Source organism: Odontesthes bonariensis, chromosome 5 (assembly GCF_027942865.1).
Source record: "Odontesthes bonariensis isolate fOdoBon6 chromosome 5, fOdoBon6.hap1, whole genome shotgun sequence".
NCBI lineage: Eukaryota > Metazoa > Chordata > Actinopteri > Atheriniformes > Atherinopsidae > Odontesthes > Odontesthes bonariensis.
This window is the reverse complement of record NC_134510.1, coordinates 12,780,540-12,924,718: the sequence shown is the minus strand read 5'-3', so window position 1 is coordinate 12,924,718 and position 144,179 is coordinate 12,780,540. Positions and strand designations below refer to the sequence as shown.

At 41.7% G+C, this 144,179-nt stretch overlaps 5 protein-coding genes across 8 annotated transcripts; 3 read left to right on the top strand and 2 right to left on the bottom strand.

Annotated features, from left to right (window-relative positions):
• Positions 1-29,418: 29,418 nt before the first annotated feature.
• gdf6a (growth differentiation factor 6a) lies at positions 29,419-35,092 on the bottom strand. The gene is made up of 2 exons (XM_075466565.1): positions 34,556-35,092; positions 29,419-30,459 (listed from the first exon to the last, which is right to left on the bottom strand). Exons 1-2 carry the CDS (start codon positions 34,914-34,916, stop codon positions 29,495-29,497), a joined length of 1,326 nt encoding a protein of 441 aa, XP_075322680.1. The 5' UTR covers positions 34,917-35,092; the 3' UTR covers positions 29,419-29,494.
• A 4,872-nt stretch (positions 35,093-39,964) lies between these two features.
• On the top strand, positions 39,965-52,287 carry sybu (syntabulin (syntaxin-interacting)). 2 transcript variants are annotated; one of them, XM_075464914.1, is made up of 8 exons: positions 39,965-40,147; positions 44,544-44,590; positions 44,816-45,002; positions 45,525-45,671; positions 47,555-47,654; positions 47,879-48,031; positions 49,227-49,382; positions 50,500-52,287. In XM_075464914.1, the coding sequence occupies exons 2-8, from the start codon at positions 44,567-44,569 to the stop codon at positions 51,680-51,682; spliced, it is 1,950 nt and encodes a 649-aa protein (XP_075321029.1). In that variant the 5' UTR covers positions 39,965-40,147; positions 44,544-44,566; the 3' UTR covers positions 51,683-52,287. The 2 variants fall into 2 exon arrangements, with proteins under 2 accessions (XP_075321029.1, XP_075321028.1); XM_075464913.1 differs by having other exon boundaries at positions 39,966-40,147; positions 45,471-45,671.
• Positions 52,288-54,354: 2,067 nt separating this feature from the next.
• Positions 54,355-59,554, bottom strand: ebag9 (estrogen receptor binding site associated antigen 9). 2 transcript variants are annotated; one of them, XM_075464915.1, is made up of 7 exons: positions 59,271-59,554; positions 58,805-58,899; positions 58,119-58,200; positions 57,796-57,960; positions 56,015-56,125; positions 55,732-55,823; positions 54,355-55,174 (listed from the first exon to the last, which is right to left on the bottom strand). In XM_075464915.1, exons 2-7 carry the CDS (start codon positions 58,885-58,887, stop codon positions 55,057-55,059), a joined length of 651 nt encoding a protein of 216 aa, XP_075321030.1. In that variant the 5' UTR covers positions 58,888-58,899; positions 59,271-59,554; the 3' UTR covers positions 54,355-55,056. The 2 variants fall into 2 exon arrangements, with proteins under 2 accessions (XP_075321030.1, XP_075321031.1); XM_075464916.1 differs by having other exon boundaries at positions 57,796-57,951.
• Positions 59,555-59,996: 442 nt separating this feature from the next.
• ttk (ttk protein kinase) lies at positions 59,997-77,889 on the top strand. 2 transcript variants are annotated; one of them, XM_075464912.1, is made up of 25 exons: positions 59,997-60,103; positions 60,715-60,802; positions 60,908-61,121; positions 61,217-61,323; positions 61,414-61,554; positions 61,704-61,818; positions 61,902-61,983; positions 62,961-63,076; positions 63,520-63,607; positions 63,716-63,824; positions 63,932-64,154; positions 66,177-66,283; positions 69,635-69,778; positions 69,894-70,054; positions 70,169-70,314; positions 72,359-72,485; positions 72,590-72,682; positions 72,801-72,958; positions 73,185-73,336; positions 73,468-73,592; positions 76,191-76,265; positions 76,360-76,536; positions 76,621-76,717; positions 76,809-76,894; positions 76,973-77,889. In XM_075464912.1, the coding sequence occupies exons 2-25, from the start codon at positions 60,715-60,717 to the stop codon at positions 77,039-77,041; spliced, it is 3,000 nt and encodes a 999-aa protein (XP_075321027.1). In that variant the 5' UTR covers positions 59,997-60,103; the 3' UTR covers positions 77,042-77,889. The 2 variants fall into 2 exon arrangements, with proteins under 2 accessions (XP_075321027.1, XP_075321026.1); XM_075464911.1 differs by having other exon boundaries at positions 60,899-61,121.
• Positions 77,890-78,873: 984 nt separating this feature from the next.
• Positions 78,874-133,780, top strand: bckdhb (branched chain keto acid dehydrogenase E1 subunit beta). Its single transcript, XM_075464910.1, has 11 exons — positions 78,874-79,100; positions 80,432-80,509; positions 84,062-84,130; positions 87,295-87,428; positions 89,700-89,855; positions 91,010-91,118; positions 96,306-96,403; positions 97,830-97,940; positions 117,633-117,719; positions 131,102-131,254; positions 133,291-133,780. The coding sequence occupies exons 1-10, from the start codon at positions 78,905-78,907 to the stop codon at positions 131,240-131,242; spliced, it is 1,179 nt and encodes a 392-aa protein (XP_075321025.1). The 5' UTR covers positions 78,874-78,904; the 3' UTR covers positions 131,243-131,254; positions 133,291-133,780.
• The last annotated feature ends 10,399 nt before the right edge of the window (positions 133,781-144,179 follow it).

The window sequence follows — 144,179 nt, the reverse complement described above, 5'->3', positions numbered from 1 at the left end:
TTACACAAGAAATGGCAGCTTGTAGATTAAGAGCTAAATGTTGAAATTCGAAGTTGAAGATTAAGCACAAGCAATTTTCACTCCTCAGTAAAAGCAATAGAGGAGTCAGTGAAAGTATATTAAAGGAAAGAAAGGTAGGTTTACGCGAAAGTCTCATATGAAGTTGACGTAAGTTAAACAGTCAAACACTGTTGAAAATAAGACTTGAAAGTAGATAAAAGAATGTGACGTGGGGTGAAAATAAAAGAAACTGAAATATTATTCAGTACTAGATTCAAAACTAAAAGCGGTTGGATAGTTAGCTGAAGTCTGGAATATGAATAACATAAAGAGAATTTAATTGTGCACCGTGAAAGCACAAATTGGCAATCTAGGTGTGTTAAGCACTATGAACAATGCTATGAATAGTTTAAATATCTGTCAGTGGGTCTAAAACATGCAAAATCACCTATAATGAAATAAAATAACATCTGTTTAAGACATGCAATTCATCTCTGCGATATCCTTTACCTCATTGGTGCCAAACCTTTTTCACAGCCAAGACACAAGAATAGAATATTGGCAAAGTATATCTCTACAAATGGCAAAAACGCATACCTTCAGTGTTGCTGAAAGGAAAAAAAAATCTTTCCCAATACATTACGCAAGCACTTTTTGTATATGAAAACTGTTACAGCAGTTTTACCCACATGAGATGCTACCTCTTAACTGGAAATTCTGATTTGGATAGAACACAAAAGAAGCAGAAAGTGATATAACATTTTTTTTTTTTAAAAAGAGGTATGCTGAAGAAATGAGAGGGGTTTGTTTACAGTACATCAAGGAATGTAGATGAGATTTTATTATGATTTCATTCGGACATTCTCCAGACTTAATCCAAGGAAGCGTTGTGATCTGTTGGTTCCTTAGAGGGCCCTTTAGAATTGGCATTTTATGAATTGGACTCATTTGGATTTTAATTCTATATAATTGTATTTAGTATAAAATTGGATTACAATTAATTGGATTGAATTAGTTTGAATTGGACTGTTAAGTGCCCTGAGATGATATGTGTGAGACTTGGCACTAAATAAATCAAATTGAAGCTCCACAAAAGTTTGATTCATTTTCACACTCAGGTCCATGCATTGAGCAAAAAGCCACATTGCTGCTTCGTCAGGAACATGTAGTATGCTGAAAAGCCGCATTTTAAACAAGCTGCATTAGGCTCTGAGTAACTGTGAGTTCTTGCAATTCAAGTTTGCTCCATCTTCCATTCTGTTGTATTCCACATAAAAAGGTTAAAAACAAATAGTTTGACATTAAGTTGGGTGTTTTCTCTATCCCACAACACAGGAACTAAAGAGAAGAGCATCTCCAGCAGGGTTTGCTGTTGGCAGTAGGGATGTCTGCCACCTCGCACATCACACATCATCCTTTGGATTAACACTTACTTTAATGCCAAAGCCTTAGAATTTTAAAGGGGCTTTGTGGGAACAACAAGCCCTACCCCACCCATACCCCAACCCTGTCCACATTTCCCCTCCATCTCAAAACCGGCAAGTCTCGGCGTCCGTCCATCCAGTGATTCATCTTCCAGCTCTGTCATCTGTGACTGGTGACGCACCCAGCTGCCCGGGGCATAATTAAACTTCATACAGAGATTGCAGCTGCGTCTACACCTTCACCATGTAATCCGCAGCTCTGGTATCATCTTCACCGATCGACTGGGCAAAAGATGCCCCTCTGGACCCGTTAACTCCAAGCTCTTGTGCCCGCATGCCTGTCCCAGACCAGCCAACCTCTCATGCCATGCTAATTTAATCTAAAAACACTTCCTATAGCAGCCTGTTAATGTCAGAGTAGATTTCCTCTGCGTTCTCTATGACCCAGAAAAGAGCACCACCCTGCCACTTTGCCAGGAACCTTCCACGGTTTTGTGTTTCCCAACAAATGGTGAATATGCTTCAAAACCAATAAACCTACCCTTGATATTTATTAGCCTGTTATTCAAGTATTCCTTCCTCACCCTGCCAAATGGAGAGATACACGTTAACACGCCTGTGTCTGCACACACTTATACACACACATGCAGGCAGTCGCACACCTTTCGTCAGCTGCAGACACATTAGTAATTCTAATGAGGAGCAAAAGATTAAAGAGTCGCGTTGTCTTGGGTGTTAGAGTACACGTCTAGCTTTACTATGAGGACCAGAGGTCAAGAAGAGGAACACAGAGGGAGGAAATTGAGAATGTTTCTTGATTAAAGGCCTCTGGAACATATAACCTTTGACTACATACAGACTGTGCAGAGCTCTGGCTGCATATACTGCCTGGCCTGCCTCCTTTCAGTGTGTTATGCCTCCAATAACACCTGAAAAGAAAAGAGAATAAAGGTGGATATTGAGGGATGTGCATCCCTCACCCAGACATCTGGGGACTAGCCTGTAAAAGCAGCAGCCTGCTTGGCTGCTCAAGTAATGCTATAGAATGACACTGCCGTGTTTTTGTGTGGAAATAACAGGCATACATTGACTGTTACCCTCTCTTCGTAGCACCCCAGTTGATGCTCTGGCGTGTCTTTCGGAATTGAGTTATTTGTAATTGCAGACGTAAGTTTTTGAAAACAAAAAAAATTCAAGTGTAGAATTCCATCTTGCTTTTAGCTGACCAACGTGTCAAAAAACAAACCATTTCCACACTGAAAGCAACTTTATGGGGTGCATCTCCACCTCTTCCTCTCATTCATTCAAGCCACTGTTTCCTCGTGTCCCCTGACCCCACAGCTCTTCATTCCCACCAAGCAGTTTGCTTATCAATCCCCTCTCAGCTCCGTCATCAATCTCTCCGTGAAAATCTTGTTGTTGCTGCCAGTTGTTTCCTCGACGACTAGCCTGTTTGCTAAGATCCTGCAACAGCTCCCCCTTTCCTGCTCACTTGGTTGGAAGGCTAATAAAACTGTCTTGGTCGGTCATAAGACACCCTGAGAGAGAGAAAAGAGCGGAGTTGGTGGGCGGGTTGGGGGTGGAGGGCTAGCAGGGTCACAGCTCAGAGCAGGCTCAGTCGGACCTGACTGGCTCGGCGGAGGGGAGGGTCTCGCTCTCCGACCTCCAAACCTGGAGGATGATAAATGGCATTTAAAGGAGACAGTAAAACACAGCTATTGCATAAAGTCATCAGTTAAAGTTAATTACAAAATATATGGGACTTTGATTGAATGGGTCTCTGGGGAGTGATCAGGCAAAGAAGCTGCAGGCAAGCCGCAGAAGGTTGTCCGATGAGCGGCGGTGACTCACACGCATTCCTTGAAGTGGGACCTGGTCTGTGTAAAGGACTTCAGTGAGTGCGGATGATTCATTTGCGGCTGGAATAAAAGCAAAAGCCATGTGCGAATATTGGTCACCATCGAGTCTTGATGAGGAACATGGAAACATCCTGGCAATCCATTTAAAGTCTCGTTTTAGATTTAGAGCTGCAGTGGGCTGGATCTTTATGTGAATTACAAGAGTTATATTCCACACTTGTTCCAAAGCATAAGTGAGCACATGCATTAAAAACACTCCAGTTTAGAAGATACAGACTAACTCTATGAACAAACGTTATTAGAGGTTTGAAGTTGTTAGTGCACAGTTTACTCATGATTACTTTTTGGGTCCCTTTAAAGTCTACAGAGGTGGCATATATATGTGGCAGGCCTCTTCTTGCCTCTCATGAGCCTTTGTTTTTAGGAGACCTTTGTGCTCCAGTTAGTCAATATTTGTTTCATTTCATTTCATGTTTCTTATTTGGCTCTGAGTAGCTTACATTAAAATGAAGATGGAAGCCACAGAACCTCCTTCAATTAAAAAAAGAATAAACCTCATCTGGTCCTTGCCAGGTCTTAAAGTTAGATAAACACATAAAAAACCAAACCAAACAAATTGTTTGCTCAACAAAAACTAGGCCAAAATGTAGCTGCAGTGTGTGAGAAACTACGTCCACCCCATAACTCAATATCTTGTAGAAAAACCTCTTGCAGCAGTAACTTAAAGTAATCATTTTTCCATTTGAAGTTATCAGTCTCTCACTTCACTGGGGAGGAATATTTAGCTTGCTTTTCTTTAAAACATTGATGTAGCTCTTTGAGGTTTATGGGTATTCTGTTCAGATTTGCTGCTGTATTTGACATCACTGTCCTGTTGCATCCCCAATGGCCTCATATTTGAGTCGAGTATATTTTGTTATACACAGGAGTCCATAGTTTATTCAATGCCTGCAAGGCACTCAGGTCCCGTGGCTGCAAAACGAGCCCAAATCATCACCCCTCCACCACCATGCTTGACAGTTGGTTTGTGCTGATGTACAATTTTTTTTATTTGATTTTTTTTTTTTTCCAAACGTGGTGCTGTGCATTGTGGCCAGACATTGATGTTGAGCTCATCTGTCCTTAGGACATTGTTCCCATATTCTTGTGGATCAAGATTGATCTTCACAAACCTAAAATATATTCTTTTTAGGGACAAAATGAATTTCTTCAACTGGCCATTCTTGTTCAATAATTTTCTAATTCAACTGTCATGAGCTTTAAAGCTGCGGTCGGCAACTTTTTTTTAGTCATATTAGCTTGAACTGTCATGGGATTCTGGAAGTAGAATATTAAATAGGCTGTTTAGGAAAAATAACAAAATCTGCTCCCTCTGAAGCCTGTAATCATGCTTGCAAAAATCGAGCGCTCCCGGCTGTTTTTAACCAATCAAGTTAGGGTGGAGGAATCCTACCTGTCAATCACAGCTTGTGCACACGCTGCTGAGGGGCTGTCGTCCACAGAGGGGGAGGGGTTTGGGGGCCGATTCGGAGCTTGTTAGAGGTTGGGGGAGGGACCTGAAAGTTGTATCAGTTCGAATTTTCCGACTTTAGACTCGGAAGTTTGAAAACCTGCCGACTGCAGCTTTAATATTTACTTGTACTTAGTTTTTCACACATTGCTTCTGCATTTCTACTTAGTTTTTGTTCAATGAATAATGACACAGTATAATATGTCATGTGTTCAACTTCGGTTGTGTTTACCAAAAATCAAAGACCCAGAGAGGACCAGATTGTGTCCATATACATGAAACCATGATATTAGTTGATTCTGAAACCCCCACATTAACCCAAAAAACATTTCTACAGTTTCTCTTCTTCCCATATTTGTGCATAGTGCACCTTTCAAAGAAGTTTTACCAAAGTGGAGACTAAGTTTTGTGAAATAAAAAAAGATTTGTTTGCAAATCATTGAAATCTATATTTTATTGAAACCTGTGCAAAGACAACACTCAATTATTTTTGTTTGTTTGTTTTGTTTGTTTCTTTATTTTAGCCTCGTATTTTATTTATGTAGCAACAATTATTTTTTTAAATGCTTGGAAGGGAGCAACAAAGGTGTGGAAATGCGCTGTGATGCCTAAAAGAATTGTAACTGGGGAGAAAAACCTAAACACTTCAAAGAATTTTCAACACATCAGTAACATGAGATGATACTGAATGATCATGCCAGAGAAAGTGGAACTTTTATTAGGAAAGATGGAGAGAGATCACAGCCTTGAAAAAGGCTAAATGAGTATTTAACGTCACGAATAACATCTTTCAAAGTAAAATTGCCAAAAATTCTGAGGGGCATTTTCATCAGAATATACGTTAGTTTCAGATTCAGAGGAGAATCTTTCTTTGTTCATTTTTGCTATGAAGCGCTTTGGTGCAACCCATTTTCAAACAGCGGTGCAAGATTGACATTTATACAGAGAAATCTGAAAGCAGGGGAAAGACTGAAAACCAGAATTCTGTGGCTATGATCTTTAGGCCAGAAATGTCACAGTCTTCTTTGAGCGCTTCCTCATCTAACATAAGAACTGACGCAGAGTGGAAAACTCTCCTGGGGTCTCAGGAACCATCATTTAAAATTCCGTTTGAAAATCCAGGGCTAAAGAGGAAAAAAAAACCCTCCTGCTTGTTATTAGCACACAATTCAAAAGCCAGCATGGGGATGCATGACTGTTTATGTCATACATATCTACATATGACATACAACATACTATGCTGCCACTAGTTTTATCTGTAAAAGGCCTTGCTTAATTAGCAGTAATACGATTCCAAACCACATTCTGCATGTATAAAAACAGCATTACAAGTATCAAAAGAGTAAGGCTGCTGAGCTGGACCCTCTGCAGTCCAGACCTGTCACCAACTGATTTGTTGCTGTGTGCCATTTCCAAATCAAGATATACATATCAAATCTATTTTCTGTCCAGATTGGAATTTCAAACAGCTTCCCAAATGATTTGGGTTTGGTGTTGTGTATAAACTGAAGTATTGCTAAGGCATAAACATAGTTTTGTCATATGAAGGTCAACCTTTGTTGCAGACTTCTGACAAGAAATGAGCAGGAGTCCCTTGTGTGAAGAGACTTCTGTGTTCTCTTGCAACATTTTGTCCACTTATATGTAAAGTAGAAGATACATAATTGTGAATGGATGTGGAAATGATTCCATGCAGTATGACTGCCATTGCATAGGATCTCAGGTGTCTTTGAACAAGAGGCTCATCATAAACAAGTAAAACAAAAGATGTCAAAAGACACGTCGAGATCCAGCTTGACAAGATGGCAAGAATGGCATGGGGGTGAGTATGCACACTTGGTGTATGTGCTCACGTCTGTTTGTGTGTTGGTGTGTGTATGTATGTTTAGGCGGGATCTGTTACTTTTCAGACAGAGGGCTTCGTTACTGCTTCTGAGTGTTGGGGTGCAGCCGTGCATGCAATCAGTCTGTGTTTCTTTATAATTTTCAATACGTCTGTTTTTTTGGCCCCCAATAACTCAGCGCCAACTCACCAACACAATCACACATTCCCAAAGGCACACACACTTGGAGAAACAAAGAGGCACACACGCAAAGACTTCCAAGCCAAATGATTTAAACCAGTTGCTCATTCAACAAACAGACGTCATGTGTTTCTTATGTTGCCCTGACAGTCTCTTTTCATGAGATCTTCATGTTTTATTTCAGAGTAAAAAGGACAGAAAGTCTAATCTCTGTGTATCATGTTATAAAGTACAAATCACATTGAGGGGAAATACTGGAAAAGAGAGGAATGAAAGGCAGGGGCGGGGGGGGGGGGGGGGGGGGGGGCAGGCATGGTGGTAGTAGTGCTGTATAAATCTTCATGGGGTTTGCAGGGAAGGAAACTCTTATGCTTAGGAACAAGAAGCACATGTAGCGAGCAAGCTACCAGGAAATTGGTATAGTCTTGTATGATTTTATAGGGATCTTGGGCATGCCCTTCACATTAATTAGGATGTGGAGTGCGGAGGTATTTTTTACAGGAAACTAAGAGTGGAACCCCTGCTGTCTGCCTCAGGGCTCCAGCTCCTGAGTGAAAAAAAAAAAGAAGAAAACTTTGAGTACGCTGTAACCAAAGTAAAGCTGGATAATGCAGGTCATATGCACACAAACATGCTGACACAAACCGCGAGGCTTTTACACAGACATTCACAGAATAGTGTTCATGCACGCATGAGAGGAACATCATTTGTTGGGGAGAACATCAGCCAGTTAAAGTGTCCGATGAAGTTTATTTATCACCTGTTTGATTTTTGCATGGATATTGTAGAGGAAGATTTGTCAATGACCTTTTGAGATTCAGTCAGTTTTTCAGACTTTTTTTTTTTTTCTTTTCTAAATTTCGGGGACTGTGTTTGCATAGACACATTGCAAGGAGTCATTTTCTCACAGGGGCCAAAAATGTGATCCCCACAAGCTACACTTGCGTTGTAAAGCAGAAACACATACATTCTGCATTCCTGCTCAAGTGCCCCTGTCCTCTTAACTCAGTGTGAGTGTATGCGTGTTGACTGCCCATTTGCAAACTCCTCTCCGCCCACCCAGGTAGCTCTTCAAAAGTACACAGCAGTAACTTCATCCCCGGTCCACTTAAATATGGCACTGTTGAAATGCCTCTGCTGTCACCAACCCACACTGAGACAAAAGAGAACCTGAAAAAAAGACTAACAAAGGGAAGTTAACGTCTCATTTTCACTTGAGCTTACTGTATGTATTTGCACCCTGCAAAAACATTATCACTAATACTACTGTTGATGGTAACAGGTCACAAAAGGTCCCTTCAGACGTTAACTGCTTTCCATTAATCTGGTGCTACTCAATATGTTGGGGGTGACATCGATGCTTTTTCATAACATTTTGGGACGTAAATCTTACTTTTTTTTAAACAAGTCATCACTTTCAACGAGGCAGAAGCCTGAACTGCAGCAGTCACATCAACAGACAGACACGCACAGCAGCGGTAGATTTAATGGGCTTCTGATCAGCTGTTCAGAAGAATCCAACACACTACATTTCAGTACGTTTCCATCGTTTAGCCACATGAACAACAACAACGAATTAAACAGTTCAAGTATTTGAGCTGCAGCTGAAGCTTCTGCTATCTTTTTGATTATGTACCACTGATATTTTACAGCCACTTCTATGTCTAACGTAATGCTGCATGTTATATAGCTCGATGAATTTTTATGGAGAAAAGGACAAGCTGTTATGAGAAAACTGTCGCTCCGGAAGAACTTAGTTTTGTGTGGTGGTGCAGCTCCATTCAGCGGTGACAGTGGAAAGGTTGTCCTCATGTGATATAGTTTTTAATCGAGCTGATAATGACTACGCTCTGACTGTAGTGCAGTTTAAACCCGCACCAAGAAAGACGGCTGAGCATATGTATATGCAGTGTGTACATGAGTACACTCTTTCATCACAATACATTTTCAGAACAACAAAAAAAAGTCAGATTTAGCATTTTTCAGCTGTGATTATTTGAACACCACCAACTCTAGGTAACCACATGTATTGTATCCTGTTATGTTGCACAAAATGACTGGCACCACTGCGGTTAATGTCGCCGATAAAATGTTTGTGTGATTGCACCATAAACAACAACTCTGTCGCTCTTCTGGGGCATCTCTGAGACAGATGCTGCTTAGAGCACTTGTGTACCAGAAGTATTATCAGGAAATCAAATCTTTCACCTTGTTAACACGATCATTTGGTGGTTTTCAAGTCGTAAAAGACAAATCGCAAGGATTTACACCTTGGGGCCACACTGCGTCGATAAACGTCTCAAAATCAAACGACTCAGATGGAAGGGGGTTTATATGTGGCAAACGTACGGTACAAATTCTGTCACAAGAATTTTTAAGCAGAGTGAGTCCATTATTTCTAACTGTCTTGGGAACAGTTTGACAGTTGTGCTGTCAGATTCTTAAAGAGAAAATTCAAGCTCAAAACAATGGTAGGCTACACAGTTCTACTGATCTCTAGTTCTATTCTTCCACCTATACTGTTCTTAGCAGTAGTTTTGCAGACATTGGCCATTGAGACCTCTGCCTTCTCCCCACTATATTGGAACAAAAATCTATTTAAAGGTAACTGCTGCACAGCCGTTGTCATCTGAAGCTGAGCATCTTTGGCAGCTGAAATTTAAACATGCATGATGCCATCTATTGAGGAATCACACGTAATCTAAAGCCCCATTTATTTATCTGACCACAGAGACTTTAGTCCATCTAGTGCATCAGCATAGCAGATATTAATGTGAAAAGGCCACAGCAGGAAATATGGATGTACCTATTGAGTGATTTACTAATGGAGGTTCATGCTAGGAGCTCTATAATAACTAGAGCATTGTGCAAAAAAGAAACAATTTCTAAACAATTTATACAGGTACATCTTCAATGCTCCAAAATCCCTACGTGCCTTCCTTTTGCATTGTGTAAATCTGTCACAAAAGTAATGTTTACCACCTTCAACATTATACCTAAAAAGAGGCAGAAGGGGATGTGGCCAGTGACATAAATCGTCAGATTTTCACGCTAAAGACTGGAGTTTGAAACCCATCCAACACAGCTTTTTCTGAAGTTCTTTCACTTTTAGTATTCTGCGATCACTCACAATTGGCACATTTCAGGCATGATTAGAGTTAAAGCATAGTTAAAGGGATAGCTCGCCTCTTTTGACATGAAGCTGTATGACATCCCATATTAGCAATATCATTTATGAACATTGACTTACACCCCCGCTGCGTCCTGTGCGCCGAGTTCCAACTGAGTTTTGGCGTTGACAAAGCTAGTTGGCTGGGGCCACAAAAATAAATTTGCTTCTCAAAACAATATGTGTTCAAAAGAGTAATACATTTGCATCACAAAATCGTTCTCCAGGAAAAAGTTAGACCTCACAATCGCTTGGCGCTATTTTCTCTCTCCCTTCGTATCACTACACACTGCGTCTTTTTTGAGAACGATTTTGTGATGCAAATGTATTACTCTTATTAACGAATATTGTTTTGTTTTGAGAAGCAAGACACTTTATTTTTGTGGCCCCAGCCAACAAACCGGACTACTTTCGTCAATGCCAAAACGAGGCTGGAACTCGGCTAACAGGACGCAGCAGGGGGTAAGTCAAATTTAGGCCCCATCCACACGTAGCCGGGTATCTGCTAAAACGAATATATTTTTCTACGTTTGGGCCTGTCATCCACATGAAAACGCATCATAAACGAATATTTTTAAAAACTCCGGGCAAAGTGAAGATTTTTTAAAACTCCGTTTATGCATTTGCGTGTAGACAGAGATAACCGGAGTTTTGCGTTTTCGAACATCACAATATGCGCCAAAACAACCACAAATCTGCTCTGACGTCAAACATGCAACCTTTGTTTACTGAAGAAGCATGGATGCCTTGAGAACTGTGGTGGTTATTATTGTGCAGGCGCTGTTTACTGCCTTGATTTTACACACCCAAGTCGTACTCCCAGAGGAATGGCGTGACAATTTCCGCATGTCCAGGTGTACTCACTCCTGTCGCTGTCGGAATTATTACGTCCTCATATCGAGGGACAGTCCACTGTCATGCGATCACCTGTCAGTGTGCTCAAAAAAGTTGCGTGCACACTTTATTATTTAGCTGACGAGGGCAGATTACGCAAAACAGCAAATGCATTTGGGTTGTCAAGACAGGTGGTCTCAAACATTGTCAGTGATTGAAAACTCAGATGTTCGGTTATGTGTGGAAGGTTTTTTTTTCGAAAACGAGGTAATGTGGATACAAATTATTTTATAAATGGAGGGGGGGAAATATTCGGTTTCAAAAATACCCGGCTACGTATGTAAATAGCAAAAGAGACAAACTATCCCTTTAAGAATAGAAATGAATAAAATACATGGTTGGGTTTAAACATCTCTTCCAGTGACTGTTGTCCAGTACCAAACAAAAGGGAAACTAAATTGTTGTCATCTTAAAACTTTAGAGTCTTTGTTCTGATCCTAGTAAAATTTTGGTGCTGTGGACAAACACTGCTATTACATGTCCGTGAGTTAAACTGAGCTGGAGTACCTTTTATTGTCAACCAACAGAACTCATGATGAATGGTAAAATATGTACAGTGGTCTAAGTTAGAACACTGGGAAATTCAATGTCAACTGCCATTTCAGTGTTGTTGCACTGTTTTGCAGTTAAACAAAAACATTTATAAAAAGCCCATAGATAGATCTATAGTTTGGTTATTCTATCAAATTTGAATTTTCAGCGAAGGAGAACAAATAGTTCTTACATTAAATTAGTCTCAACAAGGTTTGTGAACAGAGTCGTGATTTCTGGACAAAGATATTTCTTCAGTAGTGGAAATGAATTATTAAAGCTGTGGTCGGCAACTTTTTTTTAGTCATATTAGCTTGAACTGTCATGGGATTCTGGAAGTAGAATATTAAATAGGCTGTTTAGGAAAAATAACAAAATCTGTAGCTCCCTCTGAAGCCTGTAATCATGCTTGCAAAAACCGAGCGCTCCCGGCTGTTTTTAACCAATCACGTTAGGGTGGAGGAATCCTACCTGTCAATCACAGCTTGTGCACACGCTGCTGAGCGTGAGTCTGCCCCAGTTTGTGTGCGCTCACACTGGTGTGAACTCACGTGCACAACCTCGTCCACAGAGGGGGAGGGGTTTGGGGGGCGATTCGGAGCTTGTTAGAGGTTGGGGGAGGGACCTGAAAGTTGTATCAGTTCGAATTTTCCGACTTTAGACTCGTAATTTTGAAAACCTGCTGACTGCAGCTTTAACTAAAGAAAGGTGGATATAAATATTATGTGCATAGATAAAGATGTATAGATATATATACATATATGTATATAGCTACATATATACATCTTGTTTATGTTAAAATCTTTAAGGTTTTTTTGATAATCTATTTTTCAGCTCTACTGATAATACAACACAAAAAAGCGCTTTTTGGCTGAATGGTCATAGCTAGTGACAAAAAACCCTTTTGCTCCCATAAATCCTTAGTGTTGCCTCCAATTTCTGACCCTTTGCACTCCCACATAGAGAACCTCTGGGTAGATCTGTAGTTGCAGAGGAGGAAGAACCATCAGAGTGTGTAGCACAGTGTCAGGACAAGCTGTGTCTAAATGTCTTGATGTATGTTTACACAATCTAATGCACAAGTTCAAAGGTGAAGGGGAAAAGGGCTTTTAATGTTTCCGGGTTTATTTACTCAGCCTAGTGTCTGGCTAAGAACTAACCCCCACTCGCGCTGCCCCCTCCCTCCCCCACAACCCACCCTCACTTCAGGCCCTGCTCCCAGGGCTCCCACCTCAGATGACATCAAGAGGCCTGTGATATGATTGGTAAAGAGCACAATGAAGTCTGTGTGGAAAAAAAGGGAAGGAGCTGCAACTACTATCCACATGTTTTTCGAGGTAAGTTAAGTACACACAGTAGTACGTAAAGCTAATAAATCAGCAGACAGCGGTCCCACTCTCTTCAGAGGAGTGAGGGGAGGTGGCTGGTGGAGCGGGGTGTTAACAATTTTAAATAGCTCATGTAATTTTATTTACAAGAACAGATCATGAGGTTTAATGAGAAGTTGTTTCATTTCAAGAAAAAAAAAGAAATGAGATCTGAATTATGCGCAGAAACCTGTGTTTTTATTGCACATGTATAAAGGACTAAATATGTATGCTTTTATTCTGAGCAGATGTTCAAAACAGAATTAAATGCACACACACATATATACACACGCACTATAAAAATTGCTTTAGGTAGGCAGACTCAGTATGCCAAACTTTAACTGCTGTTCATGTGAGCATAGTCAATCATAAACAGTCGAGCCATTTTATTTGGCCAACTTTGTGTTAGTGGATAGCGTTGGCACTCCGGCCAGAGGCTCATAAAATTGACATGTCTGTAAATTCATGCATTTATTGAAACAGATTAATAGATGCAATGTCTTTGTCTGCTATTTCATTCAGCTCTTTTTCTCTTCTACTTTCTCAACCAACTGGGCGTTTTTTTTTTTTTTTTGATTAGTTTTCCAGTCTAAAGGAAATGCTTCTTCTTTGTTTTTTTCCTCTTTTTTTTTTTTTTTTTGAAGAGTCATGTTTAAAAGATGCAAAGTAGAATGTTAAAGCCAGACTAAACACACAACAGAAAAGTTTACTGTGCACAGATGCACTCCAGTACAATTGAGGCCAGGAACTGAAGCCAGAGAGTCATGGCTGACTGTACATTATGGCTATCAAGGGGGCTCTCCTCTTCAGACAAGGACAAACTGTTACATTGTGCAGCAGAGAGAATATTTTTAAGGGGACAGTTTTAAACTCAGTGTTGGTCTGTGTGTGGAGTCTGCATAAGTGCTTTTGTGTGGGTTTCCTGCAGGTGATCCATTTGCCTCACACAGTTTAAGGACATGCAGCTCAGGTGAACTGACAGCTGGTATTTCTCAGTAGCTGTGCAGCTGGTTTTCCAAACTTTGCTCAGTTTTTTTGTTTTTTTTTAAAGAAGACAAAAAAACCTTCTACCAGTTTCCAGTAGGTTAGTACATACTTTATTTAGCTGTCACACTCAGTATGCTCACACTCACACACTACAAGGAGGTAATATGCCCCCTTTCCCACTTGTTAGCATTGGGCTTCCTCTGGTTGACACCAGACACATCAGGTACACACCGCTTAATATAAAAAAAAAAAAAAAAAGGCTGCACAGAGGTGGTGTGCGTCCGCACTACAAGAAGGTTTCTGGCTCAAATCTTGGCTGGGGCATTTCTGTGTGGCTTCCTCCCACTGAGCACAAACACGAATGTTAGTTAGGGTAATTGGTGATTCTAAATCGACCCCCGGAGTGAGTATGGATGGATGTTTGTCTCATTTGTCTGTGTGATAGAGCTGCCCAGTGTACCCTGCCTCTCGCCTAAAGATTGCTGGGAATGGGTCCAGCCCGCCTGCTATCCGTAATTTAACAGAACAAGTATAGAAAACGGATGGATGGAAATATGGAAATGATTTAGATATTAAGGTATTTGGAGTAATAAGAAACTTTAATGGCCATTTCTCCATTTTGTCATTTTTCAGTAAATGTAGCTGGCTAATTTGTTTGCCACTTCAGTACTTTTCAACACACATTTTTTTGGTGAGGTCAGAAGAAAAGATCATGATCACTATGACTATGACTTTGCAAAATTACTATTCAAAAAGAGTGAAGAAAAATATAGGAGTCGTTTTTAGAACTAATGATTGCTGCCTGTCTGTTTGGTTTTATTCAGATTAAAATAATTTGACTTTGCTCAGTATTTGCTTTCTGATCCACGTGTGATCCCACCCAGTAACAGGAAGCACTGTACATTACGGGTTCAACCTTCCATGACTTACGGGCTGGTGTTTCACTCCGAAAGAAAGTCCTTTCATGTACCAAATTGCTGGGCAGTGAAAGACTGAGTGGCTCTGTCGTGGTTTTAGTTGATGAGTTGCACGATGTTGGATGCACAGAAATGCTGCATTCATGCAACACACCCTACCCCTTCCAAAACCAATACCAATAAGCTGCAATCATGAGAACAAACTGTCTCAGCTTTCCCAGTCTCATTTTCTCAGTTTCAGCCCGGCTCGTCCCCTCCTACCCGCGCTAACAAGATGTGCCAGTCACAGGACACCCTGCAGGCTCCACAGAGCATTGCCTCTGTGGGACAGATGAGCAGCAGGCTTTTGCCGATCAGCCTGGCTGGAAATCAGGAATGCTCTCCTTCTCCACCTCCTCATCTTTTGCCACTACCTCCTCCTCCTTCCTTTTCTAATGGCTCATACCAAACTCACCAGGAGATCCGTGACCGCACCATCCTCAAACCATGAGAAGACTGCCACCTACTTCCTCAGAGGTTGAGGATTATGAGTTCAAACGCTTTGCATGTGTGCACTTTTAATCTGTGCATGCCAGTGTGCTATTTCTACCTGAGCTAGATGTAATGGGAGGCTGTTTCATGTCCCCATGAGGTTTAAGTTTCATTTAAAGAGCACAGATATTTTTACCTTCCACATAGAAAAAAAAAATGTATATATTATTTATATTTTCTGTCACCTCTGATTTCTTTTATTCATGAACTACTAATCAGGCCTTAAAAGGAAGCAATTTACTAGTTAATGGCTCTCTGTCATGAAACTGAATCCATCAGTGCACATGCTTGTTAAGAGCTTTCATTTGGAAATACTGAAAAGATGTTTCACTACTGTTCTGGTATTTTTATTATTATGTTTTTATGAGTACATCATTATTTCCTCGCTCTCTGTTTTGTCCCTGCCTCGCTTTATTCTCTTTTCTTCCCCTTCTCTGGAGTTCAGCTGGGATTGCTCTGTTTTCTCCACAAGAACTTTACGACTCTCTAACAGGGTGTTGAGACTAAAAACACTTAAGCGGCACTGGAAAAGACAGGGGTAAGGGACTGACAAAGAGTACCACAAAGCTGTGGAAGAATAAAGAGGAGTGAGATAGGGACAGAAGAAAGTGTGTTTGGCTTCCGGAGAACCCGTAGTGTGAAATGTACCTGCTCTGTCCAGTTCTGTCTCAACATGAAAGTGATGAACCACATGTCCCCTAAAAACCCTCTGCGGCATCTGTTCAATATCTGTCAGTGAATATGATTTTTTTCTTAGGACCACAAGTGACAGAGTTGGACGGAACCGTTTCCCTCACATTAATCAGATTGTGTGCAATCCTAGAAGTCTACGGAGAGAGCCCGGATCTTCATTCAGACGTTCATGTCGAACCCCTCTGAAGCAGACAAAGAGGTAATTTGCAAAAGCATCTGGATCCGGTGGCAAAGCAGGCCAAGCAGCAGAGTGCGTTCCCAGTCGCAGGCCCCCTTCCCCCCTCCAACCACCATCCTCGTCTGTTTATCATAGGATCTCCAACACACAATCAAACATGAAAGGATGAGTGCTCGCAAGAGCCTTTCTAGATTTTGTGGAAATGTGACATCTCTGGAAACATTTAGCCTGTCATAGCTGCTGCTGCTCTTCAAAGAGCGCCGAGAGGAACAGATTAATGTTGCTTCTGTAACAGACCTTCTTCCTGTCTGTTCGCCTCTCCTACTAAACAAGCTGGCTCCCTAAATCTACAGTAACCATACGCAGAGATTACTGACTGTATAATGATAACTTTGAAAATCATTTTAAGATGTCTATATTCATATCAAGATTGGACTGGAATTAGAGGAGGAGATTTCAAACTGATCAGATGTTTGCTTTATTTTTTTGCCACAAACTGGATGCTTCTGTATCCTGTTAAACAGTTTAGATTTTTACTAATTTATTTGTCTTTTGGTCGTGAGAACCAAATGGGCAATGATATGACCACATACAATACATTATGTAGTAATAATGAAAAATGAAGAGGTGTAACATGTGCTGTACTAATTCATTTTTGCATCAGTGCGATATATTTTGTCCGTTAAGGTTTGTTCAAACTAAAGGCATGCCAGTTTCAGAAGTGGTTACACACAAAGTTAGATGAAAGATGCGAAAGAACACAAATGTAGTGTATTCAAATTAATTCGAAGTATTGTGTACTGAACAAAAATTGTGCCTGCAGGTTTTGTAATTTCGTCACACTTCTATTTAAGCATGGAGTTGAAATGAGGGGTAAAAAAAGAACTGTCAGCAGATGAAGTCTCTTACAAATACATCTGTGTTTCCATCATCTTAAAGGCCATTAATCGACCTTAACATGAACCTAAATTTGTCCTAAACCTTTCCTGACATTAAGTGTCTATAATAAAGATTTACAGGAGTGACGTGAGTCCCTACAATGTGACTGTGTGAACAGTTTTATGTCTCCACAAGTAACTCAGTTTTAAGATGTGTGTGACATATGTTGGAGTGCACTGTGGAGGTAGGACCCTGAATCTCCGCTAACCCCAGATTCCATGGTATTTCTGACATATACCTCTCTGTGAAGATGCTAAGAATAAATATGGCTTAAGGTCAGGCATTTTTTTGTAATATTACTCAAAGTACTTGTACTTGTTGCCAATATTCACTCAACATGTCTGATGAATATTTCAGCTACTTTAAGGGGTCTTAGCATGTCCAAAGTATGGGGCCCAGTCCAACATTCACCTGCTAAAAACCCGTATGAACTCTATACACATTAATCAAGTTTAAAGGGAAAAAAATCATGTAAAGAAGATCCAATTGCAGATCTGAATAGATCAAAAACAGACACTAATACTGAACACTAACACTGCTTGCAGGATGGTTCTTTAGTTAGCTAGAAAACTGTGTTAAGAAAAGTACAAATGGCATTATTGGGCCTCATTCACCAACAGTTCTTAAGAACAAATTTGTTCTTAAGTCCTACTGATGAACTTTTCATGACGATTGAGGTATTCACCAATGTTTTCTCATCCTACGAACACTCAGGAGTACTCTGATGCACATCTGAAAGCACGCACAATGGTCCATCTCCGTTCCTCCACATCTCCAGGTTCTCTCAACCTGGGGCTTTTTGGCCACTGGAACCTTTTAGTGGGAGCTGAGAGACGGGATGGGTAGATCACAGTCGTCCATCAGCCGCACTCTCCCGCTAATCGTAGATGCAATAAATCAACTGGCCACACAATACATAATGTTTCCATATACAGGTGAAGAGTATGTTGCAGTCGAGGGGGGGGGGGGTTTAATTCAATTGCTGGTCACCCTAATACCATCGGTGCAATGCACACTGCACACTCGTGCATGTTAAAGCCCCCTCGGCAGATCCATTCCCATACATCAACCGCAATCAGTATCACTCCATAAATGTCCAACTCATTTGCGACTCCCAGAACCACCTACTAAATGTGGTATCCCGCTTCCCAGGAGGAGCACATGACTCATTCATCTTCAAAACAGCTCCATGGGCATGCGCCTCGAACAAAGAGCAGCTGATAATGCCTGGCACAGTGGTACATATCTTCTAATGATTAAAATGTATACAACAGAGGTTTTCTTTATTTTTTTTTATTAAATTATTTGTTTTATTAGGAGATTGAGGATATGTCCTGGTCCCCTGGATATTAACACCACTGACCAACCCTCAGACACATGAGGTTTCATCAGATTCACACATACGTTTGTTCAACAATCAAGTACACTGTAGGCATCTTAAAAGAATGCTGGATGTGTTTGCACAAGGCCCTTCAGTGCCATGCCCTCTTATGGGCAACTCCTAAAATATGATTCTCTTCATTTTCCTCATGGATGTCCACCACAGGTATTGTTGCCCACCAGAAGTTTAGCATTATCCAACATGATCTGGCCACCAGCCAAATTTGTTCATCTGTGTTCCACATTTCTTTTTGGAAACTTTTCAAAAGATCACCTTAAGTTTTTATCAAGTATTCTGGGGTCCACTCAGGTAAGAGATGCTGGTACATAGGCTCCAGAGAAATGGCAGTAAAACCAGACCCAGCACACCTCGATAGAACATATTTGTGTTGCATCGTGTGCAGATCTGAGCCTGTATTCTGCAGACCAAAGAGGTGGTTCTTCCAAGATGAGTATTGGTATAATATTGGTCTTTTGGTTGAATCAATGCAACTATTATTTTGGGTGAAATTATACAACTTGAGAATGTATCGGCAAAACTATACGGTAATTTCAAATTGCATCTCTTTCACATGTCTTACTATCAAACAAGCTTCCTCTGAATGAATCCAAATGGTAACCAGGGGAAGCAATACCCAAAAAACATACCCAGTAATGCTGCAGTGGGCCACAAACTGCATATCAAGCATATTATTTCATTCACTTTCCTTGGAAAGTTTGGTCTCTCTGTGAGTAGACAAGACATTCCTATAGAATACTTGAGCAATTCGAACCATCTCAAGTAGCAGAAATGAATCTCCTTGGTAAACCTACTTTTATGGGGTATGTTATGTGTGCAAGAGACAGACACAAATACAGAGAAAGAGAGGGTCAGACAGAGAGAAAGGAATGCTGTTTACTTATTGCACTCATCCATAAGAGGGCTCCCCTTCAACAGCCAATCAGCCGGACATTGCCTTGAGTTCAGCACCACATCCAGCCAACACCCACCTTCTCTTCCCCCAAAACGCCCCGACCCTAAACCACCACCACTTTACCAACACAAAAAGATGCAGCACGGCACTTTCCTTTTCACCCTAGCATGCAACTCCCCCTGCCACACCACCCAACACACACTCACACTCACCCGTGGCCTCCCCCTTTCCCACCTTTGTATCAGTTGAAAGGCATATGGTTACTGCCATCCGATTCCCCCCGGCTGAAAGTGCCTTTCACTTTACCGCAGTTCACAAAGAGGTCAGACTACGGCAAACAGAAATATTGTGTGAGAGCTCCCTTTTTTTGTGCCTGAGCTCTGAGATGTGAGAGACACAAGAATAGCAGGGGGAGAGAGAGTCCCTGATAAAGTTACATCTGGTCAAACAAACCTCACTCCATTCCTCATGCCAGAGCGGCAGAATTTATGTTGTAGTGAATAACGAGCGGTATTTCAGAGAATTGACAGAAACTAACCTTGGTCTTGGTCAGACATTTATCATTCGTTCAACCCCGCATTCATGCACCCAGTTTTCAAACCAGCTTGAATTTCCTGAAGTTGTTCAAACAGCTGCAGTTTGAAACTTGCTGTTTGGAACCAGAACAGGGATTTTCACCAAAGTCAAATGGTGATAAATCCATGAATGAGGCAACGTGGTGTCACAATGAGGAAATCAATCACCAGTGGGTAGGTAGGGTTGATGGGAGTGAGGTGTCAGAAATATGTGGACGGTGTGTGTAACATGATGAGGCAGCGTCTCAGTCACAAACCCTTGGGTCCTGGGCTATCTAGTCTCTCCAGCTCTCTTTGTGCAACTCTGGTAAATGATTAATAATGAGTGTTCCTCTGCTGACCTTGTTTGTTAAAAGACTTGTACCTGACAACTCTCCACTCATTTTGCATGAAAAGAAAACTGTTTCTGACACAGACAGGGACCTACTCCTATTTCAGAATATTTCGGTCATTAAATAGAGCTCTTTTGATCCCTACCACCGCGTCCCTATTGTTAAACCTAATAATTACAGCCATAAGTTGCGGGGTAAATTTTCAGTCCACAGCCCTGTAATTAGACAGTAGATTCAGGAACCAATTTATGACCAATATTTTTCTTAGCATAAAAGCTTCCAAGCTGAAGATTTGATTTCCAAAAGAAAACTCTGGGGAACCACACCAAAACAGCCTCTGGAAAGAAACCACGTAGCCAAAGAGTCTTCAACACTTCAAACACTTCACTGCAAGCTAAAAGAGATTAATTCTGAAAAGCTAACTGGTGTTTGCTTTGCCCTTTATGATGGTTTTCTTTTAGTAGGATAACATTTGGTGAGAAAGTGTCAGACTTGGTTTTACTCAAGGCCTGCTGCTTCCCCACAGACCAGGGACTCTTCGAGGAGGTCTTCCCCCCATCCACCTCTGTCTCACCCCCCACACTTGTGGAACAGACTGATGAGTGGCCTGGAAGTGTGCCTTGTTCCACGAGGCCATCAAACATTTATTTGTCTCTTAAGCTCCTGCCAACAACTCAGGCACCACAGTGCACTGGGTGAAGAGAGGGCACAGTTATGACAGTCATTTAATAGATAATGTGGTGAATGTACAGTATGTGCATGTCTGTTGCAGTGTGGGTTCGGGCTAGCCACCGCGCATGTGTGTGTGTTTGGAAATGCTGTGGTGAGGGGTTTTTACCCCTGAATGGAAGACTGTCTTGCCTCATAAATCTGTCCCTCATTGGGAAGACAAAATGAAAATGGCCCCATCATAAAACATCTGTAATGGCTCCATCCACCACCAACACATAATGGGGCAATTACCGAGAAGGGGGCTGGGGCAGCATGAAGCCTTTAGCTCCCTTTGGTACACCACATAATGCTTTGGCGTTTGTGTCTCAGCTGCATATGTCTGTGTGAATGCATCAGGGGTGGAAAGTAATGAATTACATTTACTCACATTACTGTAATTGAGTACTTTTTATGAGTAATTTGTAATTTTCTGAGTAGTTTTTGAAATGTGTAATTTTTACTTTTACTCGAGTACATTTTGACCCAAGTACTTTTACTTCGCTACATTTGAAACCCCTCATGTTACTGAGTAAAACAAATATTGATGGTGAAAAATTAAATGCGGGCGGAAATTTAAACAGCTGTCCCGGAACTGAAAGTCAATTGCGTGGCCTTGGCTTGCGCGCGCCCTTTCCATTGTTAAATAATCTGGTGTGGTGGATCTAGTAGGCTACCTGCGCTTTGGAAGATGGCTGTTGCTAACCTAGACGTGGAGACTGAGGAGGAAAGGTCCAAAGACGAAGAGGATACACATTCTGGAGGAGACGAAAGCCAGAAAAACCCGTGGCCAAATTTAGAAAAATTATTCGTTTTCAAACGCACCAAAGGCAATAATGTGATTATGCAGTGCAAGATGTGCCTGCCAGCCAAAACGGAGCTTTCGGCTTTCAGAACATCGACTTCAAACTTACTTCTTTAATACACCTCGAAATCGATTAAAACAACTTGTACTGAATTTGATTCGGGACTCATCCTTTTTTGCATTAAGAAACTGGAAGTAATTTAGTAACTTTTACTCAAATTACATTTTAAATGAAGTAATTTTGTACTTTTACTCAAGTAAATTTTGAGATGGGTAATTTTACTTTTACTCTGAGTAGAATTTAGGCAAAGTAAAGATACTTTTACTTAATTACAATTTTTCAGTACTCTTTCCACCTCTGGAATGCATAGGCTGAAGCTGAGACCACAGTGAAGAGCTTAAATCAAGAAAGATGCGAATGAAACTGAACAAAACAAATCCCCTTTTACCTGTTCACTGACCCTGGGTATTCTTCCCCATGAAGCTATTTGGTCTATTCTTCACAATGACAGTTAGGCACATCTAATCTGAGATTGAATTATTGATGCCTGATCTTATGTGCGGCCCAGCTCAGGCCCTGCATCTTCCACACCTCGTAATCAAGCATAATTGAGGTTAACTGTACGGCACGACTGAAACGCTAGACAGGTAAGCCTCAGCCTCTCGTGATTAATGTAGTGTGTTAGTGCTCTGGGCTCTGACCTTTTGAGATAGGCCAGGCACCATTTTTTAGTGAAAGCCCTGCCCCTGCCGCATTGTGGAGTTGTCCATCAAGTCCTCCTGCACCTCGCAGCCCTCCTCCCTTGATCCCACCCAACTCCCTCCGAGAGTCGGATCCTTGCCTTGCTGCCCCATTGCCCCTGACCCATGTTTGTTTGCCTACAGGTCTCATTTTACAATACAGCACCAGAAGCTCGATTTTATACCACCCATGTCTCTTTTAAATGTCCTAAGTAACGGGGTAAAAAGGTTCAGAACTGCAAGAATATTCTGCTTTTTGGTTATTTTAAAGTCACATACATTGTTTTAACTCTTCTCGTCTGCCTTGACATTGCAGCTGATAGCACATATTTTCCCTCCAAAGTTCAGAGCATCCAGACCAGCTAATGCCATTGTCCAGCCTCCAACCGGTCAACGACCCTCTCTCTGCTCTCCACAAGCCCCTGCCGATGTAAATTGGCAGCGAGGTCATGTCCTTGCCTCGCTCCCAAACATAAGCATTGTCAGAGTTAACTGAGCAAATTTACTTTTGACTTGAGCTTGTTCAGACCCTCGCACCAACGCGCATAGACACTCTCACAGCCTCACAAAAAAGGCAGACAAAAAGATGGACTACGAGCAAACAGAAAAGACAATCTCCCTTTATGTCCAGATTTTCTGGAGAATCTGAAGGTGTACTTGTTAATCAGGGATATTGACGACCCAGGTCACCATCTGTAACATAGACCAGGGGCAGTAAATGGATGAGGTGGGGTGAAAGGGCACCCTCAGACATTCCTTTAGAAAATAAACAGAACAAAAACTAGCTTCTCTGGACGTAGATCTATCAATTTCAGCTGTTGCTGTTTTCTGAGTTTCTAAATACATTTACCGAGACATCAGTAGACTTTCCCACACATGAAAAACTTGTTTCTTCATACTTTTTTTCTGTGGCAGAAAACATGGAGCAGTCAGTGTAATCTGGCTTCATCCTCAAATTCAAACACTCAGTTGGGAATGAGTCTAATGCAATTAGCAGGTTATCTTTGGTGAAGTGGAGCGCTCTTCCTGTTGCCGTTTGGCCTGACAGAAGGGAGGAATAGCATTCTGTTGCACCACAGAGGAAGATGCAGCAGAGAAGATAGGCAGATGCCCTGACTGGGGAAAACACCCTAGTTTTTTGTTACACTAAGACTGGGGTTTATTACCCATCTCTGCTTTAAAAGCATCTGCCAAGTGTGTCCAACTGTGGTTTTGCCTCTCGTTTGACAGATGATTTTAGAACTTGCTTTCAACACAACCCATTCCTATCTTTCCAAAATTACCTTGAGATAAGAAAAAACTTTTGAAAATGTGACCTCAGGCAGTAAAGCACAAGCAAGTGTATTTAATGTTTGGGGCCAACTCTGCCTTTGTGTTGAAGCCGGTGGTTCAATGAAAGGCAGCGGTAGGGGTCACTTCAGGCATCTGCTGTCCTGCTCCTGCAACACTCAACCGTCCATCTGTGTACGCTGCTGCCCTTCTGTCGCACACGCTCACAGGCACACACATACATGTAGAGACACCCTCCTTGATAAATGTTGCATGCAAATGCCCACTCCTAGTAGACATTCAAGCATGCAGGAGTGTTTTTACTCTGCATCTGTTTAAACCTAGAAAAGCTCCACCTTGCGCTGCCTCGCCTGGAGAAAGGTGTCAAGCTTTATTGTAAAGGAAACTACAGTGTCTGCAAACCATAACGGTGGGAAGTAGAAGAAACCAGAGAAGGAGGGACCCCTCTAGAGGCAAAAAAGGAAAAAAAAAAGTCAATGAAGAGAACCAGTTGGTGAAAATTATTAATGATGTTCTTACTAGATTTTATCAGTAGCAGTTTGAATGTCATGCTTGGCAGCATACAATCTTCCATTTTCTACCTTCTCATCCACATTTGAACCCTCACAATAAATTCTCTAAGTGTCCTAAATGCCCATTTAACACATTTCTGCTTTCATACAGGTCCTCACTGTCTGACAGCGTCGGCATGATTTATGTCTTTCCTGTTGCTGGTGAGGACATCACTGATAACGGAGCCGTTGAGGCGTTCTCTCAAATCTTGGAGACGCTTGAGGGTGTTTTCACTTGGAGCAACACCTAGTAGATCTTCACTAATGCAGCCTTACAGTTCTCTAAAAAAGCCTCCATGCACAGATGTGGGGTGTCAAGACTATTTGTGTTATACATTCTCCACATTTCTGATGAAAAGGACCCCTTTCTTTGCCAGCTTTGGTTCGCTTAGACTAATATATTAGAGCCAGGTTTCAAATAAACACAACGCTCTTTTTTGCTCTCTCTGCTCTAGTGTGGATGGAGGGACAATAAGGCAGTTGTGATGAAGAACTTTATAGGAACATTTAACTTAAGAATGAGGGATTGAAGCTGGTAAACAAAGCATTCCTTTCCCTTTCATCACCATTTAACTGTTCCCTTAACATTCAGCCTCACCTCCAGGCCAGTGCCCAGCAGAGCAGGAAACTTGTCAAATAAAAATAAATCAAAAAGTAAAGGTTTATTCCGCAAGTTTACAGCCGGTTGCTTAGAAATTGGCTTTCAGCAACGTTACAACATTTTTAATGATAAAGAATCTGCAGCAGAGCCTTCATATCTGACGCTAAAAAGAGTCTCACGGTGACACACAGCCTCTCACATGTTGCACTTGCAAACAGCAGGGATGGCGTGGCTCCTAGTAGCACCCTGGCAATGGTGTTCCAGACGTATAGCCCGGAGGGCCATTTGGTTATACTCAGGGGAATGGTTGTTGTGTCAGTCATTGGCAGCGGCTGCTAAAGAGTGCACTTAGCATCCTCTGTTTCCCCCTCTCAAACATGTGGGGAGTGACATGATACTGTACAAGAGCCTGGACAACATATAACATTTCAAAGCAATTTCCTAATTGTTTCCAGGCCAAGGCCGCCATAGCTTATATGGAAGCAATCCCTTCTTTCAAAAAAATGTTTTGTTTTGTTTTCAACCACAGATTGGGAAACATTAAAGTGTTAAGTAAACTTGACCCAGGCAGGGATAATTCATTGGGAAATAGCTGGGGTTTCATATATTTGGTGCTATATCAGTGACAGTCAGTCAGTGGATTGGCTTCTACTTGGATGGTCACCATATGTTGATGTGGTTTTTGTGGCACAATCCTGAGCCATCTAGTCACTGAATAATTACATTTGTTGTCCATGAGGAGAATGTGTTTACAAAGGGTGACAATAGAATGAATTAGACCTTAGGGCAGAGGTGTATGTGGTCCAGATGCACTGTGGTCATCTTACAAGAGAATCGACCTTTCAGCTAGCAAAGATTCTGTAGCTAAAGTCACGTAAAGAACAAAATGGATTCTCTTAAGTTCAAAGTTTTTAAGTATCAGGACAATAAAGAAGAAAAATGTAACTGGTCTTAAAATTAGGTAAATATCACCTCAGAAGAACAATAATATATGACATGACTTTTCTGTTTATTTACTAAGTCAAAAAGCAGAAGCAGTGTATGAAACGTCCACTCCATGATTTCACTAGCTTGTAGAATAATGTTTAGCAGCAATAACGTATATTTCTAAGTAATTATATTCTGTTTGATGTTATCAGACTCTCGCTATGATTTTGGAGACATCTTGGCCTGCTCCTCTGTACAATGCCGCTTCCGTTCATTGAGGTTTGCAGGCATTCGCTTATGCACAGTTCTCTCAACACAGCATTTCAATCAGGTTGAGGTCTGGACTTTGACTGAACCATTTCAACACCTTCATTCTTTTCTTTTTCAGACATTCAGGCGTAGATTTGCTGATATTCTTGGGATTGTTGTCCTGTTGCATGGCCCAGTTTCAGCCAACCTTTAGCTGTGGGACAGATGGTCTCAAATTTGACTCTAGAATTCTTCGCTATACGGGCATGTTCGTAATGTACCCAATGAGTGCAAGGTGCCCAAGTCATGTGGTGGCAAAATAAGCCCAAATCATCAGCCTTCCACCACTGTACTTTACAGCTGACAGTTGAAGGTGTTTGTGCTAATATGCTATGTGTGGCTTTCATCAAACGTGCTGCCGTGCATTATGGCCAACACAATCCGATGACAGATTGTAAAGTATGCACTTTGGTCCATAGATGTGTAAATGTGTAGTTATTTTACAACAGCTACTTTTTCCTTCTTTAATTCTGTACTGCAATACAGCCCCCGAAGTTTCCACTCCTGTTGTGACAATACGACATTGACTCTTTCGATGTAATGATGTTGATGGAAGCCACTACTGACTCAGAGAAAATTTCCACATTTTGGGGTTTGTGGGTGGTGTAAAAAAAACAGCATAATCTTTTTCAAAGTCCCTTCTCTACTTCTGAGATTACATACTATTCTACTTCACTCTCACCTGATAATGGTTAGGGTTAGGAGTTTGAAGTACATGGTTAGGGTTAGACAACTAAACATTGCCACAGGCTACACAGCTACTCATTGGTCGCAGCTCCCATCAGGTGACGTAGAGTGACTCAAAACAAAACAACTGCCTGCCAAAACATTGTCATCTCACCATTTTCAGGCCTGGATTGTGAAACTATGACCTATTAGACGCGTGGACTAAAGTTTCTGGTTAACCTGAGCTGTTATAGTGACACGTCTCCACTTTGGTCTCATTTATCCAAATGTTGAAGTCTTGGGGTTTATTCAGATGCAGCTTTGCAAACCTAAGCCGGGCCGCAATGTTCTTTTTAAAGACAAGAGGCTTTCTCCTGGAAGTCATTTAAAATAATCCATACTTGTTTGGTCTATTTCTAATCGTACTGTCATAAACTTTAACATTTAACATGCTAACAGAGGCCTATAGAGTCTGAGATCGAATTCTAATGCTCTGTGCAGCTTGTCTGAGTATTGCACTGTCTGACCTTGGGGTGAATCTGTTAAGACATCCAATCGTGGGAATATTGTCATCTTTTTCTGAATGTTTTCCACTTGTGAACAATCATTCTCACTGGAGGGACTGAGTGTATATAGTTTGAAAATGGTCCCATAATCCAGATTGATGAGCAGCAACAATTGTTTCTCTTAGATCACTGCTGGTGTCTTTCCTCCTTGGCATTGTGCTAGCATACAACTGAATGCCCCAGACCAGCAAAATGACAAAACTTCTGCTTATATACAGATACTTTTATAGAGGTGCTCACACATGCCGATGACTTGTTAATGAAGTGCATTTGATTTGCAACACCTGTTAATCAATTGCCTATTCAATTTCCATGGAAACCACGAGGTTGTGCTCAGTATTGTGCACACTGCTTCTGCATTTTGGCTTCATTTGTATTAAATAATAACATGCTGTAACATCATGTGTTGTTCATCTGAGGTTGTATTTACCTCATTTAAGACCTGGAAAGGACCAGATGTTTCATTATTTTCTGACACATCAAACTTTAGAATTGAAAGGCAACATACTTTTCTTCGCACATCGTGGCAACACTGTGCATTTTGATAGGATTTCAATTTCAGTATCTGGAATTATTTGGTCCAGTATAGTTTTGAGAATGCACTCAACTTTAATCAACAACCTGATAACAATACAGCTGTTGGATGAGGTCAAATCTTTTTAAAAAAGCTTTAATGTATTAGGTGGAAAAAAAGAATGCAAAGTGAGTGGCATTAATCATCAGAAGTGCCAGGCTTTGTTTTGAATTTTATTTGTACAGTAATGGTGTGGAATATTATCCAGTAATATATGTATATAAATGATCTTAGATATCATTGTAAAAGCTCTTTACACTCTAACTCAATGCCCCTCAAACTCAGATCTATATATGCAATTATGAGGTAGACATTAATAATGGAATTTTCCACCCTCTGCAAAATATTGAAGACACCTTAAATTACTCTCATCAATGTAAGAAATATATGATTATCATGGAACTCTGTACATCACAAATAATAAAATAATTATAGAATAGAAATTATACCGATTTGAGTGCATCTGTATATTTACAAAGAAATGCCTTTTGCTCATTTCGTCATTCGTTGCACTTTGTAAAGTTTTCCACTGTACAAATATTTACAGCTAAGAAAAAACAAAAACAAAAAAAATAATAATGAACAGCAGTGCATTCAAAGCTAATGTGCATTTAAATATCGTCTCGTTTGCGAGTCTTTTGTTTGTTTGTTTTTTCAATATTTTTGTCATCAGAGAAGACAAACTCTCGCTGACCACCTGTCCGCGGCGCAGTCAGTTGTGGAAGTGCATTTCGTAAAGATGCAGACTTTAGAGCACACACAAACAAAAGTGAAAGTTCGCCTATGTGTGCTTTCTTTCTTATCCTTTATACAACAGGGCCCCACTTAGGCACAAGTCTGGTTTCATGTCCTCTGTCCGCAGTGTCTCTCAGCTGGTCCCCAGTGAGGCAAAAAAAATGACAACAACAACAAAAAAATCTCTTAAAGGCATTACCACCACAATCTTATCTCCTCTCCTCTGACCAGTCTGTGTTTGGTTGATAAGACATTCACCCCCTTTTCTATCCTAATTTATCTATCTTTTTGGAAAGCAGACACTTGCTCGGGCCTGTAACTACTCCAGCTGGACAGCGGCCTTTGCGGTCTGGGTGCACATACCCAAAAGAGTTCGGCCCTGCTGGCAGGATCAGAAGGGGGAGCCGCAACAAAGCACTGCTGACAGGCAGAGCCCGCTGTCCTCTGGCCTCGGCACGAACAGGTGCGCGCTCGAACTCGTCGGGTTGCCGTCTGGCCCCCGCAGTCAGAGCACACATCAGGTTCTCGTTCTGTCTGATGAGTGGTAACTTGTTGCGTGGACGAGAATGAACGTGCCGAACACTTTAAGGCAGAGACTGTGAATGAACGTGACTGAATAAATAGAAGATGGTGCCTCGTGTGAGCATCCCTTTTGAAAAAAAAAAAAAAGACAAGGCGCGTCGTGCGTAAAAGCACGCCAGACCCTCGAGGACTGTCTGCATCTTCAGCCTGGGAGCCATCAATTTTAAAATGTCTGCCATTTGAAGTCTGTTTTTCTTTTAAAAGAATAATGGCCGCTACCTGCACCCGCACTGCTCCACCACCATGTCCTCGTATTGTTTATACACCACGTTGTTGCCCGAGTCTATGTAGAGGATGCTGATGGGGCTAAGTTTGGTGGGGACGCAGCAGCTGGGTGGGGTGCTATTGGGGTCCATGGAGTTCATGAGCGTCTGTATGATGGCGTGGTTGGTCGGCTCGAGGTGCGACCTCAGGGGGAAGTCGCACACCCCCTCGCAGTGGTACGCCTCGTAATCCAGGGGCGCGATGATCCAGTCGTCCCAGCCCAGCTTTTTGAAATTCACGTGCAGCGCCTTTTTGCTGCACCTGGACTTGGATTTCTTCCCGTGCCTTTTCCCGTGCCGATTGCTCAGCGCCGTCCTCCTCCGCCGCCGGGGACCCTCTCCCTTCACCCCCCTCATCGGCGCGGACACCCCGTCCTCTGTCGCCTTCACCACTCCCGCCTCCTTCTCACTCCGCGACCTGATCTTCTCCTTCATCTCGTTGAACAGGTTCTCCCTCTTCTTGGAGCGGGTGTAGGCCACCAGGATGGCCTTCTCCTGCTGACTCCGGACGCCTCTGTCCAGCCCCAGCTGCCTCAGGTCCACCTCGGTGTCTGAGTTGCTGAGCGTCACCCTAAGCTGGAAGCAGAGCTGGTTGCTCTGCTGGCGGTGATGGTTCTGGTGATGTGGCTGACGATGGTGGTGCTGGTGCGCCTTGAAGATTTCCCACACGTCCAAAACCTCCCAGCCAGGTTTGATGGAATCCAGTGGGTCCAAAGACCTGGAGTCCAGTAGCCTGTCGGAGCGGCAGGGGTAGAGCTGGATGTCGTAGAGGCCCGTCGTCTGCAGGGGAGTCTGCAAATCCCCCGGCGCTCTCCTAAATATTCTTAATTCCGCCCCGACTAGTTCCTCTTTCTCTGAAAGGGTTGACACATCAAACAGATACTTTTGTCGTCGCAGAGGAGAGTGCAAAAGATTGTCTGCAAGGATAAAAGAAGAAAATAATTGCAGTCAGATTCACTTAGGATGTACAGTGTTCAAACAGGAGGAGGGGGGGGCTCACATTCTAACACAGAGGCCTTCTCTCTCTTTCTTGTTTTCCAAACGTCCACCCTGAACCTGCCAGAAACAAACTACAGCTGACAAGTGCTCCTTTTGGAGAAGAAGGGGAAAACTCACTGATGACCACGACTACACCGCTTTCCATTTACTCATTTTAGAGCTCTGTTGACAACGAAGTTCTTGTATGACATTGACAGTGAAACGGGGGTTAAGACTGAAAAGCCCGTTTTAAGTTTTCCCAAAGTGATTCGGGCTGGTTCATTTAGTTTCTTGGTAAATTTGAAATTAAATCGTGGTGTGGGTTTTATGGATCCTGCTTGATGCACAAACTCTGTATTCATTATGACTCTATGCCATTTCCCCTCTAATCGCCTGTCAGAAAAGAACACTTTTGATTTTTCGCCAATAACTCTATTTGAGTTCAGTCTGGTGATATTTGAACTCCAGCGGGCACAGCTTTGCTTTCATTTTACGCGCTGACATATAGACTCATTTACCAATCTAGTAGAAGTCAACTTTTCCTTCTAAGTAGTTTTCATTTTTTTAAAAAAGAAAAAAAAAACAGCCAATTCTAAACAGCGACCAGGACATCAAAAGAGTCGTTTTTTGAAAACGCTCGCAGAGCTGTAGAGCAAAAACAAAACAAAAGGAAGGGAAAAAAGGAAAGAAATATTGATAATAAGGGGCCTAGTGAAGTGAAGGGTCCTGGGTGCTGCCAGACACAACGAACCAAAGGCGACATACTGTACACTCAACTGAACAATACACAATTAATGCATTATTCCCTGATGGAGACCCACAGGAGGCCTGCGAACGTTTTATAAAGGCGAACCAACGAGGCTGGAATCTAACACTGACAGACAGCCCAAATAGGAGCTATATGCTTTGCGAAATATTAAATAGGCCTATGTCTCTTTTGACGAGTGCAGTTTGGATAGAAAAGGAACTGAATCGAGCCTACGAGGCGACAGTGAAAGGATGGATAAAGCATGTTTTCTTTTCTTGTCATTTGCATTTTACAATCTGCTTCTTTTTTCTTTTTCTTTTTCTTTTTTTTTTTTGAGGAAGAAATGGAGAAATTTAGAAATGATTATGGAGGTTTTAACTGTTCTGACAAGTTTCTACCCAAAGTAGAAGTTTGAGTCGAAAATGCAGGACAAAGTCATGGACAAAATAACTGCTAAAAAATCTTTTTTTTTTTTTTTTTTTTTTAAAGGAGGAGAAGAAGTAGCATTTACACTGAGAGTCTGGGCTGGACTGTCACATTTTAAATATGTCCAATTTCCCCACTTATATCAAAGGAAATTGTTGTTTGTTTGTTTGTTTGTTTTTAAATAAATCTGAGTGATCGTGATTTGTGTTCCTTGTTTCCACTTAACAAGCAGCATCTTGTCTCCGCTCCCGTTTGCACCCCTGTTTTAAATAAAGTGACATTTCTCTCCATGGAAACACCCCTGTGACATAATTTGTAAAAGTCGCTCTCGCTAGACGTTTTTTTGAAGTCTGGGCTGTCAGGTTGCCTCTGTGAACCCTGCCAAGACGAACAGTAAAAAGGAGATGGAAACCTCGTGCTCCTTTCAGCGACTTTGCGCGTCTGGTTCGCATTAGTTTTCTTTTATAAGCCCTCAAACAAATCGAATACAAGTTCGCCAAATAATTAACAGCTCTCAACTCCCATCCTCCTCATTAAAGCACTTCCCCTCTTAGATTTCATCTCATCCTGCCAACGACAACATTCCGCTTTAAACGAACGCGGCTGCGCGGACTGACTGACTGAGTTACTGAGTTATTTGTGTTGACAGTCTTCTTCTTTTTTTCGTGCAAAGTTTTTCTTAATTTTGTTCATTATTTTTTTTTTTAAAAGCCATATTTCCCATTATGCTCAAGATGCCTGGCGGTGGATAATTGGGGCACAATATGTTGGGTTTTATTGGTTAAAAGCGGCGTCCTGTGCGCTTTTCTTTGACCTCGTTTGTTGCATTTCAAAATAACAAACAAACCCAAAACTCTAAACGTGTTTTTGTCATTTATGTTTAGCGAGAGGCGGAAGTTGCTCAAGTTTTCAGATTGAGCTTCTTTTTTTTCTTTTCCTTTTCCGATCTCTTCTGACAGCTCCTGGTTTCGAAAGCGCGTTTCATTTACCCGCAAATATGTGAAAGTAAAAGTAGCCGTGGATTTGTAATTTAAAAAAAAAAAAAACAGCCGCATGCCGCACGCGTAAGTAACGCGTAAAAGACGCAAAAAGTCGTTACTTTGGGCGTCAAAATTCAACCCCCGCCTTTTCAATGAAGTCCCAGTTGAGGATTCGATCTACAGGTTGTGATGCAACGCAACACTTTGCTGGGAGGAGAACCAGTCAGTAAAGATGAAAGAGGAAAAAAAAAAAACATTTTTTCGTAGTTAAAGTGGCGCTCGCAAAGGGAGGTTCCGCAGATGAATAAAATAAATGAATAAACAGAAAATATAAAACCACTTCACAGAGGAGGAAGTGCTCTTTCTTTCTTTTTTTTCCCCTTTTCTCTCCTTCGTCTTGTTTTTTTGGTGATGTGCCCACCGTGGCCGAGCTGGGTCATTATGGGAGAATAGACAGTGTTTGATATGTTATGACATGAACACTCAATTAGATCACCGAGTTCAAATACTCCAGTCAGCCGTTCGATGCCAAGCAGCCCTCAGAAGGGTCCAGCTCGGGGTCAGAGCCAGTGACACATCACATCAAAATCACAGGAGAGAGGGAGGCGTTTTTTCCAATCAAACCGGCTCACACTACAAGAAATGACAACACGGACGAGCCTTTTACGAACCTCGTAAAAAAAAAAACGTCGTTCTTGCTTCAACCGTGCGATCAACCGTTTTTCTTTTAAAAAGACAGTTTATCTTTTCCTTTCAGTCTCCTTTTATTAAAAAAAATAATAATCTCGAAACTTTAAGGAAATCTGAAGATGTCCTATTTAATCAATAAGATAAGGAAAACATTCATTTTCACTTGTGCTCCTCGCGGTGTTGGACAGACGATGACACACTTTACGAAGCCGGCTCCGGACCGAAAAAAACAAAAAAAAACACCGAGCGGACATTTTTTGCAGCGCGCCATCTGAGTCCGTGAGCCGAGGCTTGGAGTGTTTCAGACAGAAGGGAACGCAAACAAAGATTGCTTTTATTTCTCCCTCAAAGATTAACTTGGCCTGCGTCCCCCTTGTGTGTGCTGGACGTGTTTGTGTTTATCAGATTGTGTTTGTTCTCGCAGTCCGGCCGAATCACTTGGTTACACATGTTAACTGACCCAAACACCTGCTTCTCACACCGGCACCCCCGCTGCCCCCCCGCCCCCGCCCCCCCAGTCTCCCTTTGTCAGCACAAGCTGGCCGAAGCGGTGCACCATCATGGCAACAGATTTAATGTTTTGATAAGTGGCAGATTTGCGAGGTTTGAGTCTGTTTAGATTTTAAACTCTTATTTAGAGTTTCATTAATCTGGAGGTGCGTGAAAAAAAAAACAAGAAGCGAAAATGAAACAACCATCAAGCGCTTTCCCTGAGGAAAAAACAAAAGTTTCCTCTGTATTCACGTGGAGGCTTGGGGCAGTGTAGTTTTTGCTGCTGCCAGCACTGACAGTGATTTACTGCGTTCATTTAGAGAGCGCCTCAATTAGTGTTTTACTGTCGTGTTACCCTGAGGTTAATTTAAGTGTAATTCTCGGTGAAAAGGCTCCGTTTTTGGCGACCGTGCGGCAAAACGTATCAATTTAACCAGGATCAAGATATAAACCGGCGGTTTTCACATCTTTATTCGCTACTTGTTATGATTTTTTTTAAGATTTTGAGCGCGTAAATGTGCGTATTCACGCTACCTTTGCTCCCTAATCGTGTGCGTAAAAGCAGACCGTGTCACTCTGTTGCTGTTTTATGTCTTTTAAGTTCTAAGAGGAGAATATCAGACCAGTCAAATGGAGAAAACTGTACCAATGAATCATGAAAAGCTGCGCCAGTGGTGATGGCAGCAGACTGAAACCAACCTGTTCCTCTGTCCACAAAACTTGTTATGGTGTTGGCGGATTTAGAAGAGCGGAAAAAGCTGGCGTTTAGTCCGAGTTTCTCTGCAGCCGAGTATGTCCTGTATATGGAGAGCATGTATTCATGCGGAACAATAGCGTCCTTTGGGTCTTCTTTGTGATGTCCCGCGACAGGACGAGAAGACGCCAAGATGTCTTTTAAGAATTTGGATGACCTTTGTCCGTCCTGATGAGAGATCCTGTCTTCCCTGTTCCTCCTCGGCGCAGAGGGAGAGATGAGTGCGGCAGACTGGAAACACGGTATATTCCCAAGGAAAACAAGGAGAAGGCCTAGATATATCGCAACGCCTCGAGATGCGTCCATGGCTGAAAGATGGTAAGAAGCTCTTGTGTTTTTTTGTGTGTGTGTGTGTGTTTTTGTCTTTCCCCCCAGCTCGGTTGAAGCTGTGTTAGCGGGGCCGCCAGAGCCGGAGATGGTGAGCGCGTCAGGGTCGGAGAGCAGCTACTTTTGCGCTCACAGGTCGCACCAGAAGAAGTGCGTTTTTCTCTCTGGACTCCACACAAGAGCGGAGACTGTTGGGCCGAGAGAAACACGCCCACATGGTGGCTCAGTGCAGGGCTTCCCAAACAATTCCATGTCACAGACCTCCGAGCAGACGCGCGCTGCAGCCCACGGGCTGTCACAGAAAGAAATGAGAGTGGCCAAGTTCGTGTTTAGCTCAAACATCTGCACACACACACACACACACACACACACACACACACACACACAGAGACACACGTTTGCTTTCTCTTGCATTACGAAATCTCAGTCATATCATTTTATGACTCCAACCAGGGCGAAATCTAACTTTTGCACATATTTTCTCCTCTTTGAGTGTATCCGGTTCAAACTCAAAGAACACATGTGTCATCAGTGAAGTGATGTTAACCGTGCTGCCGAAATTAGGCGCAAGTCCACGCAGGTTTCAGAACACTCAGTGATAGCTCGTCCTCCTTTATCACGAAGTTTCTGGCCGCCTGAAGAACCCAGGAACGATCAGATCACATTAGATTTTACGCGCACATAAACTGAATAACGTCATCCTGGTGTTTGTGCCACGTTTAAAGAAATAATCAATACTCAAGTTATTATTATTTGTAGACGCCAGTTAAACGTGGTAAAAATTAAATAAAATTAAATAAGAATTCTGAAATCAGAGTAACAGTGTGTGATTTTTTTGAGCATATTAACAAAGTAAGACAGATTCAGCTCCTCAGCAGAAAAAAAAACGTCATTGAATAACCAGAGCACCGCTGGGTTTAAAGGTAACTTTGAGGTGTGCACGTACTGAACTCGAGTAACGTAAGCTGGATCAGGAATCATTTAAAAGCGTTAGTCTTGTCTTGAACGACTCTAGTGACCTCTAGTGGCCGTTATCCTCTGTTACAAGAGAAGACAAATATATTCCCATTGTGTGTATTGAGCCGAGAAGGATTGGTGCGTTTAAGGCACCTGGGAGATACAAACAGTTGCTGGCGACACAGTTTTTAAGTTCGGCAAAGCAGAATGAGTTTTGAAATATACCGTCTTTGTTTGCAGCCGGGCAGACAACTGTGAGATGTATCATTATATTACTGGGATGTATGAGGCACTCAGTGTCTCAACTCAACTCAGCTTTATTTATATAACGCAATTCAAGTCCAAGTGCAACTCAAAGTGCTTTACAGGCCAAAAGCAAAGCTTGAAATGACACAAGCGAGGACATAAAACAAAACATACAAGACTGATAAAGCGTATCAAAGCAATCTGAAAATTACAGTAATAATACGAGTTAGAAATATTAACCAAAGCAAAAAGGCTACATGAACACAAAAGGGTTAAAAGTATGCAAAATACAAACGAGAGCACATAACAACACGCAGCACTCAAAAAGGTCAATTTGAAAAATACAAACTCTAGGGGTAAAAGACAGAATTAAGCCCAGGTATAAAGCTTAGAAGATGTTGGCACCCCAGACCCAAAGTGGGAGCTGCTTCCACAGGAGAGGGGACAGAAATCTAAAGATTCTGCTTTCCATTGCGGTGCTACACATTCTCAGAACCACAAGCCTGCACTCAGAGACTTACTGAAGTAATAGGAAACAATGGGATTTTTAAGATTAGAAGGAGCTTTGTACATGATAAAAGGGATTTGTATTCCATTCTAAATTTCACAAGAAACCAAAGTAGAGAGGCCAACAATGGGATCTCTGCATCTCTTCTGTGGCACGAGTCAGTACTCTGGATGCAGTCTTTGGATACCCAGCAAAGATGGCATTACAACAGTTCACCTGAAAGATGTGTAAAAATGCTTAGATCAGTTTTTCAGTGTCAATTTGGGACATAATTAAATTGATTACGTTAATATTATGCACATGAGACCTGTTAAGTGTGACTTAAAGGTCGTATCCATATAAAAGATTACTCTGAGATTCCCCACCGTAGTGTTGGATGTCAAAGTAATGTCGTCCAGAATAACTACATGGTTGGACAGGGAGTCTCTGAGATTTGTAGGACCAAAAACATCCGTTTTGTATTAACATATAAAGTAGAAAATTACAGGCCTTTATGTCTCCAGGACAAGCCTGTAACTCCAGTAACGTATTAGTTTCCTCAGGTCATGGTAAATAGAGCCGGGTGTCATCAGCCATCAGCCTCAGTTCAAAATGTGTAGTAGAGAAGTTGGCCCCAACTCAAAATGTTGCAGTTTCATATAAAGGCTCATCAACTGTAAAAGTAATAAACTTTCTGGCTTCCACAATCAATGCATGCCTACAGCTGCCTTTCTAAAACTGCAAAATGCCCGTGAAGCTGTGATTCATGATCCAAAATTGGAAAATGACTACATTTTAATCACCGAAGTGTTTCACCCCTACCTTTTCCTTTGTAAACATGCCCACATTTTGCTTTATGTCGAATTGCCACAGAAGTAATATTACGCAGATAGGATATACCCAAAAACACTTGAAAAGAGGTTGAACGGAATAGAAGGTGGTGCTGCACTACAAACTGTCACACCAGGGAAAAACTAACAAAAATGAAACACTTCACACCCAACTAAGCCAATAGTGTCAAAGCTCTTTTCAACTTTGTTGTCAAGTGTGGTTGGTTATGGTTTGGAATAAAGTTAGTTTGGGGGATTTACTACACCTATGGCTGGGCTTATAGTCTTAAATATTAATCTATATCTTATATCAGTTGTAATCAAATGTACCCATTACACTTTTCTGGTGAGACTGGGCTATCTGCGTAACAATGGTAAATGTAATTTTCCTGAAGATTTTACCCAAAAGAAGCATGTATAAAGAGAACAGAATTGGTCCCAGTCCAGGGCCCTGTGGAGTACTATAACTAACTCTGAGATTTGTAGGGGACACATTATTTTAATGTCCTTCCATCTTTCCATTTTCTATGGCCTCTAAATCCAATTCAGGGTTGTGGTGGACGTCGGCGTAAGGTGGGGTACACCCTGGACAGGTCACCAGTCCATCACAGGGCTAATGCAGGGAATCACTTTGATGTACCAACTCGAATGTACAAGATGAATATGACTTAAACCACTCCAAAGCTGTATCAGTGATCCCGATATGTTCAAACCAACTGTATGCATATTTTTGTTCTTTATTTCTGGCAAAACATGAAGCAATGTGAGAAATTTCAAACGAAGAAGGTTTGATTCAGACAGCTTCCTATAAGCCCCCCGATAGCCCCGGATAACAACAACACGGCAGCTATGAGCTAACAGAGCAATAGTAGCTTTCATTCATTCATTCGGCTTAAAGTATTGGTGAAATAAAGACACATAATGCCTTATTTAGAGGCTGTATTATCTATGCCCTGTTCTCTCCCGTTATATGGATAGACACGGATCTCGAGTGATCTAAATATCTTCTAAAGGATGCTGACTTTCACCAAACTGTTATCGGTGAGTAGATGAACGTATTTTATTCCAGAAATAAGGTCCAGGTTTAAAAAAAAAAAAAACGAACTTCTCCTTTAGTACAGTTGGTATTTGTTCCAACACTTAATAGCAGGAAAATAAAATAGAAAGAAAAATTATGCTGGGTTTTTGTGCAATCTACATGTCAGAAACTGACATGAAAATGATAACTTTAGCCACTTTTCAAGACTCTAAACGACGCATAAATGGAAAAACATATCATATTTTTCTAAAGAACACATTCTAGTATATGATGTAAAGATAAACAAATTATTATTAATATTAATAATAATAAAGTGAAACATTTAATACCTTAAAATGTTGTTTTTGTGGTGAGAAAGAACCACTTCCTGAACTTGAAGCATGAAACTTCCTGAACAGCTGAGGTCTCCTTAGTCTGTTAGTTCAAGGAAGTCAACCGTTTAGACATGTGTACTGATGAAATTCCAATCATGTAATTTGTTGCTTATCTGTTGGACTTGTAACTATTTTTCTGCTTTTCTGTTTTTAACTGTATTTATGCTGTTCATTCCCGGTTCTTTTTGCACTAATTTTTTCTAATGCTCATTTTAAACGCACTGTGTAGAGCACTTTTTTTTAGGCTTTGTAATAAACAATTTGCCTCGTCCTCTTCAGCCGCGGCTTTCATGCTGTTCTGCTGATGGAGCAGCTGGTGGCGGTGACGGACCACAGGGGGGCGGAGAGGGAGAGGAACACAAGCAGGCGATAACATTTGGTAAATAATGTAGATTTAAAAAAAAAAAAAAAAATGCTGTTTAATTCTATTCATTATTCAGAGTTTTCCCAGAATAACGTTTAATGCGCATGGACATTATGAAAACATTGGCTAGTGAGGCAAATCTAAGCAATCAGGTTGAAATGTGCTCAGTTTTCCCCCTTTTGGATAACTCTCAGTCTGGTGCCAGTCGGTGGCAACACTACAGACTGTGTTTTTCAGTGCTTTGAATAGAACCTGTAAACATAAAGGGGACGAATGGCACTGAAAGCGCGCAAGCACCGAATTTAGATCCGCCCCGATTTCAGCACCATGGAGAGCCAACAGTCACTCAGTGAGAGCAAATCAACAGACTGTGTTTGCCTTCATGTTTGTGTTGAACATGGCAGATCTACATTCCTTCACGTGCATTTCAATTGTCATTGTTGTCATTATATGATTACAATGATTACAACCATCCGTTCAAGGTGTGGTCATTTAAAACTCTGTATAAATATATTTCAGGGCATTTTCACAGCTTCCAAGACCGGAATGTACATTTACGAGTATAAATCTGTAGAAAACGGATTTTTTTTTTTAAGGTTTTACGTGTAAAGAATTGCTCCAGGATACTTTCTAATGGGCTACGCCTTTCTGTCTGTCTATGTTTTGAATGTCCCCATATGGCTGAGGGGCTTCAGTGGTTAAGTAACGTCCCACACGTTATGTAACACACTCGGCATGACGGGCACATCGTGCGCGCGGTGGTCTTGTTTCTCGCCCAGTGGTGTGTGTCGTCAGTCTGCACACAGCACATCCCCACAGCAGAGCGGAGGCTGGCACCACCAGCAGAGCAGCCAGCCTTTGTGCCTCAGCAGCTGACGCGCAGCCTTCTGAGACAACGACATCAAACATCCAGGTAGGTTCTTTTTTTTTTTTTTTTGGATTATCGTCCTTTTAGAAGAAGACCAAACCAGGACAAAGACTAGTCCAGAAAAAAAAGGGATGAAACAGTTCCGGGGATGGGAGCAGGTGGGCTGAAGAGGAGCTGTTTACAAGTTCAGAAAGGCGTCTTCTTTTACTAATTATTTAGCCACGCGCGTAAATCGTACACGTTTTGGAAACGAAATCTAAGTTGGATGTTTACATCCACCTGGAGTCGACTTCGCACGTCTTTTTTTTCTGGGTGCATCTCCGCGCCTAAGGAAAACCTTTCCCTTTAACTGCTGGGGGCGCCAGATGAAAATATCAAATAAAATTAAATTAAATGTATTGACACAATTATGACGAAATTCCATATTAAGCTGTCTGATGGTAATGCCATAGGGAATGATGTCCTCGTCAATAAATATTCTTTCTCAACCCTCCATAATGCTGAATAAAATGGCTGTGAGATGAGACATAAACAAAGGGAGGCATGTAAACACACCAGAAGACATTTCCTGGGCTTCTTCACTGGGACACTGATTCTGTGCCCTTATAAATATTTAATTTTTTTCTTATTTGGAGGGAATTTATTGTGTTTACCATACAATCAATGACACCTAAAGCCACACTGTTACCAAAACAAGGAGAATGATTTTATTACCAGAGTTTATCAGAACAGTTAACTCTGGTTTTCTACTGTACAATGTGACGTTTTTTTTGTCGGGAAACTACCAATAATACACACAGAATTCTTGCTCTTTCTGTTTAATGAAAGTTGGTTTCAGATTCCTTTATGCTGAAAGGGAAAGAGTGCTCAGTGATGGCATCATGCAGTGGTGTTGCTGTCTGTTTAAGAGCTGATGAGCTTCAGATAAAGATGGAAAATTACATGATTCACAGAGGATAATGACATGTTTCAGTTTTCTGAGTAGGTCCGCACACTGAATCTAATGCTTTCAGAACTGCAATATGATTAATAAACATCTGCCTTCACTGAAATGATGTCGCCTCTCATAAATAACCACATGTATCACAGGGTTGATGTCAAAATGGAGTAAACAGCTTCAAATAAGTCCATGTATGTCATCAACATTATAAAGCACACTCTCAGATGGATTAAGGGAATTATTATCGACGCCCACTCCATGCTGTTTTAAAAGTAGACCATCTGGATGAGAGGAAGAGCTCCAGTGAAGGCTTAGAGGACTTGTTTACCAGTAGCTCTCTTACAGCTTTTATGGGACCTCCCCTTTCAGTGCATCTACTGTATAGGTTAAATCAGATGCCTAACTGTAAGTTTGGTTGTTGGATGCTTAAGAGAACTGAAAATCTGGTGTTTGCCACTTAAACCATGCTTAGTCTTTAACTCAGCAGGTAGCCACTCAACTTTGTCTGGAGTTAATTATAATCCCACTTCACAGGCTCGAGATCAGACCAGGTGCATATAAAAACACACAAAAAGAGGCAGGAATCTTTTCAAACATCTCACAGGGTTTCAGATCACCACAGGAGGAACATCATTCTATCCAGGCGCTAAAACAAATAATTAGGGAGGATTCCAAATGGCAGCTTGAATGATGCCATACATTCAAGCTCTTATGTAAATATTCTATTTCTGCTTGAATCCAGAACCATATTGATGGTGCATGATAGGAGGGGTTAGAAAATTAGAAAACCTCATTGCCAGAGAGGCAGGTTGACACTATAACCTCCATATTTTCCTCAACCTAACAAAGTAAGCTGCAGCTAAATACAAAAAATATTTTTTGAAAACTAAAAATCATAAGTCAGCGAAGCCAAAGATCAATAATCAAACATGTCCTTTTAGTTTCACATAAAAAGTTAACCCCCACTCTCCTGCAGACATTAAGATCGCCTCCTTCTTCCTCAACACAACCCCTCTTCTTCTCCAATCTCTGAATACGTCACACTTTAGTAATTTTCCATTGTTTTTTCCCCTCATAAGAAAGGCATTACATCACAAGAGTTTGATGTCAGCTGTCCTGAAGCAGCATTAATATGATGATGTGGGATTAAAAGCCTCGTGGTGATGTCAGCTAAATCTTAGGGATCATTCTCTGGGGAGCATGAATGGCTCTGCCATATGTCCCCCCCCTTTCTTCTTTCTGTTTTGCTAAATAATCCCACATCTCATTCTCTCAGTTCTTATTTCACATCATCCATATTTGCAATCACCTTTTTTTTCTTCCAAAGTACTAGGTTATGTTCTTTGTCTTTGGTTTAAATTTACATGTTGCCCCCATTACTGACCACCATGATGATATAAAGTAAGTCAACAGTACAGGATTAAGTACATGTTGTTCCCTAGGAATACACTTGGTGGCTTAAGAACAAAATGTTCTTTCACTTTGGGAAAACACTGGTCAGCCGAATGGTAACACCCCCACATCACCTCCGCCACTACGTTCAAGATATCTTCTTGGAGAAGGACAGCATCTTCGGATGAGCAACAGATGCTGCACTCTTTGCAGATTTAGACATAATTGCTTCCATCTAGCTTGAGTCATTCGTGCAGCTTTTTAACTCGGTTGCTATGAGTGTTGCTAAGGGCACTGCCGTGGTTGCTCATCCTTGTTGCTTATAATCTGATTCTGCCATGTCAGTGTGCCAGCCTGGTGTGCACTGCTGTAACATTATGGTGCTGAGGATGTCTGAAAACAAGAAGGAAACTGTGGGAAAGGTGGCGCAGGCCACCCAGGACGCTGATCTATTTTTGAAAATGAGGTGGAATCTGATTCCCCTGACTCTTTTGGTCTATTTTTGCAATGCTCTTTGGGCCTTGGTGGTTTGAAAAAATAGGATTTTGCATAGGTCTGGGTTACTCATAAAGAGATATCAGATTAAAATATTAGGACATTAGGTGGTTACGTCAGTCTGACAGCAGTGGAGGATTGGTCTGAGTCAAAGTAGGACTGATGTAAGTGAGGCTGAAATTTGAAATGAAAAGGTACCTTGCTTGATGTAGTGATGGAAGACAGGTTGAGATTCAATGATACAACAGTAGCATGCAGGCCTCAGGGTCAGTGACATCATTACTAAAAGAAAAAAGAAAAACATGTATGCGCTTATGCAACTGGCCCCCTTTAGGCAATCAACAAGAAAGGAAGTGAAGGGATTGTATTAAGTTCATCCGAGCATGAGAGAAGATCTGCATTATTTAGCTCTCAAGCATAAATAAAAAATGTTTGTCTCTCTTTTTAAATGTGCATGTGTTTGACAAGAGTTTATTTCTGCTTCTGATTCTGCCTCAAACACCTCATAAAAGAGGATATTATGTCACTTAATCATCCTTTATCACTCACTGATTGAAGCACATTGTAGCTTTTGGCAGGCAGCCCCAAAGCTTTGGCACAAACGTCAGAGAGCAGGAGTTTGCATACTCTCACCAACTGTTTTACTGAGCTTCACATTTGTATGCGATGACATGGATGTAAAAGCAAAACAAAGGAAAAAACATCACTCGTATTTTTTTCTTTATTTCTGTTAGTGAGGTATTCTAAATCTACAGTATTTCTCAAGCATAACCGCACGGCAGTGAGTTAAATGAGTTTAATCATCTTTCAGCTTTTCCCTTTGTGGTGCCATCTAGTTAAAATTTCGAACTACAGAGTTTCCTTTTTTATTTCATAAATATTCCAACAGACTTAGAATGGATTACCATGAATTTGAAGTGTTTTTCTTTCTTTTTTTTTTAGCAGTTTCAGTGCATTTTATGAATAATTTCTGCCCGTGACTTTTCATCTCGAACCAAGTTAGAATTTATGGGTATATATGAGTTTACTTGCAAGAAGTACATTCCAGCCAGTCTCAGCTGTACTTGTATGTATTGCTCATTGAAAAATATCAGCACACTAACAAGGTGAATAGACATTTTAAACATACAGTTGTTAACATGAGCGTGCGAGAGTGATCCAGCCGTGTATATAAGCATGTTAGCATCAACCTTTATCTTGGATGAAAATCTTTCACCTCCAACATGGCGCACACTCTATGGAGAATTTGATGTAATTTCCCATCTTTTTAACTGTTTTTGTGCTGTGACTTTGGTTCCACTTGATTGTTACGTACAAGGGCTGGCGTAAGGTTGTTGGGTGTTTTATTTTCAGCATTTTTATTTGTTGTATTAGGTCATAAATTCAGTGTGTTGGTCATAGCTCGCTTCATGCTTGTGCTATCTGTGCCAGGCAGGTGTGTGTGTGTGAGAATGTGTGTGTGTGTGTGTGTCGGGGGGGATTTAGTGGTGTAACAGGGTTCAAACAGAGGGCCCTCCATTGTTAGGGGTTTGGGTGCAAAGCCAAAATGCTGCCACATTCACAGCCCACCAAAAAATGACGCTGCTGATTTTTGTCGTCTTTCACATTTATCAGGATAGAACGCTGTGTGAAGCAGAATGGGACCATTCCAAGAATATGAGGTGAGTCCAATGATTGCTTCTCATCACTGTGGACTGATTTCTGAATGCTGAATGCTCTAACAATAACTACATATTAGTCGATTTAAAAAAAAAAAAAAACAAAGATGTTCAAACTGTAACATTTTGGTTGTCATCATCAGACATCCAGGCACCAATATGAACAAAATATTTTAGGAATTAAAAAGTTCAATTTGGTTGAGCTTACTGTGGCAAATGTTTGCATAGGAAAAGAAATCCCCAGAGAAAGGAAGCCCCCGAAGCCGCATTCCACGTTTGGTCCTTCATCCTTTCCGACCAAAGGACAAAGGATCTCCCCTGTCTGATTCCCCCTTGTCAGAGGAGGAGGGTAAGGAGTGTGACATCAGCTCCGACCACTCCAAGAGGACCATCAGCACCAACAGTTTTTGCTCCGGTAAGAGGTTTAGCTCCTGTCCGAGAACAGCGGAGTTTATACATCTTTTTTTAATTATCTTGACCCTACAATGTTTCCTACATGAGTTGACGCTATTCAAACAAAACTTAACTGAATGCTTCGTGTGAACTTAAGATATGTTGAATAACCAGCACCATTTGCAGGCTGTCAGCTGTCAGATTGTATTACAACGCTCTTGTTGGATGATTAAAATTTTAGCAAGGGTTATGCAAGCTGAAGCACATCTATGTATCTCTCTTTGTATTTTTTTTTATGTCCACCCAAACTGGCTCCATTCGACAAATAGAGTAAACACACCACAACAAAGAGTGTGTGAGCCAGTTGCGCAAGCTTTTGTGCTATCTGTCAGAAAACAACCAGGACTGAACCTTGAGCTCTGATCGACTCCTTGTGTTCGCTGCGCTGCTTGTTCTTGGCTATTACTTTCTATGTGCCTGTCTGCAATAGATGACACCGGCTGCCCCACTAGTCAGTCTGTGTCCCCCTCCAAAACCCCGTCAGGCTCCGAGCAGAGTGCCCAGGGATCGCCGATACTCCCAGAGCGCAAAACCAAAGTGAAGAGGGTGAGGGTGATGGCCGAGTGGAGCGGCGAACCGCGGAGCACAACGAGGCACAAGAGGGAGCTGAGGTCGGCCATGAAAACCAGAGGTAAAGAGGAGTTGGACGTCAAACTTTTTGTTTACCTCAGAGTCCTCAGGAACATCTGTGGGAGCAATAATATTTGTATAGGTTCAAATTCCCCTTTGACCTGCTGTATCACAGTCTGATACGGTATCTAGTTCTGCCTGTGTTGATTCAAAAATCAGTGCTTTTATACACAGATTTCTATACTAGTCATTGCATAGTTGCATAGATTCCCAGATGTTCCCCGAAGACCAAAGTACAATACCCCTGCATTTGTCACATGTAAGCAGACAACAGGTTCCCAGCCATGAACAAACACAGGCAGGGTCAAAGCTGCTTGCCAGAGAGGAGACTAGAGTGAATTGTCATGTGTGCCACTGCACTCTGTTAAGATTAAAACAGTAAACAGTACACACTCTTTACCTCTAAATTATTTTCCCTCTCTTTTTTCAGTAAGGGGAAAGAGGGAAAAATTGTTTGATTATGACTTTGAAGTTAGGATGAAAAGCTGATTGGTTGTGGGACAGGTTCGGCAGCTTAGCCAATTAGCCTGATTAGTAGGAGGTTACTACACTGAGCCTGAGTTGACTCACCAAGCAATGGAGGATCACTAAGTTTTGAGCTGTTTTGTTGGTCACAGTTATCACTGGACACTATGGTGTTGTTTGATGGGAAAAGATGTTTCTCAGGTAGGACTTGAATTTTCAGTCATTTCAGCTCAACATTTTAGTGATCAACTTTGCTCAGCTTTAACAGTTCAGCTGAGCATTTGTCCTCAACATATTTTCAACGTTGTATTGTGCAAAAGTGCTCAAAGTAGCGTGCAGTTTATAATAAACAGGAAACTCATCCTTTTAAACTTACTTTAGACTAAAAATTGCATGGATTATAGGGAGCAGCTCACCTATAAGCATTGACTAAAGTCCTGCATAAAGAAACTGAACAAGACAATCCTGCATTACATTTGGACCAAATCCGAATGAAACCGAATGAGGCATTTGGAAAATGAATCTGTTAAATGGGTTGAATTTCTGTCTTTTTGGGATGGTTATATTAGCCCCTTAAGTAATAAAACCTCAAACTGCATACATACATTTAACAATGAAACTTGAAATGGTTACCTACATTAAGACATCTTATTTTTTTGTGTTATTAGTCTGTGAAATTGTATTCAAATTGGGTATCAAAATAGGCAAAGGGGGAAAAAGCATACATTTCCAAAGCAGAAATGTGTAAAGCCAAGTTCAAAATTGTTACATTTTGTCTATATAAATCATAAAGGCTTTCCTTTACTTGCTTAAATACCTGGGTTTTTTGCCTTTTTTTTTTTTTTTTTTTTTTTTTTTTTTTCTTTAGAAATAAAATGCTATAGCTATTAAGGCTGTGAAAGGATGAAAAACCCTTAAACTAATTGAGAAATAAGCCCGTGGACTATAAAATTCAGGACTTTTTCTTCTTTTATTTAGATGGAAAACCTTCTCAAACATCAAGAATCTGATTCGTCTTGTACTGAAAAGCAAACCTGAAATATCGGTGAAAAAACGGCTCACACATTGGTGACTAAATGTATCTTTAATTTTAACTAAGGCGAGCTGAGGTTGCATTACAAGCTAGCTTACCTATGATGTAATATCTTCACAAAGTGGTTAGGGCTATAACTGAATTTTTGCCAAATCTGCAGCTCATTTGGCCTTTTTTGTGGGGTGAAGTGATTAATTGTTGGGTTTCTTCATTTAAAATGCATCGAAGATGCATTGAAATGGCCCCATAAAAGGCGATTTATTTGCCGCTTTATACTCCAGAGATGCTATTTATCTGGGGAACTTTGTGTTATGTCCCCATTCAAAGGATATATAGACCCTTTTACATCTGCTGGTATGTTAACATATTGATGTCTCTCCCTGCAGGTAGTGAGGCAGACTTCAGCTCCTCTAGTAGCACCGGCAGCCTGAAGACCAGGGAGAGCCTCACCTCCAGTTCAGTTGGGAGGAAAGCTCCTTCACGCAGGTATGTTAGTAAATCTGTTACTGTCATTTAGATGCTTTAATGGCTCACCAACATACCTGGAAAAAAAATCATAAAAAAGAAAGGAGAGAAAAATTTCATGGTGGACCCCACATGTTCATTAGGCACAAAGGCAATTATTTCCTTTTTTTTCTGGGTAAATGACTCTTTCCTTGTTTTTGTTTTTTTTTTAATAATCTTTGCCCCCTGTTCCAATTAATTTTAAGTCATGGCACACGCATTCGGCCAGTCCCAGTGTTCAAACCAGCCGGGAGCCTGACAGCCAGTCGTGATGCAGAACTGTATGCGCCCTACAGGACTCCTTCCAGAGCTGCCTCCTCAACCAATAGCAGCAGCTGCAACTCCAGCCCCACCACTAGGTACCAGTTACTACCTTCCTGTTATGCATCTTTTTAAAATATTTAAGAGCAACGATAACAAATCTGATTAGACTCCATCCTGGGACATTTTCCCAATTGGATTTATCACAAATTTCACTCTTGCACTATGGGTCAGACAGTAGGTAACTCTACCAAGCGGCTGGATTAAGCTCGGACTGTTATCATTTCCTCATGCAGCTCAATGGGATTATATCTGTCATGATTTGGCTGTGGCAGGGATTACTGAGGATTTCATAGAGCAAATGTCGGAATATACTGACAGTCACCTCACTGACTGAAGCTGGGACAGAATTTAGTGAGTGTGTCTTGGTGTAAGAGTGAGAAAGGGTTGTGAATTTTTCTGTCTTTCGGAGCAGTGTTGTCTGAAATTGCAAAGTGTTTGGGAGCATTATGATTTCCTGTAATTGGGCTTCATTCTTCTTGAAAGGTTTGACCTAAAAATCCTCTCTCAGATGTTGGTCTTTTAAGTTTTTGCGCAGAATCAAAATCTGCCATGTTTATTGCTTGTTCCCAGCTTCCATATATGCAATTTAATCCTCGACTGCTGTCTCTTTAAGGCATCCCATTTGTCAGCTTTCCTCTGCCCGGCTAAGTGTTATGTGACGTATTTTCCTCTCCCGTGCTGCTTTCTCCTGGGCTGTTTCTATTTCTGGCAGGGATGCAGAGTGTTCGCCTCAAGTATCCCTGGTTGCTAGAATCATTGTGGAAGACTTGGGCTCACATGCTGTTTTGCATGCTGTCTATATTCACCCACTCATCCTTACAGAAAAAAATCCTTTGATCAGTTCTCTTTGAGCATGATAAAACACTGATCACGGGGCATCCAGAGGACATTTGAATTTTGCTGCAGTTAGCTGCAGGTTACTTTTTATTCTAGTGAGGTGACGCCTTTACTTGCCAGCTCTGCTTCTATTCCAATAAAAGCAGCATTTTCTGTTTTTAGCTACTATCATGAATGCCAGTAATCCTGTGTCAGACGGTAATTCCAGGCTTCAGGGAGCATCTGCCCTGACAGCACTCTCCCAGCCAGACTAATTACCTTCTGACGGGAGTTATTTAGCTTTTTAAGCGTCAAATTGGTTTGTTTTACTGCTGTTGTTCTAAAATGTCTTGTTGAGTAATGGATAATCAGTAGAAGAAAGGTAAACATTTTATTTTTCTGCATGCTCAACAGAAGAGTGAGCTTGGGCCGCTACCACTCCTGCGGAGACAACCATGGCATCAGGCCCCCGAACCCCGAGCAGTACCTCACCCCGCTACAGCAGAAGGAAGTGGCCATCAGGCACTTGAAGACCAAACTACTGGAGTCTGAGAACAAAGTTTGTGACAGGTTAGCAGCACAGTAGCACCTGTGATGGTATTGCCAGCTCTTTATGACAGGTTGATAATGGTTTTATTGGTGTTGGGAGGGGGGTGGGGGTGATGCCATGGTGACGTAATGTCATGGTGATGTAATGCCTAGAGGAGCTCTGCTCAAGCGTTAACGTCTTGTTAGTGTAAGGCAACAGGGAAATGACAATTGCATAAGAGAAAAACCCTAATACAGGGTATCATTTGGGACATTTTAAGCATATATAAGACATTTGACTTTTTTGCCATGCATGTGATTAAAAGAGTAGGGCTACTCGTATCGAATATCAAGCTTTGACCAGCAGCCAATTGGCATGAAAACCTATTTTAATTGCATTACAGTTTACTCTCATAAGAACTAAACCAGAAACAAATGTAGTCTGCAGGCTTGAAATGAATTATTAAGGGAATTCCACAAGTTTTGTATCTTATTTTGTCAAACCTTGTGTGTAAAAAGTTCCAACAAACGTGGTCAGTGTGACTGTACTTCAAGGAACCTCAGAAGAAATTAATCTTTGGCACATAATTTACACAAAAGATGGACATAGCCACCGGGTCTAAAATAAAATGATGTTGCCAGTTGCAGTAGCACTTACGGCCATGAGGGTCTATCTGCAAAATCCCCCCTTCAATAGTTTTTGACCTTAAAAAAACCCATTTCTGTTATGAAATATGAGGTCAATGAACTTTATCCAAAAATCATATCTTAAGTGACTTTCACTCACTACTTTTAATTGTTATGTCCATCTTTAAGTAATTCCATATTGAGATACAGGCCTCAAGGAGATTTAAAGTACCGTTAAAGACGCCAAAGTTCGGGTTTCTTAATTCTAGTCCAGAAACTAATCGATCATGTCACAGCGGTTACGTCTGCCAGAGTCTTTGATCTGGACCCACTGTATATTACAAGTATGAATAAATCTATAAAGTAGATGTATTACAATATTGCTGAACAGAGCAAATTTAGCAAAAGTTAGGCAAGGTTGTCCAATTAAGTACCAATTAATGTCTAATTTAGGAAAACGTAGATTTTTAAGTGTGTGCACAAATGAACCATGCCTTTCAAGTAACTGGATATTTCCCTCCTGATTTATTAGAGAGACAGAGGTTGAGGAGCTTAAGGCACAGCTTGGCAGAATGAGGGAAGACTGGATTGAAGAGGAATGTCACAGAGTGGAGGCTCAGCTGTCCCTCAAAGAAGCCCGCAAAGAAATCAAACAGCTCCGTCAGGTGGTGGAAACCATGAAGAGCAGCCTGATGGAGAAGGATAAGGGTATACAGAAGTACTTCATTGATATCAACATCCAAAACAGAAAGTTGGAGTCCCTGCTGCAAAGCATGGAGCTTGCCCAAAGTGGCGCTAACCTCCATGACGAAAACTCCTTGGACTTTATGTGTGACAGCCCTGATGAAGGTGGAAAGAAGGTGGTAGTGGAGGAGGGTGGGATGGAGCTGGAAGACCAAGGAGCAGAGGCAATGGCGGACAGCGGGCTGCTGATAAACGATGAGATGGCCAACAGAGAAGATATTTTTGAGCAAGTCCTCATGTCCACTACAATGGATTTCAGCCAGGATTCCAGTAGCAAGCCAGGGGCCCCAGAAGAGTCTGAGTTTTGGGTGTCTGCTCTGTCAGAGGGAGAGTTGGCCGATGTATCTACTACACACCCACCATCTCTGCCAAATGCACTTGCAACCACAGATGCAATCTCCTCAAGCCCTCCTTCTCAGCAGAACTCGGATGATAAAGGAATCCAGACTGAGCCAGTGCCCATGTCTCCGGACCTGCAGGCGCTGCTTCTTCAGATGCTCAAGTTCCACGGGGCTTCATTGGAGGATGCAGCGTTGGCATCCCCCAGCAGTCTCCTGGGATTTCCGAACCTACCCTCCATCACTTCCTCTACTGCCATTCAGCCTGACCCAACACCTTCCCAACCCAACATGCCTCCAGGGAGCCCCGACACCTCAACCGATTCTGGCAAATGTTGCTTGGAGCCTGCAGAGAGTCGCCGGTTTATGGAGGAGCTGGACTTTGGAGTCAATGAGGGGGAAAATTGTCTGTCTCCAGGACTGGATGTGGTTGGCAAGCGTTACTGGAGCAACAGCTTCCTGGTTGATCTGGTCGCAGTAGCAGCCCCGGTGTTGCCGACGGTGGCCTGGCTGTACTCTCGGCACGGTGTGGACGGGAGCGCTCCAGTGTACAACATTGCCGCTCTGATCAGGGGCTGTTGCATCATGGGATTGCACTCTCTTCGCCAGGTCGCAGACAGTCCAGATGCGTAGTGGCAACCAACCTGCATGCGTACCCCTAACTTTGAACTAAAAGCACTTAAGCATCTTAAGAGTATTTGACATATTTTTTTTGTTCAACACTTGGTGAGATCAATGCAGTTATTTTTGTTCAAGCACTGTTACTTTGCACTGTACGGTTACCATGATGTGAAGGCGAGTGGTGACATGAAAGGGATTATTTATAACGGGGTTTATTTATGTATTTATAATTTACATTTACAAAGAGATCATCTGGGTAGATGGTTATGTGTTGTCATTGTCAAGTGGTGTCCCTAGTAGTTTTTTTTTTTTTTTTTCAGGAGTTGAAAGACTGAATGCTACTTTCTGTTTCATGGGTTGTGAAATCTATTTGTTTCTGTTCAAAAAGAAACCTTAAAACTTCAGCCAAAGCTTTAATGTGAGTTCACTGTTTTGTGAATCCTTTCCCCCGTACCCTGGGAGTAGAGCTTTACTCTGCACCGCCCATGTATCGTTCATAGATATTAAGTTGACGCTTCAAAGCAACCGACACTTGTTACGTGCCTGAGAAATGTGCAATACTGGTGGTTTACATCAAATGTCCTTGTATCTTTATTAATAAAGCATGATAATTCTGGGCCCATTTGGACAGTGAAAGCTTTGTTTTAATCTTGTTCTGGGCAGAATCATTCTTCTGCATAGGAAGCTGAGCCCTTAAAGTTATATTTATCTACGGGCCTGTTCTAAATGTTGGCAAAGACCGAGTTTCTCTACATGATCTACACATAAATAGCTAAAAATGGTGGAGACTGTTTAGTTTGCACCAAAGTGTAAGCGGTTCTTCTTGTGTAAAAGCCTTCTTAGCCTGTGTTTTCAAACACCCTTGTGCCATGGAGCTGACTATGTGCATTAGATCCACTTTACTGGAATCTCTCAGAATCTATAAAAAGGCTGTCGATGCAAGCAAAGCTGAAAGTCAATCCCCATAAACTACCAATACCTCCTATCGTAACATCTATCCATATTCAGTCTTGGTCAAATAAGCTAACAGCTTGCCTCTGACTTCATTTCCACTTTGCCATGTAGTGATCTACAGTTGTATAACCATGAACTCTCGGCTTAAAGGCATCAAAGAAATGAGTCATCAAATACTGTAATCCCCATGAACAGTTTATGGAAGCCAGATTAAATGAGTGGGCGGCAGTGGTGGGGAGACTGAGAACACATCAGTTCTGTTACATCTGCTGATGTGCATCTGCATCCATGTGAATTATTCCCTCTCCGAAGACTGATGAGAATTTTGCCTTTTTGAAAGTAGGTTAGTCTGAGAGGTTTTAACAAGCAGGCAGTGTCCCCTGGCAGATAGGAGTGACATCATTACAGGGAACAAATGAATGCTGTAAGCTATCTGTCAACGCAGGTAACAAGCTAGCCTGGTTTGAAGCCTCAGCTTGTTCTTGTTAGTGTTGAAGGGTTTGGGAAGCTGAGCTCAGGTGCAGTGGTGTTTTCAGGTAATTCTAGCATGAAGATGGCAATTAGCAAGAATATCTACCATGTTCAACTGTTCAGCATGTAAGCATGCTAATGTTTTCTTATGGTAACCAATACAGATGCACCACATTGCTTTATTTAACTGACGACCATCTCTGGTGTCACAGCCCTCATGGCTAATAAAAAGCCTGAACCTTCATATTGAACCCATAAAAAGGTCCAATATGCAAGGATTTCAATCAGTGATTACAACAGTTAATGCTTCATAAAGTTATTCAGTTTTAAAGGTCTAAATCCATTATTTTTATTAAAAACTTTTTCAGGACTAATACATCAGATATACAGTCTGTCAAATCTGAACTCATTCTCCATTTAAGTCCTTTCTTATGCTCAAACACTAGCATTTAGAACATGTCAAACTGAGAAAATGCAAGAGAAACAAAGCAGGGATTCTTTTGAGTTAAAAAGAAAAAAAACTAAATAAAATGAAAAGAGCAACATGCTTTTTTTCCTTTTTAAATGGATCACACGGGGGAAAACAAAATCCATTTTACTGAATTCCCTCAAACATTTGCTCCTCAGGTTAAAACTGGCCATGTATCAATCATCTTATTAGTTTGAACCGAATCGGAACGTAAATCAGAAATCTCATAACTTGCAAAGCTTTTGTAACCGCAGCACTGAGAATTAAAATCCCCTCCTTTATCTCACTTCCAACCATTTATTATCAGGCATGAACCAGAAGAATACTGTATCACGTCTGCTTTTCTCACCCCAGCAATGTTTCCATGACAACACTGGCACTGTTAGTAAGTTTTCGTCTGCCGATTATGAATTTCATTACAGCACATAACGAGCCGAGTCAAAACCATTAACTTCAGCTGTAAGCCTTAGGTTTCAGGAAGTAAACATTTGTTTTTCCATCTTTTTTTCTTGGTGAATAAAATAATTGGCCTGAGATTCTGCTGCATTGGGGATTCATGATTTGTAGAAATCTGCACAGGTTGTAGATCAAGCATTTACCGACAGAGTGGGAACACCTCCCACCAGCAGACAACAAATGCACCAATCATTCAATTGTTTCCTTCAATATCAAAAGATGACGAAAACTGATAATGCACATAAGACCAGTAGCCAAGAGGTTACCATAGGAACCCATGACTATCCTCCATAGCTGGGCTGGATTCCAGTCTATGATTATCAACCATACCAAGTTTGAAAATCTCCAGTCTTCATTTAATGCAGATTTCAGTGTAGTGAGGGCTACATAACACAGGGAGACAGTGTGAAATATTAAGCAAAAATTATTAAGAAAAAGGAAAAATTTAAGTTTTCAGACTGTGAAAGACATAAATATAAAAACACAATAATCAGCAAACCAAAGGATGTCACTGGTGTACAGTGATGCATAAAAATAAATTACACTTCTTTGTTATTTGAGGCCATTAAGAGACAAAGAAAAAGCAATTGTACCCATTACTTGTTTTAAAAAGGTAGCACAGGTACCCCTTTATTTACAAATGTTCCTGGGGAAAAAAAAAAAAAAGATGCGTTCTAACATCACCTGTCGGATTCAATCTGAATCTAAATGAGGCCTTCAAGCGATGTGTTGAACTTTTACTCTTAGATGATTTTAACAACTCTCCCTTGAGGAACCTTGTCATATGAACAGTGAATGCACCGTGGGTATTATCTAGTCTCTAGACTGATGCATTTTACAGTAATGCAGCTGGAAAACGGAGCAAAATGGCTGCTGGTGGAAACAGGAGGAGGAAGAGGACAGTTTGCAAACAGATAAATAGTGTACGATGATAATCCTGGTTGGTTTGATGACTTTAAAGACAGATTAACGACAAATCAAGTGTCTTTGCCCCCGCCCCAATCAATCTGGCTCAGAGCTGAGCATTTCTAAAACGTTATGAGAGCTTGACAGCGATCTTCTGGTCCTTCTTCAGCATTCTCTGAGCATCTTTCTCCATCTTTTTCCTCTGCTGCTCCATGAACCGCTTCTCTCTCTCGGCCATCTTCTGTTGCCTTTTAAAAACAAAAGGAGGAAGACAAAACATGATCGTGACCAACGTTGTCAGAGTGTTTCAGTGGAAGCCAGATCAGCTGGTGCTGGGTTAAAACAGAATCCTGTTCTTTGAACCATCCAGGTTGTAATAAATGGGGCACACTGCCACCTACTGGACATAACTCTCCATGACTCTTTATAATATGTACACAGATCCATGGTTATAGATGCAGGGAAAACATACTTTTTAAAATAGCACATCGACATCCGTGGGAACGTGGAATAACTCAATTCTGAAAGCAATCTCACAGCAGGGGAAGATTCCTTCAGCACTTTAAAAAAAAATCCATCATCTTCAGTACTAAATATTTCAAAGGTGAGAACAAGCAAAGACTTGAACTGGAAACCTTCTTACTGTGCAAAAGAGCCAACCACCACGCGGCCCCATTTCAAATGATGTCCTATACAGGCAGGTTTATGTGAGGTTAATATTGATCCGTTTTTATTTAAAGTCTCTTGCAGGTTGTATTAACTAGTTTGTTCAGCTGATAATCTGAATACATGAATGAATGATTACCTGAGCACCTCCTCTGCCTCCCAGGCAGCATCAGACTCGTCCTCCCAGGCATTTGTGTCCTCCTGCCAGGTTTCCATTTCTCCCAGTTCGGCCTGTGCAAATGGGTGGTTTGAAATCATACCAGTTAGGATGCTGCGTTTAACGTGATATAGTGACTTGACTAATGATTTGGGATGCCTGCCTTAGCTTTAACCGACATGGACTACATAGAGAACTCTACTTGGTTCTTGATTTTGCAAAGAAAACTCCCACTTAAGTGAGAAGGAGAAAGCCTGGAACTCACCGAAGGTGGACTGAAGGTCATCATATCCTGAGAGGCTGCCAGCCTGCTGGAGAATCCTGCCGAGCCATCAGGCACCAAATAGTTCAAGGGCTCCCTCTTCTTCAGCACGATCTTCAAAGCAAAAAAACAGAGAAAAAGGAGAGGAGCTCAGACCTAAACTGACAGTTCTTTATATGTTCCTTCTAAACTATTATTTTAAGACCTCCCCTTTGACTTTGCCATAAAAGCCATGAAGTCAGCGCAAGCTCCAATGAAGGACTCAGTTGAATGTTAGGGGTAAGGGATCTCCAGACAGGCTGCTGGCATTATTAACTCACAGCAGAAGAAGAAGGTGCAAAAAGCGTCATGGAAAAGTGATTGTCTAAAAAGTGAAATAAAACTATATGGTCCAATCTGTTTTTAATGAAGCTGGATGGATATGATTCGGACAATTATCCAACTTGATTGCAATCAGCTCAAATGATTGGCATAAGGAAATGATGAGACTATTGTGACACAGTCAGCTGATGCTATTGTTGAAGAGCAGGTCAAGCTGACAAACTTTTCATTTACAGGCTCCGTCTGATGTTACAATCAAGGTTTGATGAACAGGAAATGCAACATACTTGCATGAAGTTTGCAAGCCTACTGTATTCTAAAATAATCCAGCCTAACCAAGAGTTTCAGTTTCATTGAACAGTACTACATCTACGTATGTTGAATGCAACTTACTTTTACCTTTACTATGCATCATATTAGCTATGTGACCATCCAAATTATCAACTGAAATTGTTTCAGTTGTCTCAATTACTTTTTTGGGGGCAAATAAACCAGTAGAGTTTGTAATGCAGGAAAAACGCCAAGAGAGAGAAAACTAACTAAATCAAACCGGTGTTTCTTTGGTAACATACAACAAAAAAAATGTAGAGGGTCTCCTGGATTTATTTTTCATTCAGAGCATGTCACGTTTATTTTTTCCAAGTCAGAAAGTTTACTAGGAGGAAAAACTGAACACATAAGATCAGTGAGTAAAATGTTTGCTATATAATGGCCTTTTTCCATGAGTACAGTACAGTACGGTACGGTTTGACTCGGCACAGCTTTTCCTTTACAGACAGCATCCCTTCACTGTGGGTGGGATCTACTTTTTAATCACAGGTGTGTGCGTGCGTGCGTGTGTGTGTGAAGCTGACACAGATAAGACACAACTTTCCTGTGTTTGTGTCTATTGCATCAAATTGATTCAGTTTTTATTCAAAGTGAGGAGAAAAAACAAGCACCGAGTGCTTGTTGAACTGAATGACTTTGGTGGCAGGATTTCAGCTCAGAAGGGTTTGAATAGCTGCTGGGATTGATCATAATGACAGTGTTATGCAGCTCTGCTCCGGTCAACAGAGAAACAAATCTGTAAATTCATACTCACAGTTATCAAACATGCTTATGTATTCAACAGTCATGTATGCGACCCATGCATACAACTGAGATATCTGTGATTTATGTTGTACATTTTTTGCAGGACCGCCAAACTACTCCAGGGAACATGGAAGTATGTCGTGTACACTGCTGAAGAGACGTTGATTAACCCCCACTGATAATAATTCTTTCCAAAGTTTGATGATTCTGTCGAGGTTTTCACGAGGCAATACTTCAACAGGCGAATCCAAAATTGCTGATGAAATGTACCAACTGTCAGACAGACATATCTCCATCGTTCAAAAGATGTATTCAGAGCTTTGAGCTCATCTTCAACAGCATCTGCTTTTATAATAGTTGACCTCTAACTGCGCTGTCATTGGACATACCTTCTGTGTTTTCCTGATGGTGGGAGTCATGTCTTTGAAGTAGTCGGGCTCTTCTTCCACATCGTCGGGTGGAGGGGAAACGTTTCCATTGCCACCTTCAATTTTAATACTTGTAGGAGCCTCTTCATCCCATGAACTCCATTCTTCAATCTCTGGCTGTGCGGACTAGGATACAAAATGATACTTTGTTTTTGATTTGTTGTGAAAAAACAAAACAAACATAAAACTGGAAAATTTCATCTCCTGGTTATATCTGCAGTTTACCTCCACTAACACTGACCTCCAGCCCCTGAACTGTTCAGATAACCGGTGCAGGTACTGACCTGTTTCGGTAAAGATGAGGAAAAATCCACTGTTGTCGGGAGAGTGATTTGGTCGCCACTGAGCTTGCGGCCCCTTCCACTCCTGTTGAAAATATCCAAATTGCTCGATAAATGAATGAAATGAATAAATGAACGCTAATGAAAGCAACAAACAAATGTTACCAAACACTAACATCAATTGTCTTCAATGCAGAGATGGTTCTACCAACCAGAGCTCTGCCAATTACATCTGCTTGAAGCACTGTCAAATGCCCACACATTAGAAGCAGAGATAAAGTTAAAGTGAGTTTGATTCCACTTTTACTTCAGTGAACGTGTAAAGTTGTATTCAGCTGTAGAAGAAAAGCATGAAGAAGACATATCTTCGTATAATACTAGGAAAACATGGTTCCTTGCGATAATGTCTTATGTGTAGAGATAAAACTGGTTCATCCCTTCAGTGTGGTGCCTCTTTTATGCTCGAATGATTCATAAGTCAGTGTTAAAGACTGAAAAATTAGTGAAAAAGAAGCCAATGTCCAATGTAAACTTTTGAGACCCTGAGCAGGCCTGAAGAACTGCTGCTCAAGGTCACTTTTAAAAAGATTACAAAAAAGTCCCACTCCATAGGAAAAGAGATATAAGGAGTGACCCGACGATCTTGCACAGTACAGTACTGGACGATGCGTTTGTTTATTTGTGCTCACCTGCATATCAGCCTTTTAAAGAAAGAAAGTAAGCTGGCTAAGCACGTGCAGATCTTGAACAGACGGAACTGAGTGATGGCCATGATGAAATTAGGCTGTTGGGAGAAGAAGAAAAACATTAAACGTTTGAAATGACCATGTCATATCTCGCTTTGCTCCGACCACAAGCTGCAGCACGCATGTCTGCAAGCACATCGATATATTTGCAGGTTAGCAAAAAGGTTGACAAGATGACCAAAACTTAATGAGAACTCATAAATAAGGTCAGCACACTGAACCAAGAACTGCTCAAATTTGGAGCACCGTGACCCAAACATGTAAAATACCATCACTGCGGACATGTCATTCATCTGATAACATCGAGACAGAACCTGCATTTGATTCCTCCTAGAACCTTTCAGGGTAATTAACGCGCCTAGGTTTTTAGGTTAAATTTTGGCCGAACTTTAAAAAAAAACATACTCACCTAGAAAGCTATGAGCAGGGCAAACTGTGTCTTCTTGCGTGTCAGAAGAGACAAGTACATTTATTTGCTAACCGTTGGTTGCTAGCTTAGCCCACTGGAAAACATGACATTTCTGAACCCTTTAGAATCCTTACTCAGTCGACACATTAGCACCGACAAAACATATCGCTGCTGCGACCAAACTATGCATGATACAGCTTCCCACACCAATGTCGTATCATAAAAAACACTAAATTTGTGCCGTCGCTCGTTTCTGTCCCATGGCTGCCATATTTGAACTGGGAGGAGCAGGAACCGAGAAGTACCAACGTGACCAAGCTGCTTCAGGTATTGTCGGAAAATAGAAAAATACATAAAAACGTTTGAACATGTCTTAAATTGATTGTATATTAACAAAATTTACTTTTTCACAAATACGGATTGTGTAATATTATTCACTGAATTAACCATTCAGTGAGTTCGTCTAGGCTACAATGGTATTTTACATATTTTACGCATTCAAGAGATATACTGCAACTCACTTATAATATGATTAAAAAATGCAAACGATGAGTTTATCATTGATCATAAAAAAATGCGTGTGTAGAAAAAACACAAAGAAAACATTCTTTAAAAAAACGCTTTCAATCTTTGCATTGGGGTTTGCAAAGAAAATTTCGTGCTCGAGGTACGTTACGTCATTTAAACTACCCAATCAATACACGACTTGAACGGAAGTGGCACATTTGAAAACTGGCAGTTAAAATCGAGCCCTTTCTGTTAGGCTATACCGCAAATCCTATGAGAGGAAGAGCTTTTTTCGTGAATACGGTGTTAATGACATTGTAAAGACGGTAAGATTACTTTGAATATCCTCACGACGTGTTGATTTTATTGACAACTTCTTTATGCGACTTTAATGTGAGTTCTCGTGGTACATAAGGACTTTCTGTGCTAAGCTATTTATCGTCAATAACATTCCCAGTGTTAGCTAGTTAAGCTAGCTTTGATCGTAAACACGAAGATGTGTATATATATATTTTTTTTAAGGAGGATTTGTATCAAATACTCTTCCTTAAACATGTTATGAAGGTTTTATCTTGTGTCTCGGCATATCTGTTGTGCATAGGAAAGTTGTTTCATCAAACAGTGCAGCATTGTGCATTCCTAACGTCACTATTGCGTCTTAAGCGTTGTCTCAACGCTGGTTACTGTGTTATCACATCTTCGCTTTTATCTCTAATATTACTTATTTTAACGGTTGTCATTAATGCAGGAATAAATGTAAATCATCTAAACATGTCTATTTAGGCGTGTCCGTGCCCGCTAACAGGGTTGTCGTCATGAAATTTCTCATTCCTCTGAACAGGATTTGGTACCTTTGGTGCCGAACGTCATGATAATAAGCTAGTACGCATGTTCTTGTTTGGAATAATGTGTTTGTGTGTTTATCTAATCACTTCAGATGGAGGAAGAAGAACATACAGACAGACAGCAGCAACTTGCCAGGCTTTCTCAAAAGATTAACAGAATTCATAAGGATATCAACGAAGGTAAACAATGATGGGCTGTTACTTTAAGGTTGATTTATATCAATATCCATGTCTTATCATGCTGTGTGCAGTCACGACACTTGTTACTTGTTTGAGATGACACAGGCAACATCAACAAGGTCATCCGCTCAAACTCCCCTGAATCCTGCTTCTCGTATTTGATGGACCTGGAGAAGAAAGGGGACCCTCACGTGGACAATAAACATCTCACTAGGCTTATAGACTTTTACACAAGAGTGTTCTCCAATATGCTGCTGGGGAAACACAGCCAGAATGAGAGCTATGCCAGGATGTTGGTCAGATTTGCAGAGCTGAAAGCGTGAGCATACATTCTAACGCCTATAACAATGGATTAATGAACTCGCAAACTACACAATTCATGTTTTTTCTTTTTATTCTGTTTTTGTCTGTTAGAATTCAAGATGTCAATGAGGCGGAGCCCAACTTCAATGTGGCGAGATCTCACAGCCAGAACTTTGCATTTGTCCACATTGCACATGCACAATTTGAGCATTCGCAAGGTAGAGAGATGGGATTATTTTTTTATTGTTCTTCTTGTGAGTGTGTCAGAAACCTCATGATGTGCATCTTATGTCATACTGTGTTGTCAGGCAACGCAAAGAGAGGCATTCACATATTGCAGAATGCTCTTGAGGTGGGGGCCAAACCAAAGGAGCTGTTGGAGGCTGCTCTGAAGAGCATGCATGCAGGCAAGACCCTTTTCTGCCCAGAGGATAAGGAGAACACACCACGTGAGTATTCACACATTGTTTGGACGTTTTTTTTTTTTTTTTTTTAGTATCCATGCAGACCCAAGTTTAGTGTTTATAAGCGTATAATTACTGTATTATCTTTTAACCAATCATGCTTTTCTTTTCTATGGGACTTTTTACGTTTCCAGTACTGCCAAACAACAATGTGCAGAATTCTGTCAAAAAAGGCTCTGAATTCCAGAAAGTCAGCAGAATATCAGATGGGACGGGCGACTTGCAGCTGTCCAGTATTGTCGGTTCAGGGTAAGAATAAAGCAGCCTTGGAGAATTAAGAAGGTTTCTTCTGACAAAGGATATCTGACATTTTCTTGTTCTCTGGCCCTCAGGATTGAGCCTCTCTGTGGATACTCAGATGAACAACTACCCGGCTGGAGATCAGGTTCTCATCGCAAGAGAGCAGTCGGCTTGGTACGTTTTCAACCTGCTCCCCACCAGTGTTAATTTCGTCAGCTTTTTTTAAATTTAGTCTTAGTCACAATGTCGAAAATCAATTTTAGTCATTTTAGTCAACACTGTACATAATAGAACTTCTCCACAGACTGCTTCTCTTTTTAACATGTATCACACTCCATTTTAGCTCCTTCTCCGAGGCTGGGTCTTTTCAGGGTTCTATAGGAACACATCTGACGGAGGTGTGTGGTGGTCGGTAGCTACGCCCCATGTCATGCTGTCACGGCTGAAATGTTTACTCATACGACACGGACACAACCGGCGGGTGTTTAATAAGTTAAACTTACACTGGTCTCCTTTGTCTGCGGCGCTCTGCACTCCTTTCTTCCTTCATTAAATGAAAAAGTATGGCCTGCGCTCGATCCTGACTCTCTCTCTGTGAGCTCTTCCAGCCTCGATGTTAGACGCCCGATGTGATTGTCCATGATTAATATCACCATCATGCAGACCATGAACACGGTGGCCTCCCCGCTCTCCATATTAGCTTCTTTGTGGTGTTTTTTTTCTTCTCTCCTTACTTTTACCTTTTTGTTTTGTTGTTGAATGTGGTGCTAAACGGCTAACACGTCACTGACGCAGACGGCTGCGCGCGGCGCAACAGTCCCGACCTAGTCCTGACCTGGTCCCGACTCATGTGCGAATGCAGACTGAAACAGTTCCGCTGGGGAAGAAACACTTATATTAACAATTACAAATTAATTATAAACAATTAATTTTTTTTAATGTCCATTCGTCCATTGCTTGTAAATTTCATCTAGTCTTAGTCTCGTTAACGGAAATAATTTTTTATTCTCGTCATATTTTTATTTTCTGGAAGCAATTTTGTGCGTCATCGTCACGGGAAAAAGGGGCGTTAACGAAATATTTTCGCTCCCCACTCTAATGACACTGTTTGCTGAAGTTTCGAAGCTAAGGTCTCACGTTTTGCTTTACAGCCAGGGAGAGTACCTGTAATACCTTTCTCCATCCCAGAAAAGGATGACGACGATGAGAAGATCAACGGGAAGCCCTCCAAACAAAGCGACACATCCATGGCCACCAGTTTCTCCAGGTACTCCTTTTTTATAACACAAATCTACGATTCTGTCGAGTTTGATTTATGTCTTCAAAGATTCTACGTGAAAACGTAGAAACGGTTTAACTGTCGATATATTCCGTTCACATTGTATTTCTTCTGGGTTTAAGTTTCTCATTGTTATGTGTATCCTCAGCAAGGCTTTGCCACACACTGTTTTTTAGAAAACTTTAATGGAGAACACACAAATTCTCTGATATAGTTTGAGCTACATTACCTCTCTGGCATCTCAGCCTCTGTTTGACGAATGTGTTTTGTTCAGTGTGTCGGGTAAACGTCATGTCGGGGTTTACAAGTGCAAGTTGTTCTGAACTGTGACACCACCGCAGTCTTATAGAGAGATTCTTCCACTCTACTTTGAAATGACTTTTGCTATGAATTGGCGCTACATAGATGAGACTGAATTGAATTTCTCTTAGGCAAACATCGGGTTCAAGCGTGAAATCGGTATTCGGGCTGCCTTCCTTAAAGAAAAATTCCGAAGACGGGGATTTAGTCCATTTTCATGTGAGTACTAAGGCTTTGGGGTTTTTCTTTTCCGTGCTCTGTTCTGCACTGATGCTAAATTTAAGCTAAAGGGAGACGATGTGACTCTTTGACTCGCTGTGTTCTCAGCCACCAGCTCATAGTCCAGAGCAAAGCCAATGGGATGAGCAGTCATTTGTTGATTCAACCACTACACTACTTCAAACACGTGGCCCAAAAGACTTCTCGGTCATGGAAGGTAATATATTATCTGCTCCCAACTGAGCAGCCTGCATTGTGTTGAAGTTTAAACTGGAGTTATCAGAAGATAATTAATCCTGCTCCCTGTAATGTTTTTCCTTGCAGACGTAACTTTCAGTTTCGATCAGATCTTGAACTCCAGTTCCCCTGAGTCGTGTTGGACGTACCTGATGAATCTGGAAAAAAGAGGCAACCCTCACACAGACATCAGCCTCCTCAATAAGCTCAAGGACTGTTATTCAAAAGTCTTCACCAGGCTGCCGATCAGGACTTACAGTAAAAACGCCAGCTACGCCAGAATACTGGTCAGATATGCAGAGCTGAAGGGGTGAGTCTGGTTAAAACTTGAGATCTTTTTAGTTTCAAGAGTGTGATCTGGGTTCTATAAGAGGAACAGCCAAATTTGTCTGCCTAAAGAAACTAATTTTAGTCCACTCTTACTGGTTCATTAGATATTTCTGCAAATGATAACATTGTTGTAGCAGTTTCTGGCGTAATAATAATTACGTTGACATGTCATGGGTGTAGTCTTAGAATGGGGCAATAGATATATATTTTTTTGTTCCATCACCAGAAAGATCCTCACTTTAGCGTGTGAACTATAGCCGCTTTCGGACTGTAGGAACCTTTGGCAGTTCTAATAACCTTTTAATCCGCGGGGCCGTTTTCTCCCGTGTTCGGACATACAGGAACTCGGGGCTTTCTCCCTTAGTTCCTATAACTATTTAGCTCCTTCTCCGAGGTCGGGTCTTTTCATGGTTCTATAGAACGATCTGACGGAGGTGTGTGGTGGTCGGTAGCTACGCCCCATGTTTACTCATACACTGACACAACCGACGGGTGTTTAATAAGTTAAACTTACACTGGTCTCATTTGTCTGCAGCGCTCTGCTCTCCTTTCTTCCTTCATGAAATGAAAAAGTATCTCCTGACTCTCTCTGTGAGCTTTTCCAGCCTCGATGTTAGACGCCTGATGTGATTGTCCATGATTAATATCACCATCATGCAGACCATAAACACAGTGGCCTCCCCACTCTCCATATTAGCTTCTTGGTGGTGTTTTTTCTACTCTCATTACTTTTACTGTTTTGTTTTGTGTTTGAATGTAGCGCTAAACGGCTAACGGCTAACACGTCACTGAAGCAGACGGCTGCGCGCGGCGCATCAGTCCCTATCAGGTCCCGACTCATGTGCGAATGCAGACTGAAACAGTTCCGCTGGGGAAGGATAGTTATCAGAACGAAATTCGAGGAGGGTAGTTCTGATAACTACTTTCTTAGAACGGTCTGTCCGAAAGCGGCTTATGTGTTCTTTTGCGTGCCTCGTTTGTATAAACGACAATAACAGAAATGTCACATTTGGGAGACCACACAGGAGTTTAGATCGGGGCACGAATAATTCTGAAATGGAAGCTATTGCAGCACATATGTGGGTAACATTTAGCTCGAGAGGATGGCAAACATTTGTCCAGCTGCAGAGGCAACGTTTGAGAAGGACAAGACAAGCTTTTTGCCAACAGTGCTGCGTTGGTGCTGCAGGTTTATGATGACAACACTCAGCGCCTGCAGATGAGCAAACAGATGCGTGGAAGTAGATACGAGTATCCTCACTCATGTTGCGTACCTATGCATCGTATACACGATATATATCCCCCCCAAAAAAAGGACTGCATACTGAAGTGCCACAAACTGGATTTGAAAAACAGCATTAAAATGGTCAGATTTCTGTGTCCTCAAGACTGCATCTGACATCAGCAGAAAGAATCAAACATTAGTTTGTCCCAGTAATGCGAACACAGTCTTTGTCAGCAGTTTTTCAAGGACAGTTAAGTTGAGCTAGTTCTAGCACGACTGAGCCGTTTAATGAGACAACGGTCCACGTCGCACTATACAAGCGTGGGAGGAGAAGTGATTTATTGGCCAGAATATGTCCTCCTCCCCTTCGTTTGGGCTTTTCTGTTTGACTTGATACCTTTCAAGTCAAAACTATTCAGCTGCCAGCAAATTGGCACAAAGGCGAGCATCGAGTTGGACAGCTTTATTGCGTTTTGTACATGCTGCACGGGTTAGAATTTTGCCACGTAGTTGCTATATATATTTTTTTCTTCTTCTTCTGTGTACTGCCTTCTTTAGTTACTTCAGGGGCAAAGCCCGGGTCAGTGAGGCCTGCGCATAGTGCCAGGACCTGCTGAAGTCACGCGTGCAACTTCTAAACCGCATTGGCTGGGTGTGTCAGTCAGACTGACAAATCAGAGCTAGTATTTTATTTATTTGTTTTTTTTTTAAAGTTAGAAATGTTCTCGCCGTCACATTTTGCGATTAAGTGCATCATCTTTGCTTTTCTTTCTGCAGGATTGAAGATCCAGATGAGGCACAGGACCACTTCATAGTTGCATATTCCAACTGCAAAAGTTTTGCCTTTGTCCACGTTGCACATGCCCAGTTTCAGGTGTCTCAAGGTGCGTCTTGTTCTTGTTCATAGTCACACGCTGCATATCTGCAGTAATAAGAATTATCCTGCAGATATTGATCAAATTCACGGTGTCTAGAATGTAGAAGCGGATATTTGAAATGTTCAATTTTACTTCAAAGGCTTTAAAAGCAGATATCTGCAATCCAGCTCTTAAATGTGGGCTTGCCACAGTCTACCCAGCCTCTTTATCGTGGCCGGGGAGCTCTTTGATCTATACTAAATGCTGCTTTCAATGGCTTTGTCAGTCTCTTCTAGAAACAAACTCAAATATGGAAGATTCAGTGCAAGTGTTTAATAGAATGCATGCAGATTTCTATTTTTAACACCGATGGTAACTAAATTCTAAGAGTTGTTGAACACTTGAAAGTGCAAATCAACGTCGCAGGATTGCACACAGTCTTGTATCATGAACTACTTCCTAATTCAGGCAGCATGGGGCTGAATTAAAGCCCAGCATTTCAGCTCGCACCCTCATTGGGGATCAAACTGGAGCAGTAGTTGGAAAACGACATTAGCCAGATTTTTAAAGGTGCCATGGCATGAAAATAAATGGAGGCTTTTATATATTTTTATAGGCTTTAGTGGTCCCCTAATACTGTATCTGAGTTTTTTTCCCCCCAAATTCTGCCTTGGTGCAGAATTACAGCCAGTCCCAAAAATGAGCTTTCCTTGGGTTCCTCAGAATGAGCTGTGTAGGGTCTGCAGCTTTAAATGCAAATTAGGAGGAGAAAGGCGGGGCAAAGCGGGGGGTGGGGGTGTGGCCTTACTTAAAGCTGCCGTCGGCAGGTTTTCAAAATTCCGAGTCTAAAGTCGGAAAATTTGAACTGATACAACTTTCAGGTCCCTCCCCCAACCTCTACCAAGCTCCAAACCGCCCCCCAAACCCCTCCCCCTCTGTGGACGAGGTTGTGCACATGAGTTCACACCAGTGTGCGCGCACACAAGCTGAGGGCAGACTCGCGCTCAGCATGAGCTTCCCTAACGCGATTGGTTAAAAACAGCTGGGAGCGCTCGATTTTTGCAAGCACGATTACAGGCTTTAGAGGGAGCTACAGAATTCGGGATTTTTCCTAAACAGCCAATTTAATATTCTACTTCCAGAATCCCATGACAGTTCAAGCTAATATGACTAAAAAAACTTTCCTAACACAGTCAAACATCAAGCAAGTGCTACACAAGACACAGCAAGACGACAAAAAAGGCGTGCGTGAAGGGGAAAGCAGGAGTGAGGATTTTGACATTCTCATCTGATTGCTCTGGTTTGCAAATATGCACCTAGCGCTGGAACCATGAATGAATCATTATCCTGATGAAATGCACTGAATTTGCGGATTCATTCTTCTTCAGGAAGCTTGAAGTAGGGGGTTTTGGTCTAAAATGAGCGAGCTAACCATCTCATGGGCATGCAAACACCTCCAACATCCCAGTTGGCAGAGATAAGAGCGTGCAGATGCTATTAGCTGCATAGCTAAAGATACAGACCCTTTCTTGTGGTAACAAGCTATGTAACTATACTGTACATACAGGAAAGCAACACAATTATAGAGCGTTAAATTGCTTACTTGTCCGAGGTCTGTAGTTGGGCCAAAGAGAGTTGGTACTGATCCAGGGTTAATTTTCAGACGTTCGGTAAGGCCAGCACGGTATTAGCCGCTTTCGGACTGTAGGAACCTTTGGCAGTTCTAATAACCTTTTAATCCGCGGGGCCGTTTTCTCCCGTGTTCGGACATACAGCAACTCGGGGCTTTCTCCCTCAGTTCCTATAACTATTTAGCTCCTTCTCCGAGGTCGGGTCTTTTCATAGTTCTATAGAACTAATCTGACAGAGGTGTTTGGTGGTCGGTAGCTACGCCCCATGCCATGCTATCACGGCTAAAATGTTTCCCGGCAGGTGTTTAATAAGTTAAACTTACACTGGTCTCATTTGTCTGCAGCGCTGCTCTCCTTTCTTCCTTCATGAAATAAAAAAGTATCTCCTGACTCTCTCTGTGAGCTCTTCCAGCCTCGATATTAGACGCCTGATGTGATTGTCCATGATTAATATCACCATCATGCAGATCATAAACACAGTGGCCTCCCCGCTCTCCATATTAGCTTCTTGGTGGTGTTTTTTCTACTCTCCTTATTTTTACCGTTTTATTTTGTGTTTGAATGTAGCGCTAAACGGCTAACGGCTAACACGTCACTGAAGCAGACGGCTGCGCGCGGCGCATCAGTCCCTATCAGGTCCCGACTCATGTGCGAATGCAGACTGAAACAGTTCCGCTGGGGAAGGTTAGTTATCAGAACGAAATTCGAGGAGGGTAGTTCTGATAACTACTTTCTTAGAACGGTCTGTCCGAAAGCGGCTAATGGCCCAAGTTCTGGAAACATTAGTCGGTGAAATGTTTGGCGCACACATACACAAATCTCTTCGGTTCTGTCGTCACTTTCCCAGAAAAAACTAAGGCTGCGGCTACACGAAAACGTTTTTCACTGTAAACGATACTTTTTCTTATCGTTTCGCTGTCGCGGCCACACGGAGCCGGCGTTCCCACTACCCCAAAACGATAGTTTTTGAAAACGGGTTCCAGAGTGGGAAAGTTTGAAAACGGCCTCGTTTCGTTTCCATTGTTACAGCTAAAACGTTTTTGCGTCAGTCACACGTTGACGCTGGGAGCCAATTTTAACACTTCTCTATTGTCTCACAGCGTGGCGTGACACAGTGGCGTGTGTACTGCATCGTTTCATCGTTTTCATCCGTTTTCGTCTGGACAGCAGCGCGTTTCCGTGTGGTCGCAAGAATTTTCGTACCCGTTTTAAAAAAAAAAAAACCTCGTTTCGTTTTCGTGTAGCCGTAGCCTAAATCTGTCCACTGGCTCTTTAGAGATTCTGATGCAGGAGCTCTAAACAGATTTTTTACATCCATGTACAGCGCAATGAGCTGGCCAAAGAGCTGTGGGCGGGGAAAGGCAGTTTTGGCATAGCCATATATGGGCTCTGGGGGGAAACAACCTCAACATCATGAGGCGCCACGTCATAAGAGGCAGCTTTCCCGATCAGGCCATCTGCATGGTCACATTACCAAAGGCGGAGAATAATTTCCAGTGCATGGTTTAGGTCTATCGTCATTTTTTAGCCACTGGGGGACCGCAGGCAGGCTAGAGGAACTCATATTAATGTTAAACAACCGTAAAAAGTGAAAATTTCATGCCATGGCTCCTTTAAACATCAACAAGGCTTCCTATTGGACAATCACATCACACATTGCTGCCGGTCTTTGCGCAACACACAACTTTGCACAATCTTGTGGTCATTTAACACATCTGTAAAACACGTTTTTTGTCCCGTATTTTAGGTAATTTGATCAAAGCAACTTCAATTTTGCACAAAGCGCAGGCACTGAACGCCAAACCGGCTGAGCTCCTGGAGACGGCCTTGTGTAACCTTAAAGCTGGTGAGAAACAGCTGGTGCCCTCCCTGGAGGAGGAACCTCCCGCAGGTACAGATGCATTGAAAGCTGACTCATGTATACATCATACAGTCCAGTTAAAGGCTGGATGTGGCTTCCAAATATAATTTTATTTTTAAAGATGTTTTTCTACCTTTGGAAACAGGTGTTGCAGGCGGTGTGCGGACTTGTGGGGGAAACCAGGAGGGGCAGCTTCCTGTTTTGGTCCCCGTGACCCGCTCAATGGAACGGCCTAAACCTGCCGGCAAGGAGTCCTTATCAGAGTGGAGGATCCCAACTCTAGTCCACCGCCATGTTTCCCCAGAGGTTTGATGATTTTTTTATGTTCCTTTTTTGTCAGTTATATACTCATAATTTTACCCATGTACATCCTTATTTCACTTTACCCTGAAGGTTTGAATTTTTATTTTTTCCCTTAAGGACAAACGGACAACACCTCCTGATCCCAAACCCGTTTCCCGTCATGTGGAGGCTTTTCCTACTCCGTCCATCCACCTTCCGTCCAGACTGAACCCACAAACAGTCTGCCAGACTCCTAACGGCTACAGGAACCCAGGTGCAAACAGGTAATGTCGTGGCTTCCTTCCGTTCAGGTTATGGCCTACGATGTATTGGATTAACACAGTCATCGGCTGTGATATTATAATGTCAGAGAAACTTCATACACTCATAGTTCGCTGTTTGTTTACATCACAATACAATATGAGTAGTTGTGACCAATGTTCCCTCTAATTTTTCATGTGTCTGGGCATACACACAAGCTCCCTGAGCACACTGAGGACCACTGAGCAACATCAGATGTGCACGCTGTGGCCACACACCAGTATCACACCTGTTCAAAACCTTGGATCATAGCAAGTTTATTAAAAGGCTTATTAAAAGAATCAAATCACAGCAGCAATTTTCATTAGTTTACTTTTAAAATAAGCGATTTGGCCCACTTAAAATGAAAAAGACAAAAATCTTGTTGTTCATGAGATGTGTAGTATGTTATATGAGAGAGTCATGGGAAGAGTCATACATGCAGCCTGCATGCAGTCTGCATGTTTTGCAGAGTAGACCTTTCTCACTCGAAAAAGAAAAAATCTCACCCAGTTTCACCGCTTGTTCTTCTGTTTGCACATACTCAGACAGCCATTCCATCCTAAAAGAACCACATTTCTTTTTTTACTTTGGCTTGGTGAGTGGATGTGTCGCTGGCGCTGCCCGTTCGTTTCGCCATGATAAGGGGCGTCTCTTAACTCCTAACTCCGCCGCACTGTTGTTAGCTAGCTAACCTGCACAGCGCGTATGGGCAGGGCACACATGAAAGCACTATCAATGCAATGATTGGCTGCATAGCGTAAGTAAACCGTATTGTATCATTGGCTGAACACCTGTCACAAACACATTCTTGGTCTAATTAATTAGATTAGATTAGATTAGATTAGGTCTAGTATTAGATATTAATTAGTACGTTTATGGTGAATTTTATTTTATGCGCTGCATAGATTTTCTTGTGCGGGCAGTGCGTGATTTTCGCAGGCGCGAAGCTTAGAGGGAACATTGGTTGTATCCCCAATGCCAGATAGATATGGCTTCTTTTAGGGAAGACATGACTGGAAAATTAACACCAAGGTTAAGAAGATCGGAGAGATGGGACAGTGAGGAAGGGGCAAAGTCTGTGGTGACTGTGTAACAGCTGCCTTTCAGTGCTTATGGATCAGCTGTTACCTGGGGGGGGGGGATCTTGTCTGAGTACAATTTCATGCTTGTCAGTGCATGGAGTTGCGATTGTAGAGGACAAAAGAGGAGAGAAATCCTCGAAAAATCATCTTTTTTCGTGTCTAAAGTTACTGCTGACTCAAAAACTCTGGGTAACGCTACCCCCGTGACTCTGAGGTCACCTAGGTGTGAAGACATGTCATACATCATATATGCAGGGGGGCGGGGCTGCTTTGCTCTCTGATTCTCTGGGTAAATGGTTTACCCCACAACAAACAATCTAAGCAGAAAACGGATGAATGGACAGAGTTGTAATTTCTCTGTTGTGTTTTGGCAGAAGCCAGTCGCAGACTTTTCATCAAGACCTCGGAAAGGTTTGGCAGCTTGTGGGGGGGGGGAAAAAGGACATACTACGTGGCATACTTTAAATTCAAGTCCCAATTTGAGCTCCTGTGATGAAAGCAGATATCTTTTTGTCTCGCCGGTAAAAGCTGTAACGTTACCGAAACTGTAACTGTCAGGCGAGGCCGTTTTAACTCCTCGACCAAAACGTGTGTAATGCTGACACCATTTCAAAATATTTGATAAACATGAAGCTTTTTAAATTTGCTGAAATATTTCACTTGTTTTTAACAATGGAGGGGGTAAGTAGAACGTACTCATAAGTCATATTAGGCAGGGTTTCTTCAGATGACAGTTTTGTTTTTGTTCTTTTTCTCCCCGCCTATGTGGGATCTTTCATAAAAGATTTTATAAACCTTTTAGGTTAGTTGAAGAAAATCTACCACGATTGGCACTTTATTGCAAGTCTCTTAAGAGATTCATATTACAAATAAACCTTCCCCGATCAAACGCAGTAAGACCGTAAGAATAAATACATTTTTAACCCCAGTTTCTTTCTCACAGCTTTATTACTCCTGTAGGAAGGCGAGGCCCCGAGGTGCCGTCCTCCACAGTAGCGGCACACAGAACCGGACCTGTTCAGCAGACATGCACTCCTCTAAACCAGTCGGCCTGTTTCCACACCCCACAGGTACGGCAGGCTCATTCCCTGCCTATATTGTTCAAGGACATGATTTCTAGTCAGTAGTTTGAGTAATATGCGTTTCTTGGCCTGAACATCCACTCTCATTTTAGGCCTCCTTCAGTACTTTGTCAAATGAGTCCATCACTATTAAGGGGAAGCAGTTCTTCATCCTCAAGATGATTGGACGTGGTGGATCAAGCAAGGTGAAGAAAAGGAGATGAGCTCGAGTGATGTCAAAAACATTTAATCATCCGTTACCCCAGTTTTTCTTTCATGTTCTATTTGTTAGCTCTCACAGTATGACTCTTCTGTTGTTTCCAGGTCTACCAGGTGCTTGACCACAAAAAGCAGCTGTTTGCTGTGAAATTCGTCAACCTCGAGGAGGCCGACGCTGAGACAATAGAAAGTTACAAAAATGAAATTGAACATTTGAACCATTTGCAGCAGTACAGCGATCAGATCATAAAACTATATGAATTGTAAGTACATGGCTCATCTAAAAACCATAAAGGAATGCATCTTTTTTGCCTGTTGTATCTTGAAACCCTTGTTCGTCCACTTGTTGCCACAGTCAGACTTTATGAAGACTTTTATTGTCATTTCTCTTTCTCTGCTTTTTTCATACTGATGGTGTTTAACGTGTCAGCTTTACTCGTTATGTGGATCTCTGCACCAGTGTCCTGATGGTTCCATGTGCATTTGCAGTGAAATAACCAACAGCTACATCTACATGTTGATGGAGTGCGGAAACCTGGATCTGAACACTTGGCTGCGAAACCGCAAAACTGTGAACCCACTGGAGAGGAAGTTCTATTGGAAGAACATGCTGGAGGCCGTCCACACCATCCACAAGCACGGTTCTCTCTCTTTCTGACTCTCACTGTACCCGTTTTCTCAGTCTTCACTCAGTAAGAGAGTAAATGATCCTTAATTGTGATCTTTTTCACTTTTCTTTTTTTCTTTTTTTTTTGTTTTGGTATGTGCGCAGGTATTGTCCACAGTGATTTGAAGCCAGCAAACTTTGTCATAGTGAATGCTACGCTGAAGTTGATCGACTTTGGCATCGCAAACAGAATCCAACCCGATGTGACGAGCATTATGAAGGATTCCCAGGTGCGTCGTTCCTCACACGAATACGTTAAACCTCTTATGTTTGGTTTATAAGTCCAGTCTGAGTAATGAGATTGTATTTGGAATAGACGCTCGCAGGTCATTTCATGAGTTAGAGAACGGTGTCGGTGTCAGTTTTAAGCTCCTTTTGCCCACAGAACTGCTTTAATTCTTTGTCCTGGAAGCATCTTCAGAGATATTTGTCCATATTGACAATACAGCGTTGCATAATTGCCACAGATTTGTGGGTAGCAGGTCTCCCTTCTCATCCTCCAACCAGCTGTGTAAAGCTGCTTTGACTGACTGGTTCTGACAGAGGTTTCTGCTTTCAAAAGAGACCCTCCTTTTTGCCAGACTTGATCACAGCTGTGTGTGTTTTCATGGGGAAAGTAGCTATTAAAGAATGGGTACATAAAGAGTGCTGGACATTAGTGCTGGGCGGTATGACCAAAAATACATATTACGGTATTTTTTCACAGTATATCACGGTATTTTTTTTTCATGCATAGGTGTTCACAGCATTTTCTACAGCTTGAGAACAGAATTAAAAATTCTTCAAAATAATTCCTTTGTTAATAATTGGTCACACAGAACTTTATTGTATTAATATTCACATCTTCATTGTAAACAAATGAATAACATAGCTAATTACACTGGTCGGACTGTTCAGCTGTTTCAGACTGATACCTCCGGTTCAGGCTGGTCCTCACCCTCAACACGCACGTCTCTTTTTCAATCGCGGAAAATATTTTTCAATACTCATCTGGATTGAAGCAGGAAACATTCAGTGTAAGAGTTTAAAAAAACTACTTTATTTGATTCACAGCTGCTAGTGTTTAGACCTCGACAACCCAACTACATTATTTTTTCTTTTTTTACGGCAAAGTTGCGACTAGTTAACTTTATAAAGAAGGCGTAATCGCTTGTTTGCTATTGGTCGGGTCAGGACAGCATTGTATTAAAAATATTTTATAGGACTTTTTAATGTGTGATTTCAGTGTTTCCCGCAGAAAATTGCTTAGGCTGCGGCTACACGAAAACGTTTTTCACTGTAAACGATACTTTTTCTTATCGTTTCGCTGTCGCGGCCACACGGAGCCGGCGTTCCCACTACCCCAAAACGATAGTTTTTGAGAACGGGTTCCAGAGTGGGAAAGTTTGAAAACGGCCTCGTTTCGTTTCCATTGTTACAGCTAAAACGTTTTTGCGTCAGTCAAACGTTGACGCTGTGAGCCAATTTTAACACTTCTCTATTGTCTCACAGCGTGGCGTGACACAGTGGCGTGTGTACTGCATCGTTTCATCGTTTTCATCCGTTTTCGTCTGGACCTGAGTCTTTACAGCAGCGCGTTGCCGTGTGGTCGCAAGAATTTTCGTACCCGTTTTCAAAAAAAACCTCGTTTCGTTTTCGTGTAGCCGTAGCCTTAGTCAAGGCTGTGAGTCGTTGGCCGATGGGGGGGGACTTGGAATGGGACGGTGGCTGTTAGAGCAATAACAAAGCTGTTTAAGAGCTGTAACACTTTTTTATTTACATTATTAACTATTTACATTAACAACCAGTAGGTGTTTTTTTTTTTGGGAACGTTGGCAGTGCGAGTTTGCTAAGGCGGCCGCCTTAACTATAATGCACTGCGGGAAACACTGGCTTTTATATAGGTGCACGTGATACCAACCTTTTGGAATTTCGCCAGCCGTCTTCTTTCGGTTGAGCTAATCTAACGCGACGCTGAAGCTAGCAAGCTTCCAGGCATGATCTCGCTGATGGAGACACACGCGGTTTGCATGGAGGGGAGGGGCTGTGTGGCTGTGTGTGTGTGTGTGTGTGTGTGTGTGTAGGCTATGCGAGAGAGACGCATGACTGACAGAGACGGAGAGCAGGGAAAGGAAATGCAGCTTAACGAATACGAGTATATTTTAAATAGCGTTAAAAATAGACAGTAAACATGTGTGTTTAGAAGCACAACACTGAAAAGGGTCCCGTCTCAAACAATGTCACGTGATGCAGCGTTCCCCCCGTTGTGTAATCAAATACACCGGTATGGCGGTATATTAAAAATTCATATCATAACGAAATTATAAACCGGTATTCGGTGTGAACCGGTATACCGCCCAGCACTACTGGACATGCTCTGTGATGAACTCTGTGGCATTTAAATGATGCTTGGTCGGTGCTTAAGGACTCGATAGGAGCTTTTAAACCACGGAAACCTTTTCATAAGTCAATATTGTAGGAGCTTCACCTTCGTTTTTAAAGCAATTGCGGCCGATCATATTTCATAAAATTGCTTTTAGAAGATCTTTTTTAGCTCCTCAGAGTCGGTGCTTTCTGTAAGTGTAAACATTAGACTTGGAAATTGACAGGCGGTGCAGCGAATGCTGAGGTCTGCGTGACTTGTCTGATTCTTATGGCTACAAAACCAAAATGATTAAACTGAAATCAAATGAAGCATGTCAGATAATTAGCTATCTGGAAATTATACCAAGATGTAATCGTCTAGAACAGAGCTGCATCAGGTCTTAACTCCAATAAAGATAAAGAATGTAAATTAATTCCGAACAAATGTTCAATGTGTCTGACACTTAATGGTTTTCAACATACAGGTTGGAACTCTCAACTATATGCCCCCAGAAGCCATCAAAGATACTTCATCTCAGCCGGGAAAGGCAAGGTCAAAGGTACACGTTCTTTTTGTGGATGATTTAACGAGTGTAATAAATTCTGAACCCTGTAGAATGTAAAAATAATAATGACTAACATTTTGTTGTACAGATCAGCCCCAAAGGCGACGTCTGGTCACTTGGCTGCATCCTGTACTGTATGACTTATGGGAAGACTCCCTTCCAGAGCATCACAAATCAGATAGCCAAGCTGCACGCCATCATTGATCCGTCTCATAAGATCGACTTTCCTGACATATCGGAGAAGGATTTGCAGGACGTGTTGAAGGTGAGATGCCACGACTTAAACAGTCCGAGGCTGTTTTCAAGGGGCTAAAAGACTACAACTTACTCTGTTGTCTACTTTTACCAGAGGTGCTTGGTACGAAACCCTAGAGAGAGAATATCAATTGCCGAACTGCTGGAACATCCGTACCTCCAGCTGAAGCCACAAGCATCACCTGAGCCAGGTACACATGCAAAACGAACAAAAGAAAAGGATGTATGAGGAAGCCATGTTTGTTGATCACCATCGGCCTGTTTTTCATTGACTTCTTTTAGAACCTGCTTCTAACGGTGATCTCAAGAGGATCCTAACCGACCTGGCAGCCCTGCAGTCTCCAAACAGCATCATCCGAGCCGCTAACGTGAGATTGATTTGGAAGACTGTCCTCTCGAACGTCGATTCGCCTGAAATGCTGACTGTTGATTTCTGCTTCTTACAGAATTTGGCAAAAATGTGCAGCAGCGGCAGGAGACTGGATGTCGCAGAGTGTGCAAAGTCATCCCATTAGCAATCCTGGAAAATGTGATGTGGATATTTCTTCTTCTCCTTTTTTCCTTTGACTTCAACATAACCACTGTTGGATGTCAAAACCACCAAACTGCGTTTTTAGTTTCTATAAAACAAAACATTACATTTTTATGTACTTTCACATTTCTGTTCTCTTGTTGTTTCTCTTTTACTTTTTTTTTTTTTTTTTTTTAAATCTATTCTAGTGAAAATAACTGTAAGCATGTAAAACATAGCATAGTGAAATAAATATTCTGTATCGTTAAGAGTGGTTTATCTATCCCGTGTACATACAAAGGAGAGCTACCTGACAAGGTGCGCCATTTTTTTCTACATCATTCCAGGAAGATTAATGACACTAGGAGACAAACTTTTCATCATTGTAGCTTTCTGTTTTTACAAATAAGAGCTGGCTGCTTTAGTATAAGTGATTAGAATAATAAGATATTGTGTAAAATGTTACTTTGTCCATGTTTATCCACACAAATCATAGTTGGAACGGCTGAATGAAAATAATCGAGCATTGCTTTGAAAGACCGCAAGGAATTGTGGGATGGAATCCTCTTTTCTTTTATAAATGATGTTCCACTGTTTCCTTTGTCGAGTGAGATAATATAAAGCTCAAACAGCTCTTATCGTGGCTGCCACAAAGACACTTCTGGGTCATTTCACTCCGTTCAGAACCTTCCCTGGTTAAAAGGATTATGAGTAATCCGTTTTCAGAAATGAACTTTTACGACCTTATCCGTGTGATAAGTGCGAGTTCAGTGGGTTGTTGACTTTGAGAAATGGCAAACTTGCAGACAAAAATAGTGCAATTTTTTTTTTTCTGGATAACCCGTTAGAAACGTTGGGGTGACTATTACAATGTTACAATTACAATGTTTATTACTATTACAATGTTTCAAATTTAGTGTACCAATGTGTTATTCACATGTGATAAGAGTTTTTTTTTTTTTTTTTTTTTTTTTTTTTTTTCTCATTGCTCAGCCCTCCATAAACCTGATGTCTGTCTGCTATTGTTTGGTGCACTTTTCCTCGACGGGTACCACAGTCTTCATAGAGTGCAAATCTGTTGACGTGCAAGATGAAAATTCAGAAAGTTCAGAAATTCAAATTCACACTCTAGAAAGCGAGTCCTCCACTTGGTCAAAGAAAGACCTACAGAGGCATCTGCCATGCCTCCCAGAATACGCACGCATTTCTTAATCTTTATAGTCACTGTCTGTTAGTTTTTTTGTTTTGTTTTATAAAGTGCAGTCTACAGACAAATAGAACAAGGTAAAAACTGGGTGAACCTGTATGAATTTGCTATATGGTAGCAGCATCTTAAATATACACCGGGCACACCACCCTCCTTTCTGACCAATCACAACTGCTGACCCAGCGAACGAAGAGAGACAAAAGACTTCTCACTCTGTCACTATTCCGGATACCACATTGAAAACGTTTCTGCTCCAGGTTACAATAACATTTTTTTCCCCTCTCGCTTTTTCTCTTCAATGTAAAATTCAATAAGAATAATTAAATTACTTTATCCAACATGTTTTCCCCGTATTCATTAAACTGTTTGAACAATCTTGGAGCTTATCGACTATAGTTTATGTCAAAACCCCCATTTGAAGTTGTTAGAATTCTGCAATTTAAAATAACATTTGTTTTAATCCGAAGATGAATATTCGTTGACAAAACAATGATTAATTAAACTTTGTATAACAAAAGAAACTTCCAGCACTGAGTTGGGTCAGGAGTTGATAAGAATTGTATTCCAGTTTTTCTCTACTGGAGTGATAGTCTTTTCGCGAATAGAAAATCTTCGTAGATTCATTCCTCTTGCCCTTCCTGTTCAGTCATAATAACAGTGATGGCGGCGGCTGCACGGTTCTTCATCCGAGGTTCAAACTCAAAACTTTCCATCTCCGGTGTTGGCACCGGGGCTCAGACCTCTCTCGGAGCCGTTTTTCTAAAACTGTCTCCGAAATGCAACTCCCGTTCAAAAACACAACGAAGACATGCAGCCCACTTTACTTACCACCCTGACCCTGTCCCGACACAATATGGTGAGTGGCGGGCTAACTGGCTAGCGTTTGCTAAGTTTAGTCATATTTACAGGACAGAATAATGTAAGTCAGCTCAGGAATTTTTTTCTGAATTTAACCTTTGACCCAGACTTATGAACACTGTGTAAACTGTTAAAAATGTTGTGTGTGTTGGTCCAAACCTAAAAATTTTCACGGAATTTAAAAAGCCACCTTTATCATTATTCCTTAAACACTTACAAGGTTAAAGTATTGATTGTCCATTTATCCTTTATAACGGCTGCATATTACGCTGTCAATTTAAGTTCAAATGAACGTTTTTTCTTTTATATTTTTATTTGTAAGTAAAAAAAAAAAGTACATTTGAGTAAAATTGTGAAAGGGAAAAATCGCCAAACGGTTGCAAGATAATAAGCCGAGCTACTACACAATGGATTCATAATCTTCATTCATAAGTCCAGACTAATCTTCTTCTCTGGTGACACTGATGCTACCTATTGAGATTTTTGGGGGGCAGTACTTAAATGAACATTTAATTTGACACTATACAATTCCTACAAGCTCGGAAGTCAAACTCTGTTATTGCCCAATATTCTGCATTTCAAGTTATGTTTTCACTTTTCAATATGCTGCTGTCAATATCATCTGTTTCCCTGGCAACAAAGCAAAGTAGAGTGGCTCTTGACTTTTGATCAGAAATGTATGTATTTTTTTTCTTTTTTATAGTTTCAGTTTTATAAGACCAAGCCGGTGAATTTGTGTTTCAGAAGAGGGGGGACAAAAAAAAAGCCGATAGTGGCACAGGAAGGTCAGGATGATCTCTTCTTTTGAAGAATGAAAGGGCCAATCAGAGGGGAGAGTAGGCGCTTTACTGACCGGCCTGTGACAGACGGCCTGTGCCGAATGTCTCCGCCCTGTGTTACAAGCCTTGGGTTGGCTCTCCGCCTGCTGTCACACTCTCTCTCTCCCTCTCTAACACACACACACGAACACCAACACCAGCTCTGGCTCCTTTCTGATGTTTATCATTATATAAGATAGTTCACACACAACTGAATGACTTGTGTCTGATGCCTCTCAGTGTGAGACGGTCCCAAACAGGCTACGAGCTCACTGATTGTGCCACGGTGCATTCGACCACCATGTTGACCATCATAACTATTCAGCATAGAACTGTTTGTTCTTTGTAATAATCAAATAAATCATCTATTTATTTATTTTTTTTGTACTTTTCCTGCCTCAAAAAGCTGTTGAGTGGGACTGTTGACGGATTAATTCCAATGCAGCCCATGCCAACTTTTAATTATTGCGCGATGTTCCTTTAAGAATATATATTTTCCTTTCATCTTTAGGTGCCACGCAGAAGATGAACCTGTTCCAGTCAGTCACGAGTGCCTTGGACAACACCCTCGCCAGTGATCCCACAGCAGGTAGGACACCGAAACAGGAAATGGAATTTGTAGGGTTTGTAAAATTGGTCTTGCAAACTCTCACAGAGGTTTTGAATGTCTGAATTTAGGTCGTCCAAGATCTTGTGCCATTTTTTTTTAGTTTTTCCCCATTACTGTGTTTCTGCACTTTTTGGACCTCATATATATATATATATATATATATATTAGGGCTGGGCGAGTTAACTCATGATTATCGCGTTAACTCGTTAATTATTTAACGCCGACAAATATTTTATCGCACATTAGCGCAGGTATTATTATTTATTTTATTATAGTAAAAGTCTGTTGCTCACAGGCTTTTATTTTGTAAAAGTCTGTTGCTGTCTGCTGCAGAACCGGAAAAGAAAGTAATTGGCGGATCCACCAAACATGGAGAAGGGTACGGAACTTTTACTCGGCCATTTTCATTTTAAAGTTCTTCCAGACGGCGGAGTCGACAGAACCAAAGTCATCTGTAAACACTGACAAGTTGAATTGTCTTCTCAGCGTAGTAGTTCCAGTCTAAAATATCACTTAAAGGCAAAACACACAACTGATAGCAGCAAGTCATTCAAGGAAACAGACAGTGGAGCGAGGCTTCTACATAAAAACTACAGAAAGATGCTGATGTTAAAAGTGTGTTTGCACAACAAATGTTATGGCACTTTCATTCATATGGCAGCACATTTAAAATAAAACTAAATGCTAAAAGCTATACACTACTTTTGGATTCTGCGTACAAATGTGATTAATCAGGGAAATCATGTGATTAATCAGATTGAAAATTTTAATTGTTGCCCAGCCCTAATATATATATTTTACAGTGAAAGTGTGTGAATGCCATTTTAATCAGTGTGTTTACATCAGTGTCTATTTCGGGATATGATTTATTTTTTCATTGAACATTAGAAACCTGGTTCTTCATGCCTGTGTGCAGTCATGTCTAAATCTTCAACATCTCAGCTCCTGTGTGGCCTAACGAGCAGATAATGTTCAGAAACCCCGGTTGAGGTGTTGACATGCCACAGAGTCCAGGTTTGTGTTGGACAATCCAGAGGAGTGTGTCCTACAAACCGAGAGTCACCAAAGCAGCTTTTGTAACCTGCACTGGAGCAGTTTGTGTTCCAAGTATCTGATGAAATCTTCTGCAAAAAGTCAGCCAGCGTACAGCTTTCAGATGTTAATCAAATGTTAGCATTTTAGTTGTAGTACAATATTCATTTTATGAATTTTTTTTGGATTTAGTCATGAAATAGTTTGTACATCATGAATTTTAACCCCCAGCAAAAATCTGACATTTTGACCAGAACTCTGCGCCCACTTAACTCACCGTGTAAAAGGTCAGTCGAGGGGACATGATGTGTATTTAAAGAAGCTTTTTCTTCTTAGTGGTAAGAAAGAAAAAGAATTCTATGTTTTGTGTCACGTTACCGTGGGAACCATGCGTTCAGTTGGTGACGCAGAATATGACTGGCTTCGTTCCAATGTCCCTGCCGCTCTCTGCAAAGGGGACTGCACAGGGTGTTAGATTCCAGCCACAAGGAGCAGAAACACTCAGGTCAACACGAACTGTGCAGTGAGCAGCTGGATAATGGGTCATTACTTCACATTAAGTCAAACAGAAAGATTACCCATCAGTCACTGCAGCTCACTTGAGTTCCAAACTAAAAAGAAATTGAGAGCTTGCGAACATGTTTTGTCATAACTGTAAATGTTCTCAGTATCGATGTGATTTTAGAGGAGACAATAAAACTGACCTGTTAGCAAGATAAAGCAACACTGTTTTAATTAGCTCAGCTGTAAAACTGTTAGCATTAGCTTTCAGTGCTAAACTTGGAGCAACAGTAGACATTATCTCAAGTGATGCATGGACAGAGTGCTGTCTGCATCTGGGAAGGTGCAGGGTGTTTGGAAGAGAGGGATTTTTTTTCCAAGGTAGCTTCCTTTAACTGGCATTCCCCAAGAAGGGAAGTTCTGCTTATGTACGCTGAAATGGACCGTTCTGTGATACTGATATGGTATCTAATTTAGGGCAGATTAGAAAATGAATGATTGTGACCATTACAGAATATTCGATTTTAAGTTATTTCACTTAGACTTTTGAGTATCAAGTGAAACATTTAAGAGCTTTCTGTTGCTGCTGTTAGACATCCGGCATGTCTGGATGAACTCACAGTAGGACTGTAAGACTCACAAATAACAACTTTCCATTGGCATTCCAACACCCCCCCCCCCCCCCCCCCCCCATATGTATATATACATACATCTAGATGTATGTATATTTATATATAGATTATATATAGATATATAGATTTATATATAGGCCGTTCAGCACAGCCTTCATTAGGCCGCGCTGAACTTGCTTCATAGTAAATCCTTCAGGTCTCTCAAAGTTATTGCAGCACCTTCTCCAGGTTTACGTAAGCTGAATGAATATGTTGACATGTCTAACTCATAACCAGGACGCTCCAGAAGTGCAGTCACAACCATGTAGACAAAGGCCAATAAAGCGTAATGACCTGCCCAGGGTGTGCCCTCTCTCTGGTCCAATGACAGCTGGGATAGGCTCCAGTGCCCCAGAGACCCTGATGAAGCGAGTTTAGAAAATAGATGGATGGATACACACAATGAAAATAAATGAGTCCAAATTGTGAAATTAATCTAAAAAAATTTATTTCAACAGTGCCATTTCTCAAAGAACCATTTTGAATTTGTTGAAGGAGACCTTTGTTTCCTAATCCCACGTTGCTTTGTTGTACAGACGGGGTAAAGCTTACATTAAAAGTGTTAACCCAGATCCTTTTGTCTGGAGAAACCCACAGCTGAAGAGCACATCAGGTTCGGTATCAAGACCAGAGACACGCTGATATGTGAACTGAGGAAACCGGTATCAGGTGGCCTTCTGATTGGTGGAGGACCTCTCTGCCCCGTAAAACATGGATGAGACGTGTAGGAATTACAAAATAAAAGTCCTGTTTTTATTATCAAACCTGAAATCAACAAAAATGGTCCTTTTGAAAGATGTCATTATTAAGATGAAAACATTTATTTATCAAACCATATCAGCTTATCTGTATATTCATTTTATTTGTCAATGTCAGGATTGATATCATGGCCTTTTTTTCATATTTATTTTCTATTTCTTTTTACCACCCGTTGCTGATTAAAGTGAAGTGTGTAGAAGTGATGTGGTTCCATGATGTAAAGCTAGATGTAAATTGTGTTGTAACTGTTCTTACAACATTTTGAACAGTTGAAATATTTAGACGCGTCTCCACAGCACACATATCTGGGATTGTTGGTCTTCCAGGATAGTTTTTAGATACTGTTTAAAGAAACAATGGAAATGCGGAAAAACAGGCTCAACATGTTGAAAGATTCTTTAAAACTAACCAGAGAGCTGTAAGCAGCTTTTTAGGCTGTGATTTTTCCGGAAGGATATTTGCTGTTTGTGTTTACACTTTTGTGTGTGTGTGTGTGTGTGTGTGTGTGCTCAGAAACGTGCACATTTGACACGTAAAGCCCTAACTGTCTTCTGTTGTTTATCTCCAGTCATCTTTGGGGAAGACGTTGCCTTCGGTGGAGTATTCCGCTGCACAGTTGGCCTGAGAGACAAATATGGTAAGATGCTGTTCTCCTTTTAAAACCGCTTCGGGTCCATAGTTTGTGCCGCACGGTTTGACCACTAGATGGCAGCAGAGTATTATAAAGAGCCCAAACACCTACTGCTCACGTCGAGTCGGGTTAAGGCTCACTGTTCCCCCAGAGGACCAGAAGGATCCATTTGCACGTTTAGCATGTGCAGCAGGGCAGTATTACAGACTCATTGTTTTTCCCAGCAGCTCTCAAATGTTGCTTAGATTCGATCCGTGCATTCAGAATAATAAATGTTTATGAAATTGAATAGGATCTAACCATAAAGACAGATGGACGGCAGGAGAAGCAACGGTTTGATTCACTACAGAAGTGGAGGCTGTATCTGCTTTAACTCTTGTGAAGCCACGCTGTGCGACAGGAATCCAGTGAACTTGGCCATGACATGGTCGGTGTGTACAGGCTGTGCGATGACAATGAATCGCATTTGGCCGTGACTGTAAAAAGAGATTACAAACTTCACATTAATGTAAAGGGGGTTTTATGAGCTGACCGAGAGGAAATAACTGGGATTTTTACCGCGGTGATTTTATCTTTCGTTGGTTTTCTACTCACGTGGGAGCTGCAGTTTCTCTCAAAATCTCTCGAAACTCGACCAGATTCGCTTTATTTTAATTCAGCAAATTGCCTTCAGCTCATTTGGCCTCTGTCCACTCTGTTAAAAGCATCATCTGTAACAGGTCATCTTTCGTCTGTGATAGCTAAAAAAATCGCAGCATTCACTGGAACCTCTAAATATAAGGAACCATTATGCCTTGTGCAAAGTGAATTGCGTATCAGCAGATGCTGTTCCACTGCTGCCTGTCTAACCTCTCTAATGGTTTATATTTGATAATAGAGGAATCGCAGGTGTTACTTCTTCTTCTAATTAGCTGTTAGTAAACCATGGCAGATTTCAACTTGCACCATTATGACTGGTAAACACCGTGCGTGATTTCTTAATCGTCTACATGGTGTCATCCGACCCGGCGTGCTTTAATTAACCATCAAACTACAGCCTTTCTGTTCCCCGCTGCACTCGGGACTAAATGTTTTCTCCGCTAACAAGGGCATGATTGTTCATACTAAGCAGGATCAGTTCTGCTTCGCATGTGTTTCCTGCAGATTAGACGCCCCGCTGTTGCCTCTCACTGTTGCGTGTCGTATGCAGGCTGATTGCAGGGCTGCCACATCTTTAACAATAAGAACAGCAGCTCTGCAGGCATGTCTTATTTCCAGAGCTCGGTGAACCCAGGCTCCACTTGGCCGGCCACTCTACGCACTTGATCTGCAGCATATTTGTTTTATTTTGCTTCGGTGCTAACGCAGACGCGGTGTGGTTACCTCATGATGAATTGTGGGAAACGGAGCTGCGGAGCCTCTCTTTATAACTGGATGAGACGACAGTTTTGATGAGGGATAAGCCGTATTTTAAATATCTTTATGATTGAACATTAAGATACACAGTCTGCTGCCGCTGCTGTTGTTTGATTTATTTAAGGAAAGCCAGAATCTTCTTCCAGGTCCACACAGACTTGATGGTTTTTTCAGCTGTCAAGAGTTTCAGTGGACATTTAACTCACAAGCTTCATGTATATCAGGAGTTAGTCCACATCCGCTGCGTTCTGCTTTTATGACAGCACAACCTTTCCGCCTCCGCCAAGCCATTGGATGGGAGGACGCTGTTGCCCAAATGTCTGCAAGCAGAACCGAAAAACATGCACATGTGTTCCTTTTGTAAAGTAATGGATTGTCAGCTTTATGTTAAGTGATTAACTCTTGTTTTTAACAGATCTGGCAGGTCCAGGTTTGGAAGTTTGGAGTTTCAAATGAATGCGTTTGATCAGAGAAATGCCATGATCCAGATGGCGTTAAACAGCTCACCAGGTTTCAGCTAAATTCAGGTCTCTTAAAACAACAACTTAAATGTTTTCCTTGTTTATCATCGAGAGAAGATATGCTCGAAGACCAGCTTCCTTGTTTTGAGTTCACTTTCAGTCATTTTATAAGCTGCTTTCATAGCGAGAAGACTCAAATCCATCCTACAGTTGCTGGCTTTTCCTTTTGTTTTCATTGACGTCAGAAGAGCTGACCTTTCGGAGAGGGATCATTATTTTCCATCTCATCCTTGTGTACAGTGACGAGAGCAAAGCTGTTTTTATCCCTCTCACTACAGAAAGGGGTGATGCACACCTCTGCCACCCGCAGCCATTACACAGAACAGAGGTTAATGCAGGGCGGACACCGTATGAATGGCTTTTATGAGGCTGATGCATTCACCTCGGTGATGTCTCTCGCTCTCCCGCCGCTGGCTGCTTGCTGCCGGCCACCTCTGAGTGCCGTTTCCCCGAAAACAAACAGCGCTCTGCCCAGCTGTCCCTCTCACCGACGCCTTTAGCCTTTTTCCCTGAAGGCAGTGTTGTTGTCAAACAGTCGGCTATAAAAGTTATTCGACATCCGTTTGAAAATTGCTCTCTAGAGTATTGAAAAAAAGAGGCACAAATGCCAAAAAACTCCACTTATTAGCTGTTGCTTTTACGTGAAGCGGCGCGTTTGGGTTCCTTTCAGGCGCATTGCACTCTGTGAGCGCAGAGGTCACATAAGGGCAGAATTTCACTGCTCCAAAGCTCACTTCCCAGCAGAAGGACAGAAAAAGACCATATTGGCAAATACACAAAGATGAGAGCAAAAATAACATTTGCAACCCAAATTTAGCGTCCCACTCTTGTGGTTCTTTTCCAGATTATAGGGTGGAGGATGGAAAATAGTTTTGTTTCTTCAGTTTTTACATGGGGGTTGCGTGTGTGAATCACTGGATTGGTCGACTGCAGTTGAGGAGAAGCTTGTCACTTCATTTATTTAAGAACCACAGGGCATTGCAGTAGAGGTTATACTTTGGAGGCTCATCAGTCTGATGCGAGACGTGTCTGGGAAGCACTACTGTTTCATTTAGTTGCGATCAATCATCCCAATGTTTGAATTTTCTTGGCCATTCATCTGTACCAGCTGCAGTTAGGATCATCACACCTTCAGCTATAGTTTATAGTTCAGCTACATTTTTCCTCCTTCTCACTCAGTACCTCCTGGTTGACCTTATGAAAGACATATTGTTTTGCCCCTGGTTTTTCCTCTCTGTTCAACTTCCATTCCAGGTAAGGACAGAGTCTTCAACACTCCTCTCTGTGAGCAGGGGATTGTGGGATTTGGCATCGGTGCAGCCGTTGCTGGTGCGACAGCCATTGCTGAGATCCAGTTTGCTGACTACATCTACCCAGCATTTGACCAGGTAAGGCACGGGTTCAGAGGGAACCAGTGGATGATATTTACAGATACTTTTGAGGTTTTTGTTTAAGGAGAAAGGGTTCCCTGCAGGCTTTTGCTTTGAAAATCCTCCTGCTGTAACAGATTAAAATGAGGATGCACACTCACCATCCAGATATTACTCGAATTGATAAAACTTGCTGCTTATTAAGGTGCTTTTTCTTTCCGAACAAAATTCTTTCCTAGAAAAAAAAAAGAAGAAGCTTGCGGCAATTTTCCAGACTTATTATTCAGCTGATCCAGCACACAAAGCAAGATCAGCACTGTGCATCCAGCTGAATCAAGGCACATCAGTAAAAACAGAAGGATGTGGTGAAAAAAAACACCACGGGCGTCAAACAAATATTTCATTTTGCACTGTTAATACATTCCTGAGTGACCTAACTTATCTTCACACTTTCCCATCTGACTTACCTTCTTTAGGAGGAATATTCCTTCATAATTGATGCCACCTAATGTTGATAGTTGATGTAATGATACTATGATGTTTCTTTTAAGAGCAACGAATCAGATCACAGGATTACAGTCGCCGTAAAACAACTGTCTATGTTCCTAAAGCCCTTTTTACCATTTGGCCGTAGCACCAGCAGCACGACCAGTGTTGTGGAGCTGTGATCAGCCTGCAGGGACTTCTTCAAAGCTCAAGTAGAGCGCCTTGGTGCTAAAAAGCATTAATTCCCATCGGGGCACAACATGCTTTTCTCTGCGCTGTTCTGTTTTCTCTGCTATGTAGATGAGCTGCACGGATGCACATCCTGATATGGTCAAATATAAGCAGCAAAGATTTGCTTATTTGACGAGGTAACAACTTACCGATTGTTTGAAATGTAACACATTAGTATTCTAATACCTTAAAAAGTCACTAGTTACCCCCAACACTTGTTCCTCCGAGCAGCGACTGCGATAAAAGCCTCTGCCTGTCAGTGCTGTCAGGAGTTTTTCATGCGCCATCACAAAATTAAGTTCATTTGACCTCTAAATAAAAATTTGTTGAGCATGACTTGTGACAGAAATGGTTTCATACATCACTACATAGCATAACAAAATCAGTAGAACAGTAGAAGAGCTTTCTTCTGATGAAGATTAACGTGACTTTGATGGGTGGAGCAGGGCTGCCGTTCTGTCATGCAAACACGGTGACACTTCTGTCGGTCTGTGAAGTCTCAATGCTTTGTCAATTCAGCATAAAACAGTTAACGTGTGCTTCGTGCTGAGGGACAGTAGATTACATCTGGTGTCAGGCCTGACACCAGATTACATGGAGTGGGCTTCCTCTCTCCGTCTGTGCTCTCACTTAAGACGATGCACTCCGAACTGACCTTAGAGAGACATAAAACCCAGAATTAATAGTCCAACTAAGTTTAAAGTAGGAAAAATTTGGACAACTGCTTGGATGAAGCCCAATTTCAGAAACTGTAGATGGAAGTACAACACACCTGAGGTCAAAGTGCTTGTTAAAAAGAATGTAGCTTTGAGGAGAATAGCAAAGAGAATAGCTTTGCTTGGGGAAACTGGGTCCACTTTCCGCCGGTGTGGTCTTGATTCATGAAAACTTTCTTTGACCTTAACACATACTAAAACTGTGAGGATCTGCTGCTGGAACATCACAGCAAGAACACCCCAAGAATGCCAGAATCTGGACTTTTCAGCTTCACGTCTGAAGAAGCGACCTGGGTCACTTTCCTGTAAAAGCTGCAGCGGCAATCTTACTGGGAGCGAACATTTATTTATCAAGTTCAGCGAGAGGCAAAGAGACCGGGGACCCTGAATAAGGTTTTTCTGGAGCTGGCAACATCTAAACAAAGAGAGAAGCCGATGAGTTCGGGATGGCATCAGCTATTCAGCAAGCCTAAATATGAACTGTGACAGAAAGCGTTTGAACACTGAGACAAAGGACGCCAGTGCCATGTAATTCACAACAAAACGCACATAGACCGCCTGTAGTAGACCCCCCCCCCTGTCCAGAATGGGTTGAGTGTGCTATATTAATGAGGAAGGACTTTGGCACCATACATCAGTTGGTATTCTCTCCAGTCATGCACAGATTTTGAATATCTTCCATTTGTGGTTGGTGGAACATTAATGCAAATGGGACCCACATCTGAATGACAGGATTCAGTCACTTTGACAGGCCGACTCAATCAGCAGTATTGCACATCACTTCTAAAGTGGCTTTTGTGTAACGCTTCATAATCTTTGGTGGCATTAACCTGAATCTTCTTTGGTCTCTTCTCAGATAGTGAACGAAGCAGCCAAGTACCGCTACCGTTCGGGCAACCTGTTTGACTGTGGGAACCTCACCATTCGGGCTCCGTGGGGTTGTGTCGGCCACGGATCCCTTTACCACTCTCAGACCCCCGAAGCCTTCTTTGCACACTGCCCTGGTGTCAAGGTCAGTCACGCAGACAAACAGAAAACATGTTTCAAACGTTTCTTTCTAAAAGGTTTTTGAATTTGCTAATAGCCACTTAAGTCACTTTAAAGCAAACCTGAACCAACTAATCTACAATTTACATTGAACCCATTGAGACAAGAGGCAACTTCTAAACATGAGGACAGTCTCTCAGTCTCATATGTTGCATCATGTCTCAGAGGGTTAACGTAGCGATCAGTGGGGTTCCACTTATGACTTGATGGGGGGGTTAGTCAGCTATAGGGATAAACTATCATTTTGCCACACTTCAGTTGGGGAGTTTCCCACGAATGGTGCTCTTGCTCTTCGAAGAAAAAAAATCCATCTTAAATTTTCTTCCTCTGAAATATAACTTCAGTGAAATGATGAGTCTGTTTTCAGTGTGTACTGAATATGTGGAACTTTCGCAAAATGATGACATAAGACAGTCCAATGAGAGCCGTAAAGTCTGTCCCCTTTAACTTTGTCAGCGATCACTCATTTTAAATGTCGCCGGAGCTCAGTACACAGTGTTTTCACGTACTCTCAAGATACTAGAGGGGCGAAGGGTGGCCATTTATTGTGAATGTGTTCAAGAAATAGCTACTTAAAGGATTCAACTTTCTGTGCTGGAACCAGAAATCCCACTTTTCCAACCTAGCTATAACTCAAAGAACTCAAACAAAGTGGAGGGACGGCTGATGACTGAGGTCGGAGTCGCATCCGTTCAGTCTGACAAGAGTAAGAGCAGGAAGTACTTGAATAAAAGAGAAATGACTGTACACTTTGACACTGGCTGAGAGCAACAAACACGCTGTCTTTCTGCAAAGGTCAGACTGATAAATGCTAATATTTGTGCAAATTATCAGCCCTGGTCACTCCATCACTCCAGGGTCAGTCCTGACTCACAGCCTTACAGCCCTGACTCAGTTCTGGCCAGTCAAAAAAATTAACAAAAGATTCAATCTGCCCAGCTGGACAGAAGAGGAGACATAAATGTAAGATTTCAGGAAAATTGGAGAGCTCCTTTGTTGTTGCTTCAGCTCCTGTGTCAGATTAAGTGTTGAGGAGTTCCAGTCAACACAGCACACTTTGATATGAGATGTCGGCGGATTAAAAGTGTAACATTATTAAGTCTGTGATGTGCTCCTCAGATTGTAATCCCTCGTGGTCCGGTGCAGGCCAAAGGGCTGCTAATCTCCTGCATTGTTGACCAGAACCCGTGCATTTTCTTTGAGCCCAAGATTCTTTACAGAGCAGCAGGTAAGCCCGTTTGTTTTCATAAACATGAATGTGATATCAACATGTTTTGTTTTATGGGTCTCTCTTCGTACCTTTATACGTTCGCCTGGATCCTTTACGGAAAGCAAATACTCTGCCTTGTAGATCTGAGACAGTGGGCTCCTTGTATGACAGACCGCAATCATGAAAGAGTGGATCTTCTTGTGTTTCAAGGTGCTCGTTTGTAGCCAAGGTGCAGGCTACCGTAGCTACTCCCCGCCAGCTACGGAGGGAGTTTAGCTCCCAGTTCAGCTAAACTGGGAGCTTCTTAGCTAAACTCCCAGAATCAGTTTAGCCAAGATGTCTTTTGAATCAGTTGCATTAAGTTCACCAGCTTACTCTGTTGGTTGTAGGCTGTGATAGACGCATGGTTCACCCCATCACCTTCGCTTTACCAGGTGCACGATGGTTCTGTGTAGCAAACCATTTGGAGCATCGGCCCCTTCATGTGTGTTGGAAAATGGCTTGATGAGCTCAGCAGGACCACAAGTGTGAAGCAGACCGTCGAAATGGGCCGGGAGGTGTTTACAGTACTCAGCTCAAAGCCGCTCTCCTTGTGAGCAGTGAACATCAGTAACTTTGGACCTTCAAAAAGGTTTCCCGCAATATCATAATAAACTCTTAACACATGTTGGCAACTGTTTCAAAACAAGGCTGCCTGAATAATGAGTTGATATCCATGATTTAGGTCAGCGACGAAAGCTTGATTATAGGAATGAAAGACTCTCTTTGATAAGCTGAGATTGTGCAGCGTGCATGCTAACCACACCTCCGTCATATGCTCTGACAGAAGGGCTCAGTTAAAAGCGTAATGGTAACACAGACATTTTAAGGATGAGGCACGTGTTCCCAGAAAAGCACTGAAGACGTGTGGGGTGAGCATGAAGAGAAAGCTCTCAGGCGTGAGCCACCTTGAGATCGAGAAACATGCTTTTACTGTATCGTGAGAACTTGTATTCTTTTTGCATTCAGTCTTTTTGGGATGACTGGGATAGAAAAGATTTACTATTTATATTTACTGATGCATAGTTAGAGTTCTAAGAGCTCAAACTTTTTATGCTCTTTTTGCCAACTGTTCAAAATGTCAACTAACATGGAAAGAAAATGGGATTTAAGTCAGTATCCATCAGCTAACAAGCTCTGACATCAGTCAAATGAATCAAACTGGATTTCCACACCTCGGGAGTGACTGTGCCCTGACTAATTATTATTTGTAAACCGTTGGCACCTCTCAGGCTCACCTGAGTGGTCGCCGCAGTAACCTCTGTCTTAATAAGCTTCATACCAGCACATCAACAGTGTAAAACACACCAAAAAGCCGATACTCGTTTTAAGGTCATTTTATCAGTATCGATGTCTTCAATATAGCACAGCTGTGCCATCATCATCTAATATAAAGCTGTGTGGGATTTAGTGGCTATGAAAGAACTGATGATGGATACGAGGATGTAATGTAAGAATCATCTTACATCTTATGTGGTGCAGCAGTGTTTTTTTAGTTTTTTCTTTTATATTGTGTCTCATTTAAGGTGCTGTTTACACATACCCGGGTATTTTGATAAACGAAGACCTTTCCCTTCGTTTGTGCCTTTCGTTTATACACAAACAGAGTTTTTTCCTCCGAAAACGAGGCATAAAAAAAACTCCGGCAAAAGTGGAGATTTTTTAAAAACTCCGTTTAGCGTTTGTGTATAAACTGGTTGAAAGAGACAAAAACGGAGTTTTGGGCAATATCCGCGGTAAAAGACCGACGTCCATTGTTTATCTGGCAAGCATGGAGGTACAAGTAATAGAAGCATTTCAGTTTTTAAGAGCTATACTCGCTTGTGTGCTTTTGAAAATTAAAGCCATACAGTGTATTGACCAACAAAGACGCATTAGGGCTCGGAGGGCAGCAATTGCGGAGCTTCTTTTGGCAGACAGAGCCCGGCCATACCACCGCCAGCGACGGCGATTCTGGGTTAGACCCGGACGGACTGCTATGTGGTGGGAAAATTTTGAAAATGGCCTTGTTGTCCCGGAGGTATGGAGGGAAAATTTCAGGATGTCACGATTCTGGCTTGGCGTAATTTAACAGCTCTTGATAGCGTATTTATGCTGATCAATATAGACGTGTTTTTTTTTTTAAAAACCGGGGCTGTGTGCACCTAGTTATTTTTGCAAACGAAGGTTAGAAAATATGCGTTTATCAAAATACCCGGGTATGTATAAACAGCACCTAAGTTTGTTATCCCCTTGAGGAGGAATGTGACGGTACTTCAGTAATGTAGTGTATGAATGTAGGAGAGGTATTTTCTGCTAGAATAATGCCAAATGCTGTACAATGCAGCCATGTGAAAAACGGAGTAAACCCTATTTCTCCTGTAAAGTTTTAATTTCTAGACATAAGAAGAAGAAAAAAATGCGGTCCTTGCCAAGTAAGAGGATTAGAAAAATCTAACCTGAGATGAATAGCAACACATGACATATTACACCGAAGCCGAAACGCGAAAGTAGTTTTTAGAAAAACAATGTACACCCCATGTTTCAAAAGCTTGTTGAATTCACGTGATTGAATGATGTTATCAGTAAGCACGTTTACATGAAACAAAAAAAAAAAAAAAAAAAAAAAAAAGACTTTAAAAATGTATCTGGACATGTCAGTCCCACTTAAGTGATACAAAATCGAACCTCTCCAAACCGGGCTAACACAGCCGGATAATGCAGCAGTGGTTTAATTTAGCCCTACCTGTATATGCTCAGCTAAACTAGTAAGTGGATATAAATACAGCTGAACTCCCAATAAAGCTTTTGTCATTTCTCTGTTTCTCTTGTCAGACAGCAAATGCCTCAAAAATGATCAATAAAAAGCAGTCCGTCAGGACTATGTGCCAACTCACGGTTGCATAAAGCATTTCCTGACTCGAGCTCTGCTCTAATGAAATCCTAATTTTAGAACTGCAGTGTCATCTGACGAAATCACCCTCCAAGTAACTTAAAGACAACATCTGTCCTGTGAATCCAGCTATACTTACAGGTGCAAACTGCCAAAACTTGTGCTTCTATAGAGACGCTCGCACTTGCTGAGGATTAATCCATCAACTGCATTTGATTAGCAGCACCTGGCTCTAAATTATCCTACTAATTTCTATTGAAGCAGTAAGGGTGTACTTACTTTTTCATACACTACGTCTGCATTTTGGCTTTTTCTTTTAATTAAATAAATTATGACCCGTTGGAATATGCCACAGGTTGTTAACCTGAGGCTGTATTTGCCTAATCATAAGACCGAGTAAGGAACAGAATGTATCTTCCGCAGCAGGTTTGCAATTGAAAATTGAAAGGTTAAGAAACCGTACTTTCTTTTTCAGCTAACACTGAAGTGTTAACAGCTGCGGTTCCTTTAAGGCTGGCTCCAATAAAGTAAATCCCCATGGGCCTTCATATAAGTTGGATTTGGTGGTATCAGTGGTCTTACTGTCATCATCAGCTGGTCTTATGAAGCAGAAATGAACCCATCGCTTGATAATTCCATCCTCAGCCATTAACGTGTCTTTGTTTCCACCCGCTGTCACACACTTATCACACAACATTGCTGTCTTTTTTTTGGGCTTTTATGCCTTTAATTTTCAGTTTTAGAGAGACAGGAAGCAGGGGGTAGAGAGAGGGGGAACAACATGCAGCACAGGGCCGTCCGATGTGGGACTTGAACCGGCGAGGACCTCTTGTACATGGGGCGTCTGCTCAACCAACTATGCCACGGACCATCCTCAACATTGCGGTCTTTGTCAAACTGCTTTGAGATGGATGGTTGAATTACACATTCCTATTCTTGAGGGCTTTGTGCAGACGTGTTACAGGAGCGTATCACAACGAGGGATAACTGGCATCTAACATGTTCTCACAAGCATAAAAAGGGATGTTCTGCGTAATGTTTGAAACCCCCGGTGCTCCTGTATGTTGTTTTGTCCTGCAGGGAAAGCCTCTATCATGGATCTTCCAGGATTCGTGGAAGAAGGTCCAGAAATATCTTGATTTTCTGAAGGGCTAATGCAAAGTAGCTCTTGTGCCATATGCCTTGAATGAGTCATGTTCAGATTGTTGCAGCATCTCCCTTCTTGTGCACAGGAGGATGAAAACCACACGTTTGGCCTATTTAACGTTTTGTGGGGCCAGAAATTGTGCTAATTATACCGTAATCTAGTTTTCATAATTGAATTTAAGAATTCTGAAAAATGCCATTATTTCCCTCAATTGACCAATTTTCTCACAACTGGAAGACGAAAGTAGGCCTTGCGTATGATTCACCAGAACACTTGATGTTGTTTTAACACAGTGAGTCAGAATATGATTTCCCTTTTTTCCGTACAGCTTTGCAATAACGGAGGCCATACATATTTTTCAGAAACCCAGTATAATTACTACTGCTCATTCTAATTTTTGACTTCTTGCGCTGCCCTTTGGGATTGCTTTTAGGAGTTTAGTTCATTCAAAATCCACTCACGCTTTAAGATCCCGTGCTCTTCAAATATTGGAGCCAAAGCCACAATGCGGAATGGGACATTTTCAGATTAACTGTGCAGTATAAATATTGGTAACCAGCTTTGTGTTTAAAAGTATTGGCAATTTGATAAGTTTTAACATTGCAAAAAAATCCATGACTCAAGTTTTTCCAAAACATTAATAGCTGTTATTCAAACCATACACTTAACATCTGCTTTCTGTTGGACTTTAGTTCAAAGAGTTCCTGGCTCTGAGGCTCTCCTTTTGGGACTGATGTTCCATTTATGTAGCCCCTGTTCTGATCACTACCCCGTCCCACTGATGCTTTGTGGTTCTGGCCTGTAGCTGGTAAAACATCTCATTAGATCACGCGTCTGATTGCTCTGATAAAAGCACTCTGCCTCTTACGTTAGATGGGATTGTGGGAAAAGGCCCTGGAAATGGGCCTGATCAAATGTTCTAGAGGAATCTGTGTTTTTTTTGTTTTTTTTTGTGGTCAATTATTTCACCAATTTGTCATCTGGTCTGTTATTTCGAGATACAGCCAGTTTGGGATCCAAGTCTTTTACATAGAAACCACAGAGGACATTGTGAAATGATGAGTGTATGTGTTCAGCGCCGACCTCTATTTATTCTGCATGTGAGCCTGCATATAATGCATTTAAACGTGTGTGTGCTTTCCCTCAGTGGAGCAGGTTCCAGTGGAGTCCTTCACCATCCCACTCTCGCAGGCTGAGATCGTACAGGAAGGAAGTGATGTCACTATGGTTGCCTGGGGGACCCAGGTAGGCGATTCACTCTGAGTGTGTCATATGAGTGATTTAAAGTTGACAATCTTTGGCTTATTTTCCATGACCACAGGAAGAAAGGAGCCGTGTCTCATCTTCATTAAATGATGTTTAATGCCACAGAGGCGAGCAGTGGATTAACTTTAAGTCATTCTCAAGCCCCCCATGTGTCTCAGCAAGGTCTCTCAGCTGGCAGCATGAGGCTGTATCTGCCTAGACATCTCCACAGCACTAATGCTTTTCCCGTCTCTTTATTGTGTTGACTCCACATGTCCGCTGCACACTTTCCATTGTCACCTTCCTTTTCACCAGAGAGATTTTATTTTCTACAACTTGGTATAAAAGAGCCTCTAACCCACTAGGAATCATCCACGACTTCTATTATTCCCAGCCTCCTTGTAAGGCTTATCCAGGGGTGTAATGCACCCACAGGTTGGCAGGGGGTCGGCGGGCACCGAGGGAAAACGTCTCCTTCAAAGCCTTTATTGGTGTTGAAAGGTGGATAGAGAAAAATGAAGATCAGGCAGAGAAGTGGAAAGCATGGTGCTCTCTTCTGAAAGGAAATTCTTTTTACAAACACCACCCCCCGTCGCTGTCAGACTATGGGCAGATAAGGGAAAAGAAAACGATTTGAACAGAATGGAGTAAAACGGGCACTGCTCAGTCTTGATCACCCACACAGAAGAAGTGTCTCCCAAACTTACTCATTTTAAATACCAAGGCTAAGGTTTAAAAGCTGGTCTCACTTGGACACGGCAGCAAAAAGTACAACAAAAGATTAATTGTTTTAATTGTCACTTAATAATCTCTCCTTTGTTTCTTATCCAGGATTAGACGTAACCCGCATAAAACAGAGAGCAGAGGATGTATTCTGAACAGAGCAAACTAGAAACGTCAGTAAATATAATGCTTTCCAGCAGAGCTAATTAAACAACATGCAATTAATGTAAAATATACTAGAAACAGCAGAATAATAAAGTTTTAGGCTATCCCCACACGGTTAAGTCAGTTCTTAGTAATATTATAGTCTGTCGGAATTGTTAAAAATGTTCCACAAAGTCTAAAGTCTGACCATCTTTCGAAGAAGAAGAAGCACTGTGGTGACCGTGATAACTAGCATGTTAAGGAAATGGCTGCAAAATGCAAATGAGTGGTCACAATCTGGCGTCATGCAGTGAAAATTAATGTTATACCTGTGGATTATCTGACTTGGACTGTAAATGGAGAATGACACAAGGCCATGAACTGATCCTGGGAAACACCACAAGAGATGGTCATGACTGTAGATGATTAGAGTTCTCCCGTTATGACAGAGAAAGATGATTACTAGTCACCTTAAACTTTGAGCTTAAATGTAAAGCAGATATATTGGTGAGTTCAGTTTTATATGAAAGCTTTCTTCCCTCCAACTGCCATTTTTCAGGTCCACGTGTTGAGAGAGGTGGCCAACATGGCTCAGGAGAAACTGGGAGTCTCCTGCGAGGTCATCGATCTTAGGACCATCCTGCCCTGGGATTCTGAAACTATTTGCAAGGTACCGGTGGCACGCACACATGCCGTCATAAGCCAAGCAGCTCGAATAAAATGTGCACCTAAAACAAAAACCAATGACTCGTTAGGTCTGGTTCTCACATATACTTTTATTTTTGAGGCATGAGTTTCTTACAAAGGAAGAAAGCCAATCGTTTTGTTTCTCATGGGAGAAGCAGTGTCCACATGTTGAATTCCTGAAGTATTACTTTGATACGTCTTCCCATTATTCAGATTGCCATTTGTCATTATTGATGTTGTTGATGTGAATCATCTTCCTGCTGTATCTGGGTTTATTTTGGTGTGGTATGAGGCAATGTTCTTCTGGACTGTGTGATTGTCTTTGGTGCTTGACAAACAGGATTCCTTCCACTATTGGTAAGAGTCCACTCCTAGTTTATGTTGTGTCAGCCTTTTGCACAAACCAGAATGAAATCATTATTCTGGGAGGCCTCTGAGAAAGCAGCCTGCTTTTCAGTGGGTCTTCCATCTTTATGTGCTTTGAAGCATGACACGAGACAGTTTGGGGAATAAGCACCGTCGAGATATTTTATTTTCCTGCGCACCATAGTTGTGTGTGTGTAGACTAAACCACTGGGAGACCAACTGGACGATGCAATGTCTTGAAGAGCTCTTTTGAAATAAAAAAGCAAAGGTGTGTGTTAAAGCAGAAGGTTTTGAGTCCTTTCCACACTGGAGTTGCTGCCTTTAAATGGCCCTTGATGCTTTTGCTTTCGTGCACCTGAATAGCCAGATATGATTGAATTCATTATCCAAGTCTCATACTACTTCAGTGACACATAGGACTTTGTTGCTGCCAAGCAAAATTTAATTTAATTGCCCATCTATTGGAACTGATGGCAAAGCGCAGTATTGTGCAGACTAACCAGCAGCTGGTTACAGATTGTTTGCTAAAGGGGAGCTTCTCAAGAGAATGTGGTATTTTTGTTAAGTAATGCCCCATTAAAACGGCATTAAATGAAATAGTGTGTTTACATGTTGCTTTGTAGGCCTGATGCCAGTCCTGCCTGTTCGAGCATGTCAACACCTTTCTTCGTCATTTCCTCCAATCAGATTTTCCTTAAACATCTGTCCAACTCATAACATCCAACCACAAACAGTCTGTCTTTCATAAAGTCAGTAAAGTCACTGTTGTATTACACTGATGAACTGGTATGCTTAGAGTTTGGGTGTGTGTGTGTGTGTGTGTGTGTGTGTGTGTGTGTGTGTGTGTGTGTAAGTAAGTAAGTAAAACGGCCTTTTAATCAAGCCATATTCATTCCTGTCCAGATCATGATTACAATCACCCAGACGGATGCTTTAGGAGTGTACGTTCAAGGTTTTTTATTTGATCTTTTAATTAATATTGAGTTCACGGGGCAAATATGGAATTCTGCACAATTCAGGGTGAAAACAATCCCGAGTAGCTCATGTACGACTTGTCATCATAAATTAACGTTGGTGGATTCAACACTAGTAAGATACACCAATGCGGTATATCTTGTTCCTTTGATGCATAATAGGAGCTGAAGGGATAACGCTGAGGCGACCTTTGGTTGTCCAAAGGTGGACGTGTCTCCTGTTGTTTATTGTAATGTTTGGCATGAGCTTCGGCTGTGTTGCTGCTCCTATTTTGCAGTCAAGCTACACAGGGAGACATTTTATCATTCAAAAGTAAGGTCTGTCAGTGGGCTTTTTGTGATGCCATTTGTCCCTGTTTTGCATATGATATAATGCTGAAGAGCTGAAACAGCTGATTGATTCATTGCGCCAACAGGATGGTACATTTTAATCTGTTAGATATGTGGATCTTCCATATTTCCAAATGTAAGAGTTTTTTCATCCTCTTCGATCTCCGTCATGATAAGATTTATAGATCTCCCTTTTGGAGTTCTGGCTGGATGAAACAAAAACATTTAACATGTGAATTTAGGTTCTGGGGAAATGTGATGTAGAAAAAATGATCGATCGATTCATTAACAAAAACATTTGGTCATTATATTTAGCCCAGCCACAGCAGCATATTTGGTTATGGTTGGTCAAACATAACAGTATAACTTGTATAACCCACAGGAGGACCCAAAAAACAACTCCGAAGCTTCATGTCCACTTTTCAGTAGCAATGAGAGACGCAAATGCATGAAATAAGAAACAGGGCCCTGTATGTCCTCAGTGACCCTGTACAGTAGGGCCCTAACTATTGGGTGCTGCTCTGGGCTGGCGTGACTTTAAACGTCTGAGAACCAGCAGAGCTGCAGCCACAGAACCGTTTTCTCACGCTGCATCCCACCAATTCAGAAACCAGTTTAAGTGGAATACCTACATACAGAACCGTTCTTGGTATGAAGTGGTGTTTATTTACAGAACCGATTAATCTGTCATTAACCTTTATGATGAGGAACAGTTGACACTTGAATATATCTACAAATAGTGAGATATTTTTGTGAACTGTTTGGTTTTTCTGTGTAAAAGCGTTGTTGGGTGCTGGTTCATACCCCAGAGCCCCCTAATTCAGAACCAATTGTGCAAAAGCACCAACTGTGTGCTGGGCTGGGGCAGGGGGCGGGGTTATGGAGAGCAACTAAACTGTTGGGACTGCCGTGTTTAAAAAAACGTCCAGAGCCAACGTAGCATCTAATCTGCTTAAATTAGGAGAAAACAAACAAAAAGAAAAACTGGGCTGCAACATGGATGTGATATGAGTTCAGCACTCCTCTCATTTTACTGCTTTTCACTATTTGATATTGCCAGTCACGTTTGTGAACAGCTGAACTTGTAAATTGTATTGGATCAGGGTCCCGATCAAGTCGTTTATTTGAGTGATCAAAATTGACTTGATTTCTGATCAAGTCTTGTTTTACGCCAGCCGCAACAATAGCGTGCAGTGTGAGGTAATTAGCACGTGGCTAATTAACATATCAGTACAGAGGTGCATAACCAGTGCTTTTTCTTAAGAGCAGTAGATACATTTTGTGTCATTCAATACGCACACAGGAAGCATTTCCCCATGTGATTAAAACAAATTCAGCTCACTGACATCACTGCATCAGTGGGAGATGCCTCCACCAGGAAATGATGTGAGCTGAGAACGCAGTAGCAGGGTCCAGTGAAGTGGGTGAAGCTTGTTCAGTGTCGGTATGCTTATTTTAGTTCATTTTAGAATTTCTGTTTTCAGATGTTTAAGTTGGACTTCTTCAATGGTCCAGTAAATCTAATCTTTAAAGTAAAGTATTATCTTTAAAGTATAAATCTCTTTAAAGTATTAAATAACTTTAGTATTAATCTAAATGGTTGACAATGATTGAAAATTCATGCTGCACTTTGCCAAACTGTGAAGAGCTTTCTGCGAAGACGTTTTCATTTCCGAAAAATTCCATATGGTTATTTTTGTAAAGGAAAATAATGTAGATTCAGATACAACAGAAAGATTTGAATAGTTCTTATGGTGTGTGGTTTGTAACTGCGTACTGTAGGAAAATGCAGGCATCAGATTTCCAGAAGCAGTGTCGGCTGACCCCGAATCCTCAATGACCCGTCGTGATCGTGATCAGGGGTTTCCTTGTAAACCTGTGTGTTTAATACTGTTTTAAAACATAAATTTACACAATGCGTAACATCATTTTAAATTATTAACGTAAATCTTTTATGGAACAACACACATCATCTTCCAACTACAGAAGAGAGAGCACAAGTGTGTCGACAAAGTGTGTTTGCAATATATGCAAACACACACACACGTTCCCCACACACACATACATGCTTCCCTTCATACAACACACAGTCTGCAAAGAGAACCAGTAGGCGGTTGTAAGATCCAATAAAAGATGAGATGGACTTTATATTTCCTGCATCAGGGGAAATTCACATATTATAGTGGAACGGTTAATTATAGAATACTCAAGACATATAAAAGATATATGCAATAAATACCTCTTTACTAAGAAGTTCTGGTTTCATTTTTTCAAAATGTGTATACAGTGGTAGAAAACTTAAACAAAAGTATATAAAGGTTACCTAAATTTGATTATAGTATTGAATTAAAATGACAACATTTGCCAGAAATAACTGTCACTGCTCTTTTACGCTCTGTGAAGTAATGTTAGGAAAGTGACTAGCTCATTTTAGCTAGTTAATTAGCCACGTCGCCTGCCTCTGTAACAGACCTGTCAGAGGCCATTTATTTTACCACGGCTAGCCACGCTAATGCTCGCAGCTGATTGCTAACATTCATTTCAAGACAGCCTTACCTTGAATTGGGCCAAAAGTGATGGGTGGCGCTCCCATTGATATGAAATCATATTTGAAGTATCACCTTCTCTGGCTGCCACTTTTCGTGAGCTACCTGTTATCTGCTCTGTGAATAAACAACGGAATTATTGAAACCTTTTGAGAAAGGTATTCTCTTGATTTTTGAGCCTGATGCTATTTTTAGCTTTAGCGCTGGACTAGTCAAGACTCATTGTGTCAACTTCTTAGTTCTAAAGAGATGTTGGGCTTCTCCGGCACACGCACACCTCTGTTGAACTGCTTATTAACTGGCCGTCACATTCAGAGAGTGTGCAGGTGGCCAGATAGTCTGCAGACACACATCCCGCTTCTGGAAGCCAATTCAAATCTTTCATGTCCTGTGAGTCACACTTACCTTGCGTATTTTTCAGTATGCATGTGTTTGTGTTCTGTGGTGAGCTGATTTATCCGTTGCCCGTGTGCTATTCTGGATGTATGAAATGAATAAAGAATGAAGTGTCTTTCACATTGGGAGATCATTAAGGCAGCACTTTCCTTTCCCCAGGGACTCATTCTGGCAGCCACCAGATATACTCAAGTCTAAATATAATCAGCCCTCTTGTTGACAAAAGGGCAACGTGGGCAGACATTGCTGTAGAACTATAGAAAAATTAGTTTTTTGAATTTTGTCTCACTGTCTAATGTGGTCAAGTGAATGTAGCAGTTATTCCTAAAGGGCTAAACAAAATGGCTGGTTTACCAGTCTGCCAGTCGCATGGCTCAGATGACATTCTGTGGAAACTCTTCCTGTCACGTTTGGCCAGACTGAAGATGCACATCTTATAAATGGGCTCCGTAATTCCTCTCTGAAAGGGTCGGTTTACTCTCTACAGTTTAATGCCTTTTATAGTTGTTTATATGGGACTTTGGCCATCATTACTTACACGAATACGCCTTTACTTGACTTGGCCAGTCAGGAGTAGAAAAGATTCTCTGTTGCTCCCATCTTTCTGTTAGTCTGTTGTCGGTGATTCAGCCTCATCCTCAGCTTTTCCAGACTTGCACTCTGGCCAGCCAAGAATCGGAGCGTCTTGCCCAGGCCAGTCATAATGCAGTCATCAGTTCATTATCTATGAGTGGAGATGGTGGTCCCCACAGCACCACACACAGGTCCTGATGGGCAGAAGCTCGTGCACCTGGGACACCATCACAACTTCCACAAGGGGTCTCTCTTTTCTTGTTTCTTTCAGCGGCTCTTTGCTCAACCTATCAAACGTCTGAAACAAAAACCCACTGCTATCAATTAGCTGATGTGGCCGAAATGAAGCGTTGCGTTTAAGGGAATGCCCCACCAAGGAGTTCCAGACTCCTTGTCTGCTTGACATCGAGAAAAGAGATTAAAAAAAAAAAGTCATATGAAAGTACCTGTTTTCTGTTTTAACAAACTCTGCTGGAAGCAAGCAAGACATGCCTCCTTTTCTTCCTCTTTTTCATGAATGTGTTCACAAATTAACTTTGATATATCTACAGATAGCAAAATAAACACGTTGCAGAAAAGATGCTCAGTGCCGGTGTGTAAGGGAAAGGGGTTGTGTTCTCACTGAGCCTAAACTCCAGTCCTGCCTGTCTCCGTCTCCTTTCATCTTCTTTTTCTTACTCAGTATTATTGGACTCGTCCAACTGTGTGATTTATTTTCTCAAGCACTGAGAACACGTAACTCAGGACACATCCTGTTGACGGGTCCGTGCTTGTCCACGACTTTGCAAGCCCCATCTCCTCCTATAAAACGCCTAAAGCGATACTCCGACTAGAAATCGCTCTCTTCACTGTCAAAGCCTTGCATTTCGTGTGGATTTTTTTCAGCTTGAATTCATTTGAGTTGCAACATATTCCAAAAAAAAAAATGTTTTGGCAGCCTGTTTGTGAAGTGCATTAAAAGCCTGTTCACATCACATGTGCTCGTTTGTATCACATGTATGTAGTTTATTTACAATTCTCTGCTGGTGGAGGCAACAAAAGAGCAAGTGTCCTTTAGGTTCGGGTAAAGCCGCAGGCTGGTTTTGTGTTAAGAATACAGAGGCTACATGACTTCCAGAGAGTGTCCTTGCACCACAGTGTGGCTTTGAACACATGGTCTACAAACACAAGGCGAAAGCATGTTTGTATGAAGACATTGACTTCACAAGAGAGGAGAGCCTCAGTGTCACTAAATTATTTTGGCCTGTAGGTCTCTGGTGTGGCTGGTGACAGTTTTCTCCAGCTCATTGTCTTCCCTTAAAGACTTGTAAACTTTCTCCCTCAGATGTATCTTGGCTTGCGGCTCAGCTGAAGTCTCTGTGACAGCAGCGCTGCCTGGATCTCAGCCCTCGTTGTGATGCAACCAGTTTGGCTGAACCTGCTCAACCCCAGACAACACACGCACGAGGGGTTAGCGGAGGACACTGCACGGGTGCATCACTGTCCCAAGACTCGGAGAATACATTTGTTATATCGGCCGCGAACAAAAGCAGAATTTACTGGATGGTCAACAGACGGGGGAGGTGGGGGGAGGGGTCTTTGGGAAGAATGTGCACCAGCAATTGTTCCGATTCTTGGAAGTGATGCGTGTTCTGTGTGCTCTTGACCCTGTACTGATAAGAGCGTCTTATCGAGGCTGCACTCATGACTCTCTCTTAATGGCTTGGAGCTGTAATGTGTGTCCCGAGTCAGACAGCAGGTAAACACAGAGTATGGAGGCAGCCGGGAGCCAGGCAGGTCCCGTACACTCGGCCATGTTTGTCATTCGCTCAGGTAGAAAGAAAAGGTTCAGGTAGAGCGTAAATGGACTCAGTGTTTTCATTTCAGTGTCAACTTCTTGTCAGCCAGACAAGCTGTCAGCTGTGATTGATGTTGTCCTTAATACCAGCCACCGTAATTATAACGCGTTGCGCAATCTGTCAGTTGAAATTACCTTAAAAAGACATTGCATGTTTGAACTGGGATTAAATTGTGTTAAATCAAGCGGTGTTACTTTGAGAATGTTTTAATATCTGCACGTAATCGAATCCGATCCCAGATCCTTCAGTTTTCTGATGACGCACCAAGAGAAACTCTGAACCCTAATTTTGATATTGATAAAGGGGGCCTGCTGAATGAGACAGCTTTCAGAGGAAACATCAAAGAAGCAACGTGAATGCACTGGTTTTTACCTCTAACCAACACATTTCAGCCATGTCTAAATGCCTGATTGTTACAATTAAAGTGGTTATGTTGGCTGTTAGACTGGCTTATTGTTTTTCTTGAGGGTCCAGACTGTTTAGCCACACCTGGCAGCAGCATTTTCAGCATTCTCAAGAATTTTGCTTCTTTCTCAAGAGACTTTAAACTCAGTTAACCTTTCTGCAACGTGAAGAATTGTCCGCTTGAGAAATTCAGCCTGATTTGTAAAGAATGTCGTTGTTGAAAAAAGTGATCAATTGATCGTTTTTTTTTACAAGAATGGGACACTTCTAAGTGGTAGGAAGTTTGCTAAAATAACACTCAGCAGCCTTGTTCTTGTATGATTTCTCAGATTTTGTGGAGTCTGTCCAACGAAGCCAGCTTCTGAACAATAACATGAACATTTGTTGAAGCAAGTCTGCTGGCAGGAGCTGGTTCTCCTAATCTGGCCGGTGCTTGCGTCCTATTAAGTTGTCAGTATAATGACGCTAAAACGCACCATTGAAAACACGTTCATTGTTTTTTTGAAGCATCAGATGCGTCTCCACTGTCTTAGTGATGATATGGAAACTGCTCACTTTTAACAAAGTTAATAAAAAGTCCTAATTGGAGCATCGCTTTTCATTTGAAGTAATTTGACACACGACCTTGTGCCAGCAGCGCACGCCGCCTCCTACGCACTTTGCATTTCCATGAAACTTCCAGTCGAAATTATGATCTATCCTTTTCGCTTGATTTCCCTTTTTGAAATATGAACCATGAGTTCATTATGTTAATCACGTTGAGCAGCCAGTCATGGCTACCAAAAGGTGGGCTCCAGATGGTGAGCCAGACCCAGACTGTTTTGAGGGCCTGGGCTTCCTCTGAATTTTAGACCTGTTGTTTGAGCAAGCAACAAGATTACAGGGAAAATGACCTGATACAAACTCCACGCCAGCACATGATCAGTTCAACAAGTTTTACTGATCCCTCTTTGAATTAGATTCTGACTTGATGTTTTTCTTCTGTTTTGAATATTTGATAATTGCAAATAAATAATAGGCAGCATGCACCAAAACTTGAGATGTGAAAGCAGTTAAAAGCAGACAAAAACCAAGTAAATCTTTCACAATAAAATGTGTTTTTCGTGCTGGCCCAAGGATATAATTCCTAAGACATTCCCCCCCCCCCCCCCCCCCCCCCAATCATACCCTTAGTAATAGCACAAAATTCAAAAGTTAGTGTCTAAAGGTCAAGAAATAGTTGAAATGCCTTGCTAATGAACTGTGTTGTAAAAGCCAGTCAGAGGTGCATTGAAAAGAGCAAATTTGTATAATCCAGTAAGAAGTGGATGTATGAAACGATGTGGGTGAAAAATGTTCTATTCCCACGCTCACGACCAACCGTCATGCTAGTTTGGTTTCGTTTGTCTTATGCAGTAATGTGACTCCAGAACTTTCTTCTGGGGCACTGTATTATTTTTCACTGGCAAACCATCGTCGAGGGAGAAACGCATGTCTGAACGAGACAGAATTAGGACTTCACTTTATAACTGTTTTTATATATTATTATATATATATTTTATTGACTAAATATCAATTTATTTATCTATGCTAATGCTATGAAATGTCAATAAATGCGTAAAATAGCCCCGTGTAAATCACCCAAGCTGTATGATTCAGTAGTTCTGCGGGCTTTCTGTAGATGTTTTCTACTCTTTATTTGGACATTTGTTGGTTTTTCACTCATTTTCTTTAATTAGTTAATTAATTTGTTTTTCCTTACATGCTTCATCTAAGGTTGGAACCTGGTGCTGGGTACCATTGGTAGCATCCATTTAGCAAGAGGCAGGGTGCACCCTGGATAGGATGCCAGTCCAACAATACAGAGAGAAATTAGACAAACAACCAAGGTTTCACCTATTAACCTTCCATTTGTGTCTTCTGACTGTGGGAGGAAGCCAGAGTACACACACATTCACAGGAAGAACGTGTAAACAATAAGATTCAAACTTGGAAATCTTTTTGCTGTGAAGCAAAGGCGCTAAACACCACACCGCCGTGCACTCGTTTTCTTTTCCCGACCATTTTTGAAGGAATTACCGATTTTTTTTCTTTTTTATTTACTTTTTTTAACACTGACTTCATCATTTAAGCATTAAAGAAAGCACCTAAATCCACCGATGAATGAGTGTATTCAGACAACTTTGCAGAGAGCTATTTTTGAATTTTTAACCGTAGCAGCCGGTCCCAAAGACACAGTTTGTTCCCTTTTCTTTAACTGCAGCAACAAACAAATGCCAAATACAGTTTGACAGACATAAAACAGTATTTTGGACAAACCACAAACAAAGTGATTCACACAGAGCTTTTAGCTGAAAACTCAACTCCTTGACCTGGAGACGAGCGAGAGATGGGGCAGGCAGCCTGCTGCCTATTAGCACACAGACAGACCGGACTCATGCCTCTGCTTCCCTTCAGCCGAGGGGCCTCAGCCAATATCTGCTCCCTGGCTAATCACGACACTCTTAATGTCTTTGGCTCGCTGTCACACTCACACTGGAAACAATCAAAGTAGAAGATAATGACAGGCAGAGTGGCCAAAGGTTCGGGCCCCATATTCTTATTATTGCAGCCCAAGTCTGCAATTACAATGTTAACACAGCTCTGCGGACCCAACAAGCAGGACTTAGTGGAGTGGGGGTAGTGGGGGGGTCATACGTTCTTTTTTTGGCGGGTGTGTGTCATTACAGTGTCATGTGCCGTGCTGCACAAGGGTTTCAGCAGTTAGATCAGTGGAAAATTACTCATGCTTGTGTTTTTAGAGATGGATCCAGCTTCTTTCTCTCTGAAAGTGGGCTGAAACGCAACACAAAAGAAGAAACCCTCGACCAACCCTTCAGCTCACTGCATTTGGTTAATTTATCTAAGTTAGATGTCTACATCCAAAAATGTTGGGTTAATGAAGAGCTTGTGGTTTATCAGATATTTTGCAAGTATAGTAATCGCTCCCACTTGTCCTCTCTAGTTCCCCCACGTGTTACTGTTCCTGACCGCTTTTCCATTCTTCTCTCTGGCAGGAGCCAGTGCTCACATTCCACAGCTAGGCACTGGATATTTCTCAAATTCCTCTGTTTCACTCATCAAAGGAATGTGGCTTTTAAATCAGGCAACTTCACCTATAGGAGCATTGAAAAAGCATGTATATTCCAAGTTTTTAAGACAAATTTTGAATATGGGCCTTGGTTGTTCCTCAGCCAGTTATTACCACAGTACATCAGACTGCATCACTCTACCCATGCTGCCTCATATACAAAATAGTCTCACAAACATGGAATTAACTGTCACACTGTGCAAGTGGGTGCAAAAGTCCCAACTGAGGAAGCGAAATAGCACATTTTCTGTTTTGGTTTTCCTGGGCTCTTATAATTGGCTAAATTTGACATTGGTACCAGATAATAATAGCAACAATTATAAAGGCAGCGACAATTTAGTCGTGAAACAACCCCCTATAAACAAACTTAAAGCCCGCCGTAAAAGAAAACGGCACTTTGAATTGGAAGCGCTTTTTCTACTTTGGGCCAGGTCATCGATTTTTCCACTTGAGAAAACAGTTTAGTTTAGGAACCTTGGCCTGCGGTTTGGGCAGATTGAGATCATTGAGGTCAGCCTGTTGGCCGATAACGGGACCAAACGGAAAACGCAGAGGGTCTACAGTCACATGAACAGACATCCATCCAAGTTCCAAGTTAGTTATATAAGCAGAAACCAAACCCAAAAAAAAATCTAGGTTTTCCTAATTTTTTGTTTTGTTTTGTTTTTGTTTTCTTTTATTTCACAATATCTCTGTGGAAGAACATGATTTATTTTGTCTTAATATTTCAAACACATGTGGAAATTGGGTCCCATCCATTAATTCTCTGGATCCCTGCTTTATGCTGATTTTGGGTGGGGGTCTGCAGCCTGTTTCTGCTGACATTTGACAAAATTTGTCAGGATATGCCCTGGACGGCATTAATTATTCAAACTGTTTCACATTTGGTGAAAATCACCATCTGGTGTATTTTCTTTCATATGTTATAAGACATAAGAGTGAAATAAGCAGTGAAACTGTGGTGAACATTTCCACTGTGGAAGCTTCAGCACCCCAAAACTTGTAGATAAAGCATTCTTATAATGTAAGAAACCTAAGGATCCAGTTCTGTCACCGTGTGAGGTGGATCTAACTCTTCAGGGCTGGTAATCTGGAAAACATGGTAGCTAAAATCATCAGCAACTTATTTATCAGCTGTGTGCTAACAGTCAAAACAGATAGCTCATATTCCGAGGATTGCAGTTGCTTCATTTCAGCTCAATGCAAGAGGCTCTGCTGTTGTTTTGCTGCTCTCTTCCTTGTTGCTTGCTTTCCTTGTTGTGAAAACATCATTTACTCTCCTGCCACCACAGCCTGGTGCTAGTAGAGCTTGAATGGTGTTTGCTGTTGATTATAATGATTTTATTTATAGATTTTAAATCGATGAAACACGAACATAATTGGATTGAAGTACTTATTTTTGTACTTGCATTGTGAACACAGGGGCAGATTTTATTTATTTCCCAAGGTTGATAGGTATAATGGTGGATGTTATTGCATTAATGAAATGCTTTTTTTTTCTGTGGAAAATAATTTCCCAATCATGGGTGAACTAAACAAAGTGGACGAGTGAAGGTCGTGAAAGAAAAACAAAAAGCCTGGATTATGAGAATATTTGGGAAATAATCAGACAGAGATGCATTTTGTGATGAGTCAAATAATCCATTAATTAACCATCTGTTTCCTATTTTAAAGAAGAAAAAAGGCAAGACTGTTGACCTGACATTAGGAGTTATGCAACAGTCGTTTCCATTCTGAGACTATAGCATTGAAATGCACCGTACAGTGTGTTCTTGTCATTCCATTCACTGCTTGAAGTATCATAATGATAAGTTGGTTGCATGGCCTCCCCAGAAAGTTCACTGTAGACTGCAGCGTTCTCCTCACAGTGCCTGACGTTTTGCATTTAACATGGTTTCCATCCTAAGTCATATATTCCAGTCGATTTGCTTCAAATACCATATAATTTCCTTTTATGCAGGTTATCCTGCTGCGAAAAAACCCCTTCTTACAACACGTAGTCAGGTTGTTACATCCGCAGAAACCACCTCTGTCTTATGTTATACATGACTTTATAGAGGCTTTAAAGATTGTTTATTGATTTTTACTGCCTTTCTGTCTGCTCCTACTGTCGTCCAGTTGGACGTACACTGTTGCGTGCATGTGAACACACTGATGCTCAGTCAGTGTTGCACTGTGGCTGCAGAGAAGTAAGGCTCTGTGTGTGTGTGTGTGTGTGTGTGTGTGCATGCGTGCGTGCGTGCGTGCGTGCGTGCGTGCGTGCGTGCGCGCGCACTTCAGGGAGTAATTGAGTTGAATTTGCTTTAATGGGTCTTTATGGGATGTTTGGAATTATTTCTGTCTGAGGTCTCCTGGCATTGTGGCTCCGCTGGAGGATTGCTTGGCTTTCTGCCCAGTGCCAGAGCTGTTTTACACTTTCTCCTGTGCTCTCACCCCACCTCCTCTCCCTTTTTCTGGTTCTCACTCTCCCTCTTTCTGTCGTGACAGAACGCGAGTGTGTTTTTATGGCTCCGAAAAGGGTGAGCAAGTGTTTGTGTCCACCCCCCCCCCTCCTTCCCTGCTGCCCTCCTAGCTCCGTTTGCCAAGCAGTCACCCCTCTATGCTAATCGCAGAGTGCCACTTTAAAGGCCCCAGTGAGTAGTTCAGCCTCGTCCCGACTCTCATTTGTCACGGAGAACACATGGCGGCGCATGAGTTAGGACCCTGCGGTGGTCGCGCAATTACAGGGTCGGCGGAAGGCAGCAAAGCCAAGTGGATTCAGTGGCAAGGATGACTCCGCGGTGGCGGCTCTGAACTAAACATTCTTTAACTGTCATGTTTTGACGGACGGCCTGAGGGAAGAGCAGGCACATTATATGGGAAGACGGGGAGTCACTGTCTTTTTTTTGTATGCGGTTGGCGTACAGTACAAGCGCAGCAGAATTTGTTTTTGTCATCAGTGCTATTTTTAAATGGTTCTCAACCAATTCAGCGTTGTAAAAACACAGACCCAACAAATAAGTTCAGGCAATTTCCGCTGGAAAGAGTCCTACATATATTTTAGGAGCACATTATGTGATCCCGCACCAATCAAACTGCACCCCAGTTCAGCTTCAACTATGGACTGTTTTTATTCATATCTCTTGCACTATGTCCTTGTAGTTTAAGTCGTTGCTCTGCTCTCAAAACATACTTTTTGAAACATGTTAGTGCCTTATTTTTTTCTTTATACATGGGTCTCATGCATTCCCATGCATATGTGGCTGTGTGATGTGTTCTTATGCCTTTGTGGGGCCCTCCGTCTTAGCCTCTGAGGCCATGCCAGGTCATTGCACGCCAGCCTCCCAAGTGGAGAGGCCAAACAATGGGGTGGAGCGTCGTGGCTGAGAAAACGGGCTTCGTGAAAAAGAAATTGGGACAAACTGATCTACCAAGGGATGCATTGGGGGGACACGAGAAAAAGTGGGTGAGAAAGATGAGACTAGCCACGGCAGGAGGGAGCACGATGGAGGAAGAGACGGATCCAAGGAGCCGAAGCAGAGGACGAGCTCCACGCTGCTCATTAGGTTTGGGTGTGTATGGGAACGGCAGTAAACATGACATTTCAGCTGCAGCCAGTGGAACGACTCCGGCATCAAATAACAGCCCTGCACTACAATGAGTAGTAAAGCTGTAGCCACCAGAGCTGTCGCCCAGCCCAACTACCATCAGCCGCCACCAACCAGGAGCCCTGGATCTGACTCGGAGCCAGGGACAGGCCATGGAGCAGGATTTCTCAAACTAGCATAAACTACATAAGTTGGATTCTCACTGATAAATAATTCTGATATTTCCCAGCTAGAAAAAAAGTTCCTCAAGCACTTTACTGTGTTACTAAATAGAACATACACTGAGGTTATTTTATCTTCCCATTGGCAAGCGCCCACCCTCCACTGAAATTAAACATGTGTCACTGAGTTGATGCCACAGTTTCCTAGCTGGCACTTAAATCAGGCAAGGCTCCGGGTGTGTGTATCTTTATTTTGTCATGTAATTATTGTCTGGGAAAACTCTTGTAGTAAATGATAAGTCTACTCATTTATAGCCTGCCTTTCTTGGAGACGGTTGGTTTTTCTCAGATGTGAGGCGACGTTTGGAAAGATTTAGAACTGCTTTTACACTGCTTAAATATACTGTGTACTATAGCACAGCAGAATGTGGAAAAGCTGATAAAAGATAAAAATAAATAAAAAATGATGAGTTTGAACAAAAAAGTCTTTTTCCATCTTTAATTTTCTGTCATATTCATTCATTTCAATTTGGTATCACTTAACATGAACTTGTTGTTTTGCACTTGAGGTTCCTTTTCCTCTGGGTGTTCTAAAGCGTGGTGTCCCTTTGTAGGCTGCCAACATTTTCCACTACCAGTGTCCACATTTACATCGGCGCTGCATACTCTTTCACCGCTCTTATTTTGGTAAGAAAGTCCTGTTTGATTGGCTGCACATGACTCAATAATAAACTCATCAGGCACATGTCCACGGTGTAACCGTAACACAAAGATCCCCCTGCCAGCATTTATTCCTGAGGTTATATCGAAAGATTTATGACATGCTGAACCGCCGTTCCCTCACTGACTGCATATAATTTCCCTCCTTGGATGCGTCTAACTGATCATCTTCTTACACGGTCCGGTGTACTTCCTCTGACACCACAGCTGTCTTAAAAGTAGCAGCTTTGCCCCCCTGGTTCGAGTTCCACTTTTGTCGACATGAAAGGTGGCTGTCATGGGCAAATAAGAGGACTGGATGACTTTAGAAAGTAGGTTGAAACCGCATGATGAGAGTGGATGGCTCTGTCTCTTGGAAGCCTGTCCAGCGACCGGAAGCAACTGGGTTGAAGGCTGCAGCCACAATTACTGTGTTGAAGCCGGAGTGTTGTTGCAGTCTCCTGTCAGATGTAAAAACGGCCGAATCTACGTGTGTTCCTTGTTGATGTGTGTTGATATTAACCTCGGGCAGTGTGGTGAGTTCAGTCAGATGGGCAACTGAAGTTCCAGAAAATTCAACGAAGGGTTAGACCCTGCAATGCACAAAAAGTAGTGAAAGAGCCAAAAGCTCCATCTCAGACTCTACAGGCCTCAGTTAGCATGTTAAATGTTAAAGTTCATGACAGCACAGTTAGAAAAAGACTGACCAAGTATGGCGTGTTTGGAAGTGTTGCCAGTAGAAAGCCTCTTGTCTCTAAAAAGAACATGGCAGCACGGCTTTGCAAAGTTGTAGCTGAACAAACCGCAAGGCTTCTGGAACAATGTTCTTTGGACAGATGAGAACAAAGCGGAGCTGGTTGGTCATAATGCACAGCAGCACGTTTAACAAAAACCCAGCACAGCATATAAAAAACACTGCATGCCAACTGTCAAGCACGGTGGTGGAGGGCTGACGATTTGGGGTTGTTTAGCAGCCACGTGACCAAATCCTAACAACAGAATGACTGAAAAAGAAAAGAATCAAGGTGTTGCAAACAGTCAAAAGTCCACAACTAAAATGAAATTGAATTGCAGTGGTGGGAACTTTGGAGAGATGTGCTCTAAACCTCAACATCATGAAGAAGAGTGGGCCAAAATTCCTCCACCACCATGACAGACTTATTATGTCATACAATAAATTATTACTTCAGGTTATTTCTGCTAAAGGTGGCACTACCAACTTTTGTGTCATGGTGTGTTCTTAGTTTTTCCTGCGCTATGTCTATATTTTGGCTTGGTTTGTGTCAAATGAATAATAAGAGTGTAGTATGTGTTGCTCTTCATCCATCCATCCACCCGTTTTATTATTACCAATCAGAGGATTCATCTGAATAACGTTGTCGTTCTTTTTAATTTTCCTCCCATGTTTTATTCGTACAGGAATTTAGAATATGGTTCAATAAAGGCAGTGATGGCGGTCCCAGCTTGGGTTTCTGATATCAGCTGTGACTGTTTATTCCACACAACAGGAGGCCTTTCTCTGTGGCCGCACTCGGTGTCACAGCGAATGAAATTTAAACACAGCAACTCCCCTGAAAATGTCTTCAGAATGAGCCAAGGAGGTACTTTGACTCAACCCATCCAGACACGATGCAGCACCTGCATCCTTTTACTTTTTTATATTCATTTATATCAGAGGAAGGTCGATTACTAAGAACAAGATCTGAAGGTTTCACCTCTGAAATGCCGTTTTTTTTTTTATATATATCTTCCTGGTTTCTTCATCGGCTGACAAGTGAAAGGTTTTTTAGCGGAGAGTTGGAGGTTTTCCAGTAAACTCACAGGTTTTTCTTTTTTTTTTTAAAGAAAAAAAACGTGGATTTGAATGGATTAAGCAGGACTTGGCCTGATCATGTCCACCGGGAAGAATCTGAACCAAAAATAATAAATCAGAACCAACACTAATGCTGTGCAGATAAGCTAGACACGTCCAGCAAGTCAAGCTTAGACAGTAACACTAAACTATGCAGGAATCTTTTTTGTCTCATAAACCAGAGTGTGGCAGGTCATTCACAAGGCAGTATATAATGTGATCAGCACAACCGCAGAGGGAAGATGTCATCATTTTTTTCTTTTTTGCAGATTTGAACCTCAGTACCTACTGTACCAGTGCACCCGCTGCCTCCCTGCTTTCCCCGACATTACCACATTTTGCCATTTTTCTAGCATAATGTCATTTCATGCACTGGCACGCAGCTACTTCTAGAGTGGCCTGAATTAAGTAAGCTTGCTCCAGATTGCGGCCACTTTGTGTGTAACTATAGCTTGTTTTTGAGGATGTGGGGCTCAAGTACAAGTTTATTAAATAGGTCGCAGGTTTCCCCCAGCCCCCGGAGTCTGAAATTCTATGCCGTGATATTGTAAAAACAACGGCAGACTCCTTTTGTGCCCAAAGCATGGGAAGAATGCACTCCTGATGCAGCAGTGACGGGTGTCCCCTCAGGGAGAAGGCCGATGGGTAAATCTGGGCAATGCTGTAGTCTCAGTGTAAATTGGATGTTAACAGTCTTTGTGTACATGTTTGCATAAGATGAGGAATGGGTTCAGCATCGGGGCGGGGTAGAAGATTGGGCAGCAGCTCTGTTTATTCACCAGACCTGCGTGAGTCAAACCTAACAGTAACATGTCACATCAAGACATCGCCCAGCTCGCAGCTCACCGCTTGATTCCACCTCACGGTGTAGATTGCCAACTGTTGTTATTAACTTCCACATTCCTGAAGACGGTGTCATATAATCAGTAAAAATTGACCGAACTCATTCAACTCTGCCTCAGTTTTGGCCTGAGTGGTGGGTTTAGTTTTACTGCTCCAATGTTACATTAAGAATGTCCGCATTTTTCCAAAAGGCTAACTCATGGCATGTTAGCCTTACTGACACAGTACGGACTCATTTAGCCTCTGGTGCTAGTAAGTGATAGTGGCACTGTTAGCCACAGTTATTTAGTGCTTCACAGCCAAGCCTGTGACCTCAGCAGCTTAAACATTTGTCTGTTTAGCATCAGGATGAAGTCCGAGAAAGTATATCTGTGTGTGTGTTCTGTAGTTGGTCTGGTGGTTTGGTTTGTGGCTTTGAGGGATGGAGGTATGGGATGCTCACCCAGCTGTGCTGAAACGAAGTCTATATTGTGTATCGCTGTTATTTCAGCGGAACATGGAGATCCCACAGTTGCTATTACCGCCAATACATTTGTTTTAAAGACAGCTGAAACAAAAATGCAGACAGCACTATCATTGTCACCATGGGCACCATATGCAGAGTATCAAGAGGTTTCTTTCTTAAGGTGTCAAGCGAAGTTGATGGCAATTTAAATCACAAGTTTATTTTATTTTGTAATCTTTGGAAATTTTAGACAAATTAAAGCATTTTTATTTAAATGTGGTCAGTTTAAAGAACAGAAAACCTTCAGAGGGGCATGTCGGATGTTTGCTGACAGAACAGAGGCTGTTAAATTGTTAGTTTGAGGATGGTTCCAGGTTTCAGAATAATTGTGAATTAAAAGTACATTCCAGCCACAAGCACCTAGAACTCAAACAGCCCGCAGATTTTTTCAGAGACCTAAAAGATGATATCACTGCAGGACTTTTGCATTTCCACTGAGGTCTGATATAAATTGGGGAAATTAGGACAATTGGAGTGTTGAGAGTTCAAATTGTGAGTGCAATAAGTGAGTGGCACAAAGACTATGTGTTGGGTAAGTGTATACAGCAGTGTCCATCCAGGAGATGATCCATCTAACAAAGTATAAAGTAAATAATCATAATAATATCAGTGCTAAGGACAATTACAATTTTGCCAAAAAGCATATAGCCCGTTTATGATGCACTATAATTGGAGTCAGAAGCTGCAGCATCGAGTACTCCATCTTTAAAATCCCAATCTCCACACTCATGGACTCAGAGAAGCAATTGTTGCTACGACAACTGGATAGAGGGAGGAAAAGGTTTGCTGAAGTTGCAGAGAACAGACATAGCTTTGGTCTGGACTGGTAGCCAGTGGATAAGATTATAGTTTAGTATTGGTTTTATGCTGTGGTAGATAACGGGTGGGGCGGAGGCATCCTTCTGCTGTAATGTTAGGTTACAGAAAACCCAGATACAAATGCCTGGGAGGCGGAGACCTCTAATGCCCATGATTGTCCAGTTGGCCCTTTGTACCAGCCTAAATCAGCCCTTCAGCTCGTAGTTTTGTGTCATATTCATTTTACGCGAGAGCACACGCACGCATGCACGCATGCACACACACACACAAACACACACACACATACAGCCAGACACAAATGCACCCTGAGGGAAGTCGGCAGATATAGCACACCGCAGAGGGCAGCATGTGAACCACTCTGACTTAGTAACACCCGTCTCCAGGCCCACATTCTGGCCCGAGTGGCACCTCCAGTAGTTCAGTTCTCACCTCAGCAGGGTATATCATAGTGCCATAACTTACAATGACCTTTTATGAGCAAGTGCAAACGTATGTTGGTACAATCGTCCCGCCCATGTTATGTACCAGTTTGCCACTTTGCCCCATCACTTGGGATAGAATATGGTGGTTAAATGTTGTGCATTTTACATAAAGTGTTCTCAGTTGAAATTCCAATTATCTGACTGTGTTTAGGGATTTATTGCTTATATATTCTGTTTCTTTGTTTTTCAGTCAGTGGTGAAAACTGGACGTTTGCTCGTCAGTCATGAGGCACCGATAACAGGAGGTTTTGCTGCTGAGATCAGCTCTACAGTACAGGTGAGTGTATGCTTTCACTGCACTTAGTGGACAGCGTGAGTGTATATGTGTCTTGTGTTTCGAACATGCAGTATTTGATTGGATTTTATTGGCATCTTCAGCTCCCAGGGGGTAGGATGTGTCCATCAAAGATTCTGGTTGCATTAAAGGGTAAACGGACTGTACTTGTGTGGCGTTTTTTCCAGTCTAGTCGACCACAACAAGCTACACAGTGTTGTTTTTCTCTCTCACACACATTCACACACCGATAGACGCATTGGAGGCAACATGGGGTTCGGCTCGTTGTCCAAGAACACTTCTCCATGTGGTCCAGGAATCAAACTGCTGACGTTCTTCCTGAGTTGCAACCATGTTAGTTGGCTACGGTTTTGTCTATAAAAGTTGTACTTTGTGAGAAAGCTCAATTAGGCCCTCACTGAATGCCCCAGAGCAATGGTTTTAGACTGTGAGAAGACAGACTTAAGGCAGAGATGATCTGTAAAGAAATCATAAGTTTTTATATATTTTTCTTGGCAATATCGTTGTTTCCAATTCCCACTGTGAACCAATCTTTACCCAATAAGCTTAGGGTTGTGTAACATTTGGAATACGTGTTTATTTTCCATAAAATATTCCATTTTTGTCTTTGAATTCTGATCATCAGCCCTAAAAGGTTTTACCAGATATTACTTTTGTCTGGACGCTGTAGCTGAGTCAAGCCACTGATGACAAATTCTGAGCTAAATGTCATTCATGGCCGGATGAAAAGTCCTCCCTTTCCCATCCTAATTGCATCAGCTTTTGCGTGGTGAGGTGATTATCTTTTCTTTAGTATGGGGAACTTTTCTTACTGTTGTAGTGAGAACCACTCGACCCTCAATGAGCAATTTGCCTCTCAACGATGACAACTCTCCCCTTTATGTTTGCTTCCTCAGCAGTCATCCCACTGATTGTGTGCGAAACACAGTTTGTGTTACCTCTCGCAGTTCCCTTGTTGATGCGCATGAGTTGGAGCTGTCAAATCAATGAATCGATCCGCTCCTCGTTTACTGTCAGTTAAATGTTGCTTTCTCCCCATTTCTGAAGGCTTTTAATGGCCAGTGAGTCATCCTTCTCATTTCCGTGTTTTATACATCTTGCACGGGTAATGTAGGTTGTTGGGTGTTTTCACTGACTGCGCTGATGGAAGTAACGTGCAGTTTCCAAACGACTTCAGTCCGTTTGGGTGCTTTTGCCGGTAAGTAAATCTGTAGAATTACTGAGTCGTGCTTTAACAGGTTGCAGCTTGACCTCCAGCCCTCAGTCACATTGTTAAACCCTGCATTATTTTATAGAAGGGCCTACCAAGGGGAATGTGATATGCTTGTATGAGGCACACAAAGAGGCTTTCTCACAAATAAAAGGTATGATTGCCCACAGTGGTGTCTGGTATTCGATAGTAGATTCCTGGTGCCATTAAAACCTCTCGAGCATATGGCATGACAGCAATGAAAAAGCATCTGCTTTACCTTACAAAGCTGAGGCCTTGTGTCAGTAGAGACCAGATGAATCCTCATGCCGAAATCTGTTTCAAACTTTCCTGAGTAAGATGCCTTTCTTAGTTACTCTCTTTTTATACCAAAGCTTGGTGTCTTTAGATAATTATTTTTTTCCTAACTTGGGTAACCTACTAAAACAAGCCATTTCAGTTGCGTGTAGCAGTTGGTTTACCATTAGTGCTTTGGGGTTTAGAACTTTCCAGTCCAGTTAAGCTTTACCTCCCAGAAGACAGGCATGTCACTACCACAACAACATAAATGAATGGCATTACACTGCATCCTACAGGCTGCCTCTGATTATCTGAACTTCAGGCTAGTTGACTACTTTTGACTGGATTGCAGAAAGCAGCCCCACTACGTGGGACAGAAAATAAGCTTCCAGGTGTTTTAACAGGTAATTATTAGCAGCACAGCTCGGAGCATCACCGCCACTGTTGCAAGTTTCTTATTAGATCCTTGCTTCCAGTCTTCCCAATTCTCCATACATCTTTTCAGTTCACTGGTACTTTGGACTCCTGCGTCCTTCTTGAGTATGTCCACATATGTTAGTGTGGGACGTCCTCTTAACCGGCACCCACGTGATGGTTCCCACAGCACTAGTTTGCTGGCTGGCAGTTCTGGGTTTCGGCAGACAGTAAATCACACCAATATGTAATGCAGACCCTTACACTGAACTGAAGTTAAACTGGAACAGATGAACTGGGTGTTTTGTATAGATGAAACATTTTTGACATCTGCAGAAAAAACATTCAATGACAGGGGCAGGAAGGTCACGAGGAAAAGATAAGCTGGTTGTGAAGTCAGTCTGACCTGTTGTCTAGGTGCCCTGTGTAAACCTCTGTCTGTTGTTTCTGGAGAGTGTTAAACTATTACTTATCTAACTCGGGCCAGGACACTCACAGGAAGATCTCTTGATTGATTTGAATGTATCTTTTGTATGAAGAACAGAAGAGAGTTTGGTAGGCCTGGGCAGGTTTCCCATTTCAGGCTTTGGCTGCAGCTGTCAAGCTTTAATAATGTGTCACTGACTCATCCTTTCTTCTGTGTTTGAAGGATACGGTGAGGAAAGAGAAGGGCGTACAGAGATGTGGCTTAAAACAATGCTATAGTGGGCCTCAGGGATGCACGGAGAGAAACGGTGGATAAGCTTGTTTGGTTTACCCAAACCACTTCAGACACGAGTAAAGTAGATTCAGATTTGAAAAACTTTACTTCTTTGACTGAACATTAAGTTTTCTGGGGAAGTTAACAATGTTTTTCCTTTCATTTTTGGAAAACTAGTATATTACTTAATAATTGTTACTAACGTCTTCTGCAACAATTATTGGTTCCTTAAAGCAATTGGAAAAAAATAACAACATGCCCAACAAACAAATGATAAATCTGCTTTTTATTTTATTTATTTATTTATTTTAAAACTGCGCCCAGTTGTTGAGGTGAGCTTCTTGATGGGTTATCTTTTCAGATCATGCTGTGGTTATGAAATCAGGATTTTATTAGAGCAGAGCGACTGTCTGGAAGTTATGAGTTGACACAGTCTAATAGGCTGACTTTCAATCACAATTTCTTACAGAATCAGTTGTCTGACAAAAGGAACAGAAATACACTATATTGCCAAAAGTATTCGCTCATCTGCCTTTACACACGTATGAACTTAAGTGACATCCCATTCTGAATCCATAGGGTTTAATATGACATCGGCCCACCCTTTGCAGCTATAACGGCTGCAACTCTCCTGGGCAAACTTTCCACAAGGTTTAGGAGTGTGTTTATAGGAATTTTTTGCAATTCTTACCAGTGGCAGCGTGCTTTAAAACACTGCATCCAACGCTTTGCATTGCACTTAGTGATGTATGGCTTGGATGCAGCTGCTCAGCCATGGAAACCCATTCCATGGAGCTCTCTTCACACTGTTCTTGAGCTAATCTGAAGGCCACATGAAGTTTGGAGGTCTGTAACGACTGACTCTGCAGAAAGTTGGCGACCTCTGCTTCTCAGCATCCGCTGACCCCACTGTCATTTTACATGGCTTACCACTTTGTGGCTGAGTTGCTGTCATTCCCAATCGCTTGCACTTTGTTATAATAGCACTGACAGTAGACTGGAATATTTAGTTGCGAGGAAATTTTCCCGACTGCACTTGTTGCACAGGTGGCATCCTATCACGGTACCACACTGGAATTCACTGAGCTCCTGAGAGCAACCCATTCTTTCACAAATGTTTGTAGAAGCAGTCTGCATGCCTAGGTGCTTGAATTTATACACCTGTGGCCATGGAAGTGATTGGAACACCGGAATTTAACTATTTGAATGGGTGAGTGAATACTTTTGGTATCATAGTGTATGTAAAGAAGAGCAGCTTTGTTGGGACTATGATTTTATTAGTATACACTCTTTACTGTTCTTATGAAAAAAAACACATGCAGCGCTAAAACAAGGTAAAACCATATTATCTGCCTGTGTTCGTCTTGTTTTGAGAAGCTCAATTTCATACGATTTCAACCGGACTAACAGGTTTACATGGATTAAATGTCAGATTTTGGTCAGACTAACACATTGATTCAATTTCATTGTATTGTAATGTAAAGGTGCTCATGGTAATTAAGTTCTATCGGCACATTATCAACATTGTCACAGGCAGAGAGGATTTTTTTTTTTCACCTGATTTAAATTAAAGAAAAAAGTCACACGGCAACTCTACTTGTTGGAAAGCAAGTTGGTAAAAACATATATTTAAGACTGCAATCATGCTGCTTAACATTGTCAGAGTTGAGGCCTGTCTCACATCTTCTGGAAGGCTGTTCCAGATGTTAGGAGCATAAAATTGAAACGCAGCCTCAGCTTGTTTAGTCCTGATTCTGGGCCCCAGCAGGAGACCCCTCCCTGAGGTTCTCAGAGCCCGAGTTGGTTCATATGGCTCTAACATGTCAGAGATGTACTCTGGCGCTTGACCGTGAAGAGACTTGTACACAAGCAGAGCTGTTTTAAAGTCTATTCTCTGAGCGACAGGAAGCCAGTGCAGAGACCTGAGCACTGGACTAATATGGTCGTTAAGTTGACCTTAAGTTGAGCTATTAAGGCAAAACTAGAGAAGCTTTTGTAGCTTTTCATTTTGAAGTACACAGATCTTTGCCTTTCGGTCACTTGGCATTTTAGTGGGGTTTTGGCGGCGTCTATGTGGCCTCTTCAACATGACAGCAAATTCATGTGCATGGCTGTACATGTGCAGAGCTCAGACGAATTTGTTTCTATGGCAATGTTGTTACAACCCACGACTGTAGGGATAAAATAGAATGATAAAATAAAACTGCCAAATTCTCTAGTGTTACTTTAAAGCATCTGTAGTAATGTAATGCTAACCTGTGTTGGTGGTACTACTCTAATGCTAGAATACTCTAACTGCAGAGGAACAATATCAGAGATGTGTGGTCAGGAATGAAGAAGATCACAGGCCTCAAGCAGAGGGAGGATCGGATGGATGGAAGTCTGGACAGAGCAAATGAGCTGAACACATTCTTCAACAGGTTCAGTTCAGGAACAAGCTCACCATCCTCCCCTCCTGTTCCCAGCCAAAGAGACATCCCACCCTCCTCTGACCCACAGCTTTCCTGTAACATCTCCACCTCCACCTCAGTCATGGATTCTTCTGCTTCCACTAGTTTGTCATCAACCCAATCAGGAGATGCTGCTGTCCCCTTTGCCTCCCCCTCCCACTTTTCTGTTTCTAGAAGTCAGGTGAAGAGGCAGTTGGAAAGACTGAACCGGAACAAGGCTGCAGGTCCAGATGGTGTCAGCCCCCGAGTCCTGAAGGCCTGTGCAGAGCAGCTCTGTGGAATTCTGCAACACCTTTTCAACCTTAGCTTGACCCAAGAGAAGGTACCACTGTTGTGGAAGACATCCTGTCTGGTTCCGGTACCAAAGAAAACTCACCCTTCAGATATCAATGACTACAGACCTGTTGCACTGACATCCCACATCATGAAGGTCCTGGAGAGACTCCTGTTGACCCACCTGTGTAAGCAAACCAGCACATATCAGGACCCCCTGCAGTTTGCTTATCGCCATGGAGTTGGAGTTGAAGACGCTATCATACACCTGCTTCAACAAACCCACTGTCATCTGGATAAAGCAGGCAGCACTGTGAGGATCATGTTCTTTGATTTCTCCAGTGCATTTAACACAATCCAGCCTGATCTGCTTCGTCTGAAACTCCAGAAGACTCAGGTGGAGGCCTCAACAATCACCTGGATTAATGACTACCTGACAAACAGACCACAGTTTGTCAGACTGAAGAATTGTGTGTCTAACCAGGTGATCAGCAAGACAGGAGCACCACAGGGGACTGTACTCTCACCATTCCTTTTCACTCTGTACACTTCAGACTTCCAGTACAAGTCAGACTCCTGTCATCTACAGAAATATTCAGATGACTCTGCAGTTGTCGGGTGTATCAGAGATGGACAAGAAGCTGAGTACAGAGAGCTGGTGGACCGCTTTGTGGCATGGTGTGGGAACAATCATCTCATCTTGAATGTTAACAAAACAAAGGAGATGATTGTAGATTTCAGGAGAAACAAGGTCAGATCAAACCCTGTTTCCATCATGGGAGAAGAAGTGGAGGTGGTTGAGGAATATAAATACCTTGGTGTTCATCTGGACAACAGACTGGACTGGAGACACAACAGTGAAGCCATCTACAAGAAAGGACAGAGCAGACTGTACTTCTTGAGGAAGCTAAGGTCCTTCAAGGTTTGCAACAAGATGTTGCAGATATTCTACAAGTCTGTTGTTGAGAGCGTCATTTCCTCTTGCGTCATCTGTTGGGGCAGCAGCATCAGAACCAGGGACCTAAAAAGACTCAACAACCTGATAAGGAAGGCTGGTTCTGTTCTGGGGACGACTGTGGAACCTCTGGAGACAATAATGCAAAGAAGGATTTTGCATAAAATCAAGAGAATTATGGACAACCCTGAACATCCTCTCCATGAGACTGTTATCAGAAAACAGAGTCTCTTCAGTCAAAGGCTTCTTCAGTTTGGATGCAAAACGGACCGCTACAGGAAATCTTTCCTGCCCACAGCCATCAGCATCTATAATAACTCTTTGATTTAATTGAGCTACATCAACATTTAATTTCCCTCTGGGATAAATAAAGTATTTTTGAATTGAATTGAATTTGAATTGAATTGAATAACTGAAACTGTCAACACTGACAAACAGCATCAATATTCCATGGCGGACGCGCACATTCTGTCTTGTTGCCCAGTATAAAATTGAGTGTTGACATCTTCAATTATGACGTCAGGGGCTTGTGTCAGCACCTGAGTTTGAGTTTCTGTGAATTTTTGAGTCGAGCACACCATTTTCAACATCGCCAAGCAATTCTAACACAAACTTAACAATCATCATTTCACCGATGAGCCCCCAAAAAAAGTCGGCAAGGGGAAGTTTATTCAGAGTTACTGTTTATTTTGGGAAACTCTTGATAATTAGTAGACAAGTAGAGGATCCAGGGAAACTTTTCTGGCAAACTGCAGGAATCTTCTTAGTTGTCTTTTTGTATGCTTCTGTTCAGTTGGGTTGAGGAAGAAAGGCCTCTGCCCTTCACACACTTCTGAATCAGAATCAGACAGCTGTTTGCTGTCAGGCTTGTCTGAATGAGAAGCAGCCCGTGGCCCACGGCATTGTGCCCCACTGTAAAAGTCCTGGCCCCTTCACAGGCCAATGTTTATACGAGAAGGCTTCTTCAAAGAACTTGAGAATTGGATACAAGTGTGACCGCACTGGGTAAGCGGAGGATATTTCTCTCATCAATAGCCTAAAGCCTGAACCCAGAATCGCTAACAAGTAAATGTCAAAGATCAAAATCAGATTTCATGCATTCCAAGTGGTTTGACACACTGACATAGTTCTGCAGAAAAAGCCTTGAGGTGCATCTGAATTTGAAAGAAAACCCCAACCCCAATTCAGTTCAACACAAAAAAAAACCTTACTGAATATCATGAAAAAACCTTCCACTCCCGGTGGGTTTGATCCATTTTCAGTCTAAAGTGTTGCCCCTTTATGGTACTGTATTTGGAGGCAGAGTTTGCCTTTCCTACAGTTCAAACCACCCTCAAATGCACAATTAGTAACAAAAAAACAAATGGTAACAAAACATTTTTGTTAAGAATTAAAGCAGTTGCCAGTATGAACAAATAAGACACTGTTGCTGTTGGCTGGTAAAGAGAAACCTTCAATCTAAAGCTTATCATACTCTCCACTTCCTGTCAAGCCCATCTGTGTTTTAGGAATGTTTTCATAATCTGATTCTGAAGTAGCGTCAGCATCTGGGGATTGAACTGCTGGGCGGCTTAAATTTGGCTCGACTGCGTTTCAGAATTTCCCATTCAGCGTTTGCATCAATGAACTTGAAATTAGGATGTAGGACAGTTAGCGGCGTTCCAAGAGTTGTTTTAATGTGGAGATACGTGGTGAATCGACAATTAAGAGCTTCAGCTAATTTTCTGCTTTTACAGGCAGTCGTTCTGCTGCCAGTGAGCACGTGGGCATTTCTGCCTCCTCAGTTGGTGGAAAGTCCTGTTTTTAATCAACTCTTTGAATTTTAGGTATTTGTAACTTAAAAATAAAAGAGAATTAAATGAGTTATTATATGGGGACGGATGGATTTGACGATGGATTCTGAACTGAATTTATTTAGATCTTTTTTCACATTTTGTTCAGTTAAATTAGAACCTTTCTTCACGAATCCGGTTCAATGAACCATAATCAAAGCTGGAAAAGATTTAATTTACAAAAGTATTTGGACTTCAAATTGTGTTCAGATGTCTGCTGTAGGCTTTATGAATCCTTGTCTGTAATTTAACGGGTAATCTGATTGGATTGGCAGGCACACACCTATGTACACACTCCACTCCACGACAGAAGGAGAAATCATTTCCCATATATTCCACATTGTTAGAAGGCAGTGGTCTGGGCCGGGGTGTCGGCTGTTAAAGGATGTATCTCCCCAGAGGAGAACGGGTAAAAAGTCCAGCAGTGGCAGCTTTGCAGGGCAGGCACTCAGAACCCCGACCTTATGATCAAAAACCCAGAGCTTTAATCGCTGAGAAATATTAGAAATATTAGCCGACCGCCTCCCCTCGCTTTACGCCGCCTGCTGTAAGCGGTGAAAAGTTGCTAAAGTCGAACAAAATTGAGTGATCTTTGCAAACTTGTAGTGAGCTTCAAACCAGTTTCAGCCTGTTTGTCAGCTGAAATCGAGCTGGTTTGGCTGGAACTGATATAGAATGTGATATTGGCACTTCCTCCCTCCTGTCTGACTGCAACCCCCAATCTGCGGGTGTCTCTGTCAATCTCTGATTTTTTTTTTTTTTGCGTGTTCGCGACTGCAGACACAATATGATCACTGTGATTTCAAGCCCCCGCTTAGAAGTATTTTTAAACCCTGCGCCACTGCAGGACACAAACCTTTTTTTTTTCTTCCATGTTAACATATTTTTATTCTAACATTTAACTATATTACATATAATGATGCACTACTAAAAAGCTAAACAGCGATTTGAATGAAATCTGAGTTGTGTGGCCTTCCTTCATCCACTTGCGGTGGCAGGCAGTCAGACTACTGTACTTTCCTCCCACTTCCAGTAAATTTATTTAGAGGAGATTACAGATCTGATCCAGACTAAAGGGCAAACTCCATGGTACCGTCTGACTGGTTGTCTGCTGTCAAAGGATAGATGTTAAGGTTGTGATCTTTATAGACATTATACATTACAGTGTCATGTCGTCTGATACACTGAGATGAGATTTATATATATATATATATATATATTTACTGCACATCATGCTGATGAAGAAAATGTTTTCAGCTAATATAAAAAAAGCAGAGCATTTCAGTCCAGCTTGCAAGGAAACTGATTTATTGATTGCGTTCCTCTCGACCCAACGTGAGTGTCAGAGCTCTGCTTCAGGAAAAATCCACTCCACTTTTTTTTCTTTTCAACACAAAATGAGGCTGAGCGTTTGCCCAAAAAAAAAAAGAAAAAAGAAAACCCCACCAGCTTCGATTGTGTTAACTGCCAGCTATTGTGTGCATTACTGACGTTTAAACAATCTTCAAATTGGGACTGACAAATCCGTCTCTGGATAAGCACGACTTCTATTATAGCTTTAGGCTAAAGAAAAGCTGTCACATTGTGCTGACATCTGAAAATTGAGCGAGCACAAACAGAACGGCACTTTATTCTGCCACAAATTAAGCAAAACTGTTCAGTGAAAGCCTCACAGTTTCAAAAGAATTCAGTTATCAAAATCACTTTTCAAAAACTCTGTTTGAATAGCCTTCATTGTCCTGAAGGCTGTGGACCTTTGTCAGCACATGATAGTAATGTGTACACTTAAAGGGGAGGAAAAGGAACATGCCAAGATGATCCTTTCATATCCCCCACCGTACTGTGGCTGTAGGCAGGATCCACCAGAGCCTGTTTGAAAGAATCTGTCTGAAGTTACTCACCAGTCCGGAAAATAAAGGAGGAAACGGAGCAGTGAAGAGGAGAGGAGGGTTTGATGAAGAAAGCTAATCAGAGTTAATTAACTGGGTGGAGCTGGCTGCCAGTTGAAAGGCGCTGTCTTCAGCAACCGGGCAGTGTAAAGACCAGCATAGCAAATCAGGTGGGCTCCGCTCAGATTTTGGATTTTTAGTCTCACAGGCACCAAATGAGACACCTGAGAAAGACGAGGACGTCGCTGTTGACCGATTTTAATGGTTCTCCGATAATTTTTTCACTGATTTTAACTCACTGTCTGCTCCCTTCTTTGGTCCTACTGCTGCTTCTGAAGTACTGTGGTTTAAACAGATTGGATCAAGTCTTAATTCATTAGATTAACAGACCTAAGTCACATATAGTATTGCACTTCCAGGCGGTTTGTTTTGCAACGGAACATTTGGTTGCAGTTCATGTAGGGGATAGAAAGAGGGATTCCTGCCTGTGCTGGTGTGTGCACAGGGAGTGGAACACCATCAGGTCCCACATCTGTGAACCAGCAGCTTCGACTCCTGCTTAGAACTGAGGCTTTTGCAATATGACACATTTCTGAGTGAATCTTAAAGTCGGAGTTTCGTTTGAGAGAGGTTTAACTAAATCTTCCAGATAATTCAAAAGTGGGGGCGGGGGGCTTAAAGGCACGGTTCCCGAAAAAACTCTGCAGTAGAGAGCGTCCAGTTTCCCATCACTTAAAGGGGATAGAGAATCAAAATCATCTTTTTCATGTTTTTGGTGTTAGTTCTGAGTCTCACAGCTGACCCTTCTCTATTTGCACCACTCCCCTCGGGCAGGAGGCTTCGGTCCATTCGGACCAGAACCTCCCGTCACAAAAACAGTTTTTCCCCCTTGCAGTTGGACTTATGAACACTTCATAATCACCTCATAACCTGCCCCAGTCACTTTACCATCATTAAAATTGCACTAATGAAGCTGCACTGTTGTTGCTCTGTATATTGGATACTGTGTATTGTTGTACACACCTTGTACATTTTATATTCATATATTTTTATTCTTTATTCTTTATTATTATATCCTATGTTACATGTTTGCACCTTACGCCGCTGCAAATTCCTAGTTAGTGAACACTGTTCACTAACAATGGCAATAAAACGAATTCTGATGAGCTTTCTTTTCAGTCAGTGTATTACTCTATAGCTCTGTTTTCAGTGAGAGCAAGGGCAGCCAATCAAGCAACGGCAACCGAATAGCGCCAACACCTACCTGCATTTCATAATGAGGTTGCCAGATAAGCTCTGAAACGACGCCAATAAGGGCAAACGACGCATTCTAAACCCAGCATAGTAACATAGCTGTTTCAGAGAGCCTTTTAGGGAGGTTCTGAGCCATTACAGACCCAACCATTTTTTTGGGGGGCTACATATCACATCACAGAACAAGGATTAATGCCCCATTCAACCTTTCTCTATCACCTTTAAACTCTGTTAGCTGTGCTGTCGGATATGAAGGAGGTGGGAAACATAGACCACTGCAACCACGCTCCTTATACGCTGTGAGTAAAGGTTTTCCTAAATGGCATCAGAACACACCTCCAAGCAGCATGCCCCTCTGCCGGAGTCCAGTTTCACACGTGCTGAGTCGCATATGATGGGATAGATTTCTTTATTTTTTTGGTGCATGCACGTAAAGTAATAACAAGAGTTTACCAACAATAAACAAGACGAAGATTTTTATTCACAAATGTTAAAGAAAAAAAAACGGGGCAACTTTTATTCTCGTCTGTCTCTCTTGTAGTTTCGTATATTTACAAGCTGTGAAAGCAACGAAGCACAAAAGGCCTCATCAAGCCTGACATTCCCATGGACTCTGCCAGATGTTTTATTAGAAATGAAGACGCTAGCCGGAAACATACAAGTCCTGCCCTGCCAAGCGTCAGACTGCTCCATGGCAGCCAGTCAGTGGATTACATGGATGGCTGCGTCCGTGATGCTGGGAGTGTCACAAAGGTGGCAGAGATGCACAGAGTTAACGGGTGTCGTCTTCTTTCTTTGATTGTTTGAGTTACTCGAAGGTCACTTAAATTTTGAAAGAGGGTTCGTCAGCGTCCAAGTGTGTTAGACTCATCAGGGGGTATGTCCCATTTAGAGTGTTTTGACCAATTTCATTCTGCTTCGTCTCCGTGGGAAGAGGTCAGAAGCTAATTCAGAGACACGAGTCGCGGCTTGTTTTGCATCTCAGCCAAATTGCCTGAGTACTGGCCCACTTCAAAGAGTCCGAATGAGTTTTTTTGGCTCAGATTATATATATATATATATATATATATATATATATATATATATATATATATATAAAAATAAAAGTCATGGATAGATTTTCGAAGTCATACACACCATCTTAACAGTGTGGCAGAGCACGACCAGGTGTCTGCAACTGTGTGAATCAGAGGTCGGAGACGTCTAATCAGAGACCCACTGTGATTTGGGGAAACCCCCCACCCCCAACTAAACTCTTTTGAGTCGAGTCAGAGGTTGTCAGACGGAGGGTTTAATGAATGACACCCCCATTAACAGCTATCCAAACGCCCTGTCCCTGTTACTTATTTATTTTGTGATTAATGTCGAATCGCGCATCTTTTACTAATTCAAATATCTTCTGGGTTCAGTAAAAAATTTATTTATTTAGCATTCATTGTGATACACTTCACACATCAGTGCTTACACAATACAGTAAATGTGTGGATGGGGACCGATTTGGATGTCTTTACCCACGTCAACAAAAATTATTACCAAGCAGAGCAACCTAACTTGCATCTCCCCTGATATTATTACAGTTGTTCTGTTGCTGTTTCAGTGTGGATAGTCTAAAATGAGCCTTTCCCATTTCTACAGTGAACTTTTCTCTCACTCTAGAAAGGTTTTTCCTTGCGTTACACTCTACAGGACGAAGCCTGTTTATTAGACGGAATTACAGACCACACGCGCACCTATGTTGAAAAGGGACTAAAGGTACATTTGCCGCTTCATGCACCTCATCTGTTACAGACGACTGGATTATTATTTCTCAAATACAGGCTCCACTCAGAATACTGTGGTTTAGTCTGCAAGCATGTACCTGCATTAAGATTATGAAAAACATGGTTAAAGCCATTTCAACGTGGTTTATGTAAACAAAACACTAATGGGCTTGTCTATGAGGAAATTGTGGTAAATGAACGGTAATGATTGAACCCATGTCGCAACTGAGAGGGTAAGCGCTGAGGGATCAGAGCTGTTTCAGTGGGAGCTCGTGGGCTTTGGAGTCTGAGTGAATTATGCTTGACAGCTTGATACCAGTAATGACAGTTCTTTATTTTTCCTTGCAGGAGGAATGCTTCCTGAACCTGGAGGCTCCCATCAGTAGGGTCTGTGGTTACGACACCCCCTTCCCTCACATCTTTGAGCCCTTCTACATCCCAGACAAGTGGAAGTGCTTCGAAGCAATCAAGAAGATGATCAACTACTGAGCCCCCTGTCAGGTAGAGAAGAGCTCATGGCTTCTTTCTTGTCATAATTAAAAGCCTGACAACGGCAACCTATGATCTGTTTTATTTATTTTGATAATGTGGTCACAAAGACATGAAAACATGACTTGACCAAGAGAAGATTTGGTTCCCTTTGCTCCTGCTCACCCTCTCACAGTTCATATGATAATTAATTAAACATATTGATTCTTACCCACCCGTTTTGTTTGTAACAACTCAACTCAGAGGCACATCAGCAGCGAATCAACTCCAGCGCCCATTAAAAGGCAACAAAGGGAAGTAACAGCAGCTTTAGGAACGAAGGCCGCATCCTAAACCTGCAGCTGTGTTCTTGACTCGTTGAGTGCCACGGGGGACTATTACTAACACTGTGAAACTGTTCCCCACTTGGTGTCTGTGTACTGTTTGATAGACGAGTGAGCTCGACTTGCACTTGAGGTCAACTTATAGAGCAGCTCTTGGTCATGTATCACAGCGATATTACCAGAGATATTATTTCACTCCCTGAGGTATGCAGTAAGCCTGAAATGTCCAAACGCTGACTGACTCTTAATGTTTTCCACAGAACTCTTAGTCGCGGTCACCCATTGTTTGTTCAACCTAATGCTGCTCTCAGCCTTCCGTACCTTCAATCAAAGTTCAAACGCAACAAAACCCAATCACTGCTCCATGACAAATTAACAATTTGAACTAGAATTTAACAGTCCCTCGAGCCTTTGCACTAAGCAGCGTGGAACTGCCGAGGTCACCGCCTCCTTGGCTCACCACAGTGTGTTTCCTTTGAGCGGCTGATCACAGATGTCGAAGCGCCTTCATTAGCAGTGGAAGGAAACTTCCATAGACTTTGTCCCCGTCTCACCTTTCCACCTCTCGAAGCCTTATCTCGGTTTACATTTTGTAAGTAGTTTGAAAAAATAATTTCCCATTTGGGATAAATATAAAATATAAAGATATTTGTCTTTTGATTTCATTTTCAGTCATTTCCTAAGAGTTGGTTTAAGCACTCTTTAATCTTTAATCGGTTCAAATTAAAGAGGCTGAACAGAAGCCGTATTTATCCCACTGCAGCCATGGCCATTTTGTCTTCACCACTACCCTTATTGCATTGTGACATAAAAAACAATAGCAGATTGAGTTTTCTCTCTAATGCTAAAAAATAAGCATTTATTGAACCTTTCAAACATCACATCTATATACCCAAAGCCAGTTTAACCAGTCTTACTGGTCCCTCTTATAACGATTCTAATATCTACATAGTTGGTCCAGTTTAAGTGAACAGATCCCCTCTGTGAGGGATTCAGCTGTGGGAGGAAATACAGGACTGCACCGATGAGCATATTTTTCTGTAATCTATTGGGAAACCCTGCACATTCCTCTTCAGCTTGATAGACTGCCCTAAAAATGAAATGATCCATCTTGTTATTTCCAGCACGACGGCCATGAAAAGCTTGAAACAAATTTTTTTACATATGCTGTTCATTACTGCAGTTCCTTCAGCGCAGTCAAGAATGTGTTTGTAAGTGCTCTGCATAGGGTATGTGGCCTCCCTGATGGGAGACCTGGAGAGATTGGAGGATTTTGCAGCATCTGTTTCGGGTGCACTCACACCTGCATTTAGACCTGCCGACTTGTAATCAGACCACCCAGCACTGATTTTAGTGAGAAGTGCTAACAGGGCATGCATGTCATGGATATGCCCGTGGAGTTCCATAAACTCATACTGTGTATATAATACTGCGGGCCAGGCTACTCTTTTATTGTTTGCAGAAATAATGTTAAACCCTTTGACACGGGACAGTCGATCATTTTGTTTTTAACAATTCCTTTTTAATTGTCACTGTCATCTTGACTTATGGCCATTCAAATGTTGGCTCCTAGGAGAGAATGAGGCATTTATTAAGAACATAATTGAAACCAATACATGTCACCTCTCATCACTGTTCAGTCTTAATCCAGCTTTATTTTTCCTCATCTGCCATCCACTGTGGATCACCAATTTGTTCACATATTGAATCATCTCTCCTTTACAGGGCCAACTTCTGGTAGCCCCGAATTCCACACTCTCCCCCTTTTCCTCTTCATTCATCCAGGCAGCGGAGCGCAGCCAGGAAAAGACACTTTGTTCACCATCCAATCAAATAGCGGTATCCAGATGGCCTCCATGTCCCTCTGCTTCCTCAAGCCGAAAGACTGTTACCATATCTCCGGATTAGAGGGCCTTGTTTTATTACAAGGGAGAAGTAACTGGATCAACCATAGATGGTGAAACACTGATTTGGCTTCAGCTGTTCACATAATTCACAAAATAAAATGTTTTCCTCATAAAAGTTTGATCTCCAGGGAAAAACAGTATTTGCTTGAATTTGTGACTGTATGCCCTGTGTCCTGTTCCTTTTGATTGGATGCGTCCAACCCTGCTCAGATCTTTATTTAGTTTGACTTTAACTGAAGTGTGTTGTACTAATAATAAAGAAACTGTGGTTTTTAAGGAAAATAAAACATTCATAGTTGTCGAAAACATTTGGTTTGGCAATTTGAATTTGTCGGCATTTTTCTGGGGTTATTTTGGGGTAAAAGTTCACACTGGCTCTCGGATCACAAAAAGCGATATTACTTGCATGTATATATTTGATCAGAAAAAGAAGAAATAGGAATAGATCCAGCAAGGACCTGAGAGATGCACACTGTTTGCCAAAGCCTCATCGGAAATGGTCTCTGTGGAAACGTGGCTGTCAAGAAGCCATTCTTGGGGAAGGAAATGGAGAGAAAAGGCAGAAGTATGCCAAATGACACAAGAAGTGGACTGAAAATGAACAATTCTCAAATGGTATTGAATCCTCCTCAGAGTCTGGACCTCAACATTATAGATAGGTAGATAGACACTTTATTGATCCCGAAGGAAATTGTGGACAAAAGATACTCATTCACATTGTCCATAGCGTTACCTGTGGTGTGGAAGTGCCCCCCTCCCTCCACCTCTCACTAAGATGATGTTGTTATAATGCAGTCTAATGGCCCTGGGTAGGAAGGGTTTTCTGACAGCAGCCTGCTGCTCAACCAGCTCCACTGTGCTGTGAAGGGGCCATGCAGAGGGGAGCTGACCTCATCAATGATGGCCAGCAGCTCATCCAGTGTCCTTGACTCCAGCTCCATCCCAACCACAGAGCCAGCTCGTCTGATCAGTCTGTCCAGTCTATTTGTGTCCCTCTTTCTGTCGCTACCTCCCCAGCACGCCACACCATAGAAGAAAGCACTGGCAACCATAGAGTGGTAAAGAAAAATCTGCAGCAGTTTTCTGCAGGGGTAAGAAGCTGCCAGCCTCCTCAGGAAATCCATCCTGGTCTGCGCCTTCCTGTAGAGATGGTCAGAGTTCACTGACCAGGCCAGTTTGTTGCCCAGCTGCAGACTGAGGTACCTGTAGGACGACGCCAGCTTCACCTCCACTCCCTCTACGAGTGCAGACTGTGTTGGGGGGGTCTCGTCCTACGGAAGTCTGGTAGCATTTCCTTGGTCTTTGATGTGTTTATCTGCTGCTGGTTCCGGTGACCCTATTGAAGCAGTGTGGGATCATCTTGACAGAGAATGGAGCAAAAGGCAGCCAACATTCCAAAGAAAATCTTTGGAATGTCCTTTAAGAAACCTGGAGAACTATTCCTGAAGTGTTTTGAAAGAAATGACAGGAACGATTGTCTAAGAGGGTTCAGACTGCGTTGAAGAATAAAAGGTTCCCCCAGCAAATGTTGACTTTAAAGCTTCTTAGAATTGTTCTGTTTTTATCTTACATACTGAATTCACATTCAAATCGGCACCGTCAATATTTCCCTGCACCTATTCCTATTTTTCTGCCAATATGTATAAAAAAATAAGGGGTGGCTCAAGACTTATGCTTATGCAAGTATGCTTGCTTAATAATTGATACAAGAATATCAACAGGTGTAGCTTTAACATAAATTTAGGCAGATTTTACATCAAATGTATAAAAAGAGCTTTTTTTCTTAAAAGTAATTGATAAATAACCACTCTTGATACTTATTACTTATGCACCTCTAGCCGGCCTTCTGCCTGTCACCCATTGTATCTCCAAGGTGAGCCTTTTCCATAATTCATGCCTGGTGCTTATTAAAGAACAGGGCTTTGACCCAGACAACCTCAGGGGTCCTCTAAGACCGCTTACAAGCAGAAACGTGCGGAAACTGCTGATTAGTGATATGATTAAAAATACTTCTTAAAGATGAAACTGACTGCGGTATGTTCATGATGTACGATTTCCTCTGTGTCCACAACGCTCACTGAGCACAGTGTCGCTCCTGTTTGCTCATTTAGTCCTCGTGTTCTGGTGAGGGAACAATCAGCCCGCTAATGAAACATGTACCGTGGAGGCACACCACAAACCAGATGGCCCCATGCCTTCAGGTCTTTGCTTTTAATTTGCAGTCTAAATGCTGAACTGAACACATCAGTGGTGTTGAGTTGAAAGGTGAGACCTACTTCAAAGTGGGACTGAAAATTTTATTGGGTGATGTTTTTCTAACAGCACTGACTGGGATTTTTTAAGTTAAAGGAGTTTGGCCCAAACGTCCCGACGGGATGGTTTAAATGCAAATCTGCACACCAGCCATGTGGAGAATCTTACAAAAATGTCTCAGCATGCAGGTTACTGAAATGTAGAGATCAAGATGTGCGCTGCAGTTATCTTTTTGTATGTATGTCACTTTGTTAATTTGTTGAAACGTATTTGAATACACTGTACTGCTGAATAAAACCAGTTGGCTGACTGTTTCAGATTGTGGCCCGAAAAAATAAATACATTTGGAAGGGTTGTGATAGAACTGATGCATTTAACGTAAAAATGATACACACATTAAAGGGATAGTTTGCCTCTTTTGATATGAAGCTGTATGACATCCCATATTAGCAATATTATTTATGAACATTTTCTTACCCCCTGCTGCGTCCTGTGAGCCGAGTTCCAGCTGAGTTTTGGTGTTGACGAAGGTAGTCCGGCTAGCTGGCTGGGGCCACAAAAATAAAGCGTTTTGCTTCTCAAAACAATATGCGTTCAAAAGAGTAATACATTTGCATCACAAAATCATTCACCCAGGTAAAGTCAGACCTCACAATCGCTTGGCGCTATTTTCTCTCCCTTGTATCACTGCGTGCTGCCGCCTGCCGATAGCCGCGCCTGTTACAGTGTTTACTGCTCGGTCTGCACTTCGGTCTACACGGTCTACACAGCCCGCAAATGTTCATAAATAATATTGCTAGCATGGGATGTCATACAGCTTCATGTCAAAAGAGGCGAACTATCCCTTTAAAGGTCTTTAAGGATTGTCTCAAAGCTAGATAACTGTTTCTCCTAAAGAAATGCTGGAGTCTCTCCTACCACGCCAGTTTGACTCATTTCATAGGATTATAGCACTTGCATCAGTCAATCACTCAAACAACTCCACTAATCAGTGACTATCTCAAAACTCCTTCTGAAGATTCAGATGGCATTCTGAACACTCTTTACCACAAACCCTGGTCAAATTGTGAAGATAAAATCATGTATATCATTTTGGTCTTGGTGAAAACAGGGCCTTTAACCATGGTGGTGTGGCAGCCCCTCCTTTGGGTGGGGTGGCAAAGATGACCTCTCCTTGGTAGGAAGGCCATAATAGCATCTATGCTCTGACAGTGTGTCATTACACACTATATTTACATGAAACGCAAAAGCCAGGGGTGGTAGGTCAGGACATGAAGCTACAGGGGGCGAAGATGCTGCGGTGCATGTCGGGTCATACAACCAGACATTACTGGAGGTTATGGAACCGCTCAGCCTGTAATGTGGCCTGTTGTGCATTTTAATGGTCGCAGAGGCATGTTTTACACCATCATCACATCGCTATGATTGTGTTTATCCAATATCCATAGGTTGTCTTATCTTGATAGTTAATCATAATAGGTACAGCTTTCGTTAGGTTTTCTTCTGTTAAAGGCCAGAATGACAAATAATTGAGAAAACTGCCTGTTGAGGACCAGATCAGTTTAGTTTCAGTTCAGCATCACTCTCTTTTTTTTTTCTTTTACATTGTTGGCTGGTTTGAATCATGAATTCATTCCTCGGAAACTTCTTTTTTTCTATGAATAAAAAAATGCTGCAGCTGATTGATAAGAACAGGATGCGCCATACGAGACAGGTCGTCATGTCATGGCTGTTCAAATCTACGCAATTCAAACTTGTGCTGAACTCAATGACTGCTGCCTTTGTTAGTCACATCAAGTGAGTCTCCCATTGTTCGCCTGGTATTGAACAACTTCCAAGGTCAAATCCTCTTCAAAGTTCACAGATTAACATTATCACATAAACTATTTGTACCAAGGATTTCAACATTAACACAAAAGCAACTGACAAGCTTCTATAAGCTTGCTAACACACCCTCATTAGCACGAAGAGAGAATGAGAAAGTATGGTACCTGACAGCCCCTGCTGTGAATATAAACTGGAAAACTGGGTAGTGTAAGTGTAAACTGCATTTCACCGAAATACAACACATATTTCAAATGACAATTTGCTTAATAATGCTGGCTAGGTTAGCATAAATAATCACAGTCACTTTATAAACTGTCAATAGGACTTTGAACACAAATGGTCTGTAATTTGTACCTCTGAGTTAAAAAGAAACAATGTCGCATTTAGATTAGCGGGCTATTAGCAGTCAATTGGCTATATCTGCTCGGCAATTTGGAAATTATATTCCAGTTTATGATGCCGCATGTCCAGCTGATTGCTTCTGACTGGACAGCCCTTCTAGCAAATTGTTCCTCCCAATTTTTTTAAAGCTTTAGTGACTGTCTTAAGTAACATGATTTTGCGAGCAAGGAGTCTGAAACTAAAAATTCTGACAAGTGAGCTAAGCCAGCAAATACACAAAATGGGACGAGAGAATAATTTTTTTTTATTTTTGGGGGGGGTTGGGTCTCAAGCCTCAAAGATGTGATTGCTGGTCAAGCGAAAGCTTTAAATAGGGATTTTGACACTTTTGCATCAGAGAATGAATTAATTCAGCTTTCTGCTGAGTCAGTAAGGAGTTGTCACACTGGATAGCTTACCACCGGGCATTCATTTCATGATTGTAAAGATGGCAAGTGTTTGTACTTTTTCAGGATATTGATTCATTTTTACTTTCTTGTATAAGTGGCTGGTATTGTGGGACAGAAGGGCTTTTGAACCTCAGCTCGTACTCTAGCATGATATGTTGTGACTGTCCATGCAGTGACCTGCAGAACTATTCTTATAGTTAGACACAAAGTACACAACTTTTTAATGCAAAAGGGACACAGGACAAAAGACAGATAGAAAAGACAGCCATTTTCAAGGTTTGTTGCTTTTAGATGTTGCTAAATATATCCATTTAAATACCATTTCTTTGTTTTCAGGCTAAACATTAATTCCTGTCCTCCCAAAGAGACATGTATCTATGTATGGTATCCTTGCTTTTGCAGTTTTGGTCAGAACAAATCACTCCGTTCAGTTTTGTTCTGTAGATCAGACTTAGGGCTTGCTATGCAAAACAGGATGTGGCTTACATTTTATGACTTCCTTATAATGGGGACGTATGATGTTTGGACTTTAATACAGATCCATTTTAAAATATTTTTTTCTTAGATTGTGGTTAATTCTACATATTGTGTTTTATAAAGGGAAATGTTATGAGTGCTTATTCTGAATTTAAGCGTTGAGTTGACACATCTCCAAACTGCCAAGCATTATCTCCCATTAAATTATCTGTCATATCTTAAATGCACATCATATTACTTACCGCTCTTATATGATATTTGTATTTGGCTTTTTAACGACACTGACTCCAGTGTTTGCCTGCTTGAATCACAAGGGAGTGACGGAGAACACCAGCTGTTTTTGTTCCATTTATCCAGAGCTTCATCATCCCATCAAACATTTACCTGTGAGCAGTGCGCTTCCACCAGTTAATACACACATAAAGCATGCACTGTACATTAGTTCACTGATGCCATACGACTTAGACAGTTGACTGTACACCTTATACTGTTTGTGTTTCCAAGCTGTGGTCTACTGCCTCTTGAAAAGCCAGCAGAGCACTAAGAGCAGCGCTAAGACACAAAACACAAAACACATGTACATCTGTCTGATGATCAGACCTTCCTCTCTCCCTCCAATGGGCAGGATACTAAGTTCTCTTCCCTCATCATCAGCCCCTGTTTTCTCTTTTTTAAGTCAAGTGAGGGCTTTAATTCAGGCTGTTGGGTCTGACTAATGGTTGCTATGACACGAGGGTGGAGTGGAGCACAACACACTCTTGGTTCAACAGAGGTCATTTTGCCTGGCTGTCTGCTTGACCGGATGTTCTGTGTACCAACCAACAAAAAAGGCTTGTTCAGTCATATCTGATGCAAGTGATGCTAATCTGAAATAATGCCGTGCCCTGTTTGTTTGTTGTCACATCATGGCCAAAAGTGATTCTGTTTCTAAGTTGCTCCCCATTCAGCTAGGGCAGCATTTCTGTTCTTTAGCTGGATGGGAACTCCTTATTGTATACGTAACAAGATCCGGCACAAATGCGTACCATCTGCCCATGACCGTGAAGGGAGCACTTCATTAGTAATGCCCCAGGTTGGAGTTGGCACTTCAAAGGATTTTGGTGAAGGGCGACAACTGGATGGCAACATTGGGAGAAAATGAAGTTAAATATTACAAGAAACGTTATACTTTGAATACTTCATCTATCTGTAAAAGCTAAATGCAGGGTATGTGGTGCAATGGATACATTGTCAGCTGTTATGATTGTGCACTCTTCACCAACCAGAACTCTTCAAGAGCAATTAACTGTAATATTAGTCAGTCAAAAGACTCAGTTTTCATGCTCCGCTGTGCAAGGAACATTTAATCATCATTCAAGGCTTTAGAATCAAAGCCATCTACCACTTATCTTGACAAAACCAGTCATTGATAAAAACCTACCACCACCAATCAGCATAAGATAGAAACACTGAAGACTGGCAGGTTTTGTGAAATTTCTGTCAGCATCATGGTTATTGATCAGATTGTCTCAGTTTTGGTGACAGAGAAGAGAAGGCCTTTATATTGACTGGGTTCTTAAAGAACAGTTGATGAACATTCCAAAATTGATGGCAAGAAAAAAGCTCATCCTGCATCACTCTTGCACCCCGTTCTTTCCTTTCACTGAGCGACATCATTTTACCTTTCTTTTCTCACTTCATCTATTAAAATTGCACAACAATATTTCTAATGGTCAAAGTTTCTTCCCTTTAAAAAGCTTTTTTAAACTAAAGTCTGCTGTTATTTTCAGTTGTCGGTATGTGACATGGTACCAAAAAAGAAAAGAGGTTTGGTGCCAGGCAAGAACTCTGGGATTAGAGCTGCCAAGTACTCCAGGGTAGCTTCAGGCCTGATTATGTGCATAATGAATGTGAACACATTTAAAAAAAGATTTAGAAGCACATAGTTTTGGGTTCACAAACTACCGTTGTTCTAATTAGTATTTTGCTTTCACTCTCTGGTCAGGTGAAGGCATTTAAACCACCTGCTTAAGTTTTTAAAATAAAAATGTCTTGGTTATTGCCTTACAACAGATCCTTGAACAACATCTACCGTATGTGACAAATCTCCTCTCTCTCAAATCACATCAAATCAAACCAAATCAAATCAAAGTACTTTATTAATCCCACAAGGGGAAATAAATTAATGAAATTCTCAACAAACAGTACAAATAATAAGATATATTATTGACAACAAAATAGAGGATAAGCCAGAGATATACACATAGTATAAAAATAACAAGAATAAATATATATTCACAGAATAAAGTGGTTATGAAACTGTTTTTTTTGTGCAAATCAATACTGAACCAAAATGGATAGGTGCAAACAGAGTAATGAATGTGCAAACGGTTTCTTCTGTTGCCCAACCAGGTGATGTTATCTGTAAAAGCCACAAACATGATGTAGTCATGATAGAAACCTCCCAACTATTTAAAGAAATTACATCATCTTCTCAACAGTCATTACAAGAAAGTCAAAGAACATTTTAGACAACATTCTGCCTGTCAGTGCTCACATTGACTAGCAGATGACTAATCAGGTCACTACACTTCAGACTAAGTGCTTGTTTGCATATTAAAAATGACCAGGATTTATTGTACAATTTTTCTATAACCACTTCATCCTGTTTTAGGGCCACAGAAGCTGAGGGAATCAACCATACATGAATGTTTTTTAACTGTAAGAGGAAGAAGACAAATAATGACACGGAGAGGACATGTTACAAAGAAAAGTCTGTTTTTGCTCAGGAAGGTTCCAAACTAAATAAATGACCCGTGAGTATCTAAGCAGCAGCCATGATAAGAGCTGTTCGAATTCTCCAGATGCAAAGGCAAGGAGCTTTGGTGCTTCCCTTTTTATGTGGTTAAGCATAGGAAACACTGGATCATCCTTCAAGAAAGTAAAAGAAAGGAGAAGATTCCTTCCTACAAGTTTTTGCGGCTACAACTTTTACAGCTTCGCTTGCCTGTTTTCATCCAGTTGTCCTATCTGGGATTTTTTGTGGATTAATACTGAATGAGAACAGGAGGCTGGCAGTGAGCAACCTGTGACAACAGTATTTCACCCATGATTAGTTACTGTACCATAAATATATTCCATCCAAGATTGTCCACCTGACAAGGTTCCATATGTAATGCAAGGTTAGCACGGTTTAAACTTCTGTTTAAGTTTTATTTGTTATTATTGCATGATTATTCTTACTCCGTTTACATGTAAAAACTTCCTTACATGAGCACTATATTTTGAGTTGGAAGCTGCAGCACTTAGTACTCCATCGGAGTGTCTGGAAGGATGCGCCTTTATCCTTAACAGTTATCGTATCTAATCCCTCTCCATGGCGATCAGCTTTTTTCTTGAATATTTGTTTATGCTTTAAGTATTTAAAGTGTAGCCTGACTTTAACTCTGGAAATAGAGGTTCGGTGTAAGTCCATTAACTTGTTCCCTCAGGAGACAGTATGCCACAGTTTCCTCTCTGTAAGGTATGGCTCAGTGTTAGTCCAAAGTAGCTGTGAAACAACATCTTGAAATGTTACATGACAAAGCTAAATAAAATTCTTTTTTAGGTCTAATGTGGCTGCCATGGCATACTGCTTTTAAAAAAAAGTACAATCACACTGATTTGCTAAACTGCAGATCTCTTATTAAACCCTTTTTATAAAAGAGCAATGCACAGAAAATCATATTAATGTTAATGGATGAGGAAAAGGAAAACTTAATTTGAGATTTAAGAAGTTCTATGTGAAAAATAATAGGGCAGTCTGACGTTACCTGGAAAACTAACACAGAACTTGAATTTTCCTCTCATTTTTAATAGATCTTTGATTCTGTGTATACAGTTCTGTTCGGTATCATGCAGTCTATGGTCAGCTCATGCTGACTCTGCTCAGAAGGGAGTCACAGGTTAGTCCGGGATAAGTGAAGGACAGCTGTATTTATTCTAGCTCATCTCCATCCAACACTTTGTCGTCCACCCGTGCTTTAGCTCCGACTAAGAAGGATTCATGTAAAACACTGTTTCTCATCGCAAGAAGATGAATAGCTTCGTTATGTTGTTGACTCATTTAAGTGTGTAGTTAATCAGTTCAGACATTATTTACAAAAGGGGAAATACGTAGTGAGACATTTCAGTTTACATGAACATTTAAGCCATCAGTCTTATTTCATTTCATCTTCTGGAATGCTTGTGCAGCTGAAGGAGCTCCAAACAGCAATGTTTTCTTTTCTTTCTTTCGTTTTTTTTCCCCCTATAGACAGAATTGCTATGCTAACAGTCTGCTGTAATATCACCCAGTGGATAGCTTGCAGTGGCAGTTTTACCAAAACCATTAAACCAGCTTGATATTGACACTACTCTATTTTTGCCTTTGCACTGAGCTCGTTAATATGCCGTAAAATTTCTGTTGGTCACATATTTCCACAGACTGTGCATGCCAGCCAGGGACTGTGGCATTATTTCCCACATTCAGCCCTTGATGCAGTAAAAATGCACTGGGCTCTTCATCCATAGTCAGTCCCCAGATGTGTCAGACGTGCCGTTGATCAGTGCCACTGGCAGATCTGGAGCGAATGCTTATTTTGCAGGGAGGGAAGAGTGGAGTCATTAGAGGTCATTGAAGAGGAAATATGTTAGCACTAAAACATTTCACGTTCCTGAAGGCTGATTCAGAGCATGTGCATCTGAGAGAAGAGCACATGAAGGGAATGGAGTGAAGGGACTGGCAAAAATAATGGCTTCAGTGATTGCAGTCGCATAACCCTCCAACACAACTGAGATCACACTGGAGCAGTATATTAGTTTATAGTCTCCTAGATACGACTCTGATGCAAACATATGAAGAGGATTTTCTTACTTTACGCTGAGACACTGTGGGGCAACTTGCAGACTTTCTGCCCCAAATGTCTGAGATGCTGTTTGAACATCCTGCAACATATCGCAGAAATCTAAAGTATGCCTTGGGTTTCAAATGTCATTGTCTGACTGACTTTGGAATGCTCCAGTTAATAATGTTTTTATCATGCAGAGCCAGCTCACCTCGGACGCATGTCTTAAGAACTTGAATTGGGCGCTGAATTACAAGGATACATCCAGCATGGAAGGGTTTCAGATAATGTACTATTGTAACGCGTGCATCAAACGGAAGTATCGTAATTCAACAAAACACTTTAGAAACTTGCAAACCTGTTCAGATTTAAGACATTAAAGATGCGTTAATCATTTCTTGCCTATGTTCCAATTGGATCATATACGTGATGTTTAATGTCTGCAGGGATTTTAGTGTCCGTTTTAACTCTAAAAAGGTGAGATTCTGCCAAATAACAAAATAAAAGGTTATGTC

Coding starts and splice junctions, on each gene's coding strand:
- bckdhb (XM_075464910.1), top strand. CDS start 78,905: ATGGCGGCGGCTGCACGGTTCTTCATCCGAGGTTCAAACTCAAAACTT. Junction 89,856..91,009: donor CACACTGCCCTGGTGTCAAG/GTCAGTCACGCA, acceptor TGTGCTCCTCAG/ATTGTAATCCCTCGTGGTCC. Junction 96,404..97,829: donor TGGTTGCCTGGGGGACCCAG/GTAGGCGATTCA, acceptor GCCATTTTTCAG/GTCCACGTGTTGAGAGAGGT.
- sybu (XM_075464913.1), top strand. CDS start 44,567: ATGGGACCATTCCAAGAATATGAG. Junction 44,591..44,815: donor GACCATTCCAAGAATATGAG/GTGAGTCCAATG, acceptor ATGTTTGCATAG/GAAAAGAAATCCCCAGAGAA. Junction 45,003..45,470: donor CACCAACAGTTTTTGCTCCG/GTAAGAGGTTTA, acceptor TGTCTGCAATAG/ATGACACCGGCTGCCCCACT.
- ttk (XM_075464911.1), top strand. CDS start 60,715: ATGGAGGAAGAAGAACATACAGACAGACAGCAGCAACTTGCCAGGCTT. Junction 61,122..61,216: donor AGATTTGCAGAGCTGAAAGC/GTGAGCATACAT, acceptor TTTGTCTGTTAG/AATTCAAGATGTCAATGAGG. Junction 76,718..76,808: donor ACAAGCATCACCTGAGCCAG/GTACACATGCAA, acceptor GACTTCTTTTAG/AACCTGCTTCTAACGGTGAT.
- ebag9 (XM_075464915.1), bottom strand. CDS start 58,887: ATGGCCATCACTCAGTTCCGTCTGTTCAAGATCTGCACGTGCTTAGCC. Junction 58,201..58,804: donor TTTAAAAGGCTGATATGCAG/GTGAGCACAAAT, acceptor TATTTTCAACAG/GAGTGGAAGGGGCCGCAAGC. Junction 57,961..58,118: donor CCTCATCTTTACCGAAACAG/GTCAGTACCTGC, acceptor TTTGTATCCTAG/TCCGCACAGCCAGAGATTGA.
- gdf6a (XM_075466565.1), bottom strand. CDS start 34,916: ATGGACGCATCTCGAGGCGTTGCGATATATCTAGGCCTTCTCCTTGTT. Junction 30,460..34,555: donor TTTTGTGGACAGAGGAACAG/GTTGGTTTCAGT, acceptor TTATCCTTGCAG/ACAATCTTTTGCACTCTCCT.